A 144,179-nucleotide genomic window follows, 5' to 3' on the forward strand; every position below is an offset into this window, starting at 1 on the left:
TCCTTTGTGGGGAAATAAAAGGAAAAAGCCTTTAGAAATGAGGCTATACTGTGGTAATGGGTCCCAACACCACCCCATAGTGAAAACACCCCTGTGCGAAGCCTGCCGGCCAATGAACAGGATAGTGATCACAAGGCACCAACTTTAATGCAGTTTGTATTTCGTCTTTACTTATCATGCAGTCAGGCTCATGCCTTAAATGCCCATGGGACAGAAATAACTTGGTAACCATTGTGCTTTTCTCCTTCCTTGTGCTCAACAATCCAATGTAAATGTAAGAGCCTCCAAAGTGTTTCCCTGACTCCGTTAAAGCTCAATTAAGTATCCCCATGCCACTGCCCACCAAACAACCAAACAAAGGTTCATACACCCAGCTTCGTTACTTGCCTGAGGCTGCAACTCTGATTTAGAGCTGAGGTGGCCTCCTCCACCTCACCTTTCATTGGGGTATGTTGTTTGTTGTTCTCTCCCTTAGACAAGGTCTCCAACTCCTTTAGGTGCGCTGTTGCCCCTTGGGTCTCTGATGCCGGAACCTGCCACAACATCAAGTGCGCCTCCTCCTCTGACGGGTCAGTCCTAATTGCATCCTTCGGCACATTGTTGATTTCGCTGATGTCTCCTTGCTCCCTTTTGTCCTCCGCATCCAAGTTCTGCTCTCCTGGCTCCTGTACTGCTTCCTCCTCTGGTCCTTTACTGCACATCCCACTGTTAGCCCCAGTCCACCTATCAACGGGCTTGGAGCACTCAAGGGGGGTGTCTTGGCAAATGACTAGAATGCTAGCCAGCATTATTCTCATGCTCCCGGGGTCCATACCTGAGATAGTTTTTCCTGCATCCTCAACCTCCTGGATACAGTACTTCCCATCCTGGAATGGCAGATCGGGTCATGAAGAAACTGCAGACCTGCACCAAAAAATTAGCAGTGCCTTGCTGTTTCCCAGGGAGATGTTAAGTCTGGAATGAGAACAGTTGGAGGGCTAAGAACCAACAAAACACTCTGGTGTGGGTGTCTTCATCAGGGGTGAGCCATACCAGAAGTGCATGATCAGTCAACAATAAGAAGGGGCAGCTCAACAAATAATAATGAAGGGCTTCCATAGCACATTTGATAGCTAGACAATCATTCTCGATTGTAGGGTATTGTAATTCCAGAGGCAACAGCCTTCTTCTTATGTACACTACTGGGCGGAGACAATTGGTCTTGTCTGGCTGTGGCAAAACAGCCCTGAGTCCTCTATCAAGGCATCAATCTGTAAGACCAATTATCAGGAGAAATCTGGTAAATTAACATAACCGGATCCCTGCACAATGTGCTCTTTAAGGATTTGTTGCTTTTTTGTTGGGCCTGAGACCATTCCATAAGCCGATTAGGCCAGGTTTTTAGCAGCAAGTCGGTCAAGGGTGCCGCCAGTTCAGAAAAACAGGGTACAAACCGGCTGTAGTAGCCTAGTCCAAAAAAGGATTTGATGCCTTTCTTTTCTACTGGTCAGGGTAAGTCTCCGATAGACTTTACTTTGTCAAATTGTGGGCTAATCCTTCCCCTTGCACATTGTAAACCAGGCATCAGATGGAATTGGTGGCAAGGGTGCATTTATCCAGATTTTTGGTGAGACCAGCTTTTTGAAGGGTCACGAGGACCACTTCAAAGTGGTAGACGTGCTGTTCCCAGGAAGGACTGTAGATGACTATGTCATCCAAGTAGGCTATCGCATAATTACAGTGGGGACATAAGTGTACCTACATTGACCTTTGAAATGTCGCTGGAGCCCATGCAGGCCAAAAGGGTAGCACCGTGAAATGGTAAATGCCGGCAGGGTGGAAAAAGCAATTTTCTCTCTGGCTTTTGGGGGTGTGCAACAGGATCTTCCAATAATGCTTGGTGAGGTCAAGGGTGGTGAGGTAGGCTGCCATCCCCAGGTTTTTTATAAGTTTATCCACCCTGGGCATGGGGTAGGTATCAAACTTCGACTTGCTATTCAACTGATGTAAGTCGATACAAACCTTGATAATACCATTTGGTTTCAGGACAAGAACTACAGGTGAACACCAGACACTATTGGATTGTTCAATAATCCATTCAACATGCTGTTCACCTCTTCCTCTACTGCCCCACATCTGGCTTTGGGAATCCTATAGGGACATTACCGGACCACTTGGTTAACTTCAGTGATGATGTTGTGCTGTACTATCGTGGTCTGGCCTGGTTTGCATAAAACACGTCCCTGTATCTGTCTACCAGGGCATAGTGGTGTTCCTTCTGTGTGGTTTTAAGCTGGGACCTAACTGTACCATTCCGTCCCGCAGGGACAATTCCTCAGGTATAAAGGATATCTCCCGCCATTGTGACTCTGTCACCAGCAGAACTATTTTGACCTCTCTATCCGAAACGTTGTCACCCTCCCGTTTCTTAAGGAGATTGATTTAATAGATCTGCCTTTTCCCAGACAATGGGGCACAGCCAATCTATAGGTTACAGGAGTGACCTGGGAGATAACTCCATAAGGACCTTGCCACTTCACCAGTAATTTATTATCCGCAGAAGGCAATAGCACCAGAGCTTTCTCGCTCACCTGTAGCTCTCTCACTCTACTGCCTTTTGTTTCTCCTGGGCTTTTTCCATGTTTTGCCTGACGTCTTCTCACAAGGTGGTAATCTTTCCTTCAGGTTAGTTACATATTCCAGTAGGCCTGGATCCTCATCTGTAGGAAGGTGGACACCTGACTATGGTTACCCCAGATTTTTTTGCCTTGTGTTTAGCTGGTTTTCGACTTAGTTGGCCTGGATCCCTGCTAATCAGGGCCCCAAGCTATCTGCTCTCTCCTTAAAATGGACTCCATGCACCCTAGGTGCATAACCAAATTGGTACTGGACACCTTGTCAGCCCCTATACAGTGCACTATAGGTGCTAAGGGCATAGGTGCATCCAAGGCCTACCAGGGGCTGTAGCATAGCTTTTGCCACCCCTGGCTGGTTCTTAAATTGACACAACTGGCTGATCACTCAGCTGGGGCAAGTTGGTGTAATCACCTCTTGCTTAGATATAGTATACCTATATCTAAACCTATATCTGGACACATATAAACCTGTGAGCCACTCCTATGGAAGGCCTTATCAATCCTGGAGGCAGAGTGCGTGGTTTAATGTGAGATGGTGCTCTAGCATGAGCTGAGCCTGTCTGCAGCAGTCGGGAACAACTCCCTAAGCTGTTCCAGGATAATGCCATACCATATACTATTAAGTGCATTATAATCCATTGCGGTTATATGTTAACTTTGGTTTGGCTTTATCAAAATATGTCGTGTAAGGTGTCATACGATTTGGAATACTATCCCCTCGACAGTCCTGTCGACGGGGATAGCATTCCACCCCTCTAGAGGGGGAAGACATGTTACTTTACTGAAAAGCGGTTGATTTTTAAAAGAGCCTCAGCATCACAAAATTCTGCCACAGACACGAGTCTGACCTCCTGCTGCTGACCGAAACTCAGCCGAGGAGGCCTGGACAAAGGCTTTCCTGTCACGGGGAGGTGTCACAGCACCCCAGACAGGAGATAGTGGATTGTAGCAGGGAGGTTTGAAAGAAACCAGACAGTGCCTGGGGAGCACAAGGCTTCCCCTTGCATAATCCGGTCAAACCGGTTCTGGGGCACACCAGCCCCAGTCCCAGCGTGACCCTGGACAAAGGGAAAGGGGTGCAACCACCCCCTTCCTGGGTCCCACCCATAGGAGGGGACCTAGCAGGTAATCCAGCCCCCTAGATTGGTATAAGAATGGGAGCAGTGCCAACGCACTCAGATTATCCTGACTGAAACTTATGAAATGAAACTCTGGACCCTTCGACATCCTACTCGACGTAGAAGACTGAAGAATCTCCCTTGTGGTCAAGGAGTGACCACCCTGTGCAAACAGGCACCATCCAGCACCTCGACGTTTGCTTTGTTGCAGTTCCCGCCGGAACTCGAGCGACAGAGTTCGACAAGACCAAGCGTGCCTGCCTTCTAACAGCCCGATCCACAGTCCCTGCAGAGCTGAGACCCGTGGAGGCGACCGGAAGCGTGGGGCCCGCCATCTTGGAAAGACCACAAGACGCTGACCGTGCAGCCCACGAGTGACCCTTGAAGCTGTGCATTGGGGTTTGAGAAGCCCCAGCCCTGAGCCTCTCTTGCACTGAAGCTCACCCCTCTACACTCACCGAGTGCTGCGTGGGGCCCTTCTGCATCTTTTGGCTCAACGTGTTGGCCCGTTCACTTGCCCGTTGGCTAGTGGCCCCTGTGCCAACAAACCTTGAAACCTAACTCGTGAATCTGGTTGCTCCAGACTTGCACTCGCTCCCCTGAAAAGGAGCACTCGCTCTGACCCTCCTGGTCCGAGTGTAAAGCCATCTTCAAATCCTGCGTGGGTTGCCCTTGCCAAGGGTTGTTTGCTCCAATCCGGAAGCCGACACCGCCGACAGCGAGAGCCTGCGTGGGACAGCTCGTGGTCCACTCCTGGACATCCTCGGTGCCCCAGAGTCCACGTGGCAGCGGAGAGAAGCAACTCGTCAACGACCTGAAAGCGCCCGACATTGCCTGGTTCCTTCCTGGTTCCACCCTGGTCACTGCTGAGTGACCCAGACTCTGTCCCCTCTGCTTTCAGATCATCTTTAACTTCGATCCACCCTTGGATCACACCGGACACTTCTCGTCTCGACGCCTGCAGCATCTTCAGCTCCAAGCACCATCAAACAGCGTAACAAAACCCGACACTACTTCGCACCTGTGCACCGGCTTCCTGTGGGTGAGGTAACTCAGCAACGCCGGTGTTCCTACACTGGTACACACCTCTAGTGTATGTGTCTAAAGTTTCATCCTGCTAGGTTAAGCGGAGGTCTCCTTTAACTATAACTTCATAACTTTTACGCACCATTGACATTGCATTGGTGCATGTGTGTGCTTTAAGCACTGCACCCGAATCCCGCAGGCTTTTCCCGACTTCAGCATTGCTAGTCCCGACTGCTACCAGCGATATCCTAGGCCCTAGGCCTAACCACTGTTCGATTGGTATCTCTTATACCACTTTTTTTAATATATGGTTTGCGTGGCCCCTGGGCCTCATCCATAATTGTGCAACTTTCATATGTTTAACTGTGCTTTTGTTTAAACGCTTGTGCCTCTGCACTCATAAAGAGTACAGAGGATTATTCTATTTATTTATTTATTTGCACACTTGTACCGCGCTGGGAATCGACTCCCTGGGGAGTATTTCCGCGCCTTTGGGGTCATCAGAAAGCAAATAGCCCTGTCATGTGTTATTAAATGTTCAACCAGAATCAATAGTTAAATAAGAAAGTTTTTAGTTTTTTCCTGAAGGGAAAGTGTTCCCTACATGCTCTGATTTCGAATGGAAGTTCATTCCACAGTTTCGGGCCTGCCACTGACAAAGCTCTTCCACCTTGTCGTGTCTTCCAGAATCTGGGGACGCATAATAATTCACGGTCTCCAGATCTCAGGGATCTTGCCGGGACGTATGGGATGAATTTCTTAGTTAAATAATCCGGGCCTCTACCGGAAAGGCACTTATGGATGATGCAACAAGTTTTAAACATCACTCTTTGTTTTACCGTGAGCCAGTGGAGTTTTTTGAGAAGGGGCCTTGAAGGAGTCCGGGCCGGGGCATTGAGAACAAGGCGTGCAGCCGTGTTCTGCACAACTTGAAGTCTGGCGATGACCCCCTCATTGGCGGCTAGCAGCAAACCATTACAGTAGTCCAGTCTACTCAGCACGAGCGACTGAACTAAAGTTTTCCTGGTGGTATCAGGTAACAGGGGGAACACCCTTCGGAGAAGCCCAATATAATGAAAACAGGAGCTTACTACCTGAGTAGCGTGATGTTTTAGGGTGAGCTCCTGATCCAGTTTGACTCCTAGATCTTTCACTACCATTTTTGGCTCAGGGACTGGGCCTAGATCACGAGGCCACCAGTCAGGAGTCCACAGACGTTTGGCTTCCCCAAAGAGCATCACCTCCGTCTTGGAGACGTTACACTGAAGGAAGTTTGCTGCCATCCAATGTGCCACTTCTTTCATCCCTTGGGCAAAGGAGTGACGCACTTCAGGAGTCATGATTTTAAACGGAAAGAGGAGTTGTGTATCGTCTGCATACGATACGGGGATAAACCCGTGGGATCTCATGATGTTAGCTAGGGGTGCCACGTAGATGTTAAATAACGTTGGGCTCAAGCAGGAGCCCTGTGGCACCCCCTTTGAGATCTCCACCTCCTCTGACTGATAGGAACCAAGTATGACTCTCTGAGTGCGTTTGGTGAAAAAGCTCCTTAACCAGGCCAGCGCCTTGCCTCCCAGACCGATGTCAACTAGTCTGGCGGTCATGATATCATGTGACACAGTGTCAAACGCCGCTGACAGATCTAATAACACCAGGATAAGGGAGTATCCCTTATCCTGAAGCATATGAAGATTGTCAGCGACGGACAGCAAGGCGGTCTCGGTGCTGTGCCTGGGCCTAAAACCCGATTGGGAGGGGTCTAGTCCCCCTGCACTCTCGATGTAATTGGATAAGTGCCGGTTAACAAACTTCTCGGCAAGCTTCCCTAAAAAAGGGAGAAGAGAGATGGGTCTCAGGTTAGTGAGGTCAGTCCATGGAATGGAGTTGTTCTTCCGTACATAGTAATAAATACATATATTTTTATAATATATAACTTGTGTGGTGTCCTTTCATTTGATATTACAGGATTGTGATTGGTAAAACAGCTCGCTTAACACGACCTCTTGAGTTAAGCCTTTAAGGCTGCTTAGTCCATGCTACCATTAGGATAGCTTGTCTATAAGGTTGACTTACAACCATCACCATAAGGGATTGTTTGGACTGATACAAGGTGCCCCCAGAATTGGAGACATCATATATCAGGCCAACTTCTCACATCATCTTGTTCCCACCTTTCAGCTGCCATGTCCAACAGGGTTCTAGGTTGTCTACCGAGGACTAATTCAAAGTGGCTGTCCCCTGTGGAGGATTGGACATGTGTATGTATAGCGAATAACACAAGAGGCAACTTCCTGTCTCAGTCCCTCCCCATATTGGATACCGCTCTCTTCAAGATGGTTTTAATGGTGCAATTGTATTGTTCCACAAGACCATCGATCTGTGGGTGGTACACAGACATGCTTATCTGTCTGATCCCTAATATCTGGCAGGCCTGGGCCATTAACTTCGACATAAAGGGGGTACCTTGATCAGTGAGGAGACCACCCTGATTAATAACTCAAGCATAGCTTGGGCCACTGAGTTTATGGTCATGCTAGACATAGGGATGCCTCAGGATATCTTGTTACATAGTCCACCAATACTAGTATGTATTGATATCCTCGGACTGAGGATACTAACGGATCGAATAAGTCCATACCTGCCCTTAATAATGGAACGTCAATGATAGGGAAAAGCCTTAAGAGAGCTTTTATCTGTGTGGGGTGGTTTAACCACTTGATACCTGTCACAGGCAGCGCAAAACCGGTGGATGTCTGAACTCCCCAGGCCAGTAAAACCTCCTCAGGAGATATTTCTCTATTTTGCCCATTCTGTAGTTTCCACCCCCAGCCTGACTATGGGCCAAATGTAGAATGTGTTTTCTAAAGGGAAGGGGAACGATCAGTTGTGTCGCCACCTCACATGCTTTCTTCACTTATCTATATTACAGACCTTTGGTCATAGAAAAATACGGTCCTACCTGACCGTTCTCATCCGTCACTGCATTGCCCCAGGTTTGTGCTAGGCTGGTGTCATCACTCTGGGCAGCACAGAAGATATGCTGTTCACCCCCTGCATCAGTTGTAGATGAAGAAACAGGAGGAGCGTTAGTCACTCCAGCGAACACAAATAGCCTTATTCTGGTTGCGCTTTTCACCTTGGGTATGCTTCGCCTTCTGCTCCTTTAGGGTTTCATTCTGGAAGGATGCCTCCCTCAACCACTCCAAGCCTGAGTCCGGACTACCCACAAAAGACAACAGGAGAGGAAATTCTCCATAATCCATTTCTAAAAACATTTACTCAACCAATTGAGGGATCACCCCCCCCCCCCCTCCTCTCCTCCCCAGTTGATGGGCACTTCGGCCACGGGGTAGGGTTTACTATATCCGTGTACCCAGGTAATAATTACTGATTCACCATTCTGCCACTGTTAGGGTTCTACCTTTTCTTTACTAACAACTGAATGACAACCTCCTAAATCTAACATGATCACCGTTAGTTCTACATTAACATGGAACTTTCACGTGAAAAACAAACCATGTTATAACGCAATATGCAATATTTCGAAACGTAGAGGTGTTATGAATTGAAACGGGGTCTCAGCAAATTCATTCCTGAAGGACGTTTTCTATGTCCACAATCTTTTTGAATATTTGCATTTATATTTTGTGTCCCTGCGACTGCAGAGGGTGTTTTGGTGCTTGAAAGCTGTCTGTAGCTGTTAAGTGCAACAGTCATTAATTGGCAAGTCGCCATAAGCATATACGTATACACTTATGCATGTACATATAGGGGAAAATAAATGGTAGCCATACAATATAGTTCTGTAATGTCATTGAAGAATCTGGTGAGATGATAAACCGAAGATTTTTCCTGGCATAAACACTACTGTACAAACCTGGCCAATGACATAAACCTTGATGGCGTTGAACTCTTACTTTCGTGAAAGTTAAGTTACTCGGTTTCACCTTGCACACCAACTTCATCGTCAATGAACATGATGCCAAAAAAAACAAGCATTAAAAGGTCTTGCCTTTTATTAAGTGAAAGCCATTTGCTTTGCTATGCAATACAATTAGCAAAGCAAATGGCTTTAACTTATTCAATGTCGAGACCTATTGCATTTTCAATGCTTGTTTCCTTTATTGGGGTAGGCTACCTTCCTTGTCTTTGTGTCCAGCATGGATTTGCATGCGGTATGAACACAATAACAAGGTGCTGGATGGTAATGTGTGCGATATTAGGTAAGCCTTAATAGTAAACAAAGTCAAATTAAGCACACACTCTGTCGTGATTCCAATCATGCTTGTGTTAACCACAGTTTCTGTGTGGTGGATTCAATGAAAAGTTAAAACTCTGAACCACGTCCTAAAGGGCAATACTACATTTTTTTGTCTTTTCCATGTGCGAAAAGTTTAAATTAATTCTAGTTGCACCCAGGGTAGCAGATGGTGGCATTATAATTGGTTGTGCAAAATACCTAATTTGGGAATGGATGGAAAAGGGTCTGTTACCGATGACAACTTCTTGTTTACTTGTGGAGAGGATGTTGAATCTTGGTGTGTTTGTGGAACATGGGCACGCTGATGATTTTTGTGTCCCTGAACGGAATGAAGAATGATCAAATACTCGACCCTTTGCTATGTTTAGACCTTTTGCAGATAGTGGACATAACAACAAGTCTCCTGTTTCTACTTCATGATGTTTCCTTCCCCAACTTTGACACAGTCTTGTTTTACCTAAGGCGTTTCATGATTTTGTTAAGCAGTTATTGCAGGTTTTGCATCTTTTCCTTTTTTACTTGCTTTCTTGTGTTGTCGTCTTGATTTGTTTATATTAAATGTATGTATTTTCTTTTTATTTCTATTATTTTTCTCCAAGAGTTAAGATGTGTAGTGATATCATAGTTATTAGCACATGTGTTTAGGTGGTTGGTAGTGGTTGCAGCAGTTGCAGCCTGGTCACTAAAGCTACTAAACTGCTGTATGGAAATACAATCTTCAACTTACCTAGTGTACTGCTTTCTTTCAACATTATTGCCTCTCTTAATTATCCCTTGATATTTGAAAAACCTTAGTTAAAGATGCATAATGGGAGAGAATGTGGTCTAATGGGCTAGGACGGCCGACCTCAAAGCTGGGGAACCAGGTTAGAGTCTCGGTAGGGACACTCAACATCATGTGATTCTGGGCAAATCAATCAATCTCCCCGTGCCTAACAAAAGCAAGCATTTGCGATGCAATAGGTCTCGCAATTACACAAGTTAAAGCTATTGGCGTTGTAAATGACAATGACTTTTATTTAGGTTTTTATATCGAAACCAAATATAAAAGGCATTGTTATTTGCAATGTCAATAGCTCAAACTCACGTAAATGCAAGGCCTATTGCATTGCAAATGCTTGTTAGAATTTAGACTGCCAGAGCGCCCCAGGCGTCAGCTCCGTCTATATAGATCATGAGCCCATTGAATAAGTTTCCAAAATCCCAGATCAGTATCTTTATTTGAAAAGCATGCTGCAAGCAGGTAGACACTTACTCTAAGGTAAACAACTTGAACATGAGCTACCCAAAAACGGTAGCCTAAAAGTCACTAAAACCCTTTATATCAGCCCACACGGTCTAGACATCCACAAAAATTCCAGGGCCTCATTTAATGTCTAGAGTTTAAAGAAATTAAAAGACACTTCCCACAATGATAAACCAAGACCCCACAGTGCTAACCTGCCGTAGCCCTCTTACCTGGAAGCAGAACGAGTGTTTCTCCCTCTTCGTGCGCAAGCTAAACTATCCCGCCACCTTTACAAATATACAGGGCTCCACTCCCAACTCATTAGCAACATCCAATCTGCGACGACCATTCCAGGAAATAAAAACACTACCATCTGGGTATCGAAAAAATGGGGGGAAGAATGGCTGCCATTTCTAAGAGGAATAGACTGCCCATAAATCAATCTATATATAGACACTCACCCGTGTAATAGATCAAATTAAAATGGAATACGGTTATACAACGACTGCCCATATGTGAATAAGTAAGGCGATCAACATTTTGCAAAAATCAGGCAGCGGGCCATTAATAACAGCATTTATCCATGGAACAGAAAAAGGGACATGGCCGCCATATATAAGATATCTGACTATTCCAAAAAGTGAATACACTTCTAAGTATGTATCAAAAAACGGGGAAAGAAACAACCGACATATCTCAGAAGTATAATCTGCCCCAAATGCAGTCAATTCAAGGGCACTCCACCATTTAAGGGATAGAGTTCACACAGGATAATGTAATGCAACGATTGCACATGAATGAATTATTAAGTCAATCCATAATTCGCGAAACTCAGGAGGCAGTCCCTGAAAGACAGAGTATGTCCGTGGAATAGAAAAATCGATGGCCGCCATTTCTAAGTGAATTATTCCGACCAAAAACCTAACAGTACTAAGGCGTTCTGTTTTAATGTTCAACAAATGGCAATACAAAAGTGAAATGCACATGTTGCCCAATTGTCTCAAAATCAGTCCATCACTCATTCAAGAGCTTGGTTGAGGTCCGAGTACTTCGCAGCAGTATTCCGTATACCTACTCACCCAACCGTGCAGTGAGGCAGTGAAATGTGATTAGCATGTACAAACAAGCGCTCACCATGACGTAGACTTTTCAGTTTTTCTGCCGTCCCACTTGGACGGCCTCGGCCTGCTTTCCTTCTGAAGTAAAAGGTTTATTATCTTCATGGGGCCATGTGTTTGGACCCATAAAGATAAGAAACCTTTTACTTCAGAAGGAAAGCAGGCTAGGCCGTCCAAGTGGGACGGCAGAAAAAGAGAAAAGTCTATGTCAGCCAAAGCTCTTTCCCAATGGCTGGCCACTGTTTAGCATGAATGGGAAAGAGGGGCGGGCTTAAAGCCTGTCACTAAAAGCACCTAAAAAACATAAAATCTCGCCAGCAAGTCTGCGCATGTGCGCAGCCCACGCAGGCAAGACCTAAAAATGAAAAATGCTCTGATACCTTCGGGTCTAGTTCGCGCTATATAAAACTGTCCCAAAAAATAAAAACTCCATATGTCAGTTCGTTCACTAGCACAATATCTTTTTGCATAATCATTGTAATGCTTCAGGAAGTTGTTAGTCATTAAATAATGAGAAAAAGAATTCCACATGAAATGTAAATGTGGAAAACGTTTCTTTGGTGCCGCCTCTGCAACATGCTTTTAATACAGTATTTGCTTGCCCAAGTTGTGCTCACTTCTGCCGCTTCTGCAACATGCTTTTGATACAGTATTTGCTTGCCACGTCTCGCTCATAGGCATTTTGTTTGGACCGTAACTACTAACTGAACTTGGCACTATAAATGGAGTAATTGTCCCATCTTTTTACGAGCTGGGGCACAATTTTACAATTTTATTGTACCACAGATAGATCAAGCTCTTAAACCTTGTCTTGATTATTGAGGTTTAAAGCAAGTTACAACAAAGGATCATTATCTTTTAATTTTAATGAAGGTCATTCTAAAATATGTTTAACAAGCATGAATCATTTCCAAACTAGATTTGCAGGATGCGTATCATCATGGGCATATTAAGGAGAGCAACGAGTGGATAACAGTTTCTCACTCCCTATTTGGGTATTTTGAATATCATGTAATGTCATTTGGGTTGTGCAATACTCATTCCATTCTGATGTTTTCTAAGACATGTGGAACAATGAGAACATATGAGTCTTATGTTCTGTGTTCCTGAGGCAGTACCCTGTAAACAAGAGAAATGTGAATCCCATAAGAAAGGGTATTGAGTAGCTTGGATTTACATTGACTGCTTCTGAATTTTCATTGGATTCAAAGAATTTATCATCAATTCTGAAATGGCTTTTACCTACTAATGTAAAAGAGGCTTAAAGCTCAATTCATAAATGACTTTGCACAGTAACCAATATCTTCACTTATGTCCTGAATAAGGAACACTTGAATAGAGTTTTGTTCTGGAATGATCAAACTGGAAATGTGTTTAAAACGCCAGAAAGAATGTTTAATCAACATCCAACTTCAAATCACCATGCTGCTTCTAAGAAATATACATTTATTATGGAAACAGCTACCTCTGAAAGAGTTGTTGGGGCAGTGTTGTTACAAAAAGAAAGGTTGATGGACATGAGTGTCCTGCCTTTTATTTGTTGCATGTTTTGTCAGGAAGTAAAATGAATTATTCAGTTCTTCAAAGAGAGCTTTTTACTAGGAAGATTGCTTATGATCAAACTTTGAATCCTGATCATGTGCAATAATGTTTCTTCATGTTTATTAAACTAGTCATCCTTTATTCAATTTTAGTTTTCATTGTAAATCCCTTGCTAGTTTTGTCTGAGTAGAACAATCTTCCCAAAGGTTCATATATATCATGGAGAGCTTTTGGTTGTTATTGAGGGCTAAACAGTCAGGACGCATGGCTTACTGCTTATAACTCGGCAGGCACATGGGCTCAATACTCCAAAAATGCTTGCACGTGAGTCCATTTCAGAAAGAAGGCTATATGGGTGGTGTTCACAGAGTGTCAGCTGTGAAGCTTCGCATTTGTGGAGAATGCACTATACAACAGCGTCCCTGCGACTATCCACATTTCCGTTAGTCCCCAAACACTCAAGTTGTTTAGAATGGTGGTGGCCAACTTAGGCCACTGGGTATAACTTTTCTCATGTGTCACAGCGTCCTTGCCAGGCAATCCTGTCACCAATGTTGCTGCAGTCAGGAACTTGCAACTTAGATTTAGAATTCTGTTTTGCAAAGAACATCTTTATTTGAAAGTTGTTGGAAGAAAATTTGTGAATACAGATAAGTATTCTGCAAATCAACTCAGGTTAAGAAACAAACTTTGAACTATTCTGAACATTTGACTTTAAGCATTGTTGGAGACTTTCGGAATTGTTGCATTTATTCTTAAGAGTTGTCGTTTTGAAGAAACAGGAAGAATTCTTACATACAGATAACGGTTATGTACCATGATAATTATAGATGAATATGTGTAAGATACCAAAGCATATCTGTAATAAATGTATGGCTATCAATAGGAACCACAGAATACTAATGTCTGTTAATCAATTTTTCAGTGGCTAGAGAGTCAAGTAGAAACTGAGTTTATCCTCATGAGACAGGGCATTGTTACGAAGATCGATGTAGTTATCTTCTCAATAGGGGAGATGTTTTGATGAACGTAATTAAAGGTTCTCGTCTCTTGTTATATATTAGTTTCAAGAATAGCAAGTTTTATACTGGTACAGAGAGAGTTGGTTAAATAGAGATATAGTTAAGATATATCTTTTTCACTGTTAAGGACAGATACAGAATTCTCTTGCCAGTTTACTAAGATATCTCATATTGTTTTTAGATACTCCAGCCTGCATATGGGAGCGCCAGCAGAGCGACAAGCCAGAATGGTTATATTTGGCATCTGTTCTGTCCTTTATCCTATTCTCCTTTACCCCTTTCTAGTACTGGCCCTCATGTTCTCAATGTATGTGGTCATTGGCGAAGAAGTTGAGAAACAGAGGAATGCTTCACTCCTGTCAGATACAGAGTGCTAGTTTACTGCTATTTGACATACACAAAAATACAATTTGTACCCATTTTCATTTGTTCGTTAAAGGACCTTTCTGCCAGTGTTGTTCACCTTGTTAAAACGAGTTTCTTCTGTAAAATATTTTACTGTAACTGTTGCTTGTGGCATAAATGCAAATTCTCTAGGTATCACGCATAACAGAGTCTGTGGAAGTAAACCCAATGCCCTCCTCCAAATCTTAGATGTAAAACAGTTAGTTCCGTGGGTCTCATTCACTACGTCCCATGAAATTAAAATCCACTCTAACATGGATTGTTAACGGGGGGCCGTGACCAGCAGTCTAAGATGGCGGATGCGTTCTGCTAACGCTCCGTGCCTAATCCCCAGATTATCCTGCACATCCTGCTGCCACGGGGCTCCATCCGGCCCTAGTGCTTACCTGCGAGGGATTTCTGTGGAGGGATTCCTGAACCCTGTACTCGTTCCACAGTGACCCTGCGTGGGCGGAGGCCCTGGTTTGACTGTGTGGCTGCGCGGCGGGATCCTGCTGCCTCCATGCGGGGGGGAGAGACTCAGCGGTGATCCTGGGCCTGCCTGGTGCTGCCACGACCTGTCCTGGCACTATCGTGGGAGGCTCACTGCGGGAGACGCCCGGATCCGGCGCCTTGCTGCCGAAATAGGCCCATGTGGGGTGCCTTCTAGGGGCCGCGGGGGTCTGTCACGCCCAGGGCCCCCCTGCTAAGCTGTGCTACTGCAAGTGGACTCCGTGTGGGAGATAGCTGCGTGCCTGCCTGGGACGACCACATCCTACCCTGGTGAGGCGGAGGAGACCCGGGCTTCTGCTGAGCCTCTGCCTGGGAGCTGACTGCGGGAGGAGCCTAAACCCTGGGCCTTGTGCTGATCTACAGGACCTTCCGGCCGAGGTAGGTTCGTGAGGGGTGCAGCGCGGGGCTTCCTAGCGACGGTGGAGGTCCACGGGGTCGATCGGAACTAGGGCCCCCTGCTAGATTGTGCCGTGGGGACCGGTCGGGCCTGGGGCCCCTGCAGTGAGTACCTGGGACGACCGCATCCTGCCCTGGTGAGGTGGAGGAGACCCTGGGCTTCTGTTGAGTCTCTGCCCGAGAACTGACTGCGGGAGGAGCCTAAACCCAGGGCCTTGTGCTGATCTACGGGGCCTTGTGGCCGAGGTAGGCCCATGAGGGACGCAGCGTGGTGCTTCCTGGCCACGGTGGAGGGCCACAGGGTCGGTCAGACCTAGGGCCCCCAGCTAGACTATGCCGCAGGGACCGGTCGGGCCTGTGGCCCCAGCGGCGACTGCTGCCCGGGAGCGAGAGGCGGACCCAGTGATTCTCCTTGTGGTGTGGCGGCCGCGCGGGCTGGGGGTCGGGCGGACCTAGGGGCCCTCACCTGCGCGGGGGCTGTGTCGATACTGCGACTTTATCTGTAGGCCTAAGGAGGAGGCCACGCTTGCACCTGCTACACCCAAGATTGTCCTTGTCATCTGGCACTGCAGCCCCTCCTGGAGCGATCGTGGCCTGTGGTGCCGCCGATAATGGCCCCTCCCGTGTCCGGGCGGTGTGCCGTTTGCCAGCAGATCTAGGGGAGGTCGGGGCTCTGTGATGTGATCTCACTGGGGGGCCGCGGGAGCCAGTCGGTCCGGGGCCATTCCACATTTGGGAAGTGTGGACTTCTCACTACCGCAAATTGGGTCATCCATTGCGCTGTCCGCAGGTACCCCCTCTGGTTCACTAGGCACCTGGACGCCTGATGCAGGGAAGGGTCTGCTACACTCCATGTCCGGCCTTTGAGAAGTGCAGCTGAGGGTGAGCGGGAAAGTGACGGAGACCAGCACTGGTCGCCCTATTGGAGCTCTGCACTCTCTCGCTGTCCTCTCTGTGTAACGCCATCGGAGGGCCCCATATCGGGTGTGGAGATCGTGACGACGGGGCTGAGCCTGGGGACGTCTTGCCCGCGGCACATCGCTACCTATCGGGTGGGTGTCGCCCGGTGGACACGGACGCCTGTGCTCTTCGCAAGACTGCTCTTCTTCTGGGACTATTGCAGGGAGAGCTTTGCCTACTGGAGAGGCCCCACGCGGTGGGGGTCATCGTGTGCTGGCGGGAGACTGTATACCAGAGGGGCTACTCGCAATCGCGGACGAGGCTTCTGTGTTGGGACCATAGTAGCATCCTGGCGGCCCAGTCCTACTCCCTATGAAGAGTGCGCAGCAGATTGTCATGGGCCGCTTACGTAACAACCCCTCTCGCGATGTGCCTCCTGGGGGACAGGTTGAGACATTACTCATGGCTCCTGGGTCGGCGGTTGTGATTAATCCACCCGATATTGCTACCAAACTGGACTCAGTATTGGCTGCAGTGGGGCGCATCGGCAGCGCCTTGGATCAGACCCGCGCATCTTTGGAGGGCCGCATGGACACCATCACCTCAGATTTCACCCTCCCTAGGTAGACCACCACAAACTTTCCGACCGGCTTCGTGATGCAGAAACCACACTGGCAGGTCTCCGACCGGGTCTCAGAATTGCTCTTCCGCGCTCCAGGATCTGTTGGATCGAGTTTGCACCATAGAGGATAAGGTGGATGATGCGGAGGGCCGCTCACGCCGCAACAATGTACGTGTTGTCAATCTTCCGGAAGGGGCGGAGGGACAAGTCCCGGAGACCTGGATGAAGGAGCTCATGCCTCCCGGAACACTCTCCTCGCACTTTGTGGTGGAGCGAGCTCACCGCATACCTGCTCGCAGGCCCCTTCCTGGGGCGCACCATCGTCCCTTCCTATTCCGAGTCATGAACTTTAGGGACAGCGACGCCATACTACGGGAGTTAGGTAAACATCCCGGACCGAAGGTCCAAAACGTTACAGTTTCTCTCTTTCCTAATTACATGGCTCAGGTGCAAAGGAGACGGGCCACCTTCACTGCCGTCAAAAAACAGCTCTGCGACCTGAACCTTCGCTACTCCCTGCTCTTCCCGACCCGCTTGTGCATCATTAAGGATGGCCCTACAAATTACTTTGACTCCCCTGCTGAGGTTTGGGACTGGCTTGAGGAGCTGGGTCTAGCGTTGGCGCCCAAATCATCTGATGAATACCGGCTCTGTGACCGTCCTCATGGAAGGCGACGCAAAGGGGGCAGGACCAGGAACATGGGACATGCAGTGTCCGGTCCCAGCCCTGACCAAAGCAGATTGGAACGTCAGGGGGCGATGGCGGCCCCAGATCTCCATCTCCGGCCGGTTCTGCTACCTCTCCACTCAGATCCGGAGCCCCCGGATCTACACTGGAATGGTCCTTGGATGCAGATTTCCCCCCACTTTGAGGTGTCACCCCACAAACTACGGATGGCATTATCTGTTATTTAATCTACATCAAGAACTGACTGTTGTATGGATTCTAGCTAAACCTGTTTGCTAATTGCCTTTGGTGTGATTCCTCCTCTCTCTCCTTTTCCCCCACTCTTTTCTGCATGCTTTCTTAGAGGTATTTGAAAGAGCCAAATTATGCCCTGCTTGCTTCCCTCCACAGGTCTCCTTCTCTCCTTCGAAATCCTGTCATTATACTGATTTGTGACCTGTATGCACGTAACAACGCCTTAATTTTTGTTCTGTGATGTCCCATATCCTGCGTTACCACGATACTACGATGGGGAAGGGTTTTCCACTGTCTTCTTTCATTCGTTGGTCACACTCTCCTCCCCCCCCACAGTTGAACAACGATGACAGTTCCATAGCCATGATTTGGCGTTTTTCCTCACGTTGGGGTACCGCTCCTTTTCAGTTAAGAATTTACATACGTCTTCACTTTATTACTTTTCTCCCCCTGTTGGAGTACCAGCCCTGCAGACCTGCCGCCTCCCCACCCTCCCCGTCCAAGGGAGCCCCCAGCATGGTGGGCCACACATCACCCGGACTGGGCACACTCATCTTAACCACCTCCATGACGGACCTTAATGTCCTCACATGGAATGTCAAGGGCATCCAGACACCCTCCAAGCGATATGCCAACTCTGCCTATCTACAGCGTCACAAGACGAGTATTGCATGTCTACAAGAGACACATCTTACAGCTTTGGAAGCCACCCGTTTGCGCCAGCGCTGGCGCAGCCAAATATATAGCACTGATTTCTCATCCATGGCTAGAGGGGCAATGATCTGGGTTAAGGTAGGGGTTCGATGGGAAGAAAATTAAGTTCTGACAGATCAAATGGGGCGGTACGTCCTGACAAGTGGCAAGCTGAACGGACAACCGATTTTACTGGGTTCCCTATACGCCCCTAATGTTGCCCAGGGCACCTTCCTGAGTGACCTCTCAGAGATTTTACTCCGATGGAGTGACATCCCGTGGTTTCTAGGGGGGGATTTTAACGTGGTGCTTGACGTCTCCCTTGATCGCTCCTTTCCTCCTCTCACTAGTACTGTGGCCTCCCTCAATGCTCGCCTCTTAAGCACATGGATGGGTAATTGGGCCCTCTTGGATTTTTGGTGGCAGCGACACCCTCACTCGAGTATACTCCTTCTATTCCCCAGTTCATAAACTGCATGTGCGGCTTGGCCACACTCTTGCATCTGCAGCCCTCCTCCCTTTGATACAAGCAACAGATTATATTGGTCGGACACACTCGGATCATAATCCCTTGCAGATGCACCTGGCCTGGAGGGCGTCTCCTCCTCCGGTACCGACCTGGCACCTACAGACGGCAGCCTTGGAGGACCCCCTTTTCCGGAACTCACTGGAGTCCGCAGTGGCCACTTATTTTGCACTTAACACAGGTTCCACAGAATCGATCCTTACTAAATGGGAGGCCTTTAAAGTGGTAATTAGAGGCCACTGCTTGGGCCAGACTTGGAGCATTCGCAGGCAGTTAGACACCTCCCTGACCGGCATTGAGGGCCGGCTACTTCAGCTCGAGTCGCAGGTCATCACCGACCGGCACAACAACGGCACCTCAATGCTGCCCATACCGAACGAGAGACACTCTTAGACCGCCTACGCTGCCATAACTATTTGGCATATTCAATCCGCTCTCACTCTGCTGCAGACAAATCCGGAAGACTACTGACCTACCTGATTAGACAAGAACACCCCCAGCGACCCATACATTTCCTCTTGAAGACCTCGGTCGAGAACACAACACTCAGGAGGACATTCACACGCTGATGACGGACTATACCCGCCTATACGACACCGCCCTGACAGGTAACGCTCATGATGTGAGCTCCTTTCTGGACACAGTGGAGTTACCTGCTCTATCATTAGATCAGACCCTAGAGCTGGACGCTCTTATAACAGAGGACGAAATATGGGACGCCTTACGTGCCTTGTCCTCAAGTAAGACTCCAGGACCGGAGGGACTTCCAACAGAGTTTTTTCAAACTTACGCGGAGCATTTGGTACCACAATTACACTCGGTGTTCCTGGAGGCAATCTCAGAGGGGTCTCTGCCTCCTTCTATGCGAACTGCTAATGTGGTGTCTTTGTTGAAGGCTGGTAAGGACCCTGCATCTCCTGGCTCCTACCGACCGATTGCTATCTTGAACTCGGATTATAAGATCCTGCCGAACGTTCTGGCCAATCGGTTAGCCTTCCTAGTTCCTGATTTGGTACATTCTGACCAGAATGGATTTGTCCCACAGAGTAACACAGCCTTGAACTTACGCCGCTACTTCCGGGTGGCAGAATATGCCCCAACCGTCTGGCCGCGTTCTGGTTGCATGATCTTACACCTCGAGAAGGCCTTTGATTTGCTGGCCTGGAATTTCCTCTTTGCAGCCCTGGCACGATTCGGGATTGGCCCCTACTTCCTTGGCTTAGTACGGTTGTATATTGTAATCCATCAGTTCGGGTTCGAACAGGCCCATATCTCTCAGATCCGGTTCAAGTACGGCGAGGGACGCGGCAGGGTGCCCGTTGTCCCCGTTACTATTTGCGTTAACAGTGGAGCCGCTGGCGGCTCACATCCGCACTGACATAGATATGGGAATTGAGCTGGGCGATGGCGTGCATACCATTTCGCTTTATGCGGATGACCTATTACTATACACCAGAGATCTTCATGACATTCCTCCCTCCCTTGACCTACCCCTTAAGTCATTTTTTATGTGCTTCCGGGCTGCGGGTCAACCCGACGAAGTCTATACTCTCTCCGTTCTTAGGGGAAGTCCCAGATCCGGGCTACAGACTTGGGGGGGCACTGGTAGCCTGGTGCACCAATCCCTTTCGTTACCTAGGAGTCCAGGTCTACCGCTCCAAGGCTGTTCTCTTCGACGGCAACGTTGTCCGCGCTACCACGGCGATTCGATCTCAGATGGGGTTCTAGATAGCCCTGGTTAAAATAGTGGTCCTTCCCCGTCTCCTATATTATTTTGCCACTCTACCCCTCATCATCTCACCTCCTTTCTTTAAATAATGGGAAGGAATTGTGCGAGATATTATATGGGGAGCCTCACGCCATAGAGTATCCATGGGAAAGCTTTATCTGCCCACTGAGATGGGTGACCTTGCGGTACCCAATTTCGAACATTATTACCTCGCCTCCCAACTGCAGTGGGTCGCCAGATGGATGTCCTCTCACTATTTGCAAGACACGGCCTTTATGCAACCTTTCTTACCGTTGGCAATCCTCCTTCAGATTTTCCACGCTTGCTTTACCCTTAGGGCCCCAGATGTTTTTCTCCTCAATGTCACACGCACATGCTTCTGGAGGTGTCTTTTCCTCACTAGGTCCACCATCTCATACGCGCCCGCCATCCCGCTCTTGGGAACTCCGCGGGGTGACACCTATACGACGGCGGCGGAGTTACATCACTGGTCCACGGAGGGGATACAGGATGTCGGAGATCTCTTCCAGGAGGACGTTCTCATCCCATTCCACGAACTCATAACAGTTGAGAACGTGCATCCTGGGCAATTTCTACTACACAGAGCACTCATAGCTACATTAACAGCTAGATGGGGAACGCTTGCCCAGGAACCATCCTTACATCACACACTGCAGTATCTACACGTGACGGGGAGAGGGAAACACCTCACTTGCTGGTTCGCATCTTCACTCCGACAACACACTTCAACAGATCTCACCCGACTCCGAATTCGTTGGGAGGGAGCGCTGGGTAGAGAGTTCACAGATAGGAAATGGTTGGCTGCCCTTGGCAGCCTGACTCGCATTCCCCAGAATCAGCGATTCCGACAGATACAATTTTTCATGCTCCACCAGGCTTACCTCACCCCAGCCCACATCAACAGATACTTCCTCCGAGCAGATGCAGCTTGTCCCAGGTGCCGACAACTAGATGCCGACCTAATACATATGCTTTGGGGGTGTCCAGTCCTGACGGGAACACGGTGACCACTACCCTCATGAGCTGCACCTCCCGCACCATTCCCCAGACCTGGGAAGCCCATGTGTTGCACCTCTTTAGTAGAAACAAGAAATACAGAGTCGCCAAGCGGTTTATAGATCTCGGTCTCATAACAGCCAAACGCTTGCTTACCAAGCGGTGGAAGTCTCCTCTGCGCCACATCACCTTGCCTGGCGCAGTTCAATTGGGCGAGGGCAGAGGGTGCAGTATTGCACAGGGAGGACCTACTTGGCATACACATGTTCCCCCTGGCACCCCAATGGGATGAGATGGTTTCTAGACTCTCGGGGGCAGGCACAGACACGGGATCTCCAATAACATCGTAAACGCTCATCACTCAGGGAACCCCCCCCCCCTTATTGTTGAACAAATGTGGAACACCGCCGACATTCAGACAACCACCACCTCAGCGCCATACACCCCTACCACCATTGAGACTAAGAGGTATCTGAGGCCCTCTAGTGAATTTAGATATGGCGGCAGGTCTCACATGACTCTACCCTACCCTACCCTTCCTTCACTTTTGTTGTCTTCATTTTGTTGCATCCTATGCCCCTGGTTATATTTGAACTGCACTGTTCCTAAAACTACTCACATTCTATCTGGTGTACAGCTCATACAGCATTATATTGTCCTCCTTGAGATGTTGTCACAAGATTGGTTAGATTAACGTAACCCTGTCTCTGCACTGATTTGTTGTACTCAGTCACAGTGTACCTATTCTTTTCCCATTTGTTATGAATGCTGCTCTGATTTTACGGTTTTACTGAATGATGTGCAAAGCAAACTAAAAACAAAAAATGGTTAATAAAAATGATTTAAACAAAAACATGGATTGTTAACATTGATCACAATTTTTATTCCTCCAGTAGCTGCTTAACAAATCAAAATACGTGCAGACGGTGCAGTGCTCTATAAAGGATATTTCTGCCTGTGTTGAGTCACCCTGTTAAAATGTGTTTCTTCTGTAAAATATTTTACTGTAGCTTGTGATATTAACGTAAATTCAGTTGGCATCACACATAACGGATTCTGTGGAAGTAACCGAATTCCCTCCTCCAAATCTCAGCATCTAAAATTGTGAGCTTAGTGGAACTGCAGGTTCATGACTAGACCTTAATAACTGTAGGTCTAGTCATGAACCCAGTTCTGAGATCTACAAGTTATCATTGGTAGTACTTTTATTTCAAAAGCCCCAAGGAAAGGGTTCATGACTAGACCTACATACCCATTTTCAAACATTAGAAATTGAATAGATGAGATACATGACCCCCCTTGGGGAATGAATATGCAAGTTCCAGATGGTGGCCAAGAAATGTAAATGTTTCAATGCTCACCAAAGTTTTTGAGTCATCTGTGGTTTGATTTACATCTTTTATCACCAAAGATATATAATAATATTGGCTTTTGCTGTATCAATAGTTATTTGATTTCTCACAGCATATTCTGCTAAATAATTTTGCGGTAACTCACAACTTCTTGCTGCCTGAGATATGGAAACATTTTTGTTTTCATCAGAGTCAATCCCGAGTAGATTGGGGTCCTCTTCATTAATACAGTTTGGCAGATCATACGTGAACATATTTAAAAGAGTGGATGTAGATTAAAGTTAACCTTAAAACTTGATTATACCTATCTGAGAAATCAAAAAAGCAGCAAATTAGGTACCACTCTGATTATGATTATGTGCCCCATGCAGAGAAATTTATTGACTGGTTTTTTCTTTAAACCAGCCAGGACAGCTGAAGGAATATTTTTGTCATCCCAGCAGTCCTGGATACATGAAAGGGAGATTTTTCAGAACAAAACGACCCCACACAGCTGATACTTCCTCTTATGCATTGACACCACTCTCAACCCAGTCATTGTTAGAGGAAGCATTATACCATATACAGATCATAATGCTAGTGTCTTGGTACAATGTGATGAAATCCTATTTCAGTGATGTGTATGTGTGTGCATGTGTGGCTCTGCATGTATAAATGAATGAATTCATATTTGTATAGCGCATGGCTACCCTGAGGTCTCCCAGCGCTTGTGGACCGAACAGGCAGAGGAGCAGCAACGTTAGAGTGATGCCTTAAAGAGATGGGCTTTCAAGAGTTTGTGGAAGGCCAGCAGACTAGTTTCCTTCCACAGAGTGGAGGGGAGAGTGTTCCAGAGATTAGTTGCATTAAAGGAAAAGGAGCATCCACCTCATGTAGTTCTTCGTATTTTTTTCGGAGTAGCCAAAAAGGAGAGGCTTGAGCAGAGGTTTCTTTGTGGGGGGGGGGGGGTGGGGGGGGGAGGGCTTGGGGGATAGGGAGTGAAGGGAGTTAGTGATGACCAGACTGGTCTTCCAAATGGCTCTGTGAACAAGCACATGGCTTTGAACTGTATCCTGGCCGAGATTGGGAGCCAATGGAGGCTACTCAGTGCCGGTTTCGCAGATTGCCTCCGGGGAATCTGGAGAAGTTGGCGGGCCGCGCAATTCTGAATCATTTGAAATTTATGAATAGTGAATTGGGGAGCTCCCAGGTACAGGGCATTCGCATAGTCAAGGCGAGAAAGTATAAGAGCCTGTATCATAATCCTTCTTGCCTGGAAGGGAAGGAAGGGGATGATCTTACCCAGCATTCTCATCAGGCCATAGCAGGTGGCTGAGAGCTTAGTGTCCTGGTAGTTAACTGGTGGTCTTTCACTGGGGACTTCATTAGGTATTCGGAAGAATCTGAAATCAGGTGCCCCATCTGACCCTTGCCCTACATCTATTTTGGCAGCAATAGCTTCCTCCATCAATACTTATGTGAATCAGATTTTGAATACCTGCCTGCAGCAGGGGCTGGTTCCCGGCAATTGGAAGAAAGCACACATACTTCCCCTTCTAAAAAAGCCTAATATGGATCTAGAGATTCCCACTAACTATAGGCCCATATCCCTCCTGCCTTTTTTTCCAAAGTACTGGAAAAATATGTTCACTCAGTCACTTCTGCATTTCTTGAGACAACAACATTTTGCATCAAAGTCAATCTGGGTTTCACCCAAATTTCATCACTGAAACTGCACTTTTGGAAATTTTGGAGTCCATTAAGGACGTTCTGGACAAGGGCGGCAAGGCCATGCTGATATTGTTAGATCTTTCAGCAGCCTTTAATGTTATCCTCCACAGCCGACTCCTAAGGAGACTCCAGGAGTCGGGTTTTAGTGGGACGGTTTTCAAATGGTTTGCCTCTTTTCTGTCATAATGCCAACAAACTGTCTGCGCTCCCCCTTTTTCAGCCTTAATCCCCCCTTTGGAGATAGGAGTACCTCAGGGCTCGGTTCTTAGGCCAGCTTTATTCAATCTGTATATGTCTCCACTGGCTAGTCTAGCTGAGTCCCTTGGAGCTAAAATAGTGTTGTATGCTGACGACAATTCAAACAACAGGAGAGAAAGGGTTTGGAAAGAAACACTCTCATACCCCTTATAAATACATATATCAATCAACAGAAGAGTGTTAATCAGTGCAAACATAAGATGCTACAATAAGAAGATATTTTCAAGAAATCTATAAAATTTCGAGCATCAAAGGAAACTGTTAATACAGTAAAAGAATATAGTGTGCACGTGCTCAGAGAAAACTAACTAAAAGGACCCTCAGGCCCCAGCTGAAAGCTGGTAGCCAGTTGTCTTCATCGGGTCCTCGTTAGTTGCGGGAAAAAGCGAGAAGTGAGTTAAAAAGAGTGTGGACTACTCCTCAAAACTATTTTAATGAGAGGGTAGTTCTAACTCTATTAAAACCAACGTGAAAAAAATATAGTAATTTTTTTTTTTTTTCAGGACTACTAGGTGGCTGTGTGAATTTGAACCAGTGAGTCCCATTAGTAGTGTGAGAAAGAAAGATAATAAAATATGGTCAACATGTTTCTGCTAATCGAGCAACAGTTCGGCTCAGCATTCGTCAGGACCAGTAAAAAGCTTCTACTCAATGGTGGACAACCCCTAAAAGTATCCAAACCTATGAAGTAGAAAAAACAGATATGACCTGAAATTGTCGAAGCTCTATATGGAAAAGTTCTTCCCCAAGTTTCTCCTCATTGTAGGAGAATCAAAAAAATCTGTGAAAGTAAACAAACAAACAAAAGCGTCTGAATTATAAGCTCTTGTAGTATTTGAAAAATATCACCTAATTCTAATGATCTCTGTTCATGTGCGTCAGCCCAGTATGGCCACATATAGAATCCTGTCGATAAATACATGTTTTGAACTAATTAAGAAAAAACATGTTTGTCTATATAAATCATAGTTCAAAGCATTAGGAGTAACGTGTTAACTATGTCCGTTACACGTTAAAGTGTCACAACAAATTGTGATTACAAGTAAATAGCGCTCGTCGAAAAATAAATACATACATTGGAATGTCGAACTTAAATAAAAAAGAGAGAGACACCTTTGCGAAGGTGGGATACATCAAAGGCACAGTGTACTCAAAAAAAGGGGGACACATCCAAACACTTACAAGATATCATGGTGTAGTGAGCCCCCTGGGCATAGCGGCAGGAGGAAATCTTCATGTTCAGAATTAACTGAAAACAAAAGGAATATGTGCATCTGTCATGTCCTTACTGGTCTTTAAAGCACATTCAATTATCTTTAGCTGAAGGCAGTAAACTTACTTGGTGCTGAACGACTACCCGCTTGAAAACCTACGGCAGCCACATCCGCTGCCCGTATCTACAAACGCGGCTTTGATGCCGCAGGTTTAAAAGACGTGGGGAGTGGAAGAATGCGTGCAAAGCGTTGCTAGCGATCACGTGACCAACGCAATGACATCACTGTCTTAAAGGGGCATGTTTATTTACATGCACGAAGAAAAACATGCTGTCGGGTTTTGAAAGAATACCTTTACAAATATAGGGGATGAAAAATAACAATCTACAGTGACTAAGTGTATGCCGCAAAAGCGGTCATAGAACAGACTTAGCGAGATTATAATTCCTTTACGGTGGGCCCACCAAAAGAACTAAATGATCACTGTATTTATGCAAGGTGGTCAGAGACATTCACAGTCAAAGGAAAGGAGCAAAAATAAACACAGGACATTATTCCGTTCCCTTATATCAAAGAAGAAGCTGGTCCCTCATTCTAAGATCTAGAACACAGTGGGAGACAGGAGGATGATAAATATAGGGAAAACAAAGATGAGCTAGGAAGGACCCATTTATCTGCGCATGACCGATCCCCATGGAATTTCATTGTTAAGGCCGTGTATATGGGTCGACAAACGATATATCCATCTTTGTTCTTTTTCGAACAGTGTTCCTTCATTGTTCGAATTCGTTTGTTCAATTACTACCCATTTTACATCATTGGGGCAGTGGCCATGCTCAAGAAAGTGGGTGGTCAGCTTTGTGGTGTTTCTGCCGCATCTCATGTTACTGCGATGTTCCCCTATTCGCATTTTTATTCTCCTGGTAGTCATACCTACGTATCTAAGACCCAGTTGGAACCACTCTCTAAATATTGTGATTTTTTCTTTAAACCTATAGTCCAATCCACAAGCACCTATATCAAAGACACCAAAAGTCTTCTTTCAATGTTACTTGATGTACAACTACCAGAGGAGCCATGTTATTTAGTCTCCCTAGACATTGAAAGTTTGTATACTTGTATCCCTCAAGATGCTACCCTAAAAGTTTTGGCTGACATCCTTGATCAAACCACATGGTCATATAACACCTCTAAGGCCTTTGTGATAGACTGTGCTACCCTGGCTCTTAAACGAAACTTTTTTCAATATAAAGATACTTTTTATTTACAGAAGACTGGTACCTCTATGGGCAGTACTTTTGCCCCCAGTATAGCGGGATTGTACGTTTACAACTTTGAGAAGACCCACATCTTGGCCAACTCTAACCCCTATGCTCTCAATGTTATCCTGTGGCAGAGGTACATTGGTGATGTGCTTTTAATCTGGAAAGGATCTGAGGAAAGTCTCCTGTCCTTCTTTGATTGGGTTAATACTTGCGACCCCCATTTAAGATTCACACATCAATATGATTCCAATTCTATTGTCTTTCTGGATGTTACACTTATGAGAACTGGTGATCGTTTAACGAGTAAAACCTATTATAAACCCACCAGTAGAAACAACCTCCTTCATTTCTCTAGTTTTCACCTGCGTTCCTTGCGGGAAAACCTTCCTTTCGGTCAATATCTACGAGTACGTAGAAATTGTAGTAACCTTGTGGATTTCAACACCCAAGCAGATGATCTAACAACTAAACTAATACAGAGAGGTTACCCTAAGAAAATACTACAGAAGAGCCGAAAGAGAGCGAGAAACAACAACAGGGAAGCTTTGCTGGAAGACAACATCAGAGACAGTGAGTCAGATGTCCCTTTGACATGTGTGACGACCTACAGTAACATTTCCAACTCTGTAAGCCGTTGCATTGGGAAGCATTGGCAAATCCTGACAAGTAATGGTCGGAATTGGCAGAAACCATTATTTTCTTATAAAAAAGAAAGGAGTCTGCGAGATGCACTTGTACATACCCGCCCAAGAATTAACCAACCAAAACAAGACCCAACCGTTTTGAATGCCTGGGGTTTACCCCCTATCACCGGCCATTTTCCATGTGGGGGATGCAGTGTGTGCCACTTAACAGTAACTACTAAAACCTTACATCTAGAGGAAGGGAAAATATGGCATCTGCGAGGTCATACTAATTGTAATTCGAGTAATGTAATCTACTTTATTACTTGTCCCTGCGGTCTTAGATACGTAGGTATGACTACCAGGAGAATAAAAATGCGAATAGGGGAACATCGCAGTAACATGAGATGCGGTAGAAACACCACAAAGCTGACCACCCACTTTCTTGAGCATGGCCACTGCCCCAATGATGTAAAATGGGTAGTAATTGAACAAATGAATTCGAACAATGAAGGAACACTGTTTGAAAAAGAACAAAGATGGATATATCGTTTGTCGACCCATATACATGGCCTTAACGATGAAATTCCATGGGGATCGGTCATGCGCAGATAAATGGGTCCTTCCTAGCTCATCTTTGTTTTCCCTATATTTATCATCCTCCTGTCTCCCACTGTGTTCTAGATCTTAGAATGAGGGACCAGCTTCTTCTTTGATATAAGGGAACGGAATAATGTCCTGTGTTTATTTTTGCTCCTTTCCTTTGACTGTGAATGTCTTTGACCACCTTGCATAAATACAGTGATCATTTAGTTCTTTTGGTGGACCACCGTAAAGGAATTATAATCTCGCTAAATCTGTTCTATGACCGCTTTTGCGGCATACACTTAGTCACTGTAGATTGTTATTTTTCATCCCCTATATTTGTAAAGGTATTCTTTCAAAACCCGACAGCATGTTTTTCTTCGTGCATGTAAATAAACATGCCCCTTTAAGACAGTGATGTCATCGCGTTGGTCACGTGATCGCTAGCAACGCTTTGCACGCATTCTTCCACTCCCCACGTCTTTTAAACCTGCGGCATCAAAGCCGCGTTTGTAGATACGGGCAGCGGATGTGGCTGCCGTAGGTTTTCAAGCGGGTAGTCGTTCAGCACCAAGTAAGTTTACTGCCTTCAGCTAAAGATAATTGAATGTGCTTTAAAGACCAGTAAGGACATGACAGATGCACATATTCCTTTTTTTTTCAGTTAATTCTGAACGTGAAGATTTCCTCCTGCCGCTATGCCCAGGGGGCTCACTACACCATGATATCTTGTAAGTGTTTGGATGTGTCCCCCTTTTTTTGAGTACACTGTGCCTTTGATGCATCCCGCCTTCGCAAAGGTGTCTCTCTCTTTTTTATTTAAGTTCGACATTCCAATGTATGTATTTATTTTTCGACGAGCACTATTTACTTGTAATCACAATTTGTTGTGACACTTTAACGTGTAACGGACATAGTTAACACGTTACTCCTAATGCTGTGAACTATGATTTATATAGACAAACATGTTTTTTCTTAATTAGTTCAAAACATGTATTTATCGACAGCATTCTATATGTGGCCATACTGGGCTGACGCACATGAACAGAGATCATTAGAATTAGGTGATATTTTTCAAATACTACAAGAGCTTATAATTCAGACGCTTTTGTTTGTTTGTTTACTTTCACAGATTTTTTTGATTCTCCTACAATGAGGAGAAACTTGGGGAAGAACTTTTCCATATAGAGCTTCGACAATTTCAGGTCGTATCTGTTTTTTCTACTTCATAGGTTTGGATACTTTTAGGGGTTGTCCACCATTGAGTAGAAGCTTTTTACTGGTCCTGACAAATGCTGAGCCGAACTGTTGCTCGATTAGCAGAAACATGTTGACCATATTTTATTATCTTTCTTTCTCACACTACTAATGGGACTCACTGGTTCAAATTCACACAGCCACCTAGTAGTCCTGAGAAAAAAAAAAAAAAATTACTATATTTTTTTTCACGTTGGTTTTAATAGAGTTAGAACTACCCTCTCATTAAAATAGTTTTGAGGAGTAGTCCACACTCTTTTTAACTCACTTCTCACTTTTTCCCGCAACTAACGAGGACCCGATGAAGACAACTGGCTACCAGCTTTCAGCTGGGGCCTGAGGGTCCTTTTAGTTAGTTTTCTCTGAGCACGTGCACACTATATTCTTTTACTGTATTAACAGTTTCCTTTGATGCTCGAAATTTTATAGATTTCTTGAAAATATCTTCTTATTGTAGCATCTTATGTTTGCACTGATTAACACTCTTCTGTTGATTGATATATGTATTTATAAGGGGTATGAGAGTGTTTCTTTCCAAACCCTTTCTCTCCTGATGTTTGAATTGTTCTAGCAGCGTGCAGCTGCGAGAGCCCTCCTTTTAGAAACAGTTTACATTTAAATAGTGCATCGTCTTACACCTTTGCGATGGAAGCATCGGGCCTTTCATACTCTAGAGAGGAGGCTGATGCCATACTAAGTGACACCTCTTTGTTTGCTGACCCTCTTGTTGCCCAGGCAATAGCACAGACCACCGATTGGGACAAGCTAGCTGAGCAAAAGAAAAACAGAATTAGAGCTATACTGCACGGGACCATGATGAAAGAATACCTTAACAACAAAATGGCCCCTAAGGGACTTTTGGTCACCAATGCCCCGCGTATATTTCTAGAAGACAGTGTATTTAGGAAAGAATGGGTACAAATCGCCAGGCATTGCACACATGATTGGGCTATCCTTATCATTAAAACAGCAATGCGTCTTTCAGAGGCTTTATTAATAGACATTCAAGCCACAGAAACCCACATTAAAGCAACCATTACGGGCTTTAAAAAGAAATTGGAGGAGTTCAATAAAGAGCTTAATGAATACAAAGAAAATCTCGCACAATCAAAAGTAGCCAAGTTCCAAAAAGATTTAAAAAGGTGGTCTTATGATAAGACCTACCCTTATGCAAGCTCAGATTATACCCCCACAGTTCGCACTAATGAGGATTCAGACACCTCAGTTGATTCAGATTCCAGCAACTCGAGTACTGGGAGTAGAGGGAACAAACAACGGGGTAGAGGTAGAGGTAAACAGAATTACAATTAATACAATCCTCATTGGTTCCCTTACCCACATCAAGGACCGGGTGTTTTTCAACCCAACCCCTTTAACCAACCACCAATCCCTCCACACTTTGGTTGGAACCCGCATTTTGTCCCCCCGCCACAACATTTCCAACAAAATATGTACCCGCAGCCTTTTTTAGGTTTTGGCCGGAGAGGAAGGGGGAAGAGGAGAACAGGCAATCAAGTCCATTGGGGCTCAACAGAATCGGTAGGGGACAATACACGGAGCAAAGCCCAGGAACAGAGAGCAGGGCCGAGCAATCAATGAGTTTAATAACAAATCTATCAAAAGTTGTTCTGACTGCGGATGAGACTGCGGTCTTAGAAAAGGGACTTGGTTTTATACCCAGTCCTCGTCTTGATCGTTTTAAACTCAAATGCGAACTGGGCGAGTTTTTCAGGAAACTCAGGCTAAAATCTTTTTTTGAACAACAAGACACACAATCCCTTGCTACTCCGAGTGATACCACCTTCAAAAAGAAATCTAACTTCACTCCCCCAACACACTTAGTACCCGCTGATATTATAGCTTTTGAACAGGCCGTATCTCTTGAAGTTGAGGCTCTGGCAGAGCCTGCTCCTTTCAAGAATTTGAAAGCAGGGGAGTACAAGGCTATTAAATCATTGCAGGATAACGAAGAAATTGTAATAAAAAGTGCTGACAAGGGGGGTGGCATAGTCATTCAGGACGCCACGGCCTATGATGCAGAGTGCAAACGTCTCTTGGGAGATACCATCAGCTATACCATCCTCCAACAAGACCCCTCTCCGTTTCTCAAAGATGAAATCTTGGAGCTGGTTACCACTGCAGAAAGAGATGGCTACATCAGTAAACAGAAAGCTGATTTTTTGACAAACTCAGATGAGAAAATCCCGTATTTCTACACTCTCCCGAAAACCCATAAAAATCGGGTTCCACCACCGGGAAGACCTATAGTGTCTGGGATTGGTTCTCAGTTGGAACCACTCTCTAAATATTGTGATTTTTTCTTTAAACCTATAGTCCAATCCACAAGCACCTATATCAAAGACACCAAAAGTCTTCTTTCAATGTTACTTGATGTACAACTACCAGAGGAGCCATGTTATTTAGTCTCCCTAGACATTGAAAGTTTGTATACTTGTATCCCTCAAGATGCTACCCTAAAAGTTTTGGCTGACATCCTTGATCAAACCACATGGTCATATAACACCTCTAAGGCCTTTGTGATAGACTGTGCTACCCTGGCTCTTAAAAGAAACTTTTTTCAATATAAAGATACTTTTTATTTACAGAAGACTGGTACCTCTATGGGCAGTACTTTTGCCCCCAGTATAGCGGGATTGTACGTTTACAACTTTGAGAAGACCCACATCTTGGCCAACTCTAACCCCTATGCTCTCAATGTTATCCTGTGGCAGAGGTATATTGATGATGTGCTTTTAATCTGGAAAGGATCTGAGGAAAGTCTCCTGTCCTTCTTTGATTGGGTTAATACTTGCGACCCCCATTTAAGATTCCCACATCAATATGATTCCAATTCTATTGTCTTTCTGGATGTTACACTTATGAGAACTGGTGATCGTTTAACGAGTAAAACCTATTATAAACCCACCAGTACAAACAACCTCCTTCATTTCTCTAGTTTTCACCCGCGTTCCTTGCGGGAAAACCTTCCTTTCGGTCAATATCTACGAGTACGTAGAAATTGTAGTAACCTTGTGGATTTCAACACCCAAGTAGATGATCTAACAACTAAACTAATAAAGAGAGGTTACCCTAAGAAAATACTACAGAAGAGCCGAAAGAGAGCAAGAAACAACAACAGGGAAGCTTTGCTGGAAGACAACATCAGAGACAGTGAGTCAGATGTCCCTTTGACATGTGTGACGACCTACAGTAACATTTCCAACTCTGTAAGCCGTTGCATTGGGAAGCATTGGCAAATCCTGACAAGTAATGGTTGGAATTGGCAGAAACCATTATTTTCTTATAAAAAAGAAAGGAGTCTGCGAGATGCACTTGTACATACCCGCCCAAGAATTAACCAACCAAAACAAGACCCAACCGTTTTGAATGCCTGGGGTTTACCCCCTATCACCGGCCATTTTCCATGTGGGGGATGCAGTGTGTGCCACTTAAGAGTGACTACTAAAACCTTACATCTAGAGGAAGGGAAAATATGGCATCTGCGAGGTCATACTAATTGTAATTCGAGTAATGTCATCTACTTGATTACTTGTCCCTGCGGTCTTAGATACGTAGGTATGACTACCAGGAGAATAAAAATGCGAATAGGGGAACATCGCAGTAACATGAGATGCGGTAGAAACACCACAAAGCTGACCACCCACTTTCTTGAGCATGGCCACTGCCCCAATGATGTAAAATGGGTAGTAATTGAACAAATGAATTCGAACAATGAAGGAACACTGTTCGAAAAAGAACAAAGATGGATATATCGTTTGTCGACCCATATACACGGCCTTAACAATGAAATTCCATGGGGATCGGTCATGCGCAGATAAATGGGTCCTTCCTAGCTCATCTTTGTTTTCCCTATATTTATCATCCTCCTGTCTCCCACTGTGTTCTAGATCTTAGAATGAGGGACCAGCTTCTTCTTTGATATAAGGGAACGGAATAATGTCCTGTGTTTATTTTTGCTCCTTTCCTTTGACTGTGAATGTCTCTGACCACCTTGCATAAATACAGTGATCATTTAGTTCTTTTGGTGGGCCCACCGTAAAGGAATTATAATCTCGCTAAGTCTGTTCTATGACCGCTTTTGCGGCATACACTTAGTCACTGTAGATTGTTATTTTTCATCCCCTATATTTGTAAAGGTATTCTTTCAAAACCCGACAGCATGTTTTTCTTCGTGCATGTAAATAAACATGCCCCTTTAAGACAGTGATGTCATCGCGTTGGTCACGTGATCGCTAGCAACGCATTGCACGCATTCTTCCACTCCCCACGTCTTTTAAACCTGCGGCATCAAAGCCGCGTTTGTAGATACGGGCAGCGGATGTGGCTGCCGTAGGTTTTCAAGCGGGTAGTCGTTCAGCACCAAGTAAGTTTACTGCCTTCAGCTAAAGATTATTGAATGTGCTTTAAAGACCAGTAAGGACATGACAGATGCACATATTCCTTTTGTTTTCAGTTAATTCTGAACGTGAAGATTTCCTCCTGCCGCTATGCCCAGGGGGCTCACTACACCATGATATCTTGTAAGTGTTTGGATGTGTCCCCCTTTTTTTGAGTACACTGTGCCTTTGATGCATCCCGCCTTCGCAAAGGTGTCTCTCTCTTTTTTATTTAAGTTCGACATTCCAATGTATGTATTTATTTTTCGACGAGCGCTATTTACTTGTAATCACAATTTGTTGTGACACTTTAACGTGTAACGGACATAGTTAACACGTTACTCCTAATGCTGTGAACTATGATTTATATAGACAAACATGGTTTTTCTTAATTAGTTCAAAACATGTATTTATCGACAGCATTCTATATGTGGCCATACTGGGCTGACGCACATGAACAGAGATCATTAGAATTAGGTGATATTTTTCAAATACTACAAGAGCTTATAATTCAGACGCTTTTGTTTGTTTGTTTACTTTCACAGATTTTTTTGATTCTCCTACAATGAGGAGAAACTTGGGGAAGAACTTTTCCATATAGAGCTTCGACAATTTCAGGTCGTATCTGTTTTTTCTACTTCATAGGTTTGGATACTTTTAGGGGTTGTCCACCATTGAGTAGAAGCTTTTTACTGGTCCTGACGAATACTGAGTCGAACTGTTGCTCAATTAGCAGAAACATGTTGACCATATTTTATTATCTTTCTTTCTCACACTACTAATGGGACTCACTGGTTCAAATTCACACAGCCACCTAGTAGTCCTGGAAAAAAAAAATAATAATTACTATATTTTTTTCACGTTGGTTTTAATAGAGTTAGAACTACCCTCTCATTAAAATAGTTTTGAGGAGTAGTCCACACTCTTTTTAACTCACTTCTCACTTTTTCCCGCAACTAACGAGGACCCGATGAAGACAACTGGCTACCAGCTTTCAGCTGGGGCCTGAGGGTCCTTTTAGTTAGTTTTCTCTGAGCACGTGCACACAATATTCTTTTACTGTATTAACAGTTTCCTTTGATGCTCGAAATTTTATTGATTTCTTCAAAATATCTTCTTATTGTAGCATCTTATGTATGCTGACGACACCCAATTACTTTTTACATGCGACAGGGATACAGATTTTAAGGGGGAATCTTTTAAGGCCTGCGGTGTTTTCCTGGCTCCAACAGAATGAACTCAAATGTAAATCTGATAAGTCAGAAATCATCTCCTTTGGCTAACAACTCATGGCGGAGCTGGTGGTCTCAGGAATTGCACCCTCCTGCTAACTCGGTATCGTCCGTAAAAAACCTTGGTGTAAAACTGGACAATTCCCTGAGTATGAAACTACAGGTTCAGACTGTGGTCGGTCAGTTCTTTGGCTTTCTGAAAAAGCTTAATTTCTGCCACTACTTCAGATCTCATACACAAAAATTGTAAGAGTAGAATTTAGAGATAGTAAAGACATAAAGAAAAAGTAGTGCATGCTTCTGTACTGTGGTGTTCGCTCGCGATCTCCCATTCTTCCCCTCTCCCTTCCGTCCTCCCCCCTCCCTCCCCTCCCCCTCCCCCCGCTTTTTGAACTGTGAGCATGTGACAGCAAGAGTCCTCCCTCTCTCCCTCCTCCCAAGTCCATATCTATGCTGGAAGGAGAAAGAAAGCCCCTGTCGCACTGTGTCTTTGCATAGAGTTACCCGCTTTAGCTCGATAGTGTCTTAAAAAGAAAAAAAAAAGGATATGGTTGCACTGCTGCGCCTTCCGTGCTGCTGCGTGCGTTTGTGAGGTAGTTGTTGTGGCCTTCTTTCTCTCCTCCAATCGCTTGGGTTGGGTCTGGTCGGGTCATCACGCTTGTGTTTGTCTGGAAAAAGACTGAGGTAGACAGAGGTTGCATGCTACAGTTGTGCTAGCGCTGTTCTGCATTTGTACCAAGTGTTCTTTATCTTCTCTCTTCCGAGTTGAGGTAGGTGTGTCACCAACGCTAAAAAGAAGAAACAGTGCTCGCCGACCTTGGGCAGAAATGTTTTAGTGTCAGTTTAGGTAGGCTTTACTCCTCTCCGCCTTCTGCAGCATCTGACGAGGCTCTTCTCTTTGCTCCTGGGCTCTGTGCCTCCATGTTCTCTGGTTCTGGTCCTCCCAGGTAACTCTTTAGTTCGTTGGGGTCATCGAATAAGAGGGTGCTGTTTCTGTCCGTTATTTTCAGCCTAGACGGCCCAGCGAAGCTGAAGGTGATATTGTTTCTTCGCATTTTGTTCCGTAGGGCTAGGAACCCTTTCCTGGTTTCTACTGTGAGTTTAGAGTAATCTTGCGTGATTGTTATCTTTTGGCCGTTTATGGTCAGCGGTTGGCCCTTTCTGGCGATTGCAAAGATTGCATCTGTTTGGTTGCCACGCAGTGGTTTGCAGATGATTGGTCTTGGGCTGTTGCTGTTTTGGGGCTTCCTTGCTGGGATCCTGTACGCTTTCTCTATTTCGAAGGGCCTGTCGAATTTCAGACCCGTGAGTTTAGGTAGTAGGTTTTCCAGCATGGCTGCACATGATCCTGGGGCATCTTCTTCTCCTTCTGGCATTCCCAGTAGTCTTATGTTCCCTTTCCTGCTTTTATCGTCGTGCTATGCCTGGATTCTCTCCAGGGTGTTTGTTTTCCTTATTACAATGCCCAGGGCCTTGTGAGTCACTCTTGTGAGGTCTTCAAGGTCACCGACTCTTTTCTCTGCCTCATCTATTCTGCCGTCCGCCCTGCTTTGCGCTGCTCTTATGGCTATTAGTTCCATCTGGATGTTGTCAACGGTCTTTTTCGTAGCTTTTGCCAGATCATTACCCTTGTTAATTTTCTTTAGGAGTGTGTCTAGCGTAATTGCCTCACTACTTGGGCCGCTCTTGGGCTTGCCTGGGGATTCTGGGGATTTGTTCCTGCTCTTTTTCGGATCGTTGGCGATCTTTTTATCGTCCGTGCCCGCCATTGTTTCAAAACCTCTTCTGATCTGGTGCGTTGGGTGCCTGCCTGCTTCTTGCTGTCTGTCAGGGTTCCCCCTAGGGATTCTGGCCGGCTTTATGGTCATGCTGTTCTGTGCCAGAGGAAATCCCTCACGAAATCGACTTGGCCCACTGACTGTTCTGGTTCTGGTCCTTATCTCCGCCAGTTCCTTGGAGTGTCGCCCCTTGGCTTAGTGGCTTGTTGGTACTCCTTTGTTATGGCTGCTTGCCTTGAACTGCGCGTTTCTTTAACTTAGCTGCAGGGGTCCGGTCGCGCTACTTGTGTTGCGCTGTGCACTGCGCGCTTGGTGACTCTGTTTGTTTCACTTTCTTCTACGCTCTTATACTTGTTGATTTGTGCTTCATGCTTCATACTTCTCTGTGCGCGTCTAGGTGTGGTGCTGTGTCTTCCGAGGGAAGTTACTCTGTGCATTAGGGGCTCTTAGCAATATACTCGCTCGCTGGCGGGAGCGTTTCCCGCTTTGCTTGCACTCACCCAGGATGGCCGCTTTGTGCTGGGTGCCTGGTTGCTCTCGGGCCCCTCCCAATATGGCCGCCGCTTGTTTTCTGTTCCTCGAGGGATTCTCCTTGGCCTTGCCTCCAAGGTCAGGTTGTGTTGTGGTTCTCCGTTGCTGCTGGCGGCTCGTTTGCTCTGGTCGCCGCTCTTAGCCCCCTCTTAGCAAAAGGTGTAAACGCTGGTTCGTGTGCCCACCACAAGATGGCCGCCGCCACCGCACCGTTCTGCCTCTTGTCACTCCAAAGAGCCTCCCCCTCACGTTGCTTGCTCTTGATTCACCTTGTTTGTGTTGCCTCAGTGGCTCGTTTTCCCGCTGGCAGCTTTCTCTGGCTATCCTGCTTGCTGGTTGAATGTAAATGTATGTGTCTTGTAAAGCGCACTGCTGCCCTGAGGCGTTGTGGCGCTGTAGACCGCTGGGGAACCCGTCCTGGCTATCCCTGTGAGATGGTCCCTACTGGGTATCTCTAAGGTGAAACCAGGCATCCCCGGCGAATGTGGGGGGGCCGTTGTAGAGATGAGGCAAGCTAATGCCCGGAGTTGCTGAGTGTGATCCCTGGTTAGAGTAGGCACCGAGGCGAGAATTATCGAGTCCGCTGACCCTGGTCCACAACCCTGCCGCGTCGGTAATTGAACCCTGGTCCCGGGTCTGACGCCTCTAACCAGTGAGCCACACCACTCTGCGTTAGTAGCTGCTTGCCTGTTCACCTGGCTTGGTAAAATGGTCGCCTCACAAGTGCTTGCTTTCGGTTTTGTTTTGGTTTGGGTCTCCGCTGCTGAGTGTGTCTTGTCGCTTTCACCGCTTCTTGCTTGCAGCACTTCCACCGCTTTCACCGCTCGTCTCTGCTTCTTCTTACGGCAGGGATTCCGGCGGGTAGCGCTAGCGGTGCTTTCTCCTGGCTGATTGTTGGCCTCTCGGTTACGCCTTGCTCGTTGCCGCCATCTTGGAATCTCATCCGCTTCCTTCGCTCGTCTACTTCTTTTCTTGTATTTCCTTTCCTGTTGCTTCTTGGGTGGGACTGGCTGCAGCTGCGTGTGCCCTCCACCTTCACACACCTTCTCCTGTGTGACCTTTCTTGCTTCGAGCTTCTGCGCCGCTGTGCTCACCGGTAGTTCGACTTGGGGGTCTGGAGCTCTGGACTTAGGTGTGCTTCCTCCTCGCCATCCAAGCAACGCCCCCATCACCATCCAAGCCACGCCCCCTCGCCATCCAAGCCACGCCCCCAACCATACACAACAATTGTGGTCCAGGTCTTGATTGGTTCTAGGCTGGATTATGTGAACATTCTTTATCTTGCTTTTCCAGAGTATCTGCTTACCAGTCTTCAGGTAGTGTAAAATGCTGCGGCCAGGGCTATTCTTTCTCTTGGCCCCAGGACTCGGATGTTGCTCATTTCAACTCCCTCAACTGGCTCCCAATCCGCAAGCGGATACAGTTTAAGGCCCTTGTGCTAGTTTTAAGACCTTACATGGATATGGAGCCCCTTACCTGAGGAAGAGAGTTCAATTCTACCATCCACATCCCTCTCTCCGTTCCGCCTCATTGGCGCTTATCTGTACTCCGGTGGTGAAATACTCCCGAATTGGAAGACGCTACTTCCGGGCTGCGAGGGCAAAACTATGGAATGATCTGCTGCTTGCTCTGAGACTACTTCAGGATCTTTTTCCCTTCAGAAAAGCCCTAAAAACTTGGCTGTTTCAGCAATAACTTAGCACTTCGCGTTCTGCACATTATCACTTCCTGTGTAGCTTGGTCACACTCACCCAGCGCCGGGACACTCGGTAGAGTAGCTGTGCGCTTTATAAAAACCCTGTAAACATAACATAACATTAAAGCTGAGGGAGCTGTTGAGCCACATGCCAAGGCTCTTGATCTGTGCCTTTGGAGCTGGGACAGGGCCAAGACAGACCAGCCACAAGAGAGCAGGGTTGGAGGAAGGAGGGTTGCCCAGGAGCATAAGCTCGGTTTTGTACCCGTTGAGCTTAAGGCATGAGAGTTCCATCCACTCGGCACCCGCCTCTAGGCAAGGACCTAGGGTACCAGATGACCTCTTGAGGTGGTTTAATGCCACTACGAGCTGAGTGTCATCTGCATAGGTGATGATCTTTATGCCGAATGGTTGGACAATCTCCGCCAGGGGACTCAGATAGATATTAAATAGCGTAGGGCTCAGGGAAGAGCCCTGAGGGGCCCTACAGCAAAGAGGCAACGAGTGGGACACCACATCGGTTTCGAAGACTTGGAAGAAGCGGTCACTGAGGAAGGACTGGAGCCAGGTTAGTGCAGTACCTGTCACTCCTATGTTTTTGAGTTGGTAAGAAAAGATGTTATGGTTAACACTGTCAAATACAGCACTGAGGTCTAGGAAGATGATTGACGCTGTGCCTCCCTGGTTCAGCAACCTCCTTGCCTCCTTCGTTACTGCTAGAAGGGCCGTCTCCGTCCCGAGCTGAGGATGAAAGCCTGATTGAGAGTCATGGAGCAAGTTGTTAGATTCCAAATAATCTACAAGTGTGGTGTTAATGTGTTTCTCAAACACCTTACACAGCCAAGGAAGAAGCGATATCTGGCGATAGTTGGCCAGATTGGATTGGTCCAGGTTGGGTTTCTTCAAGAGAGCCCTGACCAGCGCACACTTCCAGGCAGGAGGAACCATACCGGAGGTGATGGAAGAGTTCAGGATGTCAAGAATTACCAGGCAAATGGAGTTAATTACTAGGGTGAGGGGCTGAGGGGGGGCAGGGTCAGAAGGAGAGCCTGAGGTTACCCTGGAGATGGTTAAATCCAATGAGTCAGCATCCAGAAGAGGAAATTGCTCTAAAGGGCAATGGGAATTAGAACGAGGACTTTTCGTTCTGGTGACAATGGGCTCGATCAGTGTGGTAGGAAAGGACATACAAATCTTTTGAATTTTTTGGTGAAAAAAATCTGCAAAATTGTTGCAACAAATTAGTGCTCCCTATGTTATCAGAGGTTTCTGAGGCAGGGTAGTAAGCGACTTGGCAATACGAAAAATCTCTTTGGGTGAGTTTGCTGCAGTACTAATTTTCTCTTCATAAAATGCTGTTTGGGCAGTTTTAATTTCTGATTTGTATAGCCTAATTGCCTCTCTGTAGTCCACTTTCCTAGCCTCTGAAAAGTTCTGTCTCCACCTTCTTTCTAGTCTTCTGCATGCCTGCTTTAAATCCCTCAGTTTGGGGGGAACCACAGGGCTGTTTTTTGTCTGCTTTTCTTGTGAGTGGGTTTCTTGGGGAGTACTATGTCAAGGGAGCTTTGAATCTATAGGTTAAAGTTATTGCTAGCCAGATTGGGGTTGGGGTCGCTAAGTGGTCTTGTGGCTTTAAGAACTGAGGTCCAGTGGTCGGTAGAGAGCTTAGTCCATTTCCTTTCCGACATCAACATTTCTCTATGGGAGAGAAAAGGCTCGGTGGTCTCCCAGCATAGAGGAATGAGGAAATGATCCGTCCAGGGGAGTGGAGTAGGTGTGCCTATGACAAGGTTGTGCAGGTTACTAAACACATGATCAAGAAGATGACCCCTGACATGTGTGGAGGCGAAACCTTTCTGCCTGAGTTGGAGCGCCAGGAGACTTATTGATAGCTCACTGGCTACGTGGTTGGAGGGGTCTTCTAGGTGGATATTGAGATCCCTAAGCACAGTAAAATTAGCTGGGGCTAATGCTAGATTGGCAACAGTCGTGGAGAGATGTGAGAAATTGCCCTATGGCTCCAGGGGGGTGATAGAGCAATAAACCGGAAAAGGTACTTGTTGGTGAAAATTCTAGAGAAAAGGCCATGCTCTCGCAGTCTGGTAACGTGTCCATGGTAGTCTGGCAATTGAAGGGGTCTTTGAATATAATGGCTAGGCCCCCACCTCTGCCAATCTTGCAGTCCAACCTGAGTATTAAGTAACCTGGGGGAAGGGTTTGAATGATAACAGAATCGGCTTCAGCCAGAAGCCATGTCTCAGTTAGGAAAAGAACGTCTGGTTTAAGCTCATCTAATAGTAGCGCTAATTCAACTGAATGCTTAGGGAGCGATCAGCAATTTAAAAGAAACATCCTTAATGGAGTACTGGCCTGGGACGCTTTATTGTTATGAGGCTGAAGCACAAAATTACAATGAAGGCAGTGGGAGGGACTATTGGCAATGTTCAATGAGTTTAGACAGTTGTGGTTGATATCCCTTTTCAGCACATACAGAGTTTGGGCGCTATAGACTATGCTATTTCCTGGAAAACTGACAGGGGTTGTGGCCCATGGGTCTGGGCGGGCACGGATGGGCGCAGACTGGCTTGCCTTTGGCACGCCTTTGGCGCGTCTGCTGCCAATTAGCGCTATTCCGTTCTGAAATAGTCAGGACCAGGAGGGAAGCTAGAGCGTCACCCTGCCAAGATGGCAGCCCGAGAATGTCCCCACCAGGAAGTACTGAGGGTCAGTCTATTACCTCGAGTTCGGTATTCTCCCTCCACTCAATCAGCATAGGGATTGCTGCGGTGGACCTGGGAGTCGGCGAGCACAGAGGCGGTGAAGTACGCGGACAGTAAGTTTCACAAAGGATGAGAAGTGAATTTAAAACAGTTTCATTGATTTTAAAAACAAACAAAGCAAAGCTTTAAAGCAGCAGAGCAGACCGAGCTTTACCTCTGCCTATCTGCGTACAACCAACACACCACAGGTTCTTATCCATAATCGTAATATTCCTTTTCCGGTAGACTCTTTGAATAAGGAATAGAACTTCAAGAAAAGTTTCTCTGAGATTGCATTTTTAACAAGGAGGAAACAATTTATGACCAGACTCATTTACAGATGAATTACATTATTATTAATTGGAGTGTGCAATACTTAGGGATCATTACAGGAATACATGATACGCCTTTCTAACAGTGCTTGATTTGTCACTAACCAGATTTAATAAATTGATTCTATTTGAGATGCAAGAATGTTCACGTGCCAGGTATGCAATGTCCTTGAATAAGAGTGGTGTGTGCTGTATTAATTAATTTGAATTTTAAATTAAGTATGAACACTTTATTGGTATTTGACACATATTCTGATTAAGCAATAATTACGTTATATTTAGTAATTGAATTACTGTTAATATGCTATAACATGAGATTGGGAATATCCACATCTGTTTAACACGTTTCTATTTTGTTTAATGCTTTGAATAAAAGTTGTTAGTACTAAGAGAAGATGTTTTTAACATTACCAAGTTTCTGTTGACAGATGCTGTCTGGTTAGGTGATGTTTTGTGAAATGTATTAATCAAGATAACTGGACCATACAAATTGGGTAAGAATTAATGTTTTCATTTTGAGATTTTAAATATTCCCATTGAAATTGGAAGGTGCATCTCATCATTGTGTATAAAAAATTGTAAATTAATTAAGATGGTAGCTTTGAAGGTTCATCATGCAATCCTATGGAAGTGCTACTCTTATGATTTCAGTAATCATAGTGTAAGGCGGGCTATTTTATGAACTGTGGCACTCTCTAGTGTTTAAGAAATTCAACATAACACATCCCAATATAACAATGTTCAGTAACTCACACACCATACTTGGAGACCTGTGAACACAGGTACACAGCATTTCCAAAGTAGGCTCAGTCACGAGTGTCATTTCCCTGCAAGCTGAACCACACTTGCCATAACACAGTGGCGGGTGCTCAGGATCTGAAGCACTGGGGTGAGGGTGCGGACGGGCGAATAATACAAAAATAAGCACACACACAAAAATATAAAACTTTACTTACCTGCCGCTGCGGATGCCGCATTGCTCCTCTGCAGATCCTGGTCCGGTCCCTCGCTGGTCACACTGTACAGGCTCCCAGATGCAAATTCCTGATGCTGCTCTCATGCTGGGAATAGCATTCCCAGCATGAGAGCAGCGCTGGGATTGGTTTGAGTGCTCTGGCTTGGGGCTCAGAAAATGACTAGGAGCCTTTGGCTTTTCTCCACCAAGCTGTGAAACACTGGGTGGAGAAATGTTAAGTGCGCATGACGGTTTGGCCAAACAGTCATGCGCACTTAGTAGAGCCCATCACCCCCTCCCCACTGTTGCACATAGAATGCATTTTCCCACCCTATAACGCGGTTCCACTGCAGATAAGAAGAAAAAAATGATAATAAAATTGATTTATTATCATTTTATTTTTCATATGTTTAACTTTGCTGCCACCCTGTGAGGCGCATCTCCACTGCCCTAACGGAGGAGCTGCCCCTACCTTAACCACGCATATGCCTTAACCCCACATATGTGTGGTAAAGGCATTGCGCAGTCTAGATGCTGAGATGGGCAGGCACAGGTAGAGGAAGGATCGGGAGAGAAAGTGGTCTGGAAAGCTGGCTGGGGCTGGGTTTTAAGGGAGGTGGATGTAGTTGTTATGGGTTGGGGTTATTTTTAGGACTTGGGAGGTCGGGCTAGTTTTTAGGGCTTGGGGGATCGGGGCAGTTTTTAGGGCGGATGGGCGGGCTGGGGTGTGAACTTTACCACACATATCCATTTACCAGTCATGCCTTTACCACGAAATTGCATGGTAAAGGAATGCCTTGTTCAGATGCATTAATTGTTCGGGGGAGCGTTGTAGAGGCACGAGTGGTTTGCCATGCATGCCTCTCTCATACAACCGTGAACACACTGCGCAGCCCTATTGGATATTGGAGTGGGCCCCAACGTAGGTGGATGCTAATTTCCTTTTCACCATTTGGTGAATTTCCCTAGTGGAAGTGCAATACTTAGAGTGCTTTCCTTAAAACATTGTTGTGGGCCCCAAGAAGCAGGGATCCCATTTGTGAGGGAGACTGCCTGTGAGTGAATGGTCTTGGTGTGACTGACAACAGAGAGAAACATAACTCACTGACTGCAATAGATGACTGTGAATTTGTGGATGGCACCTAGAAACACAATCATTGAGAATCCATCCTAGGTTGGCCTGGAAATATCTCTTTGGTTATCCTGCCCATAGAGTGATGTAATTTACGTAGCTCACTCCATCTGGATAGAAAAAGATTATAGTTGGGCTTTTATCATCAAAGAGAAGAAATAGCCATATACACACTAGATGCCCATATCATGGTACTCCAGGAGTGAATCTGGTGAATACATTGAAATAAAGAGACAGAAACTGGTGCAGAAATGATGGAGGGTACCTTTTGAAGATGTTTGGACTCTATCGGTAATGAGAACCATCAAGGAGAGAGTGTAGATTACTAGTAAAACCTGTAAGAGCAGCATTAACCCCTTCAATTTATGAAGATGAGAGGAGGACCATACTTTTGGCATTCAGTGTGTTGGAGTCCCACAGTTCCCCACAACGGAAAATGATCTGGGGACAAGGCCAGACCATGCTGTATTGAAAGGTCGCATTAGGAAAACTGCTGTCAAATCCAATGAAGAAGACAGTTCATACAACTGTATGAATCTTAGGAAACATTGCGTTTCTCTAATGTTTGTAGGAGTTGGCCTATCTGAAATCGATGAGCCAGAAGCTTTTAATCTAAAACTAAAATACTCAACGTCTTCAGCCTTCTTTGGTTTACAATATAAATACTGCTAACTGAAGCCTAGTTCAGTATCATATTCATATGAAGTTGATGTTCCCTAAGAGTTTTAGAGTACATCAAACTATAATCCAGGTAACACAGGACAAGCTGATTTAATATACCAGGGAATATTGAGTCCTTAAATCTCAGGAAATAGCAGGAAGGTTGCACAATCCAACCAGCATCACACAACATTCCTAATGCCAGGGATGGGATAACGAAAACTGTCTTCCACTCATCACCATCCTTTATGCACAACAGATTATAAACTCCTGTGTTTGTCACTAAAAGACACTTTCAGTGATGAAGAAATATCTCGAATCAGACCAGATGTCAAGGGTGTTGTTATTACCTCTTTGAAAACTATTCCTTTGTGCTCATTCAGATCAAGAAACACTCCACAGGCCCCTCTAGCTAAGTATTAACAACTTTACCTTTCCAGTTCTTTAAAAAAAAATCTTATTGCTGTTTTTAATAATTCAACAAAACACGTTTTCACCACTAGTTACAATACAAATGTAGCATTAGAGAAACTGGTTCAGCTTCTGTTAATTGCTATGTCCCACATACTGCCCTCTTTCAGTCACTTCTAGGTCTCCAAACCTACCTGAGCAGCATGCATGTCAGTAAGTAGCCTCCCATTGGTGTTTAACAACTTTGATAGGTTTCCCATGAACTTCATAATGTCTCCAATTTCTTTGGGCAGCCCCTACCCTCATATCTCACTTTTTCGGCCAGCATCTACCAGTCCATATCTTCTTTCCAATTGCTGAGGATTGGTAGGTCCCTGACACACCATTTGTTCTAGTATTTCGGGAATGCACCTTCTCCACATATATTCATTAGACATTGTTCAACAGAGCAATTCAATTGTATTCCTGTTTCTTGAGTAATACACCCTATGGCCCCCTCTAGTAACCCTGTACCTGTGGACATGTCCAGAGGATGTGAAAAAAGAGCCCACCTGTCAGCCCCTCCTCATGCACATTTCTGATTCACACCTCTCCATCTTAAGTAGAGTTACTCTAGAGAAGTAGGACCAATCCAATGAAAAATACAGAGCTGTGTGAGTCAAACCCCTGACATTATTGCTATGTGCTGTGGGGCCTCCAGTACTTTTACCCCTTCCCCTCCAAAAAGTCCTTGAATTCCCACTCCCAGGCCACTTTAAGTTTCTGTAGGTGATTAATAGATACCTTTTCAGTTCTTGTTGCAGTTATTAAATATAAAGATGCTTACCAGTCTTATTCACAGAAGGCCCAACATATGGCAATCAGCCCATTCCTATCTTCTTTTTCAGGTGAGAATTTTAATTCTGTAGGCTTTTTCAAAGGCTATTTGGAGTAGGGCGATAGCAGATGTCCTGCATCCTCACAATATAAGCACAACTTAGCCTTACGTCAATCCCGTGAACATTTCTACTTGTATAAGCTTTTCATCAGGAAATGACTAGTAGGAATTTTCATATTTTTCAGACGACTAGGCTATTAGGAAAGTTGAGTAGATCACTCAAAATGTTTTTTCTTTTCCTTCATCTTTCTTGTATTCAATTTTCAACCAGTAGTGTGAAATCAAAAAGTTCTCGAAAAAAAAGTAGGTCACGGATATCAAACTACTTTGTCCTTTAGCCCTTCTCTTAACCAACAGCGAAATAAGTTATTCTAAGTTCTTTCATTCCAGGTAGCTTCAGAAGCCAATACTCCAAAACGAGTCACATAACTCAAAACATCCATTGTTCCTTGTTGAATATGACATAATGGTTCTTCAGCAGAATAGTCGTCTGGCCATTTAAACATCTTCTTAAAAGCTGCCAAAAAAGACATAGGACTACAAGGAAGCATCTTAGTTGGTCACCAATGGAGTTGACCATGCCAAATTAGGATGAGAAGCACAACTATTAAAAAAACTTACTCCAGCTTGATAGTGATTAAGTCGTGCATGGCAAAAAAGAAAATGCACTGTGAGTCTATCCAAAAATTCTCGTAACTTAAATGAAGCCCCAGAAGAGCAGTGAGGGGGCCTTGATGAGACTATTGAGATATCTGTAGACCGTCACACTAAGGCCTCTTTAAGCACGGAATTACACAGGTGTAATAGTTGTAATTCTTTTACAAGGTCTTACGGCCGGACCCATAGTCCTTCGGAACCAGTAATGGTGGAGATTGCAATTGGTCAAGGACTGGATACAATATAGGCAATCTTGAAGTCCTCTTCAAGATTGCCAGAGGAAAGGGCGGCTCCTCACAGAAGCCATAGTACTACCCTGCATAGATTAATATAAAGCAAATATTACTGTCTCCTTTAGAGGATCGCAGTTAAAAAGGAAAACCCACAAAGGCAAACAACCTCCTTTGGAAGTGCTATGCAATGTTTTGTGGATTTCTAAAGTGCATGGCTACACGTAGGCGTATATGCATTTGGGTGAACTGGGGGTTCTTCTTTCCTCTTTGCCCTTCCCTTCTTGTGCTTCTTTCCGGACAAGATGGTGCTTCACCTGGATCCTACCTTTATTCCTAAAGTCTCCTCTTCTTTCCATCTGAACCAGGAGCTTGTTTTGCTGGTGTTTCCCTCGGATGTGGAGGGGGTCTGTCTTTCTTGGACATGGGTCGTGCACTGTCTTTATTTGTCTAGAACCAGTGAGTTTCAGAAGTCCTTAAGTTTGTTTGTCTTCTTTGGCTCCGGTACTCTGGGTAACAAGGTTTGACACATGGGTGAAGCAGGTTATCATTCAAGCTTACGCTTCTGCGCATGTGTGTCCTCCTTCTGATGTTCAGGGGCATTCTAATTGTGCAGTGGCTGCTTCCTGGGCTGAGGCTGGTGGGTCTTCTATTTAGTAGATCTGTTGTGCTGCGACTTGTTCTTCTTATCTGACGTTTGCCCGTCATTTTTGTCTGGATTTGACTGGGGCTGAGCGTTCTTAAGGGATGTCTGTTTTGCAGACGGCAATGGAGTAATTGTCTTTCTTTAATAAAGGCTTGCTGTATACGATTTTTGTGTTGGTGTGCTTCTTGCTTGGTATATCCTCACAAGTCAGAACTGGAACGAGGAGGAAAGGGATGAGGGGGTAATATCCTATTGCTAACCAGTAATCTTCATTACCCTGAATCGGAATCCTCCTCATCCCAGTCCACGTCCCTACCACCAGCCCTTTTGGTCACCTCAACAAGTTTTTTTGAACAAACTTGGTATTGTACAGGTGGATGGGCAGGAGGGGTGTTGCTTTATACTTCTATCATAGAGATAGAAGACAGCTTTTAGGCTGAATGGATCTATGATCTCTAGCGTGTTAATCTCTGTTGGAGGCGGAAATGCCTCACAAGTCAGTACTGGGACAAGGAGGATTCCGATTCGGGGGAATGAAGATTACCGGTAAGTAATAGGACATTCTCTGGCTGATAAGGCATCCAGATCTGCAGTCGCTACAGTAGCAGCAATTAAAAGCTCGAAAACTTGTATAAATAACGATATCTTTGCTGCCCTTAATGCAATTAAAAATGGCACTCCTTTACTAAAGGGCTTTCCTTCTAAATACTCTTATCATTTAAGTGACCAAATGTTCCTTTTTGTAACAATTCCTGGGATTAATGACTGCTTTATTCCCACTCAAGACATCAGACTTACTTTGGTTGTAGTGGCACACGAAGGTGTTGCTTCAGCACATGCTGGGGTGGCAATTTTGCTTCCGCAGCAACGTTATTGGAGGCAAGGCTTATACCAGCAGGCCACAAAATATGTCCTCTGTTGTGACATTTGTCAGCATATTAAATGATCCACCGTGGCTCATCCACCACAAGCACACCTATTCATCTCCAACAAGCCTTTTGGCTGTATCTATTTGGGTCACTGTGGTCCTACGATTTTGGATATGGCTTTCAAATCTATTTTGGTTGCAGTTAATTCTTGCTCTAGATTCCTTTAGGTTTGGCCAGAGCGCTCGGCTGATGCTTGAACTGTTATTAAAGACCTGCATGTCTTTATTGGGACATACGGATGCTGTGCACTCCACTCGGACCAGGGTCGGGATTTCGCATCCAAAGCGTACAAGGGTTCAATGACGTCCCTATAGGAAGCTGGCTCTGTATATACTAAACCAAAGTAAGGTATAGTGTGCACAGAGTCCAGCGGATCCCCAGAGGTACAGCTGAGGCTAAATTAGATCATCCCTAACAGCTTTCTTTGTGGTAGTGTGGTAATGCAGTTAGGCTTATCAGGAGGGTATGTTAAGCATTTATTGTATTCACTCAATCAAGGACTGATTACACACAGTCAGAGACAGAATCCAGACCAATTAGGTAAGTATAAAAAAAGGTATACTTATGTTTTGTTTCTAGAACAAAGCAAGTCTTGGCACAGGCAAGTTGAATATACTTTCAAATGCAAAACATTGCAAGGAAATGAGTTGTGGATGAAATTGCAATCATTACAGATTTGTATTTGGTCTTAAAACAGTTTAGATTACATAGAAATTGAATTTGATTACTTTTAGATTACTTTTCAGTTACTTTGAGTATTGGAGGTGATATGCCGAGATATCACACACTGGAGTCTACCACTGACAGGTAGGTACTATAATTTTGGGTTTAAAGCAAAGTTACTTTGTGTTCAATACAAAAGTTGATCTCTACAGAGAACATTTTTAGGAACAAAAATTCCAACATTGGTTTGTATGGGAAAAAGAAGGTTATCGGTTTGCAGCTAAGTAAACGACCTACAAGTATAGTTATTGGGGGTTAGAACCAAGGTTCCCAAAGTTCAGTTAGGCACTCAAATTGCACCACCAGCGCTACTGGAGTGGCCGGGTAGAGAATGCAGGGGCCCAATGTTAGCCAATCGGGATAAGGGGGGATCAATCAGGGCTGCTTACGAGCAGGCCACTTGGGTGTGGGAGCAAAACTCCTGGGTTTAGAATCACCACTGCAGGGGCCAACAATCATCACAGGAACTGCACCACCAGCAGCACAGAGGTGCCGGATGCAGAGTGCCAAGAAGACGTTGGGGACCCTGTAGTTTCCAATGGAGATCTCCAGTTCAAAGAAAAGGCTGCAGGCTCACGCAGTGAGGCTTCCTGAAGGCAACCTCTGGCAGGAGAGGTAAGTTGGGTTCTTGGGAGATGCCTGTACACCGTTGGTTGGGCTACCCAAGGCCGTGGAGCGTCGGGTGCAGGGGTGTCTTTTGGTGTCAGATCTTGACAGCTCAGGTCGCGGTCGGGTGACCGTTCAGGTTGAGGCTGCAGACGTGGGCTAGAAGCTTGAGGTAGTTCAGGGATCACCAATCCCAGGTCAGGTAAGCTGGGAAAACCTCCTCATGGTGTTGCGCCTCTCAAACTGGGGCTGTGGGTGCCGGGTGCAGAGTGGTGCAAAACCATGGAGCCGCCTGTGTCTGGGTTCTGTGCTGGAGTCTTTGAGTAAATCTGGTGCTCACAGGAGACAGAGTCCTTCAGACAATGGCAGGACAGGTTCTCTGGGTTCTGGGGAGCTGCTAGCTGCTGGAAACGCCGGGGTTTCTGCTGTAGGCAGGTCCGGGTTGGGACAGGATGGTAGGGCTGGGGCCAAAGCAGTTGGTGTACTATTCTTCCTGGGTCAGAATGGCTTTTTGGTCCTTCTTCTTCCTTCCTCAAATCTGAGGAGGCAAGGTCCGGGGTTGCCCCTAAATACTACTGTTAGACGGACCGGGAGGGTCGGCCGAGGTTACGGGGAGAGGTCTCCAGGGAGAGCCGTCTCCAACGACTGTACAGATAAGTAACTTCCCCCCCACAGACGGACACCACACAAGGTTGAAGGTTAACGAGACTTTATATGCAATTCTTAGGTTACGATGATGGATACAAGGAGGTCTGGACTCAGGGGTCCCCTCGGTTCTAGTCTCTGGTTTAGGAAAGGGGTAGCGGGACAGTCTTTGTTACCAATGAATGGAAAATAGCTCTCAATCCTCGAGCTCGGTGTTCTAGATGATCGGGCCGCGGCGGAGCCAGGCAGGTCCCGAGATGGATGAAGGAAAACGACGGTCCGCGGCGGAGCCTGCAGGTCCCGGTGAAGATGGCGGTTACAACGGTCCGCGGCCACGCCAGCAGGTCCCGACGACGATGAAGGTGATGAAGATTACGACGGCTGTGGCAGCGCCAACAGGCAGGACGATGGTGCACAAGACAGAGCTACGGCAGCGCCAGTAGTCCGTCCAGGATGAGTTCCTCTTTACGTCTCTCGACTCCAAGATACAACTGCCTTCCTGCTCTGGAGCTGCCCCAGTTATAGGGCTGGCGTGCTTTGATGTCCGGACCCTCGCACTTGGAGGTCGGGAGGTCCGGGATGAGGGAGTCCAGACACCCAGCAGGGGGGTGGAGCCAGCGCCCGGGGAGGCGATGGGCGAGCGGCACTGGGTGGGGGAGAGCCATCGGCACCTCTTTCTCCCATTGACTTACCAAGTAGCCCGCTCACCTCCTGGGGGGAGGGTGGTGCCGGAACGTCTGAGGCCGGGCCAGGCCCAGGGTTGAGGTCGATCGGGGGCCAGGCGGCCTCGTGGTGGAGTGTCCAAGATGGCGCCCCAGGCTGGGCGCGTGGGCCGGCAGTGGATCGGACCCACGAGGTCAACATGCTCGAGGGCAGGGGTCCCTGAGGGGACGGAGGACGTGCAATGGTGGTGTGTGGTACTTGCGGGACTGGACTCAGGCCTGGTTGGGCCGGGGGAGAGCGGCCCTTCATGTGGCCTGTCCAACATGCGTCCCCCCCAGCTGAAGGCGGGGAGAGTTACCCATCCTCTTGGGGACTCTCCTCGTCGAGGCGGAAAAACCGGGACAGGCCATCCGCGTTGGCGTGATCTGGCCCAGGCCGGTGTTCGACTGTGAAGTCCATACCTTGCAAGGAGATGGACCAGCGTAGCAACTTTGGGTTCTCCCCCCGCATATGCATCAGCCACTGCAGGGGTCGGTGGTCGGTCTGCACCCGAAAGTGGGTGCCAAAAAGGTAGGGCCGGAGCTTCTTGAGGGCCCATACCACAGCGAAGGCTTCCCTCTCTATGGTGCTCCAGCGTTGCTCCCGTGGTAGGAGTCTCCGGCTGATGAAGGCCACCGGTTGATCAAGGCCTTCGGTGTTCACTTGAGACAGGACTGCCCCAATGCCCTGGTCGGAGGCGTCCGTCTGGTCGACGAACTCCCGGCTGTAGTCTGGGGCCTGGAGCACAGGGGCGGAACACATGGCGGCCTTCAACTGTTCAAATGCAGTTTGACACTCTGGGGTCCAGTTGACTTTCTTGGGCTGGTTCTTTGACGTGAGTTCTGTGAGGGGCCCCACTATGGTACCATAGTCTTTCACGAACCTTCGGTAATAGCCCGTGAGGCCCAGGAAGGCTCGTACCTCGGTTTGGGTGATGGGGGGCTGCCAGGCCTGGATGGCGGCAATTTTCAGCTGTAGAGGGGCCACTAGGCCGCTTCCCACCTGGTGTCCGAGGTAGGTTACAGACCCTTGCCCAATTTGACACTTGCTGGCCTTGATCGTGAGGCCAGCTCGCTGAAGGGCTTGCAGCACTGCTCGGAGGTGGTGGAGGTGCTCGGTCCAATGGTGGCTGTATACAGCGATGTCGTCTAGGTAGGCGGCGCTGAATCCTTCGAGCCCCGCCAGGACCTGATTGACGAGCCGTTGGAATGTTGCTGGGGCATTCTTCATGCCGAAGGGCATGACCGTGAAATGGTAATGGCCATCGGGGGTGGAGAAGGCAGAACGTTCTTGCGCCCGGGGTGTGAGGCCGATCTGCCAATAGCCTGCTGTCAGGTCGAAGATGCTGAGGTAGCGGGCAGCTCCCATTCGGTCGACTAGTTCATCTGCCCGGGGGATGGGATGCGCGTCTGTTCTGGTGACCGCATTCAAGCCCCGGTAGTCGACGCAGAACCGGAGTTCTGGTGTGGTGCCGGGGGCAGCTGCTTTGGGGACCAGCACGACAGGGCTGGCCCAGGGACTGTCTGAGGGCTCGATGACCCCGAGCGTGAGCATCTTGGCTATTTCTTCCTGGATGCAGGCCCGTACCCGGTCTGGCACGCGGTAGGCCCGGTGGCGGATAGGGGGGCTGTCCCCGGTGTCCACATCGTGCACACACCAGGAAGTGACACCTGGGGTGAGGGAGAACAGGCTGGCGAACTGTGATAGGAGGGCTTGACACTCTTGGCGTTGTTCTCTGGTGAGGGCCTCCGAGAGCCGGACCCCATCCACGGAGCCGTCTTGCTCTTGAGTCCGTAGGAGGTCAGGGAGAGGCTCGGAGTCTTCTTCAACCCCAGTGTCTGTGGCCATCAGGAGGCTGAGCTCTGTTCGCACAAAGTGGGGCTTTAGTCTGTTAGCGTGGAGGACCCGGAGAGGGTTCCGGGAGGATTCCATGTCGATGAGATAGGTGGCAGGACCCTTGCGCTCTATTACTTTGAAGGGCCCCGTCCATTTGTCTTGTAGGGCGCATGGCTCAGTGGGGGACATCACCCATACCTGTTGGCCAGGTTCGAATTCAATGGATGAGACATTCTGGTCATACCATTTTTTCATGTCCTCTTGACTGGCCTCTAGGTTGGCCTTCGCTAGTTCTCTGAACCGCCGGGTCTGGTTGCGGAGGGTGAGGAGGTACCGGAAGACATCTGGAGGGTTCTTTAACGGAGGCATCTCCCAGCCTTCTTTGACGAGACTGAGCGGCCCTCGCACTGGGTGTCCATATAGCAGTTCAAATGGGCTGAAGCCCAGGGATTTCTGGGGGACCTCTCGATACGCGAAGAGGAGGCACGGCAGCAGCACATCCCACTGGCGACGGAGGGGCTCTTCCAACCCCCCGATCATTCCCTTTAGCGTGCGGTTGAACCGCTCAACGAGTCCGTTCCCTTCAGGGTGATAGGGGGTTGTGAATCGGTAGGTGACCCCGCACTGTTGCCAGAGGGACTTCATGTATTTGGAAATAAAGTTCGTGCCTCTGTCGCTGACGACTTCTCGGGGGAAGCCCACACGGGAGAAGATCCCCATCAGGGCCCGGCCGACTACCGGGGCTGTCACAGTTCGCAGAGGAACAGCCTCAGGGTAGCGGGTGGCGTGGTCCACTAGCACCAAGATGAATCGATGGCCTTGTCTTGTGCGTGGGTCCAAGGGCCCCACAATGTCTATTCCGACTCTCTCAAACGGGGTAGTGACCACGGGAAAAGGTTGCAGGGGGGCCTTTAGTTTGCGGCCGCTCTTTCCACTGGCTTGGCACGTGGGGCAAGATCGGCAATGCTGGTGCACATCGTTCCTCATTTTGGGCCAGAAGAAGTGGGTCACTAGGCGACTGTAGGTTTTATCTTGTCCCAGATGTCCTGCCAGGGGGACATCGTGGGCCAGGTTTAACAGGAAGTCTCTGAAACGGAGGGGTACCACTAGTACTCGGTTGCTCCCCAGCTCGGCGATTCTTTGCTCGCTGTACAGCAGATCATTGTCCCAGTAGACCCAATGAGTTCCGGAGGTATCCCCTGCGCTTTGGGCGAGCGCTTGCTGGCGGAGTCCCTCGAGGGAGGGACAGGTCTTCTGTTCTTGGCGAAATTGTTCTTGCGTGGGCCCCCTTCTTGAGGCCACTGGTCGAGGTTAGCGAGGTCGGTAGGTTGAGCTGGTTCGGAGGGAATGTTACGGTCGGTGTTTTCGGCTGGGGCGACCGGAGGCGGTGGCGCCGGCCATTCGGGTTCTTCTGGGCGGTGGTTGGCACGGGCGGCCATGGAACGGGTGGTGACGCACGCCCAGTCCGGGACGCCCAACATCCCCAGGTGTTCCCTTCGCTCCACGGCGGCCCACGGAGAGCTTTCCAGGTCATTGCCCAGGAGGCAGTCTACGGGGGCATCGTCTCGGACCGTTACTTTCAACATGCCGGAGACCCCCCCCCATTCGAAGGGGACGCAGGCCATCCGACACAGGCTTTCCGAGTTATCGGCTGATCGTACAGGGCAGAGAATGTTCGGTAGATACTGTTCTGGGGCCACCAGGTGACAGCGGACGGCTGTTACACTAGCCCCGGTGTCACGAAGGGCTTCGGCCTGGCGTCCATTGATGCTCACCCATTGGCTGTACTTCTGGGTGTTAGCGGGTAGGGGGACCCGCGGGACCATGTCTTTTCCCCCTAAGCAGGCTAGAGCCATGGCGGCTGGCTCCCACTCTTGATGCTCTTGTTCGTATTCTTCCTGCTCCTCGGAGATCTGTTCTTCCCCTAGGGCTGCAGCGGCCACTTGGCGGGGTCTTGGGCTCTGGTACTGCGGGCAGTTTGGGTCGTTCGCATAGTGGCCGACTCGTTGACATCGGTGACACGTGACATTGGCTCTGTACCCCGGTCGCGCTGGGGTGCTGCCCCGGTTGGCCGGGGGGGTGGTGTTGGTAGCGGGGGCGACCGGGGCGTTGTCTCTTCCTCGCCCTTGGCCCCCTCCTCCTCCTCTGGGTCGGTGCTGACCATTGTTGTTCCGGTTCTGTTCGTAGGACCCATTCCGGCCCACTCTGGTGATCTCCCACCGGTCAGCTTCGGCTGCGAGCTGCCGGGGGTCCGTTAACTTGCTGTCGAGGAGGTGCTGGCGGAGTTCAATGAAGCAATTGTTCGACAGATGCTCCCATACCATCAGATTAAATAGTTGCTCGTAGGTCGTGACGTTGCTTCCTCGGATCCAGCCCTCGAAGGCTCGGCTAAAGTATGTTACATAGTCCACCCAAGTTGTACCCGGGATGCGGGTGCAGTCTCGGAACCTCTGACGGTACATCTCGGGTGTGAGACCATAGCGGGTGAGGAGTGCCGCTTTCATATGGTCGTAGGAGGTCATCTGGTGGTCCGGGAGCTGTAGTAGGGTGTCGCGGCCCTCATTGAGGAATCTTCCCCAGAGACCGGCTCCCCAGTCGCTTCTATCGATCCGGTGTGCAGTCATAGCGATTTCATAGGCCTTAAACCATTGCTGGATGTCGTCCTCTCTGAAATATTCTCGGACAACATCCTTGGGGATGTGTACCTTTTTGTCTGTGGCCCCTGAGGTGGGGGGTCGCTCGGGCACCCCTGCTTCTTTATTCTGCTTGCGTAGGTTGATCTCGGCTAGGTTCCGTTCGTGTTCGTACGCTAGTTTCTTTTCCTCGAGCTCCCTTTGTCTCTGTTTCTCCTCTCTTTCTTCTCGGAGACGCAGGTGCTCTAAGTTGATTTTTTGTTCGGCCAATTTAAGTTCAACGTCCATTTTGAGTCGGGCCATTTCTAGTTCGTGTAGTCGGGTTCTTTCTCTTTCCTGGATCTCGTCTTGCGAGAGACCCGTTCTTTGTCCTTCAGGGGCCGTGGTCGTTTTTTCTGCGGTGCTTTGATCAGGGGTTCCGGCAGCCCCGGTCTCTGCCCAAGATTCTAGGGCATGCTTAAAATCGTCCTTGGTACTCAGTCCGGTGGTAGCGATACCCAGTTCGATGCAGAATTGTTTTAGTTCACGATGGTTGTACTCCTCCAATTTCTCCATTTGGAATTTCTCGGTTGATCCGCTCTCTTTCGTGGTCATTGTGACTTCGTCGTGGGGTGAGCTACTCTCTGTACGTTTATGCGGTGATTCGGATCGCGCCGCTGGCCACCAATGTTAGACGGACCGGGAGGGTCGGCCGAGGTTACGGGGAGAGGTCTCCAGGGAGAGCCGTCTCCAACGACTGTACAGATAAGTAACTTCCCCCCCACAGACGGACACCACACAAGGTTGAAGGTTAACGAGACTTTATATGCAATTCTTAGGTTACGATGATGGATACAAGGAGGTCTGGACTCAGGGGTCCCCTCGGTTCTAGTCTCTGGTTTAGGAAAGGGGTAGCGGGACAGTCTTTGTTACCAATGAATGGAAAATAGCTCTCAATCCTCGAGCTCGGTGTTCTAGATGATCGGGCCGCGGCGGAGCCAGGCAGGTCCCGAGATGGATGAAGGAAAACGACGGTCCGCGGCGGAGCCTGCAGGTCCCGGTGAAGATGGCGGTTACAACGGTCCGCGGCCACGCCAGCAGGTCCCGACGACGATGAAGGTGATGAAGATTACGACGGCTGTGGCAGCGCCAACAGGCAGGACGATGGTGCACAAGACAGAGCTACGGCAGCGCCAGTAGTCCGTCCAGGATGAGTTCCTCTTTACGTCTCTCGACTCCAAGATACAACTGCCTTCCTGCTCTGGAGCTGCCCCAGTTATAGGGCTGGCATGCTTTGATGTCCGGACCCTCGCACTTGGAGGTCGGGAGGTCCGGGATGAGGGAGTCCAGACACCCAGCAGGGGGGTGGAGCCAGCGCCCGGGGAGGCGATGGGCGAGCGGCACTGGGTGGGGGAGAGCCATCGGCACCTCTTTCTCCCATTGACTTGCCAAGTAGCCCGCTCACCTCCTGGGGGGAGGGTGGTGCCGGAACGTCTGAGGCCGGGCCAGGCCCAGGGTTGAGGTCGATCGGGGGCCAGGCGGCCTCGTGGTGGAGTGTCCAAGATGGCGCCCCAGGCTGGGCGCGTGGGCCGGCAGTGGATCGGACCCACGAGGTCAACATGCTCGAGGGCAGGGGTCCCTGAGGGGACGGAGGACGTGCAATGGTGGTGTGTGGTACTTGCGGGACTGGACTCAGGCCTGGTTGGGCCGGGGGAGAGCGGCCCTTCATGTGGCCTGTCCAACAACTACATTTAGGGGCGTTTACAGGGGTGTGCAGGTCAGGACACCCCTGACCAATGGGTCCTTTCCTTGGGGTGGGTACACCCCCTATTATGCCACCCTCCAGTGGGAGGGTGACATGAGCCTCTCCCGGATTGGCTGGGTCCCCTCATCTTTAAGATGGAGGGCCCTGAGATGTGTGCTTCACTTCACCTCCCCCACCTAAGGGATGGGGTTGGCAACAGTGGGCACACCCCTCCTCCTAACTTGGATTTCCCACTGATTCTCTGGCCCAAAGTGGCGGTCAGAACTGGTGGGAGTCAGTTGCTGGGGGCAGCATAAGGCAGGGACAGCTTACAAAGGTGGCAGGCCTTTGAAGCTTCCCCTTCGTGGACCCAGCCCATCCTGGGGGAGGAAGCATGACACCTCTGCCCAGGATGGGCTTTGTTTCTAGACCCAGAGAGTGGAGGTCCTCTACCCAGGGGTCCAGAATCCTGCCTGGTTGTGGCACATGGAGGGCAGTCATTCAGGAACCCCACCAGAGCTAGTTGTTTTTCAAGGGGCATCTCCAATATGCCCTCTGAGTGCATTTTACATTAAATCCCACACTGGCATCAGTGTGAGCTTAATGTGCCTCAGCACAGCAGTTTGCTACCAAACTTCCCAGGTTTCAGAAAAGCTTTTATGGAGCTGTGGAGCTCGTAATGACCAACTCCCAGACCCTACACTCTCTATGATTTTTCTACACTTACAATGTCTAAGAATGGACTTAGACACTGTAGGGGTACAGTGCTCATGCCACTATACCCCCACCTGTGCTCTAGTGAGCCCCGCTAGAGGGGTGGCTTACCTAGGCCATAGGCAGTGGATAGGCATGGCACACAGGGATGTGTGCCATGTCAACTCTTCACTTTTCTCTGCACCAAAACATGCAGCCTGCAATGGCAGTGTGTGGGTGTTAAGGTGCAGGGCTCCTAAGGGTGGCACAATAGGTGCTGCACCACTTAAAGGTCTTCCCCGGTCACAGCACCCTTAGTACCCATGGTACCTTTTACAATGGGCTTACCTGTGGCAGAGATGTGTCAATTGTGGGTACAAAGGTAGAGTTTTGGGAAAGAACTCAGGCCCTGGGAACCTGAATGGCAAGGGCCCAGGGCGCATCAAATCAAGTTGCATCACGTCAGGCAAAACGTGGGGGTAACCATGCAAAAAGGGGCACTTTCTTAAAGTCCCTAGGTGTACGGGTGCATTATTCCTCCCCATATAGGCCTGAAGGCAATTCTGTTGTGGAAAGAATGAACCATGACTTAATGCAGTATTTAACAGCTAGAGTATTAGGTACTGGGCGTTGTTGGGTCAACAACCTCTACGGGGGTTCAACAAGCTCTCAATAACCTCCATAAAAGATCTCTGAGTGGGCGGACACCGTATAAAGCACTTTTTGACGTCAGGATGTATGTTCCAGACTTTGATAGTCCATACCTTGTGGCAACTTTCTGTGACCTTTGACGTAGATAATCCTTGCGCTGTCTTTCAGGACCTACAATAGTTCTGTGACGCTCAATCAAGCAAACACTTGCACACGTCTCTCTCTCCAAGTGCAGACGTACAGCCTGAAGTTTCCGGCTGGATTTCAAAAACTGGAGATCTCGTTTGAGAGAAGTTGACGATTAGAAAGGAGTCCGGCTCATCTTACCATGCTCTAGGCCTTGGCATCCAAGATTCAAGAACTATAATCTTGCCACGGCTTCCTGGTTCTAAAGACAAACGCTGTGTCTCAATCGAACATGTCAAACTACACCATGTGGTCGATTCTAGATAGTAAGCCATGGGTTGTCAGTTAAATAAATGTGGAAATGTACCAATTTTGACTCACCTTATTCGCAAACCACAAAATAAATATGGGCAAATACTAATAAGATGTCCCCCCAAAAAATATGGATAAATACAGATGGAAATGTTAAAAAATAAATACCATAAACCGAGAGCCCTATTTATAATTTAAATAACATTGTGTTGTTGGTTATTGATATTATGCAGTGGCATTTCAACATTGTATCATGGGCAAAGTCAGCTTAGATCTATTATGCAGTTTAGCTGGACACTTCAACGCCCTAAAAATAGGCAATACCATGGCTCTATTTGAATTGCAGTCATTTATTTTTGCCCATTAATTTAACATGCAAACACCGATTAATGACAATGAAAGGCCCCACCTACACAATGAAACATTTAGAGAAGTTAGAACAACTTCCATTCACTATATCTGAAACGCCTTCAGCTATGTGGTTAATGCATGGCATAATCTCTTGACCTATTTTGACATTTCAGTTCACAGCTTGCATGAAACATTTTCCTGTTGGTAAATATGAACTTCTTGGAGGCAGCTTCATTCATCAGTTGTGGTCACTTCCCTTCTCCTATTGTTGTGAATGTGCCAATAAGGTAGTTTTCCTTACTGTAGAGGAATGTGATTCTTCTAACAAACATTCACTAGTTTGCAAACATATTAAAAGCCATGGCACATGTAATACTTCAGCACAGAATTTCAACTGTTCTTTAAAAGGAATACCAGTTCCCACAGTTCTTTCACTTATTACAGACCTTTCAAATGGGATTTATTTAACCTCATCGATGCTTGAGATATTCTTCTCCTGTGCTGGGCCATAATAGAACTGGGTGTGGTCATGACAAGCTCAGCTCGTCATGAGCACACGAGCACCGTGCCTCATGACGAGCTGAGCTCGTCATGAGCATCGAAGGGGTTAATGCTTAGTGATCACAACTGTTTCGTAATTCGAGCTGGAGTCCCCTACAGCTTGTCCGTTTCCCAGCTCGTCACTTGTTGCAATAACGTCCTGTTCCCCCTATGCATGGGATTATAGATTGTTCCTTGTGGCCTTCCGTTCCAACTTTGAAGGCAGATTTCAACAAGCTAAGCAGACTCAAAGCATTATTGTTTCAAAAAGAGGTAGCTCTCACATCTGCTTGTGAAACCTTCGAATTGCAAGTCTCAAACTTCTAGCGAAATACAATTATTGTTAAACACAGACCTCCCCCCGCATTTCTGTGAATTAGGGCAAGATGTGGGTAGCCTAATACCGGTTGGTAACGGACGAAATTCGGTAATTTCAGCCGTTACCGACCGGTATATTGTAAATGAGATGTAGGAGTCAAAAATCTTCCAATTCGGAAAATATGAGTCGGTATTTTTACGAATTGGAATTTACTGAATACTTAATTACCGAATTTTTATTTACCGAATCGGTAAATAAGAAATGGTAAAAAATGTCTATAAGGATGTAGGTACCCAGAAAAATACAGAATTTCATGAAATTCGGTATTTAAGAGTTAGTATTTACCATGGATTGAAAGCAGGTGGTAACCAGGTGCAGGCTATAAAATAAGGCCCCAAATGCAACAATGTAACCAGAATGGCGGCATTCTACTTCATAGCAAGGCGGCTACGGCTACAGGCAGCAGGAGAGAGGGAATGGAGAAGGGAGGAGCAAGTGTACAGGCAGAGGATAACTCTCTTCCAACTGACTGAGCCAGAGATACTGCAAAGGTACAGGCTACACCCCCAACCATCGTGGACCTGATCAGGGACCTGCACCCACTCCTGGAGCACCCAACACCAAGGGCGCACGCCATCCCACCCCATGTGCAGGTGCTGTGTAGCCTACACCTGCTTGCCTCTGGTAGTTACCAGAGTGTGATTGCTGCAGTAGGTGGTGTGTCCTAGAGCTGCCTGTCCCGTTTCTTCAGGAAGTTCCTTGAGGCCATGATGCAGAGGATGCATCATTATATACGTCTCCCTGACACACCTGCGGAACTTGCGAAGACCAAAACAGATTTATATCAACTGGCACACTTCCCTCACGTGATAGGCTGCATAGATGGCACCCACATCCCACTCTGCCCACCTGCAGCCACAGACCACATATACAGGAACCGGAAGTCAACGCACTCCATCAATGTGCAGGTGATATGCAACGCTTGGAACATCATTACAGACATTGAGGCCAAATTCCCTGGGAGTACCCATGACTCGTACATATTCCAGAACAGTGGGATTTACACACGCCTTGTTACTGGAGAGTTTGGGGGCGGATACCTGCTAGGTAAATGACTGTGACACACCCTGAAAGTAATAGCAGATGAATGTATCATGAGTATGTAACTAATGGCACTCTCTTTTCCTCCTAGGTGATAGTGCATATGCCCTGAGGTCCTTTGTGATCACCCCCTACCTCAATCCATCTAGCAGGAGTGAGAGGCGTTACAATATGGCTCACAGATCGACTCGCAATGTTGTTGAACGCACATTTGGACTCCTCAAGAGCAGGTTCTGCTGCCTCCACAAGAGCAGAGGTGCACGCCAGTATACTCCAATCCTGTGCTGCAAAATGATAGCGACCTGTGCCATGTTGCACAATCTTGCCACCAAGGAAGGCACAGAGGTGGAGATCACACATCATGAGGGCATTGATGATGACACAGAACAGGCAGAGCCCTATGCAACAGGAGCAGTACCAGCAACAGATGGGAGACTGAGACGGGCAGAGATCACACGCCGATATTTCTAAGTAAGGAGCACAGACAGGTTTAGTTTTTGAAGTATGTAGTTTAATTGTCACTACGGCATTTAAATAATACAACACCATGGTACTACAGTGTCTATTATCAGGAGTGGGTGGTCACAGTTAACCTCACCATGACCTGTCCTGTGGGTTGAGGGCATGTTCAACGTTTGCGTCCACGCACTACAGTGCGGGATGCAGGAGGCTGGGTGTCAACGCTCTCGGTGGTGCCTGGGTCAGCAGATTGGTGCCTGCTGCTCCTACGCATTTCAGGGACAGGAGTGCTAGAGCCACTCCTGCTGGTTGAGTCTTCTGTTTCCCCGACAACTGTGTCTCCAGCAGTGGCTACCTATTGTGTGAGCATCAGCTCCATGGCAGAGGTGACTCTCCCCATCCCCCTTGACAAATCCGTGCAACAGTGCACAATTGCATCCTGCATGGCGACAGAACGCCGGCACAGCAGGGAGGTTGCAGTAGCAAAGCGGTTCATTGCTTTTGTCTGTTGCCGCATACACAGACGATCCCTGCACCTCTCTGAGTGGTCTCTATTTAATTTGTCGCAGAGAGCACTCATGCAGTGGGTCATGTCCGTCATCCCCTTTGCCATGGTCTGCATTGCCTCTGTCATGTTGCCAATTCCCAGGTCTATGTTTGACATCTTGCCATTTATACTGCGAACCTGCCTGTGCACTGCTAATATTGCCTTTGCCTGCAGGCGCTGAACTTTGACCATGGTGGCCTCAAGACCGCAGAAGACCCCCTCACCATCTTGGCCTTCTCCTGTGCCCTTCGGCCTTGGACACTGGCCCGCACAGCTCCTGAAGTAGTCTGCTGCCCAGCATTGCCAGACAAAGGTGGATTACTTGGCATGACACTCTCCTCATCTTCCTCATCTGTTGTTTCAAGAATCCTGAGAGGGGGCACATCAAGCCTCCTTGACCTTCCCTGCACAAATGACTGTGATGTTGGTGTGGGGGATAGTGCTGCTGTTTCTGACTCTTGTGTCCCGAACAACAGAGGTGACTGAGGCTGTGGTGTGGTGGGTCGCTCAGGTGTAGTGGCTGCCTGCCCTGTGGTTGTGTCTTGCTGAACAGCGCTACAACCTGCTCTGTCTTTTGTCTTCTCCCTCCTCTCAGTTGTCGGTGGCACCTCCTCCCTCTCTTGTGCTGTAATGCGCGATGACTCTCCCGTGGACAGATATGGACATTGGGTCAGTGGTGTAGTTCACCTGTGTGTCATGTTTAAATCATATTCCTATCACACAATTGCCTAGTCTCCCTCAGATTCTGAAAGTAGTGTGTCGCATGCCTTGCTGAATTATATGGTGACTGCATTGATGTATGTACCTATGACTACATCTCCCATGATGCATTGCGGGAAATAAGTGAAACCTGTTCTGGAGTGTGATGCAGACACACACAGTGGGGAAGGGGGACAGGGAAATGGGTGGGGATTTATGTCCATGCATCTTACCTTGTTTCCTTGCAGCTCTGGTAGAGCTGGCAGCGTCCCCAATCCCATGGATACTTTCCGGCTCCAGGGTGGATTCAACCAGCTCCTCAAGGTCTGTCAGTCTTGGTGCTCTGTTTTTACCTCCACCTGTGGCTGCAGCTTTTTTTTCTGTGCAGCAAGTTTTTTCTCTGTGATGATCCGCAGATCGTACCATCTTTTTTTGAGGTCATCTATGTCCCTGTGGGTGAACCCAATGGCATTTACCTTGGACTGGATGTTAAGCCAGGTGGTACGTTTCACAGACTCTGCAACATGCAGTGACTGTTTTCCAAAAATATGGGTGTGGTGTTTAACCACCTTCTCAACCAGGACCTGCAGTTCTGCTGGGCTGAACTTGATTTTCATCCTGCGCTCAGCTGCATCCTTCTGGCCATCCTGTGTCTCCATTCTGCTACTCAGGTATGCTCTGGGAAGCCAGCTCCTCTGTATTTCCTCCCTGTCTCAAAGCAGTTCAGTTTCTCTACACCTGCATGGGTGTGGCCACTCCCAGGTACTGGGGAGGGGTGGTTGTAGCATCTGATTGGTTGGTTGGTTCCTCTGAGGCTTTGTTGTGGGGTGTGGTGGGTGTTCCTGATTGGTTCACAGGGGTTATTTTTAAAATTACCGAATCGGTATTTACCGAATCTGTATTTTCCGAATCCGTAAATACCGATTCGGTAAATCCCATTCATTTCTATGGGCCAGGAGGACCATAGGAATGAATGGGTATTACCAATTCAGTATTTACCAATTTGGTAAATACCGATTTGGTAAATACCGATTACATATTCCGAGTGTTACCAAATCGGTAAATGTTACCGATTTTTTTCCTACATCCTGTTTTCCGATTCTGAAATACCGATTCGGTATGAGTCGGTATTTAAGAGTCGGAAAAATTATTTTACCTACATCTGGCCCCAAGTGCCTTGAAGTTTACTGCATCTAACACAGCTTGTCTCACACATTTTGTTAAGATTGTTGGTTTTGGTTCCATCCAGTTAATTCCAAACGGTCTTTGGAATAATACCGGCTTTTATTCATTCCATTTTTTCCCAGTGCCTTCGGAGGATTTTCGCAACTGTTAGTCCTAGTTTGCAACATTCTAATCCTATGTCTGCTTCTCCGCAATGGATGTTTCATTTGCCAGCCCCCTGGAACTCCGACTGCTCCAACACTATCGTTGAGCGCATTCTTCAATATTATGGAATTTTCTACTACAAGAACTGGATCATGATTAGTTGTTAACATTTCAGCCTGCCTGTTTTTTCCTGCGTACAACCCGTGTTCCACTGCCTTTGATGCTCCTTCGAATGGGCACGGGATGTTTGCCTGGCTTTGCAGGGACCTGCTGCCCTGGGCATTGAACTACTAATGAGTCCCTTAGTAAACCCTTTTCAGGTCTGTCCCTTGGGTTTGCAGCTTCTCCCCAATGTGAGGTTTGAGCCACTCCGACCACTGAATACAGGCTAACACGGATGTTGGTTACCCGGTAGCTATGTCAGCATCTGCTGAGACCGAGAATTTTGTCTGTTCTTTGGAACTTGTGACTTGGGATGTCAATCAATCAGCAAAGTCGGACTCCTTTTTGGAGTCCCTGGTCTTAGAATTTGTGAGTAACATGATGGATTCCTCCAAAAACACCCTAATTTGACTATTTGTTTAAAGTGAGAATTCATTTTTTTGCTTTCACAATATAATTTTATGAATTATGCTTTGAGTTTGTTTATCTTTCGATTGTATTTATATTTTGTAGTTATTTATTGTGCTATCATCCTGACCAAAGAGAGGGTGTTGTGTGTTTTTAGTATAGCCCATTGTCGTTTTCCCTATGTTAGCCTAGGTGTGCACGTTGCAGGCCACTTTTGTTTTGCGCATGTTACTAAATATCACACTTGCTTTTGTGCCGCATTATATTTTCACACACAACAAGCAAGTTTTTGCTGCTTATTCTTTTTCTGGGATTTAATCTGAACACCCTAAGCAAGGTCAAACAACATTGCCCCTTGTTATTCTCTCTGGTCAGACACTAGCACATAGACATATTAAAACAATGCAGCTGCTGTTTTGAATACACGTATCTTGTCATATAACTCAGGACAGGGGTTCTAAAAATACACATTCACAGTGCGAAGGTCCTGAGATGAGAGAGCAAGCGTCAGCTGAGATGTAGAACATGCTCCTATGCTTGCTAAGGTAAGGGGTCTGTCACAAAACCAGAGATCTATAATTTATAACCACTTTACTTTCGTTAGTACAGGAGGGTTTAAGCTAATCTGTCAGATAACATGACAAGACTCTTTATTGTATATGGTTTATTAACCATGTTGATGACATTATTTACATGTTTTTGTTTTCTAACTGTGCCACAATTATGCATCTTAGAGAATAATAGTTTAAATAAACATTCTAAACTTCCTTCATGTCTCTTTTTAGGTCTCGGCTAAAAGACGCGCGTAAGCGCGTCTCCGCCGAGATCTTATGTCAGCGAGTAGCAGTCCCAGGAGACAGTCCTGGCCACGCGCATCCTTCCAGGCGATTTCTAACTGGAACGCGCACTGTGGCCAGGCGCTGTCTCCTGGGAAGCGCAAGCACCCCACACGCATGCGCATACACACACACAAGCGCCCATGCACGCACGCACATACATACATACAGAGACACCCCCCCTGACACATACACACACGAGCATACACGCACACACACACACAAGTGCACCAAGCCCCCCCCAGCCTTTTTTTGAACTTACCTGGCCAATGTCGGGGACTCTGCTCAGCACGCGGCGCCCAACCTCCTGCTGGCGCGGCCCCGGGGCTCCACACCGCTCACAGGAGCCCCGGGCCGCGAGACGCAACGACTCCGCCTGCCTCCTCTTCCGCTCTGAACGTGGCTCCGCCCCCGTCACAGGCGACCGTGCCTGACTTCCGGGGCGGCCGCGGCGGCATTCCGGGGGCATACTCGATTCTATATTTAAAGTGCCTCCTACTGTGTAATGTGACAGGCGGCCTGAAATTATGTTTTGCGAGACGTTTTCATGATGTAAACTTTTAAAAGATCTCTTTGAAAGAAGAATTTGCAGACTAAACAAAACGACGGCATTGGAGACAAACAGGAAATGTACCCGCATTTTACAAACAAAAGACGAAGTATGGAACGAAATAGTGACAAGGAAATAGAACAGTCTCTCACAAAAGTATGCAGAAAACGGTGAGACCTATTAAATGAGTGCAGAGTGAGTGCAGAGTTGTAATGCAGAGTAGTGAGTAGTGAGTGCAGAGTGGTAATGCAGAGTAGTGAGTGCAGAGTAGTGAGTGCAGAGTAGTGAGTGCAGAGTAGTGAGTGCAGAGTAGTGAGTGCAGAGTAGTGAGTGCAGAGCAGTGAGTGCAGAGTGCAGAGTAGTGAGTGCAGAGTAGTGAGTGCAGAGTAGTGAGTGCAGAGTGCTGAGTGCAGAGTGCTGAGTGCAGTGTAGTGAGTGCAGTGTAGTGAGTGCAGAGTAGTGAGTGCAGAGTAGTGAGTGCAGAGTAGTGAGTGCAGAGTGTAGTGAGTGCAGAGTAGTGAGTGCAGAGTAGTGAGTGCAGAGTAGTGAGTGCAGTGTAGTGAGTGCAGTGTAGTGAGTGCAGTGTAGTGAGTGCAGAGTAGTGAGTGCAGAGTAGTGAGTGCAGAGTAGTGAGTGCAGAGTAGTGAGTGCAGAGTAGTGAGTGCAGAGTAGTGAGTGCAGAGTAGTGAGTGCAGAGTAGTGAGTGCAGAGTAGTGAGTGCAGTGTAGTGAGTGCAGTGTAGTGAGTGCAGAGTAGTGAGTGCAGAGTAGTGAGTGCAGAGTAGTGAGTGCAGTGTAGTGAGTGTGCAGTGTAGTGAGTGAAGTGTAGTGAGTGCAGAGTAGTGAGTGCAGAGTAGTGAGTGCAGAGTAGTGAGTGCAGAGTGGTAATGCAGAGTAGTGAGTAGTGAGTGCAGAGTAGTGAGTGCAGAGTAGTGAGTGCAGAGTAGTGAGTGCAGAGTAGTGAGTGCAGAGTAGTGAGTGCAGTGTAGTGAGTGCAGTGTAGTGAGTGCAGAGTAGTGAGTGCAGAGTAGTGAGTGCAGAGTAGTGAGTGCAGTGTAGTGAGTGCAGTGTAGTGAGTGCAGAGTAGTGAGTGCAGAGTAGTGAGTGCAGAGTAGTGAGTGCAGAGTAGTGAGTGCAGAGTAGTGAGTGCATAGTAGTGAGTGCAGAGTAGTGAGTGCAGAGTAGTGAGTGCAGAGTGGTAATGCAGAGTAGTGAGTAGTGAGTGCAGAGTAGTGAGTGCAGAGTAGTGAGTGCAGAGTAGTGAGTGCAGAGTAGTGAGTGCAGAGTAGTGAGTGCAGAGTAGTGAGTGCAGAGTGGTAATGCAGAGTAGTGAGTAGTGAGTGCAGAGTAGTGAGTGCAGAGTAGTGAGTGCAGAGTAGTGAGTGCAGAGTGGTAATGCAGAGTAGTGAGTAGTGAGTGCAGAGTAGTGAGTGCAGAGTAGTGAGTGCAGAGTAGTGAGTGCAGAGTAGTGAGTGCAGAGTAGTGAGTGCAGTGTAGTGAGTGCAGAGTAGTGAGTGCAGAGTAGTGAGTGCAGAGTAGTGAGTGCAGAGTAGTGAGTGCAGAGTAGTGAGTGCAGAGTGGTAATGCAGAGTAGTAATGCAGAGTAGTGAGTGCAGAGTAGTGAGTGCAGAGTAGTGAGTGCAGAGTAGTGAGTGCAGAGTAGTGAGTGCAGAGTGGTAATGCAGAGTGGTAATGCAGAGTGGTAATGCAGAGTGGTAATGCAGAGTGGTAATGCAGAGTAGTGAGTGCAGAGTAGTGAGTGCAGAGTAGTGAGTGCAGAGTAGTGAGTAGTGAGTGCAGAGTAGTGAGTGCAGAGTAGTGAGTGCAGAGTAGTGAGTGCAGAGTAGTGAGTGCAGAGTAGTGAGTAGTGAGTGCAGAGTAGTGAGTGCGGAGTAGTGAGTAGTGAGTGCGCAGAGTAGTGAGTGCAGAGAGAGTGTGCAGAGTAGTGAGTGCAGAGTAGTGAGTGCAGAGTAGTGAGTGCAGAGTAGTGAGTAGTGAGTGCAGAGTAGTGAGTAGTGAGTGCAGAGTAGTGAGTGCAGAGTGAGTGTGCAGAGCAGTGAGTGCAGAGTGAGTGTGCAGAGCAGTGAGTGCAGAGTGAGTGTGCAGAGCAGTGAGTGCAGAGTGAGTGTGCAGAGCAGTGAGTGCAGAGTGAGTGTGCAGAGCATTGTGTGCTGTTGAGTGCAGAGTGCTGTGTATTGGCAATGTTAATGACAATGCCATTTATTTTTGATTTAAAGAAAAAAAATGTCATGAGCAATGCCAATAGCTCTACCTTTAATGATGCCGAGACCATTGCATTGCAAATGCTTGTTTATCTTATTGTGGACAAGTATGAGTGAGAGAGCCAAAGGGTGTGCCCTGTTACCACGATCCCTGAGAGGGTCGAGAGTGTTATGTTTTGGGGTTCCAAATCACTTGTATCTCTGGGAAAAGTTATAAGGGCAAGTGAGGCACTATAACTAGTAAGACTCTGGGTCATAGATACTGATGTGGTATGGTGACTCAATTCAATTCAATTCAATTCAAAAGACCTTTATTCGAATTCCATAAAATTCATAAAAGTACATACAATAAAAACAGTCCCATTCTCTATGCAAATCTATTAACAGTAATCATGATCCTTAAAATTTATTACAGCTCTCACAAATCTAATTTTTCAGGGGTTTTCCATCATTTTGCGTACACGAGTTATCAGTCTCAAGAAAGTGCTAGTTTGAAAAGTTAATTCATCTGTATCCAAAGAAAGCAACATTAAATAAGACTCCCCTAAAGAAAGGGGTCTTCTTTATCTAAAATATGGAGTTAAAAACCAGTTAATATAGTTTAAATAAAATGTACAGAAAAATAGGAAGTGCAAATCATTCTGTGTGCTTATCCCATCACACGGGCATGGGTTATAATGTGCTGTATGATGATAACCCAAAGGAAAGCCCAATAAAAATTTCACAGAGCCTGCCCTTAGGCGGAATAACAGTGATCTTTCCCAGTTGGTCATGGGGAGAATAAGATAGGGTGGGAGCGGTTGCCTACACAGTTCATTCCCCATGTATGTCACAACGGTCGATTTGAGTGATTCCCTTCCCATTCTTTCTGAGTTATGAAGTGTATATAGTGCTTGTTTAACCTCATTCTTGTCTTTGGGCTCGATCTTGGATGGGTCGGAGAAAAGATCTCCCCTACCCACGGCACACAGTAAGCCCTTTTCACATTTAAGACAATCGTTTATAATATCCTGTGTTAGGGCAGCTGAGTTATTCCTCCAGATCCTAAGCCAGAATAGAGCAAGCCTTGTCCTAATAAAATCACATGTATAGGTGAGGTTTAATTCCTTGTGACAAATAAACTCAGAGGATGAGATTGGGGCACCCAGTATTTTTCTACAAAATCGCGTTTCTTCTCGTTGAATACTGGGACTTATCCCCAAACCCCAAACCTCTGCCCCATATGTGGCTACTGGTATGACTGTAACCTAAACAATTTTAAAATAGCTCTAGTGGCAGCTATTTTCTTTGGCGTGGCAAGCTGAAGACGGAATTGGTGGCTTTCGAGAACTTGCCCGGGGCGTGGGCCAAATGCCCACTCCATGAGCCGTTCGCAGCGAAAACCAACCCTAGATATGTGGAGAAGTGTGGCTCAATGGTTAGAGCGGCAGATCCTGATCCAGAGGTCTAGCCCGGGACCAGGGTTCAATTCCCCGCCTCGGGGGGTCTTGGGCTCAAAAATTCCACGGACCTGATAATTCTCGCCTCGGTGTCTATTCCAATCATGGAGTCCCACTCTGCAACTCTGGGCAATAGCTTGCTTAATCTCCACAACGGCGCCCACAACGCTAAGGATGCCTGGCCTCCACCTTGGGGGTGCCCAGGAGTGGACGCCTCACAGGGAAAGCCAGGATGGGTTCCACAGCGGTATTCGTACAAGCGCCTTGAGACCCTTGCAGGTGAGTAGTGCGCTATACAAGAATCAATTTACAATTTTTTTTTAGATATGGGAATGTATTCACAGATTCTAATTTATCTGTCCCTACATGTATGGTATTGAGCTTCCGTTTCCCTGGGCCACATGTTATAATAAAAGAATTTTTTTTATTTACACGCAGATCTAGAGCCTCCATATATTGAACAAATGCAAGGCGCCAACCCCCTCGGGGAATGGCGTCGTTAGTGGCAGCCAAAGGGCCGACCCGGAGTAGGTTCACTTCCGGGTTAGGCGACCCGGAAGTGGACGCGGCGCCAGGACCAATAGGAGCAAGGGACGGCGGAGCGCCCCGGAAGTAGTGGTAGGGCGCGAGGCATAAAAGCCCGCGACCAGCGTAGAGGCCCCCTCTTTGTCCGCTGACCGCCCAGGAGTCGGACGTCTCCTAGAGAAGACATCGCGGGACCATCGCGTAGGAGTGTACAGCGAGAGTTAATCCGACTCGTGATCTAGGTTAGCGGGCCGTGCAGTGTGTTATAGATTACGTTAAGCGTTTCATGCTTATTTTCTTGATTTACACATTTGTTGTTGGGGGGGATCGCAGGCATCGCGAGTCACGCGCACGCAGTATCTAGCCGAGCGGGTGTGTGGCAGTCGCGGTGAGTGGGCCCCCGAATTAATTCTGAAGTCAGGGGGGGGGGGCTCGGGATCGGGTCCACATGTCCAGGGGGGGGGAGAGCGCTGGCGCTTTCAGCTCAATCTGATTCCCTGGGTCCAGGCTCAACCGCGGCGCGGTGGGCCTAAAGGCGTGTAATATCTATGATAAGTTTTAACGTTGTTTTCTTTAAGTGCAGGATGCCGCCGAAGAGGGCACCGAAGGGCAAAGAACCCGCAGCCAAAAATGACGAATACCTCGCCTTTACGGAGCTGCTGGAGTTTACAAGGGAAAAAGGCATGGATTGGGTACTAAAGAATATGAGAGACGGGGCTAGAGCAGATGCGAATTCTCAGGAAGAAAGGGGGAGAGGCAAAAGAGCGAAGCGTACCCCAGAAAAGCTTAAAAGTGCGGCAAAAGGCAAGCGGCCTAGGCCGGCGGATTCACGACCAGCATCACCAGGTGAGGAGGAGGTGCCAGAGACAATTGACTCGAATTCAGGTGCAGATAAAGACGCAGATGATACTGAAGGGCAGCACGAAGTGGCTAGGCCCACGCAAATAGGAGGGTTCCCCGTCACTTCTGTGGGGGGGGTCCGGTCCGCAGGGTATGTTACCGCCAGTGGTGGCTCAACCGGGTAGCGGAGTGTCTCAAGTTTGGGTCCAGCCCGGGGGGGGTCGCCCAGTTACTAGGGATGCAATTATATAGGTCGCATGGTCAAGCGATAGGTAACGGCCCCATAAGCTCAATGCTTCCTGCCATGGCCTACCCAACAAATGGGTCCCCCTTAGTGATGAATGCTTACTCTAGTTTGGGGGGCCCAGCACAGGGCTCAATGGCGAACACCGTGGTTGATGTGGCTGGTCCCTCTAATGGCCAGATGCAAGGGGGGGCTGGGGGGCAACCAACAGGTCACCCTTTGCTAGCATTCAGCCCGTTAATGTTTGGTTCGTCCTCAATGACCTTATCGCCATCCGCGGGGATCACTTGGCACGTGCCAGCAGATATGAAGGAAAGAATACTCAGAGGTGAATATGTAGAAGTGTTTGACCTTATCAATGCAGGGGTGGCGGCGGGAAAGCCCAAGGGCGGGAAAGAAGGAGAATACAACCAAAAGAAATCGTGGGTAGAGTGGTCCATGAAGAATTGGATCACGGGATTTGCGATATATGCCGCTGTTATGTTAGAAAAGTATCCGGTGTTAGGCCCACAAATGATGAGCTATATATCCTTGATACATGGCGCGGCAACAGAGTTTCTGGGCCAGGGGTGTCTGAAATATGATAAAATGTTCAGACAGATGAAAGCAGTTCACCCGGGTATAGCATGGGACCAGCGGGAGATCAATTTGTGGCACACAGTGTTCTATTCCGCCCCTTCAACGCCTACCCCTGCTCCCTCTACTCAGAGTCAGTCCTTTCGGAGTGACAAAGGTGTCGGTGAGAAAAAACAGGCCTGCTGGCAGTTTAATAGAAATGAGTGTACCAGGGGGGTCTCGTGTAGATTTAAACACTGCTGTTCGTATTGCGGTGGAACCTCCCATCCCGAGGTTAGATGTTTTAAGAAAACTGGAAACCCCAAAGAACAGTCCAGCCACGTCGCCCCAAAGGGAAAACCAACTAAAACTCCTGACAAAGCTACCAACTCCCATTAAACGGCATGTCCTGACACACCTCCTCAGTAAATACGATAACCTCGAGGAGGCTCAATTCCTACTCCATGGTTTTACAGTTGGCTTCCGTATCCCGTCTTCAGCCCCCCCTTCTAATGTCCCGCCCCGTAATCAAAGCTCAGTGTTACGAAATATGGAGGCAGCGCGAGGCAAAATCATGAAGGAGGTATCATTGGGGCGGGTTGGGGGTCCTTTCAAAGAGCCACCTACCCATAATCTGGTTTGCTCCCCGTTGGGTTTAGTTCCGAAAAAAGAGGAAGGTAAATTCCGTCTGATTCATAATCTATCAAGTCCTCCAGGGTTATCGGTCAACGATAAGCTAGACCCAGACCTATGCACGGTGAGGTATACCAAGTTTGACACAGCTATTGAGAAATTGCAGGCATTTGGGGAAGGAGCATTAATGGCTAAAGCGGATATTGAATCGGCTTTTAGGTTATTGCCTGTTCACCCTGAAGATACCAGGTTCTTGGGGTTCACATTCGATGGTAGCTACTTTGTAGATTTATGCATGCCTATGGGGTGTTCTATTGCCTGTGCAGTTTTCGAGACATTTGCAAGGTTCCTGGAATGGGCGGTGGAGCAGTTCCTGATCTCGGACAAGTCACATTCAGTAGTGCACTACCTGGATGATTTTCTATTCATGGGTCCCGAGGGTTCCCAGTCGTGCAGGAAGGCCCTTCTGGGCTTCCAGCGCTTGGCTGGGGCGCTTGGGGTACCTCTGGCGGCGGAAAAAACCGAAGGACCGACCACGTGTTTGACCTTCCTGGGCATAGAAATTGATACAACGGCAGGGGTGTGCAGGTTGCCAGAGGCTAAGGTAGATGCCTTTAAGGCCGCTATTGATAGCTGCCTGGGAGCAAGGAAGGTAACCTTACATCAGCTGCAAGTTCTTTTGGGTCAACTGAACTTTGCTCTGCGGGTCATACCAATGGGCAGGGCCTTCTCCAGGAGTATAGCGAGGGCAATGTCCGGGCTGCGGGCTAAACACCACAGGGTGAGGCTTTCAGCCGAGGTAAGAGAGGATCTTCTGATTTGGAGAAGTTTTTTGCAAAATTTCAATGGCACGGTGTTGTGGCGAGCAGCCTGCTCCTCTAATACGGATCTTGAGCTTTTCACTGATGCTGCAGGGAGTATTGGCTTCGGAGCTATATTCGGCCAAAAATGGTGCATGCAGCGCTGGCCAGACGACTGGATAGAGCGAGGTCTGACTAATAACATTTCCTTTCTTGAGTTGTTCCCCATAGTGGTAGCCTTGCACTTGTGGGGGGATTTGCTGGCAAACAGGAGTATAGTATTCTGGTCGGACAACATGTCTGTAGTCATGGTAATTAATAACCAGAGGGCGACCTGTACTTGGGTACTCAGGCTGTTGAAAGAATTAGTTTTGCAGTGCCTGAGCCATAATGTCCAATTCACTGCTAAACATGTTCCAGGCGTAGAAAACAAAGCGGCTGATGCATTGTCTCGTTTAAGGTTAACAGAATTCCGGGAGCATTGGCCCCAAGCGGAGTCATCAATGTCAGCCTTCCCAGCGGAGCTATGGAAGTTTGGTGCTCCACAGCTGCCGAGTTGATATCTGCATCCTTGGCCCCCAAGACTAAGAGTATGTATCAAAAGTCATGGGATTGTTATATGGCATACCTGAGGGGTGTGGGCGTAGTGGACATCTTTGCCCCTCAGAGCGTATTAGGCTTCATTGTACAGCAAAAAGAGAAGGAGAAGTCGGTAGCATTCATGAAAAGACAGTTGTCGGCGTTAGCATTTTATGCAGGTATACAGGGGGTGTCTGATCCGACCAAGGATCAGAGAGTTAGAAGAGCAATGAGAGGTTGGGAGCGCTTGACACCTGGGGAAAAAGATTCCAGGAGACCGATAGACGTAGGGAAATTGATTAAAATCTTAGAGGCCCTACCGCTCGTTTGTTTTTCCCAGTATGAGACGCAATTATTCCGGGTGGCCTATACCCTAGCCTTTTGCGGGGCGTTACGAATCTCAGAATTACTCCCGGCGTCCAGGGAGGATAGGGAAGGGGGTCTAAGGTGCTCGGATATAATTGAGTCCAAGGGTGTCCTGCGGCTTAGAGTTCGGAGATCGAAGACGGACCCCTTGGGTAAAGGGACCTGGTTACAACTAGGTAGAGTAGAGGGAGAGCCCTTCTGTCCAGTCAACTTGCTGAGGGTATTCCTCCAAGTCAGGCCCCAGGGAGCGGATGATAGATTGTTGATTCACGAGAGTGGTCTACCCCTTACCAGGTTCCAGTTCACACGAGTAGTAAAAATGACCCTGGCAAGGATCGGAGTTGATCCGGCCGATTTTACATCCCATTCGTTCCGAATTGGAGCAGCGACAACAGCTGCTGGCTTGGGCCTACCCGAACAGGTAATCAAGAGATTGGGTCGCTGGAAATCAGCATGTTATGAACGTTATGTCCGCCCGCAATTAGTTTAACAAATCTGTATCATTAGCTTTCCGTCCCCTTTGTTTAGACTCGGTCTCACTGTATCTCTTCATGTTTACTTTAGGTACCTCCCCTAAGAGAACCCAAATATGTTGGTGTGGCCACTCCTTCATTCGCAGGGCCGGGGCGCACTTCGAAAAGACACTCAGGGACAGGGTGACCATGATGCGAGGTTGTGACCATCATTGGGTGGGGATAGGCGGGCAGCGCCTAGCGGACGTCCCGAGGGATGTTAAAACGGCTTTGGCCAGAGGCATGCCTTTCCCGGACGTATTCGTGTTGTACTGCGGAGGCAACGATATGATTCCGGGCGGAAGGAGAGAAGTGAAGGAGTCCCTGTTCTCCACTCTAGCAGCAGTCAAAAGCATTTTTCCAGAAGCCATAGTACTATGGTCGGAAGTCATTCCGAGGCTCGTGTGGGCACGTGCGCACCTATGAAAGCAGTGAACAGATCTATTAAAAGGTTGAACCAGTCGGTGGCGGAAATCCTACAAAAATCTAGTATTAAAACGATTCGTCACAAGTTGATACAGACAGACAGGCCGGGGTTATACGCGGAGGACGGAGTGCACCTGTCGGAGGCGGGTATTGAGATATTTATAGAAACAGTCCTAGGGGCCATCTCCGAAGCCCTTGAGCGCAGGGGGGGGAGGTCGAGTCCGCCAGTAAGCTCCTCGCCCTGTGGCGGGGTTCCGGACAAGAATACCACGGGAACTTCTTGTCTAGTGACAGTTTTTACCTCTGAACAGGTTTGATAAATCATTATGGACTCTGGGCTGGCGGGAGAGTTGGGGCTGACCTGCTGGTGGCCTTGGCTCTTCAGCCCTACCCCGGAGGCCGCTGGTTGCCCAAGTGGGCGCATTCCTCACCTGCGGCTCTGTTGACCGGAAGGGGGTTAACGTTAAGGGAGCAGGTGATCTGGATTGTGGCCTGCTGGCGCAACCCTGAAGTCAAATGAAAGGCCCATTGGAGAATGGGCGGTAAATGTGTGTATATTGTATATAAGTGCAAGTTTACTATTAAATACTGTGATGGAATATTTTTACGAATAAATAAAGAGAATGGTGGGTCAATGATGTAATTGACCTGTGAACTTAATTTTAATAAACAAGCACACTGCAGAAAATCAAGCACGACTCCAGAGTTTGATGTTGAATTGGGTCCATGTAAAGCATGCAGTGTGGAGGGGGGAGAATGCACTTTGTCTGCCATCTATGCAAGGCGCCAACCCCCTCGGGGAATGGCGTCGTTAGTGGCAGCCAAAGGGCCGACCCGGAGTAGGTTCACTTCCGGGTTAGGCGACCCGGAAGTGGACGCGGCGCCAGGACCAATAGGAGCAAGGGACGGCGGAGCGCCCCGGAAGTAGTGGTAGGGCGCGGGGCATAAAAGCCCGCGACCAGCGTAGAGGCCCCCTCTTTGTCCGCTGACCGCCCAGGAGTCGGACGTCTCCTAGAGAAGACACCCACCCACCCATCCCTATTAATAAGGAGTTCAGTTAGGGCAATAGCGGGGTTCCGGACAAGAATACCACGGGAACTTCTTGTCTAGTGACAGTTTTTACCTCTGAACAGGTTTGATAAATCATTATGGACTCTGGGCTGGCGGGAGAGTTGGGGCTGACCTGCTGGTGGCCTTGGCTCTTCAGCCCTACCCCGGAGGCCGCTGGTTGCCCAAGTGGGCGCATTCCTCACCTGCGGCTCTGTTGACCGGAAGGGGGTTAACGTTAAGGGAGCAGGTGATCTGGATTGTGGCCTGCTGGCGCAACCCTGAAGTCAAATGAAAGGCCCATTGGAGAATGGGCGGTAAATGTGTGTATATTGTATATAAGTGCAAGTTTACTATTAAATACTGTGATGGAATATTTTTACGAATAAATAAAGAGAATGGTGGGTCAATGATGTAATTGACCTGTGAACTTAATTTTAATAAACAAGCACACTGCAGAAAATCAAGCACGACTCCAGAGTTTGATGTTGAATTGGGTCCATGTAAAGCATGCAGTGTGGAGGGGGGAGAATGCACTTTGTCTGCCATCTATGTTTTAACAAGTTGGCGGAGGGCATTAGGTGTGCGGCCCATGAGGACCGCATCATATGGTGACTCAGTCTCTACATACAGACTGTTCTATGGTCCCAAGCATAGTTCTGTACCCGAGACGAATCCTTGCAACACCACAACTACTGTCATATTCCGATTGCAGTCTGGGTGGCTCACTTTTCTAACATCTACTCTGATGACTGTCACCAAGCAGTTTTCCTTTCCTCCCTAACAATTGGGGGAACTTATTTTTCTCGGTATGCAAAGTTGCTGAGTCTATCCAGCAGAGTACCAATGTGAAGGCACACTGGCCCGGTGGAGCCCAAATAGATCTGGTTAAATGTAATCTCTATCTTTGGGCACCACAATTGACGAATCTGTTTAACAAGATTCCACATTTGTCTCTACCTAGTTTGTGTTCTACTTCAACTGTTCAGATCCTAATTGTTACCGTCTTCTATCACTTATTGATACCTCCTTTAACATTTTAGGGAGAGTGATCTAACATCTAACAGAATGTGTGATTGATCCACAGAAAAATCCATGTTTTTTGTTTTTTTGTTGTTTTGGTCCTCATTTATCAAATTATGCTTTAGGTTCAAAGAGGTAGGGCCTAGCCAAACCAGGGAAAGGCAGTAAGGTGCCCGGTCACTCCACAAGGGAGGGAAGGATAACTATTATCCCCGGACCAAGCAAAGATTATGCCTCCTGGATGGACGATAGCACCATCTCTTTTATAGGCAGGTGCTGAAAATGGAGTGGTCCCCGCCACTAAAGCAGCCTATGTAGCATGTTGTTAATCATTGGACCATTGAACACAAAAACGTATATCATACATAAACAAAAATTGAAAAGAGAAGAAGAAAAAGAAGAGACGAAAAGGCAAAGACAAGCAGGGAAGAAAAGGGGAGGAAACACGTGGAGGAGAAAGATAAAGGGAGACCCGAAGCGGTATCTTGAAAAGAAAAAGGGGAAACTTAGTGAGGTTTGTGCTCAGTGGGATATATTAGAGGCATACATCTTAAACCACACGTCCCATAGTTCCCAGAATTTCGCTTTCTTAACAAGCTTGTTATCAAGATGCGAGACCCTCTGTATGGAGCGATTCCATTCATCTTCAGTGGGGGAACATGGAAGGATCCACTTAACACACAATGCCCTCCATGTCAAGAGAATCAGAACAAAAATGAGAGCTTTTTGGGCCTTAAGAAAACTCCAATTAACCACCCCACCTGGAATCACTCCAAAAATCACAGAGGGTACAGTCAACTTGATCTATTGACCCATAATAACTGTAATGATCTTACCCACTTTCTGCCAGAAAGACTGGATTGAGGGACACTGCCAAAGCATGTGGACCTCATTTGCAATGTTTTCTCCACATTTCGGGCATTTCTGTATGGCACAGCTCCCCAACTTCAACAGTTTCTGTGATGTCCAGTATGCCTTGTGAACAGTAAAAAGATGGTTCCTCCTTAGTGGGGCAGCTTTCACATATGATCACAAAAAAGACATAGCTACCTGCCCTAAATCTTCAAGGTCTTTGCCTGGCAGGTCCTTCTTCCAGATCTCTGTAAATGGGTTTTGCATATCTTCTCCGTTTTGGATTAGCGTCCAATACCATTCTTCAACTTCTTTCCGAACTGTGGAGCGTAAACAGATCTTGGACACTAAATCCTGATTCCCTTTGATCTCCTTCCCCAATGATTTTACCCAACTTGAAAGTTGGTAATATTTGAATTTTGAAATCGAGTTCTCGGAGAAAACTGAGAGATGTTGCCATGAGATTAGCTTGGTGTTCACAATCTGCTGCGCCCACCTAAACATGTCACAGGTTCGAAACGGAACAGCGAGTGCGTCAGTTAAGCAGCCCGGAGTACCTGGAGAGTCCCAAATAGGTGCTGCATCAGTATAATAAGATATTTGTAGAAACGATCTCACCTGAGACCAGACCTTAGTAGCAGCTAGGAGGACTTTCAGCCTCACCTTCTTAGAAAATTTGGGATGGCCAAATTTTAGAAGGAAGACATCTGCTTGATTCGTAGTACTCGCAGTAAGGGCCCTAAAAAGGGGGACAGAACCGAAATTCCCATCAATAGTTGACGAAAGTTCTTTAAATGGAAGGCGCAGTAGTGCAGATAAAGATCCGGGGTAGCAATGCCACCATGAGCTTTCTTTCTTCTGAACTTCTTTAAAGATATTCTTGGTTTTTTGTTTCCCCAAATAAAACTAGAAAATATAACCTGTACTTTCCCAAACCAAATCTTTGCAAATTCTACCGGAATATTATTAAACAAGAAAGTAAACTTAGGAAGAATTTATATTTTTAAAAGGTTTGATCTACCCATAAAAGAAAGTGGGAGAGCCCCCCATGCTTGTAACTGTGATTTAACACTCGCAGCTACTTTGTCGAAATTCACCAGTGCTATCTTCTCTATGTTGTGGACTATTTGGACACCTAGATATCTTATTTTCTGCTTTGTGAGGTCACTCCTGCAGAAGGCATTCCATTTTATTAACTAGTTTTTTTGCTGGTTAATTGAATATCCAGATACCCTCTCAAAGCTCTCCAACTGAACCCATATCACAGGAAGTGACAGCTCTAGGTCCCCTGTTAAGATCATAAGATCATCAGTTTACAGCCCAATTTTCATTTGCCAGCCATAGCAACTAAAAGGGTGAATATTCCGACAAGCTCTTAATTTACATGTTAATGGTTCAATTAACATGTTAAAAAGGAGGGGGAGAAGAGGGCATCCCTGTCTAGTACCCCTACCTATTTTTATTGGCCTTCTGAGATTTTCATTTAAAACAACCCTGGCAGATGAACTTTTATATAGGTCCCTTGCCGCTGCTAAAAAGGTTTTCCCTGAATTAAAGCGCTGGACTGTTTTGTATAGAAAAGGCCAACTGACCCTTTCAAACGCTTTTGCAGCGTCAAAGGCCATTACTGGTAACGGAATCTCATATTCTCTTGCCATATCAATTGCCCAGATTAAATCATGTTGTTAATTAGTGAAGTTGCCCCCCTTCATAAGACCTTTTTAATCCAGATGTATTAGTGATCCTGCCACCTTATCCAGACCAACCGAACCCCCGCACCCCGGAAAACCCTCCCACAACACTAGAGGTTTACAGAGGTACCTCCACTTTAGACTCTCTCCCTATCTAGGCAAAATTAAACCTTATTATTTGGATGCGCTTTTTATCTAGTCAATCAGGGAACTAACTTGGGAGGGGTCCCTAACATTATAAATGTTATTGTTCCACATCACCATTAGAGAGGCGGGGAGTCGGAGGTTTGCAGTAGCACCCAGCCCCCTCAGATCTTCTATATATATTTCCCTAATTCCCACTGCCTATCTTGTGCGGTGTGTGAAATGTCCGACCTAATGCAAAAGGACCAGTCTCCTTTGTTGTACGAACCTGCTTTAACCCCCCCAGCAAGGATCTTTTCTTTAACTAAATACGTTTTAAAGTTAACTAAGATCCTTCTCTGATTTTTCTTCCCTGGTCTCCTGGAAAAAGGTTCTTGTGGATTCTCTGAATGTCATCTTCCAGGGTCTGTTTCTCTATGTCTGTATGAAGTTCTCCAAGAAGACTAATAACAAAGGACCTTATGTCAGAAAAATCCATGTTACACAGCTGTCAGTATGGTTTTAGGAAATGTGTGGGGACTATAGAGCATTGGTTAAACCTGAATCTAATCATTGGCAAGTACACTATTGCCAAATGTGGCCCACTTCACCTTGCTTTATGGATCTGTCCATGGCCGTTCACTGTGTAAACCGCTCTAAGTTATGGACGTTCCTTCTTAATATGGGGATGGACGAGGCACTCTTGCCCTTTTTAAGCAATCATCCATGAGAATATGATAGCAAGAATCAGCTCCTGGGTAAATGAGAACTTTCCAGTGAATTTGAATTTTCCCCTGGTGTAAGGCAAGGATGCGTTTTAGCTCCTTTTCTATTTGTACTTTATATTAATAAGTTGAGTCCTTTTTATGTACTATCACTCCTAATGTCCCTAGGGTTGATGGGTCAACCACCCCTCCCCTGCTTTATGCTCATGATGGCTCACACTGATGCGTTCTTGATGGCTCGTACCTAAACAGCCTTACATCTGTTAGTCACCTCTTTTTCCCAGTTTATGGCCAGTTTAGATTTACTTACCAACTTCACGAAATTGTATATTATGTCATTTGGCCCATAACAACTCTGAGTTTCATCCCTTGCAGTGGAAGCGCCGAGAAAGAACTAATAGTATTTCATATCTTAGGATTATATTGGACTCATCTGGCTCTTGGGTTCCTAAAATCACACATCGTAGGCTAAAGCTTTCTAGAGCAGAAGGGTTTCTTCTGATCCTCCTTCACATCCATGGGGGGAATCCCCTCTTATTGATCTATAGAGCTCACTGCGTACCCTTGGCAGCGTATGGAGCCGAGATCTTGGGCATCGTTAACTATGCCGCTATCCAGGTGTAGAAAAACAGCTTTTGTAGAACGGTCCTGACAGTCCCCACAACTAGTTCACATTTTTATTTTATATGATACTAGCTTACGCGTTGCAGCGATCTCAGAAGAAAGGAAATTCAAGGAAACTCGTTATGATAACATTAATTTTACATTATCTCATTGTTATTGAAACTTATTCATTTTATTTTTGAAAACATTTCTAAGTGTGGCTTGAGCAGTGCGTCCTCGATTGGCTTCCAATCTTGATTCTGGTTGCTTGTTCGTTTGAGAAGAACGGGCTTGAGCAGTTTGTATTCGAACAGCTTCTAATCTGGATTCTCGTTGCTCGTCTGTTTCTGAAGCTCATAATGCCTTTTTCTTTTGTGCTTCTGATGTAGATTGACCAATCTATTTCCGTTTGGGGGTCATAACTGTCAACGATGCTTGCAAATTTGCTGTCTATTTCAGTATTCGAAAGATTATGAGTGCCCTGGGGGGCCGATTTAAAAAAAAAATTTTTGACAGAAACCTTCGCGGGAGTGTAATCAACAACTTCCCAAAGTTTCATGGCGATCGGATGAATGGTGTAGTAATGCATAAAGGACAAACAGACAGACAGACATACTTTCTTTTTATATATATATAGAAGTTGAGGAGCTCAGACTGAGTTACATAGAGGAGCGTATCAAAGCTAGTCTATTAATTTTGCGTATTTCTGTATTGCCTACCAACGAAGCGGCATTGAATCAAGCCATCATTAAAGATTGTTTAGCATGATATAATGGTCTTATCATTCCTTGGATAGGATATGTAAAGGAAATGTTTTGTGAGTAAGGCAACCCCATCTTTTTGGCGAGCCCAGATCTAGCAGGAAGACCAAGAAACGTTTGTGAAAGCCTTACAGCTAAATCAAGCAAGTGCATAAAGGTCTATGGTGGAATGTGAAAAATCTTCAGTCTTAGCTTACTTGCACCTGTGGCCCACATGCACTCCTAGTCAATACCTGATCAATACACAAGATTGTTGGGAAAGATCCCTACTGTTCCGTTTCAGGGCTGGCACAGCTATTCACCTACTTTGCTTCCCATTGGGGTCAATAAAAGGTGCAACTACCTGTCCGTGTGATGATGGGTTCTCACAATCAGAGTTGCATCTTTTTATTTTGTACATTTAATTAAGGTACACCAAACAGTTATTTATTCCGTTTATCCTGATGCTAAATTTACGGCAGTGCGGACCATCCTTGTGTTATCTCAAACAGCTGGTGGACATTGAAAGCTGCTTTTATGTAGGTTCTTTTTTAAATCTAGATGTTCGTTCACGGATCACTATGGCACTTTGAGTGACTTTATGAATTATTGTCCTGGCCATTTAAACTGGTTTTTATTAATCACTGCTTCCAGCTTATCCATTACAAGGACATGCATGTACTTTTTCAACATCTATAACTATTGTACATCAAAGGCTTTGAACATGACATCCCATTGATTCGCTCGGCCTCACTACCTGTGAGCCGAGTCACTCATTTTTAGCAGTAGTACATTTTTGTGAGCGGTAGAACCTGCATCTTAAAAACAATATAATGACAACAATAACCATAATAGGGAATCTAGATCCCCCCTTATCTAACCCCCACCCCGTGGTCCTCAAGGCCATTTATGTGTTATATGTAATATTTTTTTGTTTACGATTCTTACTATTTGTGGGGGGTTTTAGTCCTCATTTGCCCTGGTTAACAATGGATAATAATCCATACTCCGGGGTCTCCCTTTGAAATAGCACCAGCCAGAGATCTTTGTTCCAACCAAGGATGGATCACACCTACACCCTACTTCCAATTCTCCAACCATAGGTAACTTAGTTTCACACAGCCACCTGTGAAGCCATCAAAGGAGTGATCAAGCAATATGGTATAGAGGCCTAATCATTGGACTGTATATGAGTACAGGTTTTCTCCCCGTTCTCATAAGGGACCTAGAACTCATTTTGCTTACTTTTAGATGCCCTATCTAGACGATTAGTGTATTTTACTGACATCTCCCATTGCATTTTAATTGGAGGGGTGGATTTTATCCAGTTCTTAAATATTTCTCTACAGGCCAGTAGTATCAGATAAAAAATCATTTTTTTTGTATTGTTTGACAAGGCTTCATGATTTCCTGGGATCCCAAAGAAAACAAGGCTTTTGCTTACCTGTAGCGTTCTCCAAGTACTATGGATATAGTGTTACTCACGTCCAACCAGAAACCCTGAACCTCAGGGCATTCCAGGAACATATGCATATCATCTCCTTTTTCCTTGCCACACTTTGGACATCTCGCGTAGCACCTTTCCCCAAGTTGGACAGTTTATACACTCTGTGAAGAGAGAAAAAGTGGTTCGGCCTTAAATTTGCATCCCGAACCACGAGTATTAAGAATTACAAGATACTGGCCGTAGTTCTTTCATTTGTTCTCCAAGAAAGATCATCTCCCACAATATCAAAGGTAAATTAAAGTCTCCATCTGATAAATCCATTAAAAGCCAGTACCAGCTCGCCACCTCTTTTTTCCGGGTCAAGTTGATCATCATCCAAGATTCTAATTAGTTTGATAGTCCCACACCAGGACCAACTGAGAGGCACCAGCTTTTTATTTGAAGATATTTAAATCTTGACAGACGATTGTTAGCTATTCCTTGTCCCTCGTCCCAGGAGGTTATGACCCCATCCACTATCAATTGACCCTAGTTTATTATTCCTGCTTCTTTCAATGGAAGAGCAAGGCTATCCTTGGACCACTCAGGAGACCCAGAAGAATTCCAGGTAGGAGATATTCCGCTGTAGTAAGTCTGGTTTTAATTCTCTCCTGATTTTGTACCATGGAACTGCAATAGACTGCAGGGTCTTAAGTCTCACTTTTTTTTTAAACGTGAGTCTCCATATTTATATGTGAAACCTTGCTCTCCCCTATCACATCCTGAAGCATTACCTTAAACATTTTCCCGTCAACTGAGTCATCTGGTGTGCTGAATAGCAATTGCCCTCCTTTTAAAAGAAAGACCCAAGCATAATACGATGGGTCCAGCAATCGTGAACCCCCTTTATCATACTGTCTTCTTAACTTTTTCCGTGCCATTTGGACCCCTTTTGAGGCCCAAATAAAGCTAGTAATTTTTTATTGGACCTTTTTAAGACATTCTTCCTTAAAAGCCATAGGAATATTCTCAAACAGGAAGGTGAACATTTTCACGAGGTTGACTCTACCATATATTGTCAAAGGAAGATGAGCACAGCTAGGTAGTAGTTTCCCCACTTTCTTACTAATCTTTTGAAAGTTGGATTCAGGGATTAGCTCTATTTTCGGAACAATCTTAATGCCCAAATATCTCATTTCTTCCTTGATACAGTTCAGTTGCGAATTAATGTTCCAAGTCATTGACGACCATTTTGCTCTCATTTATCTCATATCCCGAGATACAACCAAACCGTGATGCCAATTCATACACCACAGGTAGTGAAGTGACAACCTTGGAGGTGTAAACAACGAGGTCATCAGCATATAGCCCAGCTTTTTTCTCCCAACCATGAAATTGAAAAGAGGGAATACTATCATGATTCCTCCATCCTTACCGCTAGGGGTTCAATTTATACATTAAATAGGAGGAGGGATAATGGAAACCCTTGCCTGGTCCCCTTAAAGATGTTAAACGGTTTTGAGAAATTTCCATTCACTAAAATTCTAGCTGTGGGATTTTTATACAGTAGGTCTCTTGCCCTACAAAAGTTCTTTCCTAAATTAGATAGTCTTAAAATCTACTGTAGATATGTGAGAAGTTGGCCTGATATATGATGTTTCCAATTCTGGAACCACCTTGTATCAGTCCAAACAATCCCTTATGGTGTCTGGTTGTAAGTCAACCTTATAGACAAGCTATCCTAGGGGTAGCATTGACTAAGCAGCCTGAAAGGCTAAACTCAAGAGGTCGTGTTAAGCGAGCTGTTTTACCAATCACAATCCTGTAATATCAAATGAAAGGACACCACACAAGTATATATTATAAAAATATATGTGTTTATTACTAAAATAATCCCCAGTACTCTTATGAGCAAAGGAGCACAAGCGTTAAATCAAAAGCACGTTATAACATATGAAAGTTGCACAATTATGGATGAGGGCGGGTGGCCACTCAAACCATATATTAAGAAAGTGGTATAAGAGATACCAATCGAACAGTGGTTAGGCCTAGGGCCTAGGGAATCGCTGGGAGCAGTCGGGACAAGCAATGCTGAAGTCGGGAAAAGCCCGCGGGATTCAGGTGCAGTGCTTAAAGCACACGCATGCACCAATGCAAAGTCAATGGTGCGTAAAAGTTACACAGTTAGGGTTTAAGGATACTTCCGCTGAACCTAGAAGGATAAAACTTTAGACACAGACCCTAGAGGTGTGTACCAGTGTGGGAACACTGGCGTTGCTGAGTTACCTCACCCACAGGAAGCGGGTGCATAGGGTCGAAGTGGCGTCGGGTTTCGTCACGCAGGTTAGGTTGTTGGTGCTTGAAGCTGAAGATGCTGCAGGCGATGTGAAGGAGAAGTGTCCGGTGTGATCCAAGGGTGGATCAGAGTCGTAAAGTACCTGAAAGCAGAGGGGACAGAGTCTGGGTCACTCAGCAGTGACCAGGGTGGAACCAGGACTGAACCAGGCAATGTCTGGCGCAATCAGGTGGTTGTCGAGGAGCTTCTCTCCGCTGCCACGTGGGCTCTAGGGCATCTGCGACGTCCAGGAGCGGGTCACGAGCTGTCCCACGAAGGCTCTCACCGTCGGCGCTGTCGGCTTCAAGATCGGAGCAAACAATACTTGGCAAGAGCAATCCCCGCAGGACTGGAAGATTGCTTCTCACTCGGACCAAGAGGGTAAGAGCGGGTGCTCCTTTTCAGAGGAGCGGGTGCAAGTCTGGAGCAACCAGAATCATAAGTCGTATTTCAAGTTTCGTCGGCACAGGGGCCACAAGCCAGCTGGCAAGTGACCGGGCTAACGCGTTGAGCCAAAGAAAGCAGAAGGGCCCCACGCAGCACTCGTCGAGTGTAGAGGGGTGAGCTTTGGTGCAAAAGTGGCTCAGGGTTGGGGCTTCTCAAACCCCGGTGTACAGCTTTGAGGGTCACTCATGGGCTGCACAGTCAGTGTCTCGTGGTCTTTTCAAGATGGCGTGCCCCACGCTTCCGGTCGCCTCCACGGGTCTCAGCTCTGCAGGGACTGTGGATCGGGCTGTAAGAAGGCAGGCAAGCTTGATCTCGTCGATCTCTGTTGCTCGAGTTCCGGCGGGAACTGCAACAAAGCAGACGTCGAGGTGCTGGATGGTGCCTGTTTGCACAGGGTGGTCACTCCTTGACCACAAGGGAGATTCTTCAGTCTTCTACGTCGAGTGGGATGTCGAAGGGTCCAGAGTTTCGTTTCAAATGTTTCATCAGGATAATCTGAGTGCGTTGGCACTGCTCCCATTCTTATACCAATCTAGGGGGCTGGATTACCTGCTAGGTCCCCTCCTATGGGTGGGACCCAGGAAGGGGGTGGATACACCCCTTTCCCTTTGATCCAGGCCGCGCTGGGACTGGGGCTGGTGTGCCCCAGAACCGGTTTGGCCGGATTATGCAAGGGGAAGCCTTGTGCTCCCCAGGCAGTGTCTGGTTTCTTTCAAACCTCCCTGCTACAATCCACTATCTCCTGTCTAGGGTGGTGTGACACCTCCCTGTGACAGGAAATCCTTTGTCCAGGCCTCCTTGGCTGAGTTTCGGTCAGCTGCAGGAGGTCAGACTTGTGTCTGTGGCAGAAGCATCCATTTTGTGGATCTGAGGCTCTTTTAAAATCAACCGCGTTTTAGCAAAGTAACATGTCGTCTCCCTCTAGAGGGGTGGAATGCTACCCCCGTCGCCAGGACTGGCGAGGGGGTAGTATTGCAAATTGTATGACACCTTACACGACAAGTTTTGATAAAGCCAAACCAAAGTTAACATATAACCGTGAGGATTATAATGCACTTAATAGTATATAGTATGGCATTATCCCGGAACAGCTTAGGGAATTGGTCCCGACAGCTGCAGACAGGCTCAGCTCATGCTAGAGCACCATCTCACATAAAACCACGCACTCTGCCTCCAGGATTGTTAAGGCCTGCCATAGGAGTGGCTTATAGGTTTATATGTGTCCAGTTAGGTTTAGATATAGGCATACTATATCTAAGCAAGGGGTGATTACACCACCTTGCCCCAGCTGAGTGATCAGCCAGTTGTGTCAATTTTTGATAGCCAGCCATGGGTGGCAAAAGATATGCTGCAGCCACTGGTAGGCCTTGGATGCACCTATGCCCTGGGCACCTATAGTGCTCTGTACAGGGGCTGATAAGGTGACCCAAGCCAATTTAGTTATGCACCTAGGGTACATGGAATCCATTTTACAGAGAGAGCAGATAGCCTGGGGCCCTGATTAGCAGGGAACCAGGCCAACTAAGTCGAAAACCAGCTAAACACAAGGCAAAAAATCTTGGGTAACCATAGTCAGGTAGCCACCTTCCTACAAGATAGAACTAGTTCACCCTATCAAAGGCCTTGGTCGCGTCCACTGTAATAACTGCCAGTGGAACTTTATACATATTTGCTATGTCTACGGCTCCAATTAAATTATTGGTCAGATCTTTAATTTCCCACCCTCATCACCCTCATACAAAGCCCTTCTGATCTTCATGAAGCAACTCCCCCACCACCCCATTAAGCCTATCTGCCAGTATTTTTCTGAAGATTTTATAGTCCGAATTAAGTAGCAAGATAGGCCTATAGGAGTCACAGCAATTTTGTATGGGTTATATAGTTTTAGTAGCAGCATAACAGTGGCTTCATCCCAGGAAGGTAGAATCTCCCTGCCATTTTCAAAGATATCTGAGAGCAGCTTGACCATAACCGGGGCTAGATATTCCCCTAACTTTTTATATATCTCCATAGGGAGACCGTCTGGAACTGCTGCCTTGCTTGATTTCCCTGCTCTAATGGAGTTTCTAATTTCGCCTTCTGTTATTGAGCTAGTAATAGCTTCCCTATGGGCGTCTGAAACTTTACGGGGGACTTCTGGACCCAGCCATTATTCCACCTCACCTCCCTTCATAGTTAGATCTTCCGAGTATACATCCCCAAAATAGTTTAGTAAAGCCTCCTCTATGCCATCCCTTGTCAGAATAGGGCTCCCTATATCTCCATGCCTTATTTCTTTAATAAAGCATTTTACCTGGTCATTTTTCACCTTCCACTCAAGTAGCTTGCAACAACCTTCCACGTAATTAAAATGGGCAAGTTTGCTAACTTGCAACCTTTCTTGTAACCTTCCTTCTACTACCCCTGCAAGGTCTATTTTAAGGGCCTGAATAGAAGTTTGCTGAGACCCTTGTCCTATCATGTTCCCTTTTAGCTGCTGTTCTAACTGCTGGATCTTACTCTCAATATTCGCTATCTCTGCCCTACTTTGCTTATTTTTATAAGATTGAATAGATATTTTTTCCCCCTTAGTCAGGCAGCATGAAGGTCAGTCCATGATATGTGTCTTTCTTTTGCTTTGGCAGAAGTTTGTAAATGTTTTCCTTTTTCATTATTCCTTTGTGTGCACTTAATGTGTTGTGAGTGTGTATGGCGGTCAGGGGATGTGGAAGGACAGTAGCTGGTCTTATTAGCATTCGCTCTAGTAGGAAAGATTTGAAATGGTGCTCATTTAAAGGATCTTCTAAGTCTATTTTGGGAGTTCTTGATGGATTATTCATGGTGTTGCTTGCCAATCCTAATGTTTTTTCTGCAGATGCTAATGCCTTTTCTAATTCTATATTAGTAGATGAGTGTGCCTTTGCTACATTATGTGTGGCTCATTATTATCCTCTGAATCTATGTATAATTGGTTGTTACTATCCCTGGTCTGTGCATATTTGTTGATGTGACAGTTTTTTGGGGGATGTATGGTGCTGGTTTCTCAAGGAATGTTGGAGCAGTTGGATATGAAGGTACAACAATATTTGGGACATATCCATCTTCTGATGCATTTGTCCAGCAGCCCCACTCCCTGCTACGGCATGTGAATTTATCTTTGACTGTAAATCACTTTTCCCAATTTTTCTTACATATGAAACATCTTTGCCTTGTGATTAAATAATGCTTTTATATTGTGTGCATAATAAAGCAGCTGCATCTGCATTTGTATGCAAATCACTCTTATCATCTAATACTTGGCTTTCTGGTAGTGCCAATTCATTTCTTCATCTTCTAGGTACTGGGCTAAACACCGTAGTGCCAGAATGATCACTAGATCTCTCTGTTTTTTTCTAAAAGATGGATGAGCAGTATGTATTATTTCCATGCGTGCTCTTTTCGGCGTTTTGAGAAGAGTGCGCACCCATCCATGTGTTTGGCCCACCCAATCTATATAAACATTTTTGCACAATCTCTTGTATTTTTTCTCATCTAAGGGCAAAGTGCTCCTTGAGCCACACAAGGTACTTGAAGGTAACGGAGCACAAGGCAATGCACAACACTCACCTGAGGTGTCTCCTTGGGATGCTCTCTACGCAGAGTGTGCGCGCACGCAATAGATTCACACACCGCTGCCACCCTTTGTCAATCCTGGATTCCTCGCATGGCATTGCTCAAAATCTGAAATCAACAAGTTGATGGAGTAGTTTCTGTCCTGTAACTCCAGTTCTGTAGTAGGGGTATCTCTGTTATAGTCATAATCTAGTGAATAGTCCTGCCCATGTGCGTGGACCCCGGCAATCAAAAATAATCTCTTAAGTTGTCAAAAAAAATGCAGAAACTGCAAAGACACTTAAGAGAGAATTTAAAGACAAATAATGCAGCCTATATCCACAGGCTACACTGTCCAGTACTTCAACTTGAAATTCCACCAAAAGAAAACACCACACATAATACAGCCTGCCCAGTTTCTACCATAGAGAAACGTGCCTCCCCCAGCCAAAGACTCTGGAATGATAGAGAGGAAGGTAGGGACAGACAAGCCCCATAGGCTGCCATTATGTGGCTTAAATAGGATACTGTGCCTTTAAGAGAACTTTCCAGAACTTCTCCCAGTATGCCAGAATGCATAGCAGGTCCCTCTACTTTCAGTTCTTTTTGAAGGCGAAGCACGCCAGACCTGTCGCATTCCTTACATGATGAAATATCTCCACCGGGGAGGAGGGCGGGCGCTTATGACTATAACAGAGATACCCCTACTACAGAACTGGAGTTACAGGACAGAAACTACTCCTTCTGTAGTAGGGGATCTCTGTGTATAGTCATAATCTAGTGAATAGAATGGCAAGCCCATCCCCACACCAAAGAGGCGGTGGAGAATAAACATATAACGCCACTACTGCGCGAACAAATTCTGCAGCGAAGCCTGCCCAACCTGAGCGTCTGCTCTGGCGTCAGTGTCCAGGCAGTAATGCTTAGCAAAGGTATGAACCGACTTCCAAGTGGCTGCCTTGCAGATTTCAGCAATTGGCACGTTACGGAGCAGAGCCGTCGTGGCAGCTTTGCCCCTGGTGGAATGAGCCTTAGGCTTACCTCCTAAGGTCTTATTAGCCTTTTGGTAACACAATTGTATGCAGGACACAATCCACCTAGAGATGGACTGCTTAGAGGTCGCAAGACCCGTCCTGACCGATCCGTAATTGATGAACAACTGGTCAGACCTACGAATATCTTTGGTTTTATCCAGATAAAATTTCAACACCCTCCTAACATCCAGGGAATGGAGAGACCTCTCCGCTGGGGATGAAGGGTTCTGAAAAAACGTAGGCAAAGTTATGGTCTGGTTGACATGAAAATCAGAAATAACCTTGGGAAGAAATTTAGGGTGAGTATGCATAACAACCTTAGCAGCATGAAACACAGTATAAGGTTCAGTACAACACAACGCCTGAATTTCACTCACCCTGCGGGCCGATGTAATGGCCACGAGGAACGCCGCCTTCCAGGACAGGTGCTGCAACGAAGCCTTACGAATAGGTTCAAAAGGCTCCTTCATCAATCTGGACAGCACCACATTCAATTCCCATGAAGGCGAAGGAAGCCTGACAGGAGGGAATACTTTCTTCAATCCTTCCAGAAAATCTTTGATCACAGGGATCTGGAAAAAGGAAGTCTGCGAAGGGCATTTCCTGTAGGCAGTCAATGCAGCAAGATGAACCTTAATGGAATGAACATTAAGGCCAGACTGCGCCAAATGTAAAAGGTAAGGAAGGATGACATCTTCCTTGCACGTCGTCGGGTCATAGTTCTTGGACGCACACCAGATACAAAACCTCTTCCACTTGTAAGCATAGGATGTCCGAGTGGAAGGTCGCTTAGACTCCTTCAGTATGTCCATGCAATCCGAAGGCAGATTAAGATGGCCATATTGCACTCAGGAGCCATGCCGCCAAACTCAAAGACGAGAGGTTGGGGTGCAACATCTGCCCCCCGAACTTCGTGAGAAGGTCCGGCCTGCACGGCAGCCGAATGTGAGGAAGGAGAGACCGGTGAAGCAAGTCCGTGAACCACCACTGTCTGGGCCACTCCGGGGCAATGAGTATCATCCGAGCCCTGGACCGGGCCAGCTTGATGAGCACCGCCGGAATCAGGGGAATGGGAGGAAAGGCGTACAGAAAGCTGTTCGTCCAGTCGATCCATAATGCATTCCCAAGCGTCCCCTGCTGGTAGTACCTGGAGGCGAAGTCTCTGCACTTGCTGTTTTCGGCGGTGGCGAACAAATCTACGTCTGGAGTTCCCCACCTTGCGAAGACTTCTCCTAGTACTTAGTCGTTTATGACCCATTCGTGGTTTTCCTGAACCAGTCTGCTCAGTGCGTCTGCCTGAACATTCTGCACACCTGGTAGATGGGTGGCCGTTATCGTCAGTCCTCTGGCTAGGAGCTAGTGCCAGATCGCCTGCGCCTCCTGTGACAGAGTGCGTGATCTCGAGCCCCCCTGCTTGTTGAGGTAATACATCGTGGTGGTATTGTCCGTCTATACAAGCAGAGAGTTGGTCTGGAAGGATGGCAGAAAGGCCTTCAGTGCCAAGTGAACAGCTCTGAGTTCCAGGAAATTGATGTGATACGTGGCCTCCGTCGGCGACCACATTCCTTGAATCTGTAGAGTCTCGGAATGCGCTCCCCAACCCAGGAGAGAAGCATCCGTCACGACAGTCTGCGTGGGAATGTCCTTGTGAAAGGGAACCCCCCTGAGGAGATTCTCCGCCGAACACCACCACTTCAGAGACTGAAGAGCATGCAGCGACAGTCGAATCTTGTCGTCCCAAGATCCTTTCCTCTGATCCCACTGGTCCTCCAAGCACTCCTGCAGCAGTCTCATGTGCAGCCGTGCGTGTGGCGCCAGGAAGATACAAGAGGCCATCGATCCCAGTAGAGAAGACACCGTCCTCACTGTTGTAGATGGAGTTGTCATAAGAGCCTGAGCCTTCCGAAGGAGAGATAATCGTCGCTCTTCCGAAGGAGACACGCTTGCTGACAGCGTATTGATGGAGGCTCCCAAGTACTGTATGCATTGGACCGGAGTCGGGACAGACTTGGCCAAGTTGATGTGCAGCCCCAGCTTGTTCAAGAGAACGCACGTCTTCTGGAAGTGTGCTCGCGCTTCCGATAAGGAGGATGCCTTGATCAACCAATCGTCCAGGTACGGATAGACGAACACCTTGTTCTTCCTCAGGTGTGCTGCTACCACCGCCATGCACTTCGAGAATGTTCTCGGCGCAGACTTCAGTCCGAATGGGAGTACTGTGTATTGATAGTGATTGGTGCCGACTTGGAACCGCAGGAACTTCCTGTGTTTGTGTGCAATGGGCACATGGAAGTAAGCATCCTGTAGGTCTATAGCGCATAGCCAGTCTCTCTGTTGCAACTGAGGATAAATCTGATGCAACGACAGCATGCAAAACTTTTCCCTGCGAATCCATTTGTTTGCCTGCCGCAAGTCCAGAATGGGCCTGAACTCGTTCTTGTCCTTCTTGCGAACCAGATAGAACCGGGAGTACAGACCTCTTCCTCTCTGAGACAGAGGTACGTCTTCTATTGCCCTTTTCCTCAACAGGATATCCGCTTCCGCCTGAAGCTCGCGCAGCTGAAACTGCGAGCTGACCGGTGGAATAGCTGGAGGAGGGCTGGTGAACCGAAGACTGTATCCATTGCAAACACTATTCAGCACCCACTTGTCCTGAGTAATTTTTCTCCACTCTGCCAGAAAAAATTGAATGCTTCCCCCTACCGGAGTGGGTAACAGATCCGGGGGAAGTAGGTTCCTAGGGCCTAGACCCAGCCTGGGCCCTTGGGCGCCGGAGCCGACTGCTGGCCTCCTCTGCCCTTCTGGCGCTTCTGGAACGGCTTACGGAACTGTTGTTGGTGTTGCGATTGTCCCGAAGCCTGGCCTCGTCCACGGCCTTGCCCACCGAACCGCCGTTGGAAAGGGCAGTACGTCTTCTTGGTCTCTTTAGGCTTCTCCAGGCCCACAGCCGTGAGCGTCTCGGCCTCTGCCTTCATGCGGGCCATCTCATCGTCCGCATGCTTTCCGAAGAGGGTCTCGCCGGAGAATGGTAGGTTGGCCACCCTCTGCTGTGCGTCCGGTTTCAGGGACGTAAGCCGGAGCCATGCGTGGCGTCGTTGGTTGACTCCATGGCAAAATCCGTGAGCAGCCAACAGGGAAGAGTCCGCTGCCGCGCTGATAATCTGGTTCGCCACCAGCATCCCCTCATTCAGCACTTCCATGAAGTCCTCACGCTTCTCCCGAGGTAAGTGATCTGCAAATCGCTCGAGGGAGTCCCAGAGGGCGCAGTCGTATCGGCCCAGCAGCGCCGTGGCACTCGCAGCTTTCATGGAGGTAGCGGAAGTTCCACAGACTTTCCTCCCCGCCGAATCCATCCACCTGGACTCCTTATCCGGGGGAACCGTGGATGACGGGGTGGTAGCGTGTTGCTTGCGGGCCGCCGTCACAATGACAGAGTCAGGAGGGGGTTCCGTCCTCAGAAAGGCCGGGTCCGAATCGGGAGCCCGGTACTTCTTCAGCAACCTGAATGGAGCCGCCTTCGTCACCGCAGGGGTGAGAAAAAGGGCCATAGCCGGTTCTTCCAGGCCCGGCACCAGAGGCAGGAGAGGACGAGACAGGTGTTTTTGATGCAATGTCTCAAAAATGACTGAAGTTTTCGGAGTAGGCACCGTCAGTGATATGCCCAACTTCGCAGCGCCCCTTAAAAGGACGTCATGGAACGCCACCAGGTCATCAATCGGGGACACCCTCGTGTCCGGTGACCCCGACAAGGTAGGAGAATAGTCCCTGGTCCCAGAGGACCTCGTGTGTGAGCGAGATTCGCGCCTCCTATGGCGGCGTCTCGACCTCGTGGACGATCTGCGTCACGATCTCTCCCTTCTCCCAGAGCGAGAGCGAGACCTGCCAGCCCGTGGCCGCTCCACCGGTTTCCGTGGCGGGGTCTTCCTTGGCTCCTCACGGGGTTTCGGTTTTGGGGTCCCCTTAGGAGGTACAGGCAGAGACGGCAGCGAAGTAGACCTCGGCGGAGGAACCTTCGGCTGCGGGGCGGGCCCATGCGGAGAGACAGGAGGTGGTGGTGAGTCGCCTGAAGGAAGTGGAGGTTTGGGTGGAGGATCCTCCTTAGCAACAGGGGGAGGAGTCGGAGTCCGAGGCCGAGATGGCGTGTACACCTCTGAGTACACCGAGCCCGGTGAGCCCTTAGGCGAAGGGGGCGGAGATCCAGCCCCTTCAGCAGGTGATCGCTTCCTCTTGCGTCCTCCACTAGAAGCAGCGTGACTTCTGGGACTAGAATCCCTCTTGCGCCGTTTTGGAGAGGCTGAATGACTTCCAGACGCCGACCGCTTTCTGCTCGACGCAGAGCGTCGCTTTTCTGGCGTCGAACGTCGCCTCCGCGACTCCGGCGTTGAACGCCACCTCCGCGACGTCGACCTCCTCTTTCTCGACGTCGAACGCCGCCTTCGCGACGTTGACCTCCTCTTTCTCGACGTCGAACGCCGACCCCTCGACGACGACTTCCTCCTCCGTGACGTTGTACGCCACCTCCGCGACGTCGAGCGTTCCGTCTTCGACGACGAGCGTCGCCGTCTCCGTCGTGATGCTCTCGACGTCGAGGAGCCCCTCGACGTCGACCGGTGCCTCGACGGCGATCGACGGTGTTGCCTCGACGGCGAGCGTCGATGCTTGTCACTTCGCCTTCGGCGTCGATGAGAAGACCTCGACGTCGACGAAGACGTCGACGGTGGCTTCGACGGCGACTTCTCCATGATCTTCGACGTCGAGCCGTCACGCCGTCTCGACCCGGAGCCCCGGGGAGAAGGGGAGCACACCGCCGTCATCCCTCTCGACGTCGTCGTCGATGCAATCGACGTCGACGGAGACCGGGACCGTTTGCTGGACTTCCTGCCCCTGGGGAGCCCCCCAGAGGCCTCAGCAGAGGCAGAGGGAACCTTCCCAGCCTGCCCAGATCCACCTGCAGCCTGCAGACGCCTCTCCTCAAGGCCAGAAAGCCTGATCTTCATCCTGTCCCTCAGAGTCCGAGCAGTAAACTGCTGGCAGATGACACAGTCCTCAGGGACATGTTCCTCAGGGAGGCAGACGATGCAGACATCATGGGGATCACTCTTGGCCTTCTTCCTCCCACATGCTGGGCACTTATCAAAAAGTCCAGGCATTTTAGAGCCCTAAAACGCCTGAAACAGCACACAAAAGAGAAAGAGAAAACCAAGAAAGCAAACTGAAACACTTTTAGAACACAAAAGTGCCAAAAAATCCAATACACCCTTGAAACAAGGGAGAGCTCAATGCCAGGGTCCTGTAAGCAGGAGCCGGAAAAAAGAACTGAAAGAAGAGGGACCTGCTATGCATTCTGGGATACTGGGAGAAGTTCTGGAAAGTTCTCTTAAAGGTACAGTATCCTATTTAAGCCACATAATGGCAGCCTATGGGGCTTGTCTGTCCCTACCTTCCTCTCTATCATTCCAGAGTCTTTTGCTAGGGGAGGCAAGTTTCTCTATGGTAGAAACTGGGCAGGCTGTATTATATGTGGTGTTTTATTTTGGTGGAATTTCTAGTTGAAGTACTGGACAGTGTAGCCTGTGGATATAGGCTGCATTATTTGTCTTTAAATTCTCTCTTAAGTGTCTTTGCAGTTTCTGCATTATTTTTGACAACTTAAGAGATTATTTTTGATTGCCGGGGTCCACGCACATGGGCGGGACTATTCACTAGATTATGACTATACACAGAGATCCCCTACTACAGAACCTTGGTCGCAGGTGTGCTGACCCGAAGGTCTCACTCCCCTGCAAATCAGGGCCTTCCAATAATGTGAAGAGCACAGTAGACACAGCTTCCTGAATAAAGACACTCTCCGAGGCTCAAATATCCAGATCAGGTTTAATGAGAGGGTCATGGCCACATAGCCCAAGTATTAAAGATCTAACCTCTGTTCACAAACAACAACTTTATATACATATAAAGGACAAGCCCTTAGGCCTTAGCAGTTTCTAAGTCTGTCTCTATTTCAAGACTATGTGGCGCAGAAACAGCACCACTTTTAGAAAATATAATAAATCTATAAAATCTGCAGGATTTTATTCAGCGTCTGAGAGATGTCCAATCAGCAAAGAGGATGTGTATTTACAAACTGACTGGGTTTTGACCAGGCACAGCTGGCAACGAACCTGGTGACCTTTGCAGTACCTGGTGAGATAGTCCTGGGCATAGGTACGTTGTGTGAATTTGCTGTTACTGCAGTTGACAATTGAGCTCTGTTGTCCATCTTCTTGCCCCAGCTCACCCTCTGTTGACCGTCTGCTTCTCCTCAGGACATCACTGCCGGTTCACGCATGTGTCTCCTTTAGATCCCTCTTCCACTTGTCACTGGATAGTGGGGTGATTTTCTTTTACTTGTCTCCTTGTGGAGACATACTCCATCGAGGCAGCTGAGACGCCTTCTAGTTCCTCCCACTCTGAGCACTGCATGAGTACTGTTGGGATAGATGTGTACATAGAGAGAACAGAATGTCTAGTGATGTGTCCTAATTATGATTTTAGATATACCCTTGTCCTGATGAAGCCGCAAGAAATGAAAGGCTGAAACGCGACCGAGACTGCCTCGACATAATTAGGAGGAGTCTTTACAAAATAAAAAAATTGTTTCGTTTTGGTTAGGCCACCTAAAGATAGGATAGGAGGTGTGATACCTCAGGCGCTTAGGTGACTTCCTCTTAGGGTAGCACTCTGAATAAGGAGTGTACATGTTGTTGAATAATATGGAAGGGTTTTTGTAATTTATGTTGTATATAGTTTTTGTATTATATTGTGATTTGGACCGAGATGTGATTTATTGTACTGTCATATATGTTGTATTTATTATGTTTGATATACATGTATTTATATATTTTTTGTGTATCCAGCACCATCCTATGACATGCGTATTTTATAAAAATGATGTGTAGGTAGTTGCAAGAAATTTCAAATGACAGGGTAATTGATTGTAGCTTGTGCAAAAATAAAATAGCTGATTGATCCCTTCCTGCTTTTTTTCTATAATACATCTTTGATGTTCTATGCCCAGGCAGAGGAGGGTGATTTGGGCATACCCCTCTCTTTTCTGGAGATTAATCCACAAAGAAGGCATTGCAGTCTCATTACTTGAGCAATGCAGCAACATCAATATAGATATTATGGTCTTTCACATTGACTTACACCCCCACCTTAGCTGGAAAGGGCCTTAGTATATCGCCCCCCCCGGTCCGCTGACAGACTTTTCTATCCAGCTTGCAGAAATTATCGCTCCCTACGTAATCTCGACTAACAAGTTCTTGTTGTTGGGTGACTTCAATGTGCATAGTGAATGTGAAGCACTCTCTGACCCATCATTGCTCCTGGCAGACCTAGCTCTCCTTGGCCTCACAAAGCTCAATGATGGCCCAACTCATTCCGCGGGGCACACACTGGACATCATCTTTTTTTAACGCCTCCTGGATCCTGTGTGAATCCTCTCAACCTCTGACGTGGCCAGATTACGCGACCATTGAATTCACTATTGAGGGTCATTGCATGACTACCACCTCTATTGCTAATGCCCCTAGCACCCGCCGTCAATGGCATAAGATCTCCCCTGACAGCTTTCTTGCCAACCTGGGAATCCGAAGCCAAACCTCCCCATGTTGAGGATGGACTAGCCAGGCTTAACTCGCAGATCACCAGGACCATCGATTTACTGGCGCCCCTCAAATCCTTCTCCAACATACCCAGGCGCTCTCAATCAGCATGGTATTCGCCGGAGCTGCGTGCTGAAAAACAACTGTAAAAACTTGGAGAGACGTTGGCGTAGGGCCCATGCATTGAGGGACAAAGATATATTCAAGAAAGCTCTCTCCTGCTATCATAAAAATATAAAAGGAGCACGAAAAACGTTTACTGCCCATCAGCTAACTAAAGCAGCGAACGCATTGAAAACGCTATTTCAGATACTGAAATCCTTTACTTGTCCAAAGGCCTACGAAAATCCTGAGACTGTGTCTCAAGCCCTTGTGATGACATCACTCAGTATTTTTTTTTTAATAGATCTTATCTGTGATAAGATCACCCCCTCGGGGATTCAACAATTGATTACATCTGCTTCTACTTCTATTGATTTGCCCACTCCACAACTGCTCAACAGTTTTCCTCCTATGTCAAATGAGGTGGCAGCTTCCTTACTCAGCGCGGTTAAATCTGGCTCTCCCCTAGATATCATCCTAGCAAAAGTTGCCTCCTCCCTTTACAACGAACTATCCACACCAGTAGGCACCATACTAAACCTTTCCATGGAAGAAGGACATCTTTCTCTGGCCTGGAAGGCGGCTCAGGTCATCCCCATTCGAAACAAGCATTTGCAATGCAATAGGTCTCGCATTATTAAAGTTAGAGCTATTGGCATTGTAAATGGCAATGCCTTTTATTTATGTTTTTGCTTTTAAAACATAAATAAAAGGCATTGTCATTTACAATGCTAATAGCTTATTAAACTTTCGCAAAAGTGAGACCTATTGCATTGCAACAGAATATAACATTAGGTGTAGTAAAGAGCACAGATGATTTCAAGGGGTAGAGGGAAGTGAGTGGGACGGACAGGCGAGAACACGACTGGAGGGAGGGGAAGGTTTGCAGTCAAATTAAACTCCAAAGAGATACTAAATGAGAGCAGGAATAATGACACGAGACATATCAAAATAACTGAAGAAAGAGCTCATAGGGAGATACAGGAGAGAGGGGAATTTCTAGCGTGAGAGAGAAAGAAAGGAAAAGAGAAGGGAAAAGAGAACATGGGTAGAATAAGACACAAAGGAGAGGAAAACAAGTAGGGAGTGAGAGAGAGGAAGAACTAGACAGAGGAAAATTGAGAATGAGGGGTGTTTACAGCCAGAAAGAAAGGGTATAGAGATGGAGAAAGGAAGACAGAGGTGGAAACAAAAAAAGGAAAGATGGTGTTATAGATGTATAGACAGAAATACAAAGAGCTAGAGAATAAGACAAATAGTTGCACTTGGTGATATGGGAGGTGAAATGAGGGACTAGAGAAAGGAGTGACAGAATGGAAATGAATTATATATGGTCCTGTTAGGGAAGGCAAGAGGACAGATAATATTTATGAGAAGAATTTAAAAGTTTAATTAAGACTGATTTAATGTAGCTTTTTCAGATTCAAATCATGTCTCTACCCACAATACAAAAGCATTCAAGTACCATTCTGTATGCAATCAAAGACATTGCTTGCAGATAAGCTCCTTGAGTGACAACCGAAAGAGGAAGCCTTGTCCAATTCTGATGCGTCCAACCTTTGGGTGCCTGCTACAACTTTCCAGGGAGTTTGCCAGTCACCTAAGGATGGGTGGCAGCTACACAGGATCCGAGGGTGAGCAAGAAAATCAGCGGATCAAGGCAAGGCAGGAACTTCAGGGACATGAAAGTGAAGAGAGGAGGCACTTCGGTGACCGGAGGATTAACAGTAGTTTCTGTTGCCTAATGTGAGCAGGGGCTTCAGGGACGTATGTCCAATGCTGAAGCCTCGGAGAAACTAAGTGGTCAAGAGCCTCAAGGAAACAAACGAGAGTAGGTACCTCACACACTTGAGGGTGACCAGAGGAACTGAGCAGAGGTCTGGGGACAAGCAGGACCATTAGGGACATGAGTGGCAAATAGTGTCAGGGAAATGAAAATTAACTGCTGCCTCGGGTATCTAAAGCAAGCAATACTCTTGAACTCCTGCTCACCCTACTATTCTCTGTGGGAACTAAGAAGGAATACAAGCCTCAGGCCCTTAGGGTGAGAAAATCAGCTGGTGATTATACCTCAGGGTAAATATAGGAAGAAGAGCATTTCAGGTGAACATGTTTCTCAGTAACCCGAGAGTGAACTAGAGTTTGAGTGAGAGTGAACAAGAGCTACAGTAGGGAAGGATTATTAGGGAAGTCATGTGTGAGCTGAATTCCACAGGTATCCGAGAGTGAGAAGGAGCCCTCTTGTCCTCAGTGTGAGCAGGAGCATTCATTTTACTGTTGGTGTGTCGGGAGCTTCAGCACAAACTAGTGATGAGCAAATGTCTCAACCCCTTAGAATAAGCAGGTATCCTTGAGCTTAAGGTTGAACAGAAGCCTCCAAACAGGAAAGGTGCGCATGGTTCTCTGACTCACGGCCTGATTACATACCGGACTTTGAGGGATCTGAGGGGGAGCACAGACTAAGGGGCCCAAGGTGGAGCAGCAATGTATATACCAGAGACAAAGTGAGCAGAACTGTGGGCGAGTTGCAGTGGAATAATGGAGTGGCTACTGACCCTACAGGCCTAGAAAGCTTCATTTATCAGAGATTTTTCACAAAATCACTCCCCTAATACTAACAAAGCAACGTTTCATGAATGATCATTAGGGACAAATGTAGACCATTGTTTTCTTTGTGTGTCCTGGCCTAATTTTAGGCAATCCGACCCTGTTCACACCAATATGCAGCCCAGGGTACCTTCCACGTTTGCTATTCACATTGTGAAATATCAGTACCGTCACAGAAACTTTAGCTTGCCTCCGTGGAGTAGCTAGTAGTGTCGCGGTATTCGCTATTCACACTGCACTGCAAATCTCTAGGCTAATCATGTTCGGTCTTTCACACTTTTCTGCACAGTGTGATTCAAGACTGCTCCCTCCGTGCCTGCATATAATAACATCAGATGCTCTGCCACTCAAGCTCTCCCACTGACACCCCAAAACTCTGCACCTCATACCTTCGTTCGGACAGTGTCCTACTGAGACACTAACCTGTATGTATCATTGACATTACTGCCTTCATATCATAAATGATAGTGAACTCAAAACTATGACTCTCACAGCAAGCAGTGACCCAACAGACCCTATGAGTTACTCTGTATTGCATTGCAAGCCAAACACCACTCTGCCACTTCATGCTCCTGGCCAGCATTATCGCCTCACTGCAGATAACAGTCCCCCTTATCCTGATTCTTTGGGCTGTCACACAAGACATGCACTCTTCGCCATAGATATTAATCTCACACAGTTCGTTTGATGTTTCTCCCTCCCGTGCGCCCCAAATATTCCCCTCAGTACCCGTCACGCAGCCGTTCACGGCGGTCGGTTTCTGCGCGGTCACCACATAATTGTAGGACATGGCGGCGCCGTAGTGTCTTTGAGCTCCAACAGGTCGTGCACTGTCCCGTTAACTCAGCCAGGAGGCCTCTCAAACTACAGCCCGCGCCAAAGACTCGCTGCTCCAGAGGCCAGAGAGACCGCGCGTGGACTGACGGGACGCAAACAGGGAGTCGGCGCATGCGCCTGGATGGGAGCTGCATTGAAAAAGTCTGCGCACTGACAAGTCTGCGCACAAGAAGCTTGAAGCCGAGACACTGGTCCAGTGAACAAGGATTGCCGGCGGGGGCGAAACTAGGAAGTCAGGCATCCTTGCCCGTGACATGGGCGGGGCCTGTGACGCGGCCGGAAGAGACCAGTGTTGCGCGTTGATGCAGGGCTCCTATCATGGAGGGAGAGCCCCGAGGTAGCGTGAAGATCCAGAGAAGTGCCCCGCGTGTGGAGAAAAGGAGCTCAGCGAGGCGATTCGACAAAAGAGCACGGTGAGTGGAGGGGGGGGGATATGTGTGTCTGTGTGTGTGCGCGTGTGAGCCCCGTGAGTGGTGGGGGGGAGGGGGGTGCGTGCGTGTGTGTGTGTGTGTGTGTGTGCGCGTGTGCGTGCCTGCCTGCGTGTATGCCTGGGGGGGAGGGGGGGAGTGTGTGCTCAAGGGAATGTGTGTGTGCATGCGTGACTGTGTGTGATTGAGAGAGAATGCGAAGCAGGGGATATGCACGGCAACGTGTGCGCCCTCGAGGAGGAATCTGAGACAGCGAGGCGCGTGGGCGATCGCTGTCTCACATTCCCCCAGACACGCCAGCAAAAGATGTCTTCGCATGCTTTTTAGGTCTGCTCGACCTAAAAACACCAAGGCCTCCATGGAAGAACTATCAAATCTCTGCCCCATCTCCCTATTACCTCATCTCAGCCAAATCTTAGAAAAATATATTTATCAACATCTATCTGCCCATCTCGAAAATAATAGCTGTTTGGACCTCTCCCAATCTGGTTTTAGGCCCAATTACAGCAAGGAGTTGGCCCTACTTGAGGTCACGGATAACATTAGAATGACCCTAGATAGTGGCCACTCTGCCATTCTTGTGCTGTTAGACCTCTCTGCAGCATTCGACACGGTGTCGCATCCGATTCTGCTGAGGAGATTGGACTTAGTGGAATGGCCTTACAGTGGATGACCAACTTCCTGTCCGATCGTACTCAGACCATCAATCTGGGTCCTTTCCGGTCAAAGACAAGGGAATTAACCAATGGTGTCCCCCAGGGCTCTTGTTTGAGCCCTACATTGTTTAATATTTATAATGCCCCCTTGGCCAACCTTCTTAGGTCTCATTGTTTTCTGCCCATTTCTTATGCTGACGACACTCAGCTTCTCTTCTCCTTTGAGAAATCTTCTTCCCTGGCTGTGTCCACCTTTTCGGGAGGAATGGCTGCTATTGTAGAATGGACGAAAAGTCATTTTTTACAGCTTAATGCAGGAAAAACAGTGATAATGCTCTTTGGAGACGCCTTTCTTCTTTGTTCCACAAATTGGTGTCCGGCAGCGCTCGGCTCGTGTCCTAATCCTAAATCAATAGTTAAAAACCTGGGCATTTGCCTTTATCGTGCGTTAACATTAAAAGAGTATGTCACTCCACTGCTAGCACTTGTTTTTATGTGTTGGGTTTGTTACGCCAAGTTTTTCCTCTTCTGCCAGACTACACGCGAAAAACCCTCATCCAGACCATGGTCATGAGCCGTCTCGATTATTGCAATGCTCTCCTGGTCTCTGCCAATGAGTTATCCCTCAGCAGGTTACAGGTGGTTCAGAATACTACTGCGTGACTCGTTACGAACTCTCCTTTGAAAATTTCGTCCCTCCCCCTACTGCAGAGACTTCATTGGTTTCCGATTCGCAAGCGCATCAAGTTTAAGGTCTGCTGCACAGTCTACAAAGCCTTACATAACATAGGCCCTTCCTATATTTCTAGGAAGATTAAGCCATAAACCCCCTCAAGAAGCCTTAGGTCAGGAAGCAAATCGCTTCAACACATCTCCAGAATTAGGAAAGCAAGATTAGGTGGTAAATCCTTTTCTTACCTCGCCCCCCTCTTCTGCCCATTCATCTGAGGCTCTGTCCCGATTACCTTCGCTTTAGGAAACTTCTTAAGTCCACTTTGTTTTAACTTCTGTTTTCAGCCTGCCAGTAGCCCTGTCCTAAGCACAGAGATACCCCTTAGGGGGTGATTCAGGCGCTCTATAAATCCATTAAATAAATAAATAAAACACAAAACTCTGTTGACCTATATTGTCCACGTTCATTCAGTATTTTGCATCATTGTTAGACGGACCGGGAGGGTCGGCCGAGATTACGGGGAGAGGTCTCCGGGGAGAGCCGTCTCCAACGACTGTACAGACAAGTAACTTCCCCCCCACAGACGGACACCACACAAGATTGACGGTTAACGAGACTTTATAGGCACTTCTTAGGTTACGATAATATGATACAAGGAGGTCTGGACTCAGGGGTCCCCTCGGTTCTAGTCTCTGGCTTAGGAAAGGGGTAGCGGGACAGTCTTTGTTACCAATGAGTGAAAAATAGCTCTCAATCCTCGAGCTCGGCGTTCTAGATGATCGGGCCGCGGCGGAGCCAGGCAGGTCCCGAGATGGACGAAGGAAAACGACGGTCCGCGGCGGAGCCTGCAGGTCCCGGTGAAGATGACGGTTACAACGGTCCGCGGCCACGCCAGCAGGTCCCGACGACGATGAAGGATAAGGAGGTTGCGAAGGCTGTGGCAGCGCCAACAGGCAGGACGATGGTGCACAAGACAGAGCTACGGCAGCGCCAGTAGTCTGTCAAGGATGAGTTCCTCTTTACGTCTCTCGACTCCAAGATACAACTGCCTTCCTGCTCTGGAGCTGCCCCAGTTATAGGGCTGGCGTGCTTTGATGTCCGGACCCTCGCACTTGGAGGTCGGGAGGTCCGGGATGAGGGAGTCCAGACACCCAGCAGGGGGGTGGAGCCAGCGCCCGGGGAGGCGATGGGCGAGCGGCACTTGGCGGGGGAGAGCCATCGACACCTCTTTCTCCCATTGACTTGCCAAGTAGCCCGCTCACCTCCTGGGTGGAGGGTGGTGCCGGAATGTCTGAGGCCGGCCAGGCCCAGGGTTGAGGTCGATCGGGGGCCAGGCGGCCTCGTGGTGGAGTGTCCAAGATGGCGCCCCAGGCTGGGCGCGTGGGCCGGCAGTGGATCGGACCCACGAGGTCAACATGCTCGAGGGCAGGGGTCCCTGAGGGGACGGAGGACGTGCAATGGTGGTGTGTGGTACTTGCGGGACTGGACTCCGGCCTGGTTGTGCCGGGGGAGAGCGGCCCTTCATGTGGCCTGTCCAACATGCGTCCCCCCCAGCTGAAGGCGGGGAGAGTTACCCATCCTCTTGGGGACTCTCCTCGTCGAGGCGGAAAAACCGGGACAGGCCATCCGCGTTGGCGTGATCTGGCCCAGGCCGGTGTTCGACTGTGAAGTCCATACCTTGCAAGGAGATGGACCAGCGTAGCAACTTTGGGTTCTCCCCCCGCATATGCATCAGCCACTGCAGGGGTCGGTGGTCGGTCTGCACCCGAAAGTGGGTGCCAAAAAGGTAGGGCCGGAGCTTCTTGAGGGCCCATACCACAGCGAAGGCTTCCCTCTCTATGGTGCTCCAGCGTTGCTCCCGTGGTAGGAGTCTCCGGCTGATGAAGGCCACCGGTTGATCAAGGCCTTCGGTGTTCACTTGAGACAGGACTGCCCCAATGCCCTGGTCGGAGGCGTCCGTCTGGACGACGAACTCCCGGCTGTAGTCTGGGGCCTGGAGCACAGGGGCGGAACACATGGCGGCCTTCAATTGTTCAAATGCAGTTTGACACTCTGGGGTCCAGTTGACTTTCTTGGGCTGATTCTTTGACGTGAGTTCTGTGAGGGGCCCCACTATGGTACCATAGTCTTTCACGAACCTTCGGTAATAGCCCGTGAGGCCCAGGAAGGCTCGTACCTCGGTTTGGGTGATGGGGGGCTGCCAGGCCTGGATGGCGGCAATTTTCAGCTGTAGAGGGGCCACTAGGCCGCTTCCCACCTGGTGTCCGAGGTAGGTTACAGACCCTTGCCCAATTTGACACTTGCTGGCCTTGATCGTGAGGCCAGCTCGCTGAAGGGCTTGTAGCACTGCTCGGAGGTGGTGGAGGTGCTCGGTCCAATGGTGGCTGTATACAGCGATGTCGTCTAGGTAGGCGGCGCTGAATCCTTCGAGCCCCGCCAGGACCTGATTGACGAGCCGTTGGAATGTTGCTGGGGCATTCTTCATGCCGAAGGGCATGACCGTGAAATGGTAATGGCCATCGGGGGTGGAGAAGGCAGAACGTTCTTGTGCCCGGGGTGTGAGGCCGATCTGCCAATAGCCTGCTGTCAGGTCGAAGATGCTGAGGTAGCGGGCAGCTCCCATTCGGTCGACTAGTTCATCTGCCCGGGGGATGGGATGTGCGTCTGTTCTGGTGACCGCATTCAAGCCCCGGTAGTCGACGCAGAACCGGAGTTCTGGTGTGGTGCCGGGGGCAGCTGCTTTGGGGACCAGTACGACAGGGCTGGCCCAGGGACTGTCTGAGGGCTCGATGACCCCGAGCGTGAGCATCTTGGCTATTTCTTCCTGGATGCAGGCCCGTACCCGGTCTGGCACGCGGTAGGCCCGGTGGCGGATAGGGGGGCTGTCCCCGGTGTCCACATCGTGCACACACCAGGAAGTGACACCTGGGGTGAGGGAGAACAGGCTGGCGAACTGTGATAGGAGGGCTTGACACTCTTGGCGTTGTTCTCTGGTGAGGGCCTCCGAGAGCCGGACCCCATCCACGGAGCCGTCTTGCTCTTGAGTCCGTAGGAGGTCAGGGAGAGGCTCGGAGTCTTCTTCAACCCCATTGTCTGTGGCCATCAGGAGGCTGAGCTCTGTTCGCACAAAGTGGGGCTTTAGTCTGTTAGCGTGGAGGACCCGGAGAGGGTTCCGGGAGGATTCCATGTCGATGAGATAGGTGGCAGGACCCTTGCGCTCGATTACTTTGAAGGGCCCCGTCCATTTGTCTTGTAGGGCGCATGGCTCAGTGGGGGACATCACCCATACCTGTTGGCCAGGTTCGAATTCAATGGATGAGGCATTCTGGTCATACCATTTTTTCATGTCCTCTTGACTGGCCTCTAGGTTGGCTTTCGCTAGTTCTCTGAACCGCCGGGTCTGGTTGCGGAGGGTGAGGAGGTACCGGAAGACGTCTGGAGGGTTCTTTAACGGAGGCATCTCCCAGCCCTCTTTGACTAGGCTGAGCGGCCCCCGCACTGGGTGTCCATATAGCAGTTCAAATGGGCTGAAGCCTAGGGATTTCTGAGGGACCTCTCTGGAGGCGTGGGTTCGAATCCCACCGCTGCCACCAATGTTAGACGGACCGGGAGGGTCGGCCGAGATTACGGGGAGAGGTCTCCGGGGAGAGCCGTCTCCAACGACTGTACAGACAAGTAACTTCCCCCCCACAGACGGACACCACACAAGATTGACGGTTAACGAGACTTTATAGGCACTTCTTAGGTTACGATAATATGATACAAGGAGGTCTGGACTCAGGGGTCCCCTCGGTTCTAGTCTCTGGCTTAGGAAAGGGGTAGCGGGACAGTCTTTGTTACCAATGAGTGAAAAATAGCTCTCAATCCTCGAGCTCGGCGTTCTAGATGATCGGGCCGCGGCGGAGCCAGGCAGGTCCCGAGATGGACGAAGGAAAACGACGGTCCGCGGCGGAGCCTGCAGGTCCCGGTGAAGATGACGGTTACAACGGTCCGCGGCCACGCCAGCAGGTCCCGACGACGATGAAGGATAAGGAGGTTGCGAAGGCTGTGGCAGCGCCAACAGGCAGGACGATGGTGCACAAGACAGAGCTACGGCAGCGCCAGTAGTCTGTCAAGGATGAGTTCCTCTTTACGTCTCTCGACTCCAAGATACAACTGCCTTCCTGCTCTGGAGCTGCCCCAGTTATAGGGCTGGCGTGCTTTGATGTCCGGACCCTCGCACTTGGAGGTCGGGAGGTCCGGGATGAGGGAGTCCAGACACCCAGCAGGGGGGTGGAGCCAGCGCCCGGGGAGGCGATGGGCGAGCGGCACTTGGCGGGGGAGAGCCATCGACACCTCTTTCTCCCATTGACTTGCCAAGTAGCCCGCTCACCTCCTGGGTGGAGGGTGGTGCCGGAATGTCTGAGGCCGGCCAGGCCCAGGGTTGAGGTCGATCGGGGGCCAGGCGGCCTCGTGGTGGAGTGTCCAAGATGGCGCCCCAGGCTGGGCGCGTGGGCCGGCAGTGGATCGGACCCACGAGGTCAACATGCTCGAGGGCAGGGGTCCCTGAGGGGACGGAGGACGTGCAATGGTGGTGTGTGGTACTTGCGGGACTGGACTCCGGCCTGGTTGTGCCGGGGGAGAGCGGCCCTTCATGTGGCCTGTCCAACATGCGTCCCCCCCAGCTGAAGGCGGGGAGAGTTACCCATCCTCTTGGGGACTCTCCTCGTCGAGGCGGAAAAACCGGGACAGGCCATCCGCGTTGGCGTGATCTGGCCCAGGCCGGTGTTCGACTGTGAAGTCCATACCTTGCAAGGAGATGGACCAGCGTAGCAACTTTGGGTTCTCCCCCCGCATATGCATCAGCCACTGCAGGGGTCGGTGGTCGGTCTGCACCCGAAAGTGGGTGCCAAAAAGGTAGGGCCGGAGCTTCTTGAGGGCCCATACCACAGCGAAGGCTTCCCTCTCTATGGTGCTCCAGCGTTGCTCCCGTGGTAGGAGTCTCCGGCTGATGAAGGCCACCGGTTGATCAAGGCCTTCGGTGTTCACTTGAGACAGGACTGCCCCAATGCCCTGGTCGGAGGCGTCCGTCTGGACGACGAACTCCCGGCTGTAGTCTGGGGCCTGGAGCACAGGGGCGGAACACATGGCGGCCTTCAATTGTTCAAATGCAGTTTGACACTCTGGGGTCCAGTTGACTTTCTTGGGCTGATTCTTTGACGTGAGTTCTGTGAGGGGCCCCACTATGGTACCATAGTCTTTCACGAACCTTCGGTAATAGCCCGTGAGGCCCAGGAAGGCTCGTACCTCGGTTTGGGTGATGGGGGGCTGCCAGGCCTGGATGGCGGCAATTTTCAGCTGTAGAGGGGCCACTAGGCCGCTTCCCACCTGGTGTCCGAGGTAGGTTGCAGACCCTTGCCCAATTTGACACTTGCTGGCCTTGATCGTGAGGCCAGCTCGCTGAAGGGCTTGTAGCACTGCTCGGAGGTGGTGGAGGTGCTCGGTCCAATGGTGGCTGTATACAGCGATGTCGTCTAGGTAGGCGGCGCTGAATCCTTCGAGCCCCGCCAGGACCTGATTGACGAGCCGTTGGAATGTTGCTGGGGCATTCTTCATGCCGAAGGGCATGACCGTGAAATGGTAATGGCCATCGGGGGTGGAGAAGGCAGAACGTTCTTGTGCCCGGGGTGTGAGGCCGATCTGCCAATAGCCTGCTGTCAGGTCGAAGATGCTGAGGTAGCGGGCAGCTCCCATTCGGTCGACTAGTTCATCTGCCCGGGGGATGGGATGTGCGTCTGTTCTGGTGACCGCATTCAAGCCCCGGTAGTCGACGCAGAACCGGAGTTCTGGTGTGGTGCCGGGGGCAGCTGCTTTGGGGACCAGTACGACAGGGCTGGCCCAGGGACTGTCTGAGGGCTCGATGACCCCGAGCGTGAGCATCTTGGCTATTTCTTCCTGGATGCAGGCCCGTACCCGGTCTGGCACGCGGTAGGCCCGGTGGCGGATAGGGGGGCTGTCCCCGGTGTCCACATCGTGCACACACCAGGAAGTGACACCTGGGGTGAGGGAGAACAGGCTGGCGAACTGTGATAGGAGGGCTTGACACTCTTGGCGTTGTTCTCTGGTGAGGGCCTCCGAGAGCCGGACCCCATCCACGGAGCCGTCTTGCTCTTGAGTCCGTAGGAGGTCAGGGAGAGGCTCGGAGTCTTCTTCAACCCCATTGTCTGTGGCCATCAGGAGGCTGAGCTCTGTTCGCACAAAGTGGGGCTTTAGTCTGTTAGCGTGGAGGACCCGGAGAGGGTTCCGGGAGGATTCCATGTCGATGAGATAGGTGGCAGGACCCTTGCGCTCGATTACTTTGAAGGGCCCCGTCCATTTGTCTTGTAGGGCGCATGGCTCAGTGGGGGACATCACCCATACCTGTTGGCCAGGTTCGAATTCAATGGATGAGGCATTCTGGTCATACCATTTTTTCATGTCCTCTTGACTGGCCTCTAGGTTGGCTTTCGCTAGTTCTCTGAACCGCCGGGTCTGGTTGCGGAGGGTGAGGAGGTACCGGAAGACGTCTGGAGGGTTCTTTAACGGAGGCATCTCCCAGCCCTCTTTGACTAGGCTGAGCGGCCCCCGCACTGGGTGTCCATATAGCAGTTCAAATGGGCTGAAGCCTAGGGATTTCTGAGGGACCTCTCTGGAGGCGTGGGTTCGAATCCCACCGCTGCCACCAATGTTAGACGGACCGGGAGGGTCGGCCGAGATTACGGGGAGAGGTCTCCGGGGAGAGCCGTCTCCAACGACTGTACAGACAAGTAACTTCCCCCCCACAGACGGACACCACACAAGATTGACGGTTAACGAGACTTTATAGGCACTTCTTAGGTTACGATAATATGATACAAGGAGGTCTGGACTCAGGGGTCCCCTCGGTTCTAGTCTCTGGCTTAGGAAAGGGGTAGCGGGACAGTCTTTGTTACCAATGAGTGAAAAATAGCTCTCAATCCTCGAGCTCGGCGTTCTAGATGATCGGGCCGCGGCGGAGCCAGGCAGGTCCCGAGATGGACGAAGGAAAACGACGGTCCGCGGCGGAGCCTGCAGGTCCCGGTGAAGATGACGGTTACAACGGTCCGCGGCCACGCCAGCAGGTCCCGACGACGATGAAGGATAAGGAGGTTGCGAAGGCTGTGGCAGCGCCAACAGGCAGGACGATGGTGCACAAGACAGAGCTACGGCAGCGCCAGTAGTCTGTCAAGGATGAGTTCCTCTTTACGTCTCTCGACTCCAAGATACAACTGCCTTCCTGCTCTGGAGCTGCCCCAGTTATAGGGCTGGCGTGCTTTGATGTCCGGACCCTCGCACTTGGAGGTCGGGAGGTCCGGGATGAGGGAGTCCAGACACCCAGCAGGGGGGTGGAGCCAGCGCCCGGGGAGGCGATGGGCGAGCGGCACTTGGCGGGGGAGAGCCATCGACACCTCTTTCTCCCATTGACTTGCCAAGTAGCCCGCTCACCTCCTGGGTGGAGGGTGGTGCCGGAATGTCTGAGGCCGGCCAGGCCCAGGGTTGAGGTCGATCGGGGGCCAGGCGGCCTCGTGGTGGAGTGTCCAAGATGGCGCCCCAGGCTGGGCGCGTGGGCCGGCAGTGGATCGGACCCACGAGGTCAACATGCTCGAGGGCAGGGGTCCCTGAGGGGACGGAGGACGTGCAATGGTGGTGTGTGGTACTTGCGGGACTGGACTCCGGCCTGGTTGTGCCGGGGGAGAGCGGCCCTTCATGTGGCCTGTCCAACAATCATGCTTTGATTATTGGCAGTTTCACTCGCTTTGGATTTTCTATTGTGGACAAATGTACATTCCAGCTTCAGTAATAGTATTGTTAGCTTACCCAGCACAATTATTAAGTAGAAGTCAGGGAACAGCAGCATGGAAGGTGGGGTGAGGGTACAGGTGATGGAAAACACTGCTAGCAAGCTTCCCCCCTCCCAGAACAGATACAAGAGGGGAAAGAGCTACAGGGCAGGAAGAGGAAGGGGAGAGAAAAAAAGGAACACAGACAAGATGGGACGAGAGAGACACACGTTGAATAGAGAAAATGGGCTGAGAAGATGAAATGGAGGAATGCAGAGCTGAGGGGAGCATGAGGTAGAAGAAGGAAGGTGGTGGGATGCAGAATGGTAGATAAAGCAATGCCACAAATTAGCCCTTAGCACTAACAGACGATAGCTGCAAAAGGTCGTTAACTGTAAACGTGGGCCTTTCTTTTGCGTCCCTGGACCTATTTTGTGTCCAAATCCTACCTTATGGAAGGATACACGAAATATCCAAATTCATGCGGTGAGAGAGTCATACTCCTCTTAGGGAACCAAAGCCAACTGTATGTACTGTTGAAAGAACAGGTCACAATATGTCCGGCGGACAGCTGCGCTACCTAGACCGACTTAAAAAATGGCAGTGCCCCCAAGTCTTCCTGTTTTAGAGACAGGCTGCATAAAATGTGCATGGCTGCACTAGCATTTTCCTACTTGTACCTGAAAAAAGAGGCAACACGCTCTAATGTTATCAATAGACACAATCTGGTCAAATACTTCGTCTAAGTCGACCACATTTTGTAAAATGGCCAGGAGAGTTCATGGACGGCGGCACTTCACTGCCACTTATCCAATGCCTCCCGCAGCTGAAATGAGCAATTCTCAGTAGAGACAGCCAGTTTAACAGGAAGATAATCGCCGAAAAAACAAACAATCGCCCTTGAATGACGAGATGCAATTTCCAAATTCCGATGCCGACGAGTCACCGCTCCATCTTGTTTCATCCCTTAATATTCATTGTTCCTGTCATAAAAAGCTCGGCATGCAGCAATTAACAGCGCTTCACCCGCCATATTCGACGGGCCAAAACAATAATATCCTTTTTTTGCTGGCCTTCCCTCCGACACACAAACGCAGACACATTCCTTGCGCATCTCTCTTGGGACTACATTCCTGGACCGTCACGTTTCTGCCTTAAACTGCACACCCATCATCCCGGAATGCGTTACAGGCCAAGAATGTAATTATGCATAAGTGGTAGTTGCTCACCATACCGCTCCTGTGCCTTGGAATCTGGTTAACCGCCTGGGCGTTTTGGCATCCCTTGTCTTGTGGCAGTTCATAAACACTAAAAATCGCTCCATGCCTCACAAATGGAAGTGCACGTGACAGACTCGTACCAAAACTACACATTCCTAGAAAACCACACAGTCCTATTCGGGCACCAAATTATCACTGGGGATATATATTCCTCATTCCTCCATTTTTTTGTTAAACATGCTTTATTGGTTTTCTAGTACCAAGAAACACGTTATTTGTCACAGAATGCAACAGACACAACAGTCACGGTTCCAGACGGCGCCAGTGTGCAGTTGGGCACGCTGTGACCTGTATGCAGTATCACATTGTTCAATGACGTACATTGGAGCACAACATCATTAATGTATAAGAGCTAGTGACTGCTTTAATAAGCGTCATAAAAAACTTGTTGCACCTTTCCACCCCCTCCCTCCTTCTCTCCCAGGAGTTATCCTATTTGTATTTTCTACAGTAAAGGGGGGAAGCACGATAGCAGCCCCATTAGGGTGGTGCACTAGGGAGCAAGTGGGAAACAAGCATTGGCAAAGCCAATCGGTCTCAACAATGCTAGAGTTGTTGGCTTTGTCAATGTGTTTCAGCATTGCATGACCAGATGGTAAGTGTCCCCCAGACAGACGCAGAACTCAAGCGCCCGCAGCTAATGCACTGTTACTCCTTTGTGTAACCACTGGCATACACGAACAAGTCATCCCAAATTAAATGTGTCATTGGATACAGAGCAAAACACAATATGAAATGTGTCAATTCCCTTTAACGAGTGCTGACAAAATTACCTAGTTAAATCATGATACATATTTTGTCCACCTCTCAAGAACAGAAGGTACCGTCTGCCTTAGTGCAATTCATACTTGTGGCTTGCATGTTACACACACATTCCTGCTGCAGACACTCAACGCACTGAGCTATCCGACTGGCTAAAAGTAGGAAGCTTACCTGGTTGACTTTACTGAGGAATGATGTGTAACTCAAAACTAATTTTATCGACCCTGGTAGGTTGAACAACTGAACTTTCCCTGAAAGATTAAAATCTTTTTCAAGCAGATTACATAAAAAAAATCACATACATGCTCTCGGCAGCAGCACTAAACCCACAAAGCTATCTGACCACCACAAACTTCACATAAGTTCTAAACTTCAGTTTTTTGCTTCGGATTCCTATGTCGCTGGTTTCAGTTACCTCTTTTAATTTCTTTGTTTACGTATAGAAATATAAATAAAAGCATTGTTTCTAAGAATTCTTACAACACTCCAGAAAAGAAAGACATTAATTCGGAAACTTGCAGGGGGTAACACATTGCTTAATTTGAGCCAGTGGTTTCTAGTGCTGGCACCAGCACTTAATTGGTTTCCGATGCTTGGCATTGGCACTTAATTGGCAACAGTACACATTTGACAGTCTGCCACATGGTGGCGCTGCTCATTTAATTTAGAGACGAGCAGAACAACTGTTGTTTATGAATACATTATATATTAAATTATACCCACAAAAAGAGTAAAAGGAGAGAAATCACCCTTCTCTAGGAAAACGTAGGATTTTTATAAAAATGTTTTGCTCTGCGCAGGGATGCTGTAGCAGCCCTATGATGAACCATGCCACTATCTAGTGGGTGAGGGCATTTTTACAAAAAACTCTACATTTTCCTAGAGAGGGGTGCTTTCTCAGACACCGGCCTCTTCCTCCTTTTCCTCTTTTTGTGGGTATAGTGTGTACGATAGGGAGGGTGGAAAAAGAGGAATACCTCTCTCCCCTTCTTATATGTGTGATGATACATTATATATAAAAAAACACAAATACCTACCTCCCCAGCCATTCCTCATAGTTGGTGACCTCGAACAATCTGAACTGTTGCACCTGCCGGCAAGAGAGTTGTTTTGGCAGCAACACTTGAACTACTATCTCGAACCCTATTTACACCCTGCACCGATCTGTATTACATGTTTGACCCCTTTACTTATTTGTATGAGTTGTTTTATCATTCACATGATTGGCTTTGTAGTCACTTAGTTGTACTATTTGTACTATGATTTATTGATTTACTTGTTTGAATATGTTCCCCCATGCACCCTTCTATGTAAAGCTTGATTTACTTGTTTGACTATGTTCTCTCATGTACCCATCTATGTAAAGCGCTCTGATATCTGTGAAGATCTTGTTTGCGCTATATAAAACTTTTTAAATAAATAAAATAAATAAATAAAGACATGGGAAATGGGTGGTGCAAGTTGCTGTGGCCTCCAGGCCAGGGACATGGCACTTATTATTTTACAAATTATGTACTGGGCCCAAAACCCTGCCCGTCCCCTCTAAACACTCCAAGATATACTCCAGGGACGAGCTTCTTCTGTTAAGACAAAAGGTAGGCCCGCTGTGTATTCAGCTTGAGAGGTCGGATAGCCAATTTAGGCAATGTAAGCTGTGTCCTAAAATTACCCGGGTAAATAAAACTGACGAACAGGCTTAACATGGCACTTCTTAATTGCAGGTCACTACCTAAGCACGCCGTAGAACTTAGCCTTTTGATACAAGATGAGAATCTTGATATACTGTTTTTAACAGAGACATGGCTATCTCCCAACGCGGAATTCGACATCGCCTGTGCTCTTCCGGATGGCTTCCTTATTCAATGCCAAAATAGGTTGCATGGTAAGGGAGGTGGGCTAGCCATAGTCCATAAAAACAGGTTCACATGTAAGATTGAAGACAGTTGCATAGCCGACTCTGAAAGTAGTCATTTCACCATTCAAATCACCCCCAACAACTCCTTGACAGGTCTCCTCATCTATCGTCCTCCGGGCGGTATAAAACAGTTCATAGGATCTCTCCTAGATACCACTATAGCCGCAGCTGCGTCTTCATCTAATTTTATTATATTAGGAGATCTTAATTTACATTTTGACGACCCCGATGACAAGGTGGCAGCAGACCTCAGGCTCAAGTTTGAATCTTATAAATAAAGAGGCCACTCACTCTAAAGGACATCTACTCGACCCAATATTCTCCAATATTTCTCAGTTGGACTCTAGCCCCCCTCTCCCTCTTTCATGGTCCGACCATTTCTTAGTCCCGTTCGCATGGAAAACTTGTGCAGACCCACCACGTGTCACACTATCACGCACCCTAGAGAGGGCTTGGTCTAAGCTTTCCTTGGAGAGCTTGACCCAGACACTTGAACGAACAGCTCCCCTGTCGGAGACAGATCCTTTAGTGGCGGATATAAATTTCCGAAGCTGGCTGAATAACTCTCTAGATGCCGTACTACCCAGAAAAAGTTTATCTAAAAAGAGTAGTGTCTTTAAATCACCATGGCACACGATGGAACTCAGAAACATCAGAAAAACATGCAAAAAACTAGAACGCATATGGCGAAAAGACTGGGCGTCCAATAATAAAGCAGTACATCGTTCCACTATGAGGCTTTATAAAGTGGCCATGAAAAAGGCCCAGGTGGCTTTCTTCGAAGAGAAAATCAAAACCTCATCGAACTCATCCAGGGAAACCTTCAGCATTGTAAAAGAACTCCTTAAGGTACCCTCTCCCCCACTTAAGCAGGAGAACTCTGAAACAAGATGTAACCAATTAATAGACTTCTTTGACAATAAAATTCAAAACATTTTAGACAGCCTTCCCTATAGTGTGCCTATTCCTGATCCTGATGAGCACTCTGCCCCTCTCCCTGGTCCTTTCCTGGATTCTTTTACCCCCATTCCCAGGGAAGATTTCTGTAAAGCCCTGCCCTCTATGAAAAGTGGCTCCCCGTTTGATCCTGCGCCTATGTACATTCTCAAGCGGCTATCAGATGCCATTTCCCCCCTAGCAACTGATGTTGTAAATGCCTCCCTTACCCATGGTGTTGTCCCTCCTAGTTGGAAGCAGGCCAGGGTGAAGGCCCTTCTAAAAAAGCCAGGTCTTGAGCCTTCTGACCTGGCTAACTTCCGCCCAATTTCGTTGTTACCAGGTCTCAGTAAAATCACGGAGACAATGGTCAACCAGCAGCTCTCCTCTTTTCTGGAAAACAACAATTTGCTGCGTAATTCCCAAACGGGCTTTCGCCCGGGTCAGGGCACCGATCCTGCCCTGATAGCCGTGGCGGAAGAGGCGAGATGCATCTTGGATTCAGGGGGATCTGCGGTTGCGATCCTCCTGGATCTAAGTGCAGCTTTCGACACAGTGGACAATGGAATTTTAATTCAGCGCCTCGCCAGGGTGGGAGTGTCAGGCATGGCCTTGCAATGGCTCACATCTTTCTTGAGCAATCGATTTTTTCAGATCTGGGAAGGCAGCGCACTATCTAAATCTATCCCCCTCCAGTGTGGAGTGCCTCAGGGCTCTTCATTGAGCCCTACCCTTTTCAACGTTTATATGGCCCCACTGGAGGATGTGGTTAATCCTTTTGGGATTAAACTAGTTACCTACGCGGACGACACCCAACTAGTCGTCTCACTATCCCAACAAGAGAGGTGCTCGGAAAATCTATTTGCGTGTCTAGCGGGAATACACTCCTGGATGTCCAGCTCTCGGCTCAAATTGAATGGAGCAAAAATAGAGCTTATGCTCCTGAGCCACCAACTAACATCTTTACCCAAGTCCATCTGGCCCCCCTGCCTGGGTGATGTTCCTGCCCCGAAAGATCAAATTAAAAGCTTAGGGGTCTGGTTCGAGCGGGACCTGACCATCAGGACTCAAGCAAAGAAAACAGCAGGTATATGCTATGGTCTACTCCGGTCTGTGCGAAAGGTTCTCCCACTCCTGCCTTTCCAGTCCAGGAAGCTGTTAATCCAGGGGATAATACTATTTAGACTGGACGACAGCAATGCCTTGCTCCTGGCAGCACCTGAAGCCACCATCAACACGCTCCAACGTGTCCAGAATTCAGCAGCCAGGCTGCTTACCAGCTCCTCAATAAGATCTTCGGCCAAGCCGGCACTGAGATCTCTCCATTGGCTGCCGATTCGTGAAAGAATAAAGTTCAAATCTCTCTGCATAACACACAAGTCACTTCAGGGGAGAGGTCCCCCTATTCTCAGGAATCTGATCCGCCCCTACAAGTCCCCTCGGCCTCTTCGTTCAGACCTCAGAAACATGGCCATTGTCCCCAGAGTGAAGAAGGCGCGCACCGGGGGACGCCGATTCTCGGTTAATGCGGCAACGCTTTGGAATGCCCTTCCTGTCACGATTCGAACCGAACCCAGCTATCTAAAATTTCGGAAGCTCCTTAAAACTTTCCTCTTCCCCAATGAGCCCTAACTTACGGTACCCTCCCCAGGTCCATCCTTTGTTCTGTAGCGCTGGGAGCTCTCGGGCAGCCATGAGCTTTATAAATCAAATTTAATTTCATTTAATTTCATGTATGTTCTGTGTAGAATCTTCAACTGCACCAGTCTGAGTCGCATTTGGATGGCTACTACTTTCGGGAAGGAAACCGCAACTCTCCAGTCTTCATCATCCAAAACTAGGCCATCTGCGCCCCACTTCTCCCTAACAGTTACCAGGGGGTCACTCATGTGGTTGATCAGTTTTTTATATATCAATGATATGGTTTTGGTCGGTAGAATACCATCCAGTACTCGGTCCTCTAGTGGGGAGGCCTTCAGGAGTTCAGTGTCCCGGGGAACATTTGCGAGCAGGGCGTGTCTGACCTGGAGATATCGGAAACGCTCGCATTCCTGCATCTGATGTCCTTCCGGTAAGGCGGCAAACGTAAGTACCCCATCCTTCCCCCACATGTCCTTTATTTGCGAGATCTCAATGAGGTCCGATCTATCAAAGCCCTTTGTCTTCCACAAGCTACCCAGCCTCTTTGAGCTCCACAGTGGGGTCGCCATAGTAAGTCTCCCCATTGCAGACATCGATTAGCGGCATGCCATACGTGAATCGCATGGGCCGCTGGCCCGACGAGGGGAAACCGTCCATTCCTAGCATACAGTGCCCTAGTGAAATCTCCCCCATGCATCTGCCCGCGGTCCATTGCATATCCAGGTGTCGCGGAGTGAGTGTAGCGGGCCGGAAAAGCAGGCGAGGAGGCCGTATGTAGTGGGCAATATTGGACTTTTATTTTGGATGTACAGAAATGACAGTTCCAACAGTCCGAAAGCGAGGCTCCTGGCGATGGTCTCAGGTTCGGTTCTTCTCCGCTACTCGGTGTTCTCCGACAGTCCAGGGATGGCTCCGATGACGGGGAGATTCCAAGGAGGACCGGAAGAGAAGAAAAACAAGGGACCGTTAGTCCTATCCAGAGGTCAGCGAGGCACAAACGCCCACCGTCACCCGGGCAGTGCAAGAAGGGGCGGAAAGAGACAGTGCGGGAAAGGAGGGTACCGGGAATGGGGAAGACAGGTCGGGTAATAGAGAGGGTGTCGAGGCGGGACGTGAGAGTAGCGGACGGGGTTTTAGTGTCAGGTGCTATATACGTATTATACAGTGTAGGGGTGGTGAGACTATGGAGAGAGGGGTTATTTACAGGGCCTTTAACACGGACTCCTAATGAGTAGGGAAAAAGAAGGTTAACGGCACTCACGCGGTCCGCCGTAACTCTCCAGTGAGTTACGGCCGCTCTCCAGCCACCTCCTTGGGACTCCACCACTCTTCTGTCCACACTTCTTCCTAGCACGTCTGCTCTCCTTCTCCGTCTCCAGCCAGAGGGTCCTGCCACGAAACTCCGACGACGTGTTGTGCTTGTTCTCTGGTTTTATCCTGTGCTGGCGCTGCCTTTGGGGCGGGACTTCCGGGGTCAGCGTGATATGGTTCCTCCAGACCTGTTACTCGGGTTGGTTCCTGTGGGAGAGAGAAGGGCGGGGTTTCGTTTGTGATGGCTGGTATTCCGATTCCTGTCTCTGTTATGGCGTTTTGGCTGCAGGGGTTCAGTCCCGCTGGTGTCGGATAAGGCAGGTGAGGGGGAGGGTGGTCTCCAGGTAGGGGTCTTCGGACCGACGTCTCACACCAGGGTCCAAGGGGGACCCATAAATAGCGTGATTTATTGCCGCCAACTGGGAAGCCCAATAATACTTACGAAGGTCCGGTAAACCGATCCCTCCGTTGTACCAGGGAAGAGTAAGCTTGGAGAAAGCAATACGGGGTCTGCCCTCCCAGAGAAGCTGTCTCTGGAGGGACTCTTTATCCTTGAAATATGAGGGGGGGGCACCGGATCCATTGTGTTTTGGAGAGCATACAAAAAGCGGGGTAGAGCCATCATTTTAAATAACACCGCAAGGCCCAACAAGGAGAGCGGCAGTGATTTCCACCTCGCCACATCTCTTCAGAACTTGGCCAGTGGGGGCTCCAGGTTCTTTTCGCATCTCAGTTTCGGATCTTTGGTCACAAATATGCCAAGATACCGAAAACCCACATTTTCAATCCGTAATGGACAGGAACTCGGGACGACCGGAGGATCACCCCTAATGACAAAAAGCACCGATTTCGCCCAGTTAATGGGGAAACCAGAATATCTTCCAAATATGGCCAGGACGTCCATAAAAGTGATCAAAGAAGCCCGGGGGTTGGTAAGGTAGAGCAGGATGTCATCTGCGTAGAGCGAGATCTTGTCCTCCCACTCGGGTGTTCAGCGCAGCACACAAATCGACTGGTCCCATCGGACCCATGCCTCGAGTGGCTCAAGTGCCAACGCAAATAGCAGTGGGGATAAGGGACATCCTTGTCTTGTGCCCTTTCCCAGGGGAAAGTCTACAGATTTGTGGTTGTTCACCACAACCCTGGCTAGGGGACTAGTGCATAAAAGACGGACCCAGTCGATAAACTCCTTGCCGATACCCAACTTCGCTAGAACTACAAACAAATAGGGCCATTCAACCCTATTAAATGCCATGGTCGCATCTAATGACAACAGGACTGCTGGCTCATGTATGCTCGACCCGCCACCCAGAATCCCATGCAGTCTCCTGAGATTGAGGGCTGTATTTCGGCGCAGCATAAAACCAGAGTGGTCCGGGTGGACCAGAGTCGATATGACCTTAACCAGCCTAGTCTCCAACAATTTAGCCAACACTTTAGGTTCAGCATTGAGTAGTGGGATCGGCCGATAGGAAGAGCACTCCGTTTTAGGCTTGCCTTCTTTATGAATAACAACGATGTTTGCTACACGTTGGTCGTAGGGGAGCTGGCCCATTTCTCTACTTTCGAGGACTATGGCACGGAGAAATGGTGCAAGTTTGTTTGCATTAAGTTTATAAAGCTCTATGGGGGTTCCGTTCGGACCGGAGGCCTTCCCAGAGTGGACACCCCTGATAGCCTGCGCCACCTCGTCATCCGTGAGGGCGGAATCCAGATATTTCATGTCCTCCGACGAGAGGCTGGGCATTGGGATATCGTGTATCATAGCTGCGTTTTCAGCCTCTGTATAGGTGCCCGCCGACTGATACACTAGTTTATAGTATGCTGAGAATTCATCTGCAATCTGCTGCGGGTCTGTCACCAATCCTGATTCCACCTGCAATTCCGGCACTAACCGTGATGCCCATTCCCCCTTCTCCAACTATGCTATTAATTTTCCTGCCTTATCAACATGTTCATAGACCCTACTTTGTGTGTCGGCGATCTGAACTTTGGCCCTGTCCCTAGCTAGACTCCTATATTCATCCCGGAGTAGCTTCAGTTGATGCAACCCCCCGGGTGTGGCCTCCCTCGAGACCTCCCCCTCCATTGCTATCAGTTCAGCCTCCACCCTATCCACTTCATCTCAAGCCTTCCTCCTCTTCCCCGAGACCAACGACAATACCACCACTCTGATGACCGTCTTGTATGCCTCCCACAGGGACCGCACCGACTCCACCGTTCCTACGTTTTCCTGGAAGTACCGCTCCGTAATTTGTACCACTTCCTTCTTAGAATCAGGGTCTTTTAAATGCCAAGCGTTGATAGGAGCGATCCTGCCCACATCTCTCTGTCCCACTACCAGACTGAGCCAGACCAGGGAGTGATCGGAAATCCCTCTACCCAATTGTCGTATCTCTCGGAGCCATGCCGCCTGTAGTGCCGGCACCAAAACATAATCTATTCTGGAGAAGGAGTGATGTGCAGCAGAGGCGTGTGTATAATGCACTCCACCTGGGTTCCTAAGTCTCCACCCGTCAACGAGACCGGTGGTTTCCACAAAATCCAACAACCACCCCTGGGACGGCGTCAGCGTTCGGGCCGGTATCTGTCCATTTCGCCATTCATCACCGCATCAAAGTCCCCACCCATTACCAGCAGCCCCACAGGCAAGGATAAAAAATGTTTGCACAAGTCTCGAAATGTGTCGGACTGCAGGCCCGGCGGAACATATACCAAGAGAAACGTCACAGTTTTACCTTCCCACAATCCTGAAATGCCAATGTATCTGCCTCTCTTGTCTGCCCATGTGGCCCGAACAATCAGCGGGAAGGAGTTCCTAACCAGGATACCCACCCCCCGAGACCCTGTCGTGAATCCGGCATGCGCCACCAACTTATAACCTCCCCTGTGTAGGGCCATACAACGGTTGCCAATCAAGTGCGTTTCCTGCAACAGCACTACATCCGGGGAATGCCTCCTTATCATCTGACTAACCATCCCCCTTTTAATCTTGTCACCTAGACCATTCACATTCCAACTAAGCGCCGTAACCCCCAGACCCTGTCTACCAATAGACATAATGATGGTAAAGCATGTCGAGGTCACCTGATGCTAGAATAAAAACAGAATAAGTCGCAGATACTTGTGCGCATACTGAAAACAAAAACATAAAATACCCCGAAACAACCAACCCCCCTACCCCACCCTGCACCCCTGCATGTAGCTTACGCTCATCCCCAACTAGCAGAGTGCCTGTCGCCCCCAATCTAATCTACAGCTAACTAAAAGTAGAAAATGGAGGAGGGCCCTCGTACAGGCTCCTCACCCCCCCTCCCCCCTGCCACCCATTGTAGCCCCTGTACATATAAATCCACTAAAATATCTGCTGAACTCTACAGGTCAGGGGATCCATTGTTTGCCCACCCCCACTCCCGCAACAAATAGAGTATAATTGAGGCTTGTGCAGCCACTATTTTCACCAAAGTCATTGTTCATCCGCCTCTCCTCGGTCTTGGCTCTCCGGATCAGGCATGTGGATACTTTCCAACCAATCTGTCGCCACCTCCGGATTGTCGAATAACCAGCCTTTCACGTTGAGTGCTGGAAACATCATGGCATTATTTATCCCTTTGTCTCTCAGTTTCTTTTTCACCGATAAGAAGCCCTGGCGTTGTTTTTGAACCATCTGGGTAAAATCCGGAAAGAAAGAGAGAGTCGCGTTTTCAAACCTCAACGGAGCCCCAGCTCGAGCCGCCTGGAGGATCGCATCTCGGTCCCGATAGTTTAGAACCCTTACGATCATCGGACAGGGGGCGCCCCAGGTCTGGCTCTACCCCCGGAACTCTGTGAGCACGCTCAATCGTGAAGAAGTTGCTAAGCCCTTTAAGTTTCAGGTGGTTAAGGATGAGATTTTCCCAAAACAGGTCCGATGTTTGGCCTACTGACTTTTCTGGCACCCCCAGTATTCGAACATTGTTTTGCCGTGCCCGTCCTTCATAATCATCAAACTTGCAATCCACAAGAACTCTTGAGGCCTTAAGATCATGCACCTCCTGTTGCAATGAGTTCACGTCGTCTATTAGGCTAGCTGTTTTGAGTTCCAGTGTCTTGACCTTTTCATTTGCCTTTGCGAGGTCCGCTCTTATCAGCCCCATCTCAATTATGACAGTGTCGGGTTTATTGTCTAGGGCCTCCATCTTTTGTCCCAGGGATGACTGAACTCCAGTGATAGCCGCAATGAGATCCCTCAGTGTTGGCTCGTCCCTGGCGAGAGCCATCTCTTCCCCCCAGTGATGGCCCTTTTCGCTTCCGCCGGAGACCCCTTGGGCAGGGTGTAGCGATCCAGTTTTTTGGATTTGACATTTCTAGCCCCTTTGGAGGACCGGAACAGGGTCTTATCCAGGTCTGTTTTAGTCACCATCCCGCCTCCTGAGCCCCGACATCTGCTCTCCAAGCCTGTAGGCAAGATCTCCGCTCCTTCACCCCTCTCCGATGGTCAATTACAGGCCTTCTTTAACCTCGTCCAACTCTTCTCCTCCGGGTCGCCCTCAGTCACTCGGTCAGAGCCGCTCCCTGCACACTGCCCAGCTCCCGGGGAGGTGTTGGGCCTCCCAAGGGCCCTGTATCGCTTCCAAAGGTCCCCTCCAGTCCCGGCACACAGCCAACGCCAAGGCAGTGAGTTCCCCCCTTTTGCTGGGACTTCCACACTACTTAGCAAGTGTCTCGGCTGGCTTTAATGGCGTCACAAACGCTCCAATGGCGTCTCCTTGCCACCCCCGACAAGAGGACCAGCAGTACTTCACTTCTCTATATGGCCGCAACCGCAGCATCCCGAGGGTCTCTCCCACAGTTCGCACTCCGAGAAGAACCCCGGCAACCACTTCCATCTCCTGTCCAGACAGGGCAAATCGCAGGGTCCTCCCCCAATGCAGCAATGTCAGAGTTCCCCCGGCGAGGTCCAAGTACTGCCCCTGTCACCTGTATGCCTCTTCCAGGCAATGCAGCCGGTTTCTCATTCTGGGGCAACACCACTCTCAGGATCTCCCGGGCAGGCCCTCGGGATGATCAATGCCCGCTCCTCGGGGCTCCCCAAGGCTGTCCCTGTGCTCCTGCTCGCACCAATCGGGCTGAGTGTGCCCCGGGCGTGCCCCGACCAGCACTCCAGATGGATCCGTGCGGTCAGTGTGCAGCTTCCCCCAGGCAAATACTGGGGCAGCCAATTTCTCGGGGGCTCCCACGTTCCAGGGCACTCCAGGTGCAACCTCCGGTACCCGTGTCCCTCCCTTATGCCTCTATCGCTGTGGTCAGGCCGTGGGGTCTGCCGGTAACATCGGGCCAATCCCGACTTTCACCTGCGCTGACCGGCCCTTCCTGGCCCGCTGTGGCAGATGTTGTCTAATTGCCTGCCGGCCGCGCCGCCACTCGAGGCCCCGGCTCCTCGGCCGGAGCAGGCCGCAATCTTTCCGACGGCGTTTCTCCGCCGTCGGAGCTCGGGGGCCAGTCGGGACCACACGTGCCGGCATCGCTTCAACTCCCCTATGCGGGAGCGGGGCATAGGCGCAGGATGGGTGCCAGGATCATGTGGCAGGAGAAGGAGGTCGGCGGAGCCGAGACCCTAGGCGGCCATCTTGGTCGCTGGCTTGGCTCCTCCCCATTGCAAACTTTAATGCATTCCTGCAGTAGGTAGGTGAGAGAAGGACAAAAAAGAGTATCACTCATACTCCGGCAGTGTAACAACTTGGCAAAATGTAACACAGCCATATCCAGTGCTCTATAATTTCCAGAGCTAAAAAAAAGCAACGTGTCTTCCATTCAAAAACAGCTCTTCAACATTTAGTGACTGGAACTTGTAAATAAAGCACATAAATTCAAATGCTTGGAAATCATTTTTTGTTGTGTTGTTGTGGTGTGATGGATTTAGATGCTTCTGCGCAAAACTGAAATATTTGGGCCATAGAGGAGTAACTAGAATTATGTAAGGCAGCCTTTATTTGAAAGTGAAAAATGCACAGTTGCAGCATCTGCCTGCCACCTACGTTCCAACCTCATTTGCCAAGAATTAAAGACAAAGCCTAAACTTTTGATGAAAAACTGGAGAAATAGAGATGTCCATCTAATTGCTGAAATGAACAAATGAAAGCAGAAAACCATGGATCAATCCCACCTTGACCAAATTGTGTGATCCCAGTCAAATCTCCCTTGTGTTTGATAGGCGGTAATGTTGCACCGTGTATAATAAGACTCTAGGCCAAATATAGGATGCACTTAACACTTGATGTTCAGAAAACCTGTGTGCAGTCCATGACCTCCTTATGCCAGGTGGGGGCTGGGGTGATGACTGAGGACTTTCTCCTCATGCATTGGTCTATCAAGAAGAGGAGCGCCGCACTATGCAAAGCTGTGACCTGAAGGAGCCATTTCCCTATATGTGGTATTATGATCATACCAGGAGGGGGCCAAGGTGAATTCAGAGGAACGTCGCCCTGGAGCATGCAGCTTTTAAGGAGAGGCAAGCCATTACCTGTTGAGGAACAGCAATGATTCAACTACCCAACAATCCAGGAGGACCCAAAACCTGCCGCCAGATTCAGGGAGGCTTACAGCATAGGCGGATGAGGAGCGTGTGCGTACCTCTCATCTCTATTGTAGCATCCGGACTTCTGCTTACCGCCAGGACGTCAGATGAGGCTATTTCCTCTTTGTATGTGTGCCGCAGAATGCAGCATCTATGGAAAGAGGAAATAACGAGTACAAATAAAGATATTTCTCTCTGTTACACCAGCCTCAGGTAGTTTCACCAGTTTGGTGCAAACTTATGTTTACAAGTCTCTGTAAATATGGGTTTGCGTCAAAATACATGGGTGGATGCACAGAAATGCCCAAGTATTACCCATGTAACGCCTACCTGATGCAAAATAATGCAAGGTAGGGCAATGTCCTGGCTTGTGTTTGTTTTGTTTTTACAAAGCTATGAAACAAGATTTGTGAGGCACTGTAAATCTCAAAATAGATTTTGCAAAATGGTTGTGCCAGAAAAATGACGCAACCCTGATGCAAAATCAGGGCATCAACATACATTTTTTATTTAAAACTCTGACACAAAGAAATTGGCAACAAGGAGAAACGTTTCACAACAGGGAGCTTAAGAGGGAACAAAGCCAGCCAGGCCGCCCTCCACTCATTAATCAATATAACACAATAGGGCCTGGCCATATAAGAGGTAGGACAACAAATTTCTTCTGAGGAAAGGCTTATGAAGTGAAGCTATCTGCCTTCAACAAATCTCTGGCAATATGTCCAGTCTAGGCCAGTCTTAGAACCCTCAAACTTTCAATTTTCTAAAAAAGAAGAACTGCAATAAGTCAATCGGCCCACACAAACCCTTACCCTAATATGTGAGTGAAGGACACTTATAAAATATAATATTTAGGGCAAACCAATAAGGGCAACAGAGGGGGCGGCACAAGGGGTGCAGGTCATGGTCCACAGAACCAGGGACAGTAATGGCCAATTTATTCACCACGCATAACACCCAGCCGGGGCAGGACCCCACTTTATAGAACATAGTTATGAATTTATCAGACTACCAGCTGACCACTAATGAACTGAGGGTTCTTAATAAAAGATTAGGCTATGTCCCCACTCCACAACATGATGCTTAATCAATAGGCCCTTCTTCCGTATCTGTTTTTGACCGAAGCAGGCAGCGCCGGGAAACCCTTGGGTAGCTGAGCGCCTTATAAAACTAAAATAACAACATAACATGCTTTTAAATGTAGAACAGAGTTTCATGAAACGATGATAAAGATCAAAACGTTTTTTGCTAGCAATCAATCTGAGCCCTCTCTCTATTTTCAACTAATTTGCGCCGACCTTCACAGTTTTGCCCTCCTAGCTCTTCGGTGGGGCCGGAGGTGCTAGTATTTGAACAAAAAGTTTTGGAAGAAATTTCCAAATTGGAACAGCTAGATCAACACAACACGTTTAACAATATGAGTCATGATGATTGTGAGGCTGTCAAGAAACTACAAAACAATAATTCTATAACGATTAGGTCTGCCAATAAAGGCGGCGGGATCGTAGTAATGAACACTACTGACTACGAAGCTGAGGTTTTGAGACTGCTGGGAGAACGAAAGAACTATCATCCTGTCCCTAGAGATCCCCTGAATGAACTCCAGGATGTGATTAAAACGATGGTGGCAGAGGTCAAGAATAAGAAATGGATCATAAGTAAGGAGGCCGAGTTCGTGATTAACACTAAACCCAGAACTCCGGTCTTCTATATATTACCAAAGGTGCATAAGATACAACGCCCTCTACCTGGGTGCCCGATAGTATCAGGAATTTCTACGGTGCTTGAACCTCTGTCCCAATTTGCAGACTTTTTCTTAAGGAAATCTATCCTTAAACAACCTTCGTATGTACAGGACACCACAGATATTCTTAACATCTTGAATGATCTGGAATTTGATTCAACACGACAGTTCCTAGTTACAATAGACATTGAGTCATTGTATACTAGTATACCCCAGGAGGCACCGCTGGTGGCAGCAGCCTGTGCCCTGGGGGCACAAGAATGGTTTTACAACACCCCCCCAGTCTTTTGTGCTTCAATGTATTGAACTTGCACTTACACAGAACTATTTTTGCTACAAGAACGATTTGCATGAAATTGAAATTGATTGATTTGCATTTACGGGTGTCCGGTACATCGATGGGCGCAACTTTTGCGCCCAGTCTGGCCAGCATTTATGTAGGCCAGTTTGGGGAGCATTTTTTGTACCATTCGTCTAACCCCTTCCAGAGACATATTGGTCTCTGGAAGAGGAACATTGACGACATACTGTGCATTTGGACAGGTGAGGAAGATCTCCTTCTTGAGGTTTTGGAATGGCTCAACAGTCTAGATGCTTGTCTGAAATTCACCTAGACAAAAAAAGTAGGGAACGGGCAGTTTACTTGGACCTGGACATTACAGTGCTGGATAAGAAACTCTGCATGAAGGTGCATCAAAAGGGCACTGATAGGAATTCATTACTACACTATCAGTCGTTCCAACCCAGGGCACTGCGGGATAACTTGCCCGTAGGCCAATTTTTTTAGATACCGAAGAAAATGTTCCACTGTAGAGACATTTGCATAGCAATCTGAAGAACTCACAATCAAATTGGAACTGAGATCATACTCCAAAAGGATAGTAAACAGAGCACGTAAAAAGAGCTCGTAATACTCCCCACGAGGCCCTTTTGGAAAGGAATGTCAGACAACCTGGCGATTGCTTACCTGTTGTCATGACTTTTGATCCCCTAGCCTCTACAATTTGACAAGCAATAAGGAAACATTGGTCATTGCTGTCTACTGTTAATTTCAAAATGCCACAGCCCAGAATTTGCTTTCAGATGGGCATGTAATTTAAAAGATAAATTGGTCCACACACGACTTCTGCAGAAACCAAAGATGACAACCATGCCAGCAGGACACTACCTGTGCGGGAGTTGTTCTGTATGTGAACTGACAGAGAGAACTAGTACTGTACAGTTAATGAGTGGCATGGTGTGGCACTTAAATAAGTTCTCAAACTGTAATACAGTGAATGTAATATGCAGTCTCACATGTCAATGCAGACTGCATTATATTGGATCAAGGTCAAGGTCCGTATTCAGGAACACCTAAGCACCATCAAGGCAGGCAAACTGACCACACATTTCGTGCAGCACAAAAACATGATCTGAGAGCACTAAAGTGGGTGGTTTTAGAGAGGATAACAGCGAGCATTGACTGTGTAGACAGGGTATTGGCATCAAAAGAAGAGTGCCGGATTTTCTCTGAGAAGGCAGACAAACTGGGTTTAAACGACTCTATTGAGTGGAACAAAGTCAGTAGTTAATAAATTCTGCCACAATTTATACCAACGAGGTATGTTCCCTGGTCGCAGTGATGGTTGTAGTTCCGATGTCTGGATAGAAATTCAGAATATGTGCTGAAATCAAGAGCAAGAATCCAGTGGATTACAGCACGAGAATGCACTAGATGATAAAAGATTGCTTGATGATTCTAATAAATAGGAAGAAGAAAAGGGTGCATATAATTGCAATTAGAGGCACACATTTAAGTGTACATTTGTTGGGTTGAGCAGATATGAGAACAGTGACTAACAAACATTTCTTAACTGGCGCAATAAACAGTTCTGAGTATGTACATATGTGAACTGATTATGCACGCTTATTCATGGAGAAACAATTTCAAAAGATAATAGAACAGGTTCCCATTCTGACTTAAAAGTATGCAGTATGTTTGGGTGAATTAGATCAGTTACCGACATTAAAACATATTTAAAGATGGCGCCCGCAGTGGTGTGGGGATCCGGCTGGTTTAGAGCGTACGTTCACGTGGGGCATGTAATATGCTCTGAGAGCTTTCTCAGACGGTTTAATTGGTTCGCCAGGATGTCGGCAGGGTGAAACAGTGACGAGACACCACTCACACAGCCAGGATACGCAGTAGGAATATTGACCCAGGTTGCCTGATGGTGACAATATTTTAAAAGAGCAGCTCAGTAGTTGACGTGTAGTCGTACACTGCCGCTCGTAACTTGAAGATGGGGCACCATTTTGCGGGTTAATTGAGGTTTTGCACGCTAAGCTTCTATCTGGCTAAAGACGTTATAACCTATGCAAGATCCCGAACAGTGTTGGATATCACAATAAGGGGTACTGGAACAATCTATAACGGTCTGTTGTATAGTGTATCCAAGTGTAAAGATCATGATTGCCTGCATTGGATATATAGAAAAAACGAGGGTTAAAGCAGCAGTAGTATGACTGCCTGAAATGTTAGGAACGATTAGAGGGGATAATGAGGAGTGATATATCTTAGAGTGTAAAAAGGGTGTAAAAATGTTTTTTGAGGCAGTAGATTTCTCTTGATGTCAGGACATTGCAGGAATCATAGATGTAATTAAGATATATGTCTCCACAGGCACAACATAAAGCAATAGACGTGCTTTAAACAGGGGAAATTCTGATCAATACAACCTCCTGAGTCGTGGTGGTAGCTGGTATGAATGCCCTCGGCTCTCACATGGTAATTATGTAATGAATTAGAATAACAATGGGCATTACATGTGTTTTTATTGATGGACACTGTGTCTGGTCGGTCAATTTTTAACAGAGGACTGCTATTCTGTTTCTTTTTTTCTTAGCCAATCCGCACCACAAGGCTTGCAGTCCAGCAAGGCGAATAACAAACCTCGCGCCCTGACGAAATTGCCACGACTTTGGAATGGCAATGAAACATGTTGAATAGTTAAACAAACCATGGTTCTGTTGGGTAAGACAGATAACTCGAACAATGCTCATAAATGTAGACAAACAAAAATAGCTCTCTGATACACAATATGCGCTTTGAGAAATAAATGCTCAGAAGACAATGTCATAAGTTCAACTTGTTATATTATAAGATTTATAACAAGTACTTTTCAAAAATATCCGAATTGGAGGAGCTACGTCAGCAAACAAGATGGCTGCTTAGGCTCCCGGCTCCGCCGACCTCCGTAACCCGCCACGATATCCTGTACATTATCCTGACTTTACGCCTGGTCTCTGTGTGCATGAAATGTTCCGTACTCTGATGGTGAAATCCGGAAACTTTTATCGGCTTGTTGGACGAAGTTCTGTCGTGTTGAAGTTTGCGGCCGACTTCAGCGGTGAAGCCGGGGCCTCGAGTACTTTCACAGCCGGGCTGCAGTGCAACAACATCGGCCAGAAGAACCAGGCTGGGTCCGGTCAACCGGAGTGGAGGCTTTGTTTAAGCCCGACTTTGGCGGCAATCGTCTCTATTGCTCAGTATCGATGGAGGAGTGATTCTGCTTACTGCTGGCTGTGAGTGGGGGTCCCCGTCCTGCAGACCCGGTACTGGGGCCGCCGGGGTTCGTGGTTCGGGGCCTCTGGCCTGCGGCCTTAACAGTGTAGACCGTGGCTGCAAATAAAAACCGGTCACCCTCCGCATCTGCACGTTCGCGATCCTGTTTGTCCCCCTCCCCGAGGATGCCAGATTCACCCGTGGAGGTGATTGGGATTGATGTTGGGCATGAGACTATGGATCGAAAGGTGCATGAGCCATCGCTGAGGTCAGTAGTGGCGGAAATTTGGGCGTTTCGCTCACATGTGGATATCTTGTTGAGTAAATTGGACTCGCGCCTATCTGAGATGCTCCTGGTAGAACCGGACCCGGCCTTACGGTTCGAACAGGAATCTGCAGCCATTCAAACCGTGGCCATTTTGACTCTGTGCGAGAGCCCCGTGAGGAAACAAGCACTGGAACCATCGGATGGTGCCCTGGGAGACGGTGTTCCCGAGTATGTCATGGTATCACCGAACCTTCCACCACTATCGGCTTTGGAGATATCAAAGGGCGTTCCCCTCCCGGAGACTTCTGTTCGTGACTTTCCTTTCACTTTGTGGTCGTCTTCTCCTTTCTTGGTGACTCTACGACTCCTGTGCAGGATACATTGGGACTGTTCATCCAGGAGGGAGAGTTCTTCAGCGTCTAAAGTTCCCGTGGACCCACTGCCTGCGAGTCACCATGGATTGATTTTTGATGACTCTTTTCTCCTTTATTACCTCTTTGTGTGCCTTTGGGTCTCGCTGGGGGGGGGTTCATGTTCTTGTTCGGAAGGGCTAAGGTTAAGATCGACTAGGTCGGGAAGGGTTGGAGTGGCTTTCACAAGTGTTTGACCTGTAACTATTTGCTCTAAGAGGCTGGGCGGTGTCTTACGGTACCCTCTACTTTCTTCTATAGTGTTGTCATAAGTCTTCTTTTAGTGATAGGGGGTGGCTGTTTCTGGCGGGGGGTCTAAAGGGGCTGGGAGCCCAAATGTATATGCCCTCCTCCATTCTTTTTCCTACCTTTAGGGATTTAGTTATTAGGGGCGACAGGCACGCTGCTAGTGGGGTTAGGCTGTAGCCATCTGCAGGGGTGCAGCGTGGGGGGCTGGACGTTTTTTTTTATATTTTGCCCTTTTATTTTCTATGGCCTTTCTTTTCCTTCTCTTTCTTTCTTAAGGATCAGAATAGCTACGAATCATTCGGATTCTTATCGTATGCTTGTATTTAGTGCTTATGCTTTTATGATATCCGATTTCCGGGTGGGCAGGCTCCGAGAATTGGCGCAACATGGAATGTATATTGTGTGTTCATTTGCATCGATCTGTATGCTTCGGCGCCGATTCTCCATCATAGTGGTTATTATATGTATATCCTGTCTCTTACCCTGTCCCCCGCATTCTCCTGTTTGATTGTATGGCACCTGATCCTCTCTTATATAATATAAAATGAAACCTCTGACTTATCCTGGAACTCAGTTGTGCATTCTCATACCAGTTTTGTCCTGAATCGCTGCCGAACCTCTGGGTTGTCGGCTGATGAGCTGTGTAGTACTGTAATATCGGTGGTCTTAATTTGTCTAGCGGCCGGCCCCCGCGGTTGTAGGCCCATGCTTGTATTTTACTGAATGCTAAAATAAAGGTTTTCCAAAAAAAAAAAATATCCGAATTACTACATTTCAGGATAGGTTTTCAATACATGACAAGACCGCCATACAGACATAAAGAAGAAATATTTTTTGTTGTGACTTTTTTGTGAAATTGTGCTCAATGGGTGTGAATACATATATACAGGAATATTTTCAAAATATTCCTGTATATATGTATATGTATTAATTCCTTTCCACTGTATATATGTCACCACACCCATTGCGTGGGGCGGTCGGGGTAGCCACATCTAAAGCCTAACCGCTTTATCACCCTACACCTGCGTGTTTGCTTCATATGCTATTTAATCAAGGCACTGAAGGTGTTTCAGGAATGTGACATGTTTCTCACAAGCCTTGAGTAAGTTTGCAATGTGCACAGGGTCTGCTGTCTTAGCCTGCTCCATTGGTAAGAAAGAATCCTCCACATAAAGCTCGGAGTTGAGGGTGCCACCAGCTCCCCCAGTGGTGCGTACACTAGATTCTCACAACACAACTTTAAAGGCATCCCACTCTGCTAATAGCGATTACACTGTGTTTTCACTTTCATTAAAATATTTAACACATTTTTCCAGTGCTTACTTTCTAAAACAAATAAGTGCCAGGGCCCTCGTCAGGAGGTCACTGCAGCTACCAACACCCATTACCCTGCCAGCATGGCCAATGGCAGTACCAACACAATTACTAATCATCACACTCTTACAAGTGTGGCAATTAGCCTATTCTAGGCCCAGAAAGCTATAAGAATGGATTGGGTGGCAGTCAATAGTCATTTTTAGCAGTGCCACCATGTGGCAGACTGGTACAAACCCCAGTGTTGACAATTAAGTGCCGTTGATGAGCACCGGAAACCATCCGCTACAAATTAAGCACAGATTTCTTTTTTGGGGGGTGGGGGCATGGCCTGACCAAGCACCGAAATGGCACCTTGATCCTAAAGCTCCGGAGCGGCAGAGCTCGAATGGATGCCTGACTGCATAGCACAAGCGCAAGTTCTACCGTCAACGACAGCCGCAGGTCGCTGACACTGAGCCTGGAGGCCCAAGTGAGAGCTGAAGGCGGCATTTGTCACCGGTGGGGAGCCCCGCGATGGCAGCACCCTGACGCGCTCTCCGGAGGCCCTGCAGAGCCAGACTGTGAACCAAAACCGGCCCTGGCAAAGGGCTCGGCACCCCCCCCCCTTCCCGGGGGATTGTGGGTGCCGCCGAGCACTTTGCCAGGGCCGATTTTCGGCCGATTTTGTTACAGGGACGATTTTGCAGCTATGCTGCAAAAACAACCCTCTAACAAAAAACGGCCCCCAGTGGTCTCAAACCAGCCCCCCACCAGTGCGGCGCTCCGGGGGATTGCCCGGTGCCCGCAATGGCCAGTCCAGCCCTGAGGCCCTGTGACAACAGGGGACGCAGGTGAGCTTGGGGGTGGAGCTGTGGCCGCACGACCTCCTTGCACAATCGAGACTGAGGACTCTGGGCATAAGCGAGGCACCGAACGAGTTGCTCCGTCCCGAATTCCCCGCTCTGTAACATAGGGGTGAGTCACCGACTCATGGCTTGGGCAACAGCAGCGTACAGGCAGTGGTCTACTGGCAGCGCACGCAGGAGTCGCCAACATTGATCTCTGGTCCCTGTGCATTGGAGGGCCCCAGCAGGCATGGCCTCATAGAAGCCCATGCAAAAGGCTCCTTACACCGCGATGCTGCGCTGCGCTATGAGGCCCCATTAAGGTACTGGCTTAGGCACCTCCTTCTATCGCTCTCACCGAGGGAAAGCAACCGGAACCACACACGCAGCACTATGGGATAGCTGTGAGTACTGGACCGGTTTTTTATTGGCGTGCTGCAGGTGAGGGGGACTCATGATGGCAGTTAAATACTGACACCCTGCTGCACAGCCCAGTAGCAGAGGAGCGCTGTTCGCTTTATGTATTCAGAAATACCTATTACAGCCATCCCAAATGTGACGCCTTGTGCACAAAACCCAGTTTTTACTATGCTGCCTATACTGCACGACCATTGTTAAGTCCCTCCTGCCTTATAATGGGTCGGGGTGACCCCAAGCAGCGGCAGCTGGCATTTGAGCTCACCAAAGCTCCAAGACAAGATGGTGGAGATGCCACGGTGTGTGGTGACCCTTGGGCCCCACTGACCCTCCAGATCCTGAACAACCCCCCATGGAGGAAGCCGCGGCCATAATGTTGGAACTGCGTGCTGGTTTTTTGGGCCATTGATGCGCAGTTTGACAACATGGCGGCGTGCCTCTGCAACATGCATGGCCACCTAGAACAACACGAGGCCAGCATTGAATCCGCTGAAAAAAGAATTTCCAACACGAAAGATGTGTAATCAGCTATGGCCAAACGTTTAGATCGAAAGGAGCGCCTCCTCAAGACAATGGAGGCTAAATAAGAGGATCTGGAGGCAAGATCACACTGCAACATCTTGGGAATGGTAAGGGTGGCTGAATCCACCAACACAGGCCCCATGGAAGCGTACATGGAGCACCTGCTCATGGACCACTTTGGAAGAGATGCCTTCTCTGGGACATTCGCAATCGAGCGTGAACATAGGTCTCTCACCCCCAGATCAGCCCTAGGAGCTCCTCCACGCCTGATAATAGCGTGTCTCCTTAATTATCGTGACCGGGACGGTGCCCAGAGGAAAGGCCAGAGAGATCGAGGATATTCACTTTCAAGGGATGTAACTGTCACTCTATCCCGACTTTATGCCTGTGGTGCAAGAAGCTCAGCGCAAATTTCAAGACATTAAGCGTGCTCTGAAGGGTACCAATATCTGCTATGCCATGCTGTACCCAGCTCATCTAAGTATTCAAGTTGATGGTTCTATCATGTTTTTGACACCCCAGCAGACGTGACTAATTTTCTGGAAGCAGCACAAATCGAACATAAACTCTCACTCAAGGAAATTACTCTTTCTCTCCCCGCTTGAGACTAATGCATAGGTGACAGGCAGGTGAACTACAATCTGATACTAGAGCCCCCTATTAAGTCTTCACTCCCAGGAAGTATGCTACATTGATGGACTAGTGCATCCTTTATCAGTGCAACTCAGTTTTCTATCCTTCTCAATTGCAGTTACGCATAATTTGTGCAATGTTTATGTTACTCTACGTGGCCCGATCCGGGCATTGCCTCCCCCAGGAAATCTCCGACATTGTTAATTGTGAGGTATGGGATTCACCGGATGCAGGTTAGCTGGCTATCCTATGTGGGTGGGGTGGGACTGTTTGTTCATTTTTTAAAGTTTGATTGGAATATGCATGTTATCACACTGTGCAATAGCTGGACACCTCTTGCTGTACCCATTGACGTTTCACAGATTCGATAATACCACTACTGTAGCAGGGTCAGGTGGAGGAGCTGGGGCAACTGAGTTAATAAGCATGACATGGAATGTGAGAGGGCTCTCGAATCCTCGGAAGGGAGGCAATCTTGGCCTACCTTGCCTGGAACAAAATACATATAGCTCGACTGCAAGAAACTCACTAGGCACCAGTCTCTGACAATCGCTTTGCAGCTAATTGGGGTACCAATAGATTTTTTGCCAGCTATAGCACATACTCCCATGGTGTGTGAATTCTGATCTACAAAACACTGCAGTTTACAACCCGTAGGGTAATTACTGACCCTGAAGGAAGGTATATCGTAGTGGCAGGTAGCATGAGGTCAAAACGACTACTCATAATTAATATATACGCCCCTAATGTGGATGTGCCAGGCTTTTTCACTAGCCTATCTTCTCACATTTCTGGCATTCTCATTAACTATTCTATTGGGGGCGACTTTAACTTGACTTTACGGCCTTCTTCTGACACTACAGGCACGGGCCATATCACTAAGCCACACGCCACAAAAGTGTTCAGGCATCTGCTGAGGCACCATCTGCTGGCTGATGTCTGGCGGCATCAGCATCCGACTGATGCAGGGTTCTCCTTCTATTCCGCACCACACCTCACATGGTCCCGTATAGACCACTGGTATTTAACTTCAGACCTCTTGATAAGTGTGCAGGCGACAGACTATCTATCCCACACACTGTCTGAACACTCACAAGCGACATTAACAATGACTTTGTTATGTTATGTTATTAAGGTATTTGTTAAGCGCACTATCACCGATTGGTTTCTTGGCGCTGAGGTCAACAGTAATATAAACGTGGATGAGGGTGGGGAATTATTGAAATGCTTGTCTGAAGAGCCAGGTCTTCAAGGCTTTCCGGAAAGAAAGGAGGTCTTGACAATTCCGAATCTCCAGAGGGAAGGAGTTCCACAAGCAGGGGGCAAGTGTTGCAAACCTACGGCCTCCAGCGCGTTTAAGTTTAAAAGGGGGCGTCTGGAGGAGGTTCTGGTGGAGTGAACGTAGGTTGCGGGGTGGTATGTATCTGGAGATTAGTTGATTAATGAATAATGAATTTGGGGCTTTTGCAGTGCAGGGACTTGAAAATCATACTGCCAGTTTTGAAGGCACAGCGCTGGGTGAATGGAAGCCAGTGCAGTTTCCTGAGTAGGGGAGTGGCTGCCTGCAGTTTCGGTTGGTTCAGAATTAGCCTCGCGGCATAATTCTGTACCATCTGGAGACGCTTATATAGGTAGTTGGGAAGACCTAAATAGATGGCATTCGCGTAGTCCAGATGGGACAGGACAGTGGCGATCACGACCTGGGTGATTGCCTCGGGCGTGAGTAGGCGGCGGACTTTCCGGATTTTTTTTTAACTGGAAGAGACATTTGGAGACCGCCTGGCCTACTTGTGTTTTTAATGACAGATCGCAGTCCACGATGACGCCAAGTGTTTTGGCCGATGGGGAGGGTGTTGGAGCTTGACCTAAGTCCGAAGGCCAGTAGTGGGTGCCCCAGTGCTTGATGCCTTCCCCAGTAAGGACCAGCTCGGTTTTTCCTGGGTTCAGTTTCAGCTGGTTTTGGTCCATCCAAGATTTGATGAACCTCATGGTTGTCTGGAAATGCCGGATGGAGTTTTCCGTATTGTCGATGGTGAAGAGGATCTGTAAGTCATCGGCATGGTTGAAAACCTTCACCTGTTCGTCTTTAAGGGTCTGGATAAGAGGGAGTATGTATAAATTGAATAGGTGCGGTGACAGGGAGGAGCCCTGAGGCACTCCACATGTGATGGATTGTTTGGCGCCTGTTAGGTCTCCTAGACGTACTGCTTGGGTCCGGTTCTCCAGGAAGGACCTCAGCCAGCAGGCCGCAGTGTCCAGAATGCCGGCCTGTCTGACACGGTCGATCAAGATGTTGTGGTCAACCGTGTCAATCGCGGCCGACAAGTCCAGGAGAACCAAGGCCTGTGGGGAGCGTCTGTCCGCGCAGTCTCGAAGCGTGTCCAGAACTGTGGTGACTACTGCTTCTGTTGAGTGTGCCGGCCGGAAGCCAGCCTGGTGGGGATCGAAGCAGGAGGACTCCTCAAGATAGTTGGAGAGGCATTTTGCCACGTGAGCCTCCAAGACTTTGGCCAGATAGGGTAGTAAGGAGATGGGCCGGTAGTTGGCCTTACAGGCTGGATCAGCCCCGGGTTTTTTTAGAAGCGGGATGACCGTAGCCTCTTTAAACGCTGAAGGGACTATGCCAGAGGTCAGGGAGTCATTCAGAAGCTTGAGGGCAGGGGCCGGGTATGTGGAGAAACACTCTTTCAGGATGTGGGGGGGGGCAGGTGTCTGAGGGGGCACCAGATTTTACTCTTGTCAGTAGTTCCCGAAGTTGGTTATGGGTGAGAAACTGCAGAGGGTGCCAGGGCTAGACTTGATTGTCATGCCGGTGGTGAGTGGAGACGCTGGTTGGGGAATGCTAGCTTTGATGTCTGTTATTTTATCGGTAAAGTAGGTGTTGATTGAATCGCAGAGAGATTGGGTGGGAGTTATCTTTGGGCGGACAATGTCCAGCTTCGTCAGTTCATTAAGGATGGAGAAGATGTACTTAGTTCTGTTTGAGGATTCTAGGATTCGGGACGAAAAGTAAGCCGCCTTTGCAGCGGAGATGGCGTTCATGTACTCCTTCCTGGCCCTTGTGTAATTAATTTTTAGCTCAGGGTTGTATTCACGGCGCCATTGGCGTTCTAACTGCCGCAGGGCCGATTTCCTGGATTTCAGGTCGGAGGAGAACCATCTGTTGGCGTCAGCTCGCCGTGCCAGTCTGATATTTTATAAGGGGTGTGGAGATCACTGGCCGCTTGTAGCCAGCTTGTGAGGGTGGATACTGAAGAGTTGATCTCGGTCTGCAGGGGGGGAGTGGTGTTAGCTAGTGACTGTAAAAAGGCAGTTTTGTCCATTGCATTCCAGTTCCTAGCTAACCCGCCAGCGACTGGTGCGGTAGCTTTAGCGGGGATGAGACATAGTTTGAATTTCAGGATTAGGTGGTCTGACCAGAGGCATGGCAGAATGATCGGGGTTGTTACGCAGGTGGTGTTGGACCACACCTGGTCGAGGATATGTCCCTTACAGTGGGTAGGGGAGAGCACTAGTTGAGTGAAGTTTAGGTTGGACATGAGATCGGTCAGTTCGGCCGATTGGGGACCCTCCAGGGGATCTTTGTACCAGTAGTTCAGATCTCCTACTAGGAAGATTTTAGCATGTTCAAGTGCTAGATTAGCAACTTGGTCGCTCAGCGACATAGGGAACGCTGGCATCGAGTTGGGGGGTCTATACAGGAGGACACATGCTATCGTTGTTTGGGAAGTGGTAATTTTCAACACTAGGTTATCTGTGTTTTCCAACGAGAGGCAGGTCAGAGTGGTGACGACCAGGTTTGAGCGGATAATTGCCGCGACTCCCCCCCCCTTTCCCCGTGGAGCGGTCTGCATGGATAATATAATAGTTAGGTGGGAGGGCCGCTATTATGTCAGGGGCGGAGTCAGGGGTTAGCCACGTTTCTGTGAGTAGGAGAATGTCCGGTTTCTCCATGTCTTACAGAAGGAAGATATCCATCTGGTGCTTTACAAGGGAACAGGTATTTAGGTAGAGGATGGTAAGTGAAGGGGGAATTGGATCAACCTGTACCTGGTTGTTTGCAGGGGTTGTCAGATGACAGCCCTGGCTCAGAATACCATACTTACAGAGCCGACTGAGTGTCTCCATCGGTAGCAGGCCCTGGGCATTGTTTTTGTAGTCCATGAGGGCGGACCTGGAATAGCGGGTAGGACGGGCGGCATGGTCTGCCCCTGGTCCCGGCTGGTCGCGGACGGGCGCAGACGGGCTTGTCTTTGGCGCGCCGTCGTCGCGCCCGCTGCGCTCGTCCGCTGCGCTTCCTGGGAGGGGGATTCATAAGTGGCCGTAGGGGTGGGAGGGGCCGAGCACTGTGCCGCTTGCCTACTTCTCACCTAAGATGGTGGCTTACGCTCTAGACCCCGGCAGCGCCTAATCGGCTGCGATGGGGCGAGCAGGATTCGTGGGGCAGGAACGGAAGAAGTGAAGATACTAGCCCAGAGTGAGCGTTCGGTGAGTTTTAAAATACAAGTACACAATAACACTTTTACTTTTGCCTAGTCTTGCACGTCCATACAGGCAATGGTGATTCCCAATGGATGCCTTGCTTGATGTGAGATCCAAGAGGCGATTGTAGAATACTTCCAGATTAACACAGGTTAAGTGTCCCAACAGGCTACTTTATAGGAAGCATTCAAAGTGTACATCCAAGGCATTTGTATAACTAAGCAGGCGGGAGTTCTGCGTTCTTTACATCGGGACCTTGATATCAATGAGAGAGCGCTGTGAGATCTTGATGCTCGGGCAGCCTCGAATAGATTGCCGTCTCCGCTGCATCCGCGAGCAAACCTCCTGGAGGAACTCCAGGAACTTGCTAATCGCTGGACTGCCTACCTGGGGAAATACATACGTGCCTGTGTGTATGGGGAGGGGGGGAGGGGAGGCCGGGAAGGACATTAGCTAGACTGCTTGGCCCCCTGCAGCAAGCCGCATACATCACCCAACTGCAGTTAGATATTGGGACCCTAGGCACTCAAAGCAAAGACATACTCACCACTTTTCTGTCCTATTACACCCGTTTCTATAAGACACGTTCCCTGCCCATGGACAGTACCCTCTCTGATTACTTATCGGAAGTGCAATGGTATGTATTGAAGGGATCCAGCATCAATTTTTAGCCTCACTCATCGGCGCCGGGAAATATCTCAAGCTATAGATGACCTTGATGGGTCCCCGTACGGCCAGGCTTATAGGCATATTCCCCAAGAATTATAAAGCTTTACTAGTCCCTAACCTTCTAGAAGTCTACAATGAAGCTCTGGACGCGAGAGCGCATCCCCTCACTATGCTCGAACCTATAGTAATTTTGCTACTTAAACCTGGCAAGCCGCCTGATAGATGTGCCTTGTATAGGCCTCTATCTTTGATAAATCAAGATTATAAAATACTAGCTAAAGTGCGCGCAACACGCATATCGCTCCTAATCGATCAGATTATTGCCCCGCTTCAGACAGGATTTCTCCCCAGTAGGTCAACCTCATTTACCTGCGCACATTATTTGCAGTCATTAACCAAATTGATCCAGAGCTCCTGGCTGCGGCGATATTGCTCAATGCCGAAAATCATTCGACTCCTTGGAGTGGCCCTTTTTATATGCAACACTAAACAAATTGGGTCTCCCTAGCAACATCAGTGCCCTGATCTGTCTACTTTACATCCACCTTGTGGCACGGCTTCGGTTTAATGGGGAGCTCACAGGGCAGTGTCCCCTGTCACGGGGTACCAGACAGGGGTGCTACCTCTCTTCCCTTTTGTTTATCATTGCTATGGACCCACTGGTGAGGCACCTGCAGGAACGTCATCTCTAGCAGGAACTCAGATTTCATCAGGGGCCCCTTTTGGTCTCTTTATATGCGGACAACATTCGGCTATTCGTATGTGAACTACTCACTAATCTCTCTCCAATAATATGGGAAGTGGTTACTTTGGGGCTCTCTCTGGGCTAAACATTAACTGGGCCAAATCAAAGTTCTTCCCCCTAACTGATGCTACTCTGCACTTTGTGCTGGAATTCCCGTTGCGTTGGTGTGATGAACCACTAGATACCTCGTTATCTTACTACATTGCACGGCCTCAGAAGTTATTTGTATCAATTACTGCCCTGCTATGGACCGTTTATCGACAGAAATCAACTGCTGGATAATGCCATATGCCATATGCAAATCAGTCTTGACCCTGTGCCCCATGGTAACAGTCCAGCCCGAACTGCCAAGCCAGGTCCTCTCTGGACTGGAAACAAGCATCCTAGGACTGGTTTCGGGCTTTCAGTCCTCATCAGCCAGGATAGCTTGATTCCAGTGACATGGAGAGCACGGGACTCACATCTGAGCATACACGTCCGACTCGGGGTGACAAATGCAAAAAGAACTGTTGATGGAGAGAATGCAGAACAAGGTCATACATGCACCCCAGTACAGAGATATGGGCCTAAATCCATCGTTTTTTGCTCACCATGCCATTCCTGTGCCCCATGAGTCCAGCAGCGATTATAGCAAAAGTAAAGAAATAGATGTTTTTTTCTATTTCTTTACTTTTGCTATTATCGTGGCACCTGCGCTTTACTTTTAACATTAAAAAAAAAGCGTGGGTGCCGCGATTATAGCAAAAGTAAAGAAATAGATGTTTTTTTCTATTTCTTTACTTTTGCTATAATCGCGGCACCCGAGCTTTACTTTTAACATTAAAAGTAAAGCTTGGGTGCCGCGATTATAGCAAAAGTAAAGAAATAGAAAAAAACATCTATTTCTTTACTTTTGCTATAATCTCGGCACCCGCACTTCAGTTTTAATGTTAAAAGTAAAGGGAGGGTGCAGCGATTATAGTAAAAGTAAAGAAATTGATATTTTTTTTATTTCTTTACTTTTGCTATAATCGCGGCACCCGCGCTTTACTTTTATCATTAAAAGTAAATCGCGGATGCCGCGATTATAGCAAAAGTAAAGAAATAGGAAAAAACATCTATTTCTTTACTTTTGCTATAATCGCAGCACCTGTGCTTCACTTTTAATGTCAAAAGTAAAGCGCCGGTGCCGTGGTTATAGCAAAAGGAAAGAAATAGTTTTCTATTTCTTTACTTTTGCTATAATCGCGGCACCAGCGCTTTACTTTTAACATTAAAAGTAAAGCGCGGGAGCCGCGACAGTTGTTGCTTATCTATTTTATGCAACTAACAACCATTGACAAAGCTAATAGTCCTCGTTTGATGTAGGTATAATGTTACG

Source organism: Lissotriton vulgaris, chromosome 10 (assembly GCF_964263255.1).
Source record: "Lissotriton vulgaris chromosome 10, aLisVul1.2, whole genome shotgun sequence".
NCBI lineage: Eukaryota > Metazoa > Chordata > Amphibia > Caudata > Salamandridae > Lissotriton > Lissotriton vulgaris.